Source organism: Myotis daubentonii, chromosome 3 (genome assembly GCF_963259705.1).
Source record: "Myotis daubentonii chromosome 3, mMyoDau2.1, whole genome shotgun sequence".
NCBI lineage: Eukaryota > Metazoa > Chordata > Mammalia > Chiroptera > Vespertilionidae > Myotis > Myotis daubentonii.
Window position 1 is genome coordinate 175,183,713 of NC_081842.1, and position 144,179 is coordinate 175,327,891.

Here is a 144,179-nt window from a genome sequence, read left to right on the forward strand (position 1 = left end):
AAGCGGGACCCCCACCCTGATCTGGGATACCCTTCAGGGCAAACCAGCTGGCCCGCACCTGTGCATCAGGCCTCTATCCTATATAGTAAAAGGGTAATATACAAACTGGCCCTAACAGCAGAAGGACTGGGTATGACTGGTCACTATGACACACACTGACCACCAGGGGGCAGACGCTCAATGCAGGAGCTGCCCTCTGGTGGTCAGGGTGCTCTCACATGGGAGGAGCTCTGCTCAGCCACAAGCCAAGCTGATGGCTGCCAGTACAGTGGTGGTGGTGGGAGCCTCTCCTGCCTCCTCAGCAGCGCTAAGGATGTCTGACTGCAGTTTAGGCCTGCTTCCCGCTGACAAGTGGACATCCCCTGAGGGCTGCTGGGCTGCCAGAGGGATGTCTGATTGCCATCTTAGGCCTAACCCCCCAGGGAGCAGGCCTAAGCCAGCAGGTGGTCATACCCTGAGGGGTCCCAGACTGCAAGAGGGCACAGGCTGGGCTGAGGGACCCTCCCTCCTCACCGAGTGCACAAATTTTTGTGCACCGGGCCTCTAGTTTATATTATAAAAAGCTAACTTTTAAAAATCTAAAGATAATAAAGACATATGGAAAGACCTTGGAAATATCTCTTGGTTAAAAGTCACGTGGGATGAGAGATACCCTCAACTCAGAGCTTCATCACCAGAGTTTGCTGCTTTGGTCAAGTAAGAAACACATTCAAAGCTTTTCCTAAGAACAGCACATTTGATATCGCCAGCAAAAGCCCTGCAAGTAGCAGATGTCTTCACAAACCACTGGCTTTGTGTTGACTTTTTAAGTTTAAGAGAGCAGGTGTGCAATGAGAGAGTAAGAAGTGTGAAAGCCAGGGGAATGTCAAAGGGTGGGTGGGGTGTGGAAGAGGACCTACCGTAAAATAATAGGGGAGCCACTAAAAGGCATGGAGAATATAAGTAATATAGTGGGAGAAGAGGGAATAGTTAAGATAAGTGTATTTAGCCCTTCATTCCCAGAATCCCTGCTTTGGGCAAACAGTATACCATGGGAGTTGAGTCCAGGTTCCAGAACCAGAGGGCCTGGGTTAGATTCTAGTCCTGCCAAACTGTGTGACCTTGGACTAGTTACTAAACCTTCCTAAGCTTCAGTTCACCTGTGCCTTTGCCTCTCATCTGTAAAATAGAGGACATAAAAATTATATCTCCTGGTTTTGTGTGTGTGAAATTGAAGGAGACGATGTAGGTATAGCGCTCAGCACGGCGCCTGGCACACTGTGAACACTCACAAAATATTAACTTTCTAGCATGCTTCAAGAGTGCAGACTCTGGAGTCAAACAGATTAGATTTTAATTTAGGCTATTCTTGTTCAGCCCTCCATTGTCTGTGTGTGAATCTGGACAGATTACTTATAACCTCAGGTTCCCCAAGTGCAAAGTGGGGATAAAACAGAACCCCCTTCATGAGGTTATTTTGAGGTTTAAATGAAATAAAGAGTTTAGCATCATGACTGGCACATAGTAAGTGCTCAATATAAGTTAGTTATTATCCTAGCCTGACAGGATCTAACTCTACTGTTATCATATGAGTCATGCTCTTTGGCAAGAAGCCTTCACTTCAATCAAGTAGATTCTCTCATCTGTGTGTACCATGCTCATTCCTTTGTCATTCCTTTATTTATGCTGTAGCTACCATAGGGAAGTCGGGGGGAGGGGGAGAACAAAGGTTTGAGGTCAAATGGCTTGGGTTTTAAATCTGGCTTTTCCAATCTTCTAATGGTGCACAAGTCACCTCACCTTCCTGAATCTGTTTTCACCTGTAACATGGAGATGATAATCCTCACCTCACTGGCTTGTTGCGACATTAAATGAGATCAGACGTAGTAAGGTACCTAATGTATAACAGATATTCTGTTGAATGAATGTTAGTTTCCAATCCTCTATATTCTCCCCATCAGGCACACTTGCCCTCTCCACACTACCTATTCAGAAATCTTCTATCCTTCAAGACACACCTAAAAACCCCACTTCATTCTGGGAGATATCTCACACTGACCCACCATGATCTCTGCATTTTACACTGTCCTTGTTTCGTTGATTCTGTAAATTAGTCTTGTCTCTCCAACTGGACCAGTTAATCCTAACCTCTCCTGATAATCAGGTACTTCTTCGACTCGTCTCAAAGATATTCCCATTTACGTGAACATTTGCAAATAATTTCAAGATGCTAATACCCCCTGAAACTTCTGAAACTGAGTATGATCTCCCTTAGGGCAAGGAGTGTGTGACATGCTTTGTATCTGCCAGGGTGGAGGAGCCAGACTAGGTGACGGGCTGATCGGAACCTTCTGCCTCAGGAGACAAGTGGTGGCAGCACCTCCACGGGAAAGGGTAGGATGCTGACCAGGACAGAGGGTGAGAAACTCTTCAGCATCAGCTCAGTCTTTAATTTTTCCAAAACAAAGCAGCTTGAAGCTTCATTCTGACTCCTAAGGATGGGACGCAAATATTGGAGCAATAGATAGAAACAGGAACCGGTTATGAAAAGGTTCCATTCCTGCACCATAGATGTGTCCAGACTCAGAAGCCAGAAGCATCCCCCTCTCCTCTTATCTTCAGACCCACATAACATCGTTTCCCTGGGCTTTGCAGCTTCTCATTCCACTCTGGTAGTTTGGATTGACTGTTTGACTTTTAGTTTTTCCCTGATGCCCTTTGGGTTGTGATAAATAGTTCATTTTTGTCTCTGTTCATGCAAAATTCTTTCATTTTGGTTCTCCTAACTGTCATCCCTGATTTCACAAGAGAAGCACCACATATGGGTATAAGCAAAAGAGCTCTGACCTGAATTCTAGCCATGGCTGTGTGACCTTGAGTAAGTCACCTGTCTTTGTGGTCTCAGTTAACTGCTTCAGACAACTTGGTGTTCTCTCCCAGTCCTAACCCTTCATGCTTCTGAGACATTGCAAAGGTTCATGATTGGAAAGAAAGAATTTTCTAAAAGCTTCACTGTCATACACAATAAATATGTAAAGAGTGGCTAGGAGGGATAGGTTTTAATGGTTCAATTACTAGAATAAATGATAGTTGCCCTATTTACCCAAAGTTTTCTACACCATTCTACAAAACATACCTAACACTAGACAGCAATAAATAGAAGCTTTATTTCTATGATGGTTCAAAAACCTTATGGATTTTGTATCCATTATTCAAAGCTAATAAAAGAAAAAGGCAATTTTTCATGCTTCCAGGTTGTGGTGATTTGGAAAAATGGGAGTAGCCGGTCTAACCAAAGTGAAATACATTATCTTTAGATTATCTATTGTGCCTCTTCTTGCAGCACCTGTACAACAAGGCTAATAAAGAAAGTAAATGACATAGTAAAGTCCTTCCTTGCTATGATGAGTGTTCTTTTGGCAGAAAATTATCATCAACACATCTTAGTGTTCTGATATTCTAGGAACAACATCAGCCTACAATTTCAAAAACTAGAAGCATGTGAGTAGCTGGCTTCTAATTTTATTCTGCCTACTCGGACTATGCAAGAGGAAAAACGGTGATAAATAGCCAGAGAGATTTTCTTGACATCATGCTTAACTGAAATTTCAAAATAAATCAGTTGGACTCATTTTTAAAGACCTACAACTAAATTATCATTGGGTCGTTTTGTGCTACTCCCAACTGGGTTTCTGAGAGACTTGGTGGTGAGATACAATGAGATCTGAAAATGGGCCACAGTACGCAAACATTGCAGCTTGGTTTGATTTAGTCTAACTCTTGTGTAATAACTTTCTTTGAAGTGTGGGTTGAGGAGCAGGTTAGAAGCCCGAGGCCACAAGCTCATCTTGTTCTTGTTACAACTCAGATGCCCTGCAGTCCCCGCGCTATAGATCAGAGGCTTGGCACTGGAGTCCCCGCTGACCGAGAGTGGAGCCCTCATTCCCTGCACAGCAGAGCGACTGAGAGACAAACAACATGGTTGTGTTTACTTGGGAAATCCATTCGATAAAAGGACACAGGTGGGTCTTCAAGGAGCCTGTGGGCCAGAGGAAGCCTGCCATTGCTCTCAGGGTAAGGAAAGAGGTTAACAAACCATCCGCCTGGTGAAGAGATAAATAGTTTCCCTGATCAAGCGAGAGGCGGGACCAGTTTTGGATTGCTGGCTGGCAATCATGTCCTTTCCAGCTTTTGGGTTGCTACTTCTCTGCCAGTCCTCTGACCCAAGCAAATCTCAAGGCAAGCCCCCTGTCATCTCTGGTCCGGTTTTCATCGGCAAAATGAGGGCGATTCTGCCCTGTGACAGTCTTGTAGGCTCCATAGGACGAACTTTCTTCCTTCCATTGGTTACAACTTTCCCAGCTGCTTAGAGCTGAATTGGACCAAGGATGATTCTAGTAAATAATAATACCTACGCAGTTCCTTAGAATGTGTAAAGTGAGCCCGGCCGACATGGCTCAGTGGTTGAGCATCGCTATGAACCAGGAGGTCACAGTTAGATTCCAGGTCAGAGTACATGCCCAGGTTGGGGGATGTGTAGGAGGCAGCCAATCAATGATTCTCTCTCATCATTGATGTTTCTATCTCTCCCTCTCCCTTCCTCTCTGAAATCAATAAAAATACATTTTTTAAAAGAATCTGTAAAATGGTTTTCCATTGGATCCTTGAAAAAAAGCCTTTTGAGGAAGGAGAGAATATTATTCTCATTTTATAAAGGAGGGAAGCTATGCTAAGGGAGGTGAAGTCCTAGCTGCCAAGGTGAAAAGGGTTCTGTAGACTGCAGCCAGGTCTGAACAGAAAAGCTTCAAGTGTGAGTTTGTTAGGCTCAATGAAGCAAACACACTCAATACAAGATGTGATGTGTACCGTAGACGGGAGCAGTGAGCATTCTGGAAATCTGCCTCTCAATCCAGGATTATTATAGCCCAGCATAGATTCTGCTTGTGTGAAGAGGCAGTACTCCAAAAAGAGCAGAGGTTGGAACTGATGTTTGCTTCCAGTACAGGCTCCTGGCCTGATGCTAGGGGACAAAGGTTCTCCTACTGTTCTCCAACTCCTCATCCAGTGCTCTGAAAGGAGAGCACAGAGGTGGGATTCCTCTTAGGCAGCTGATAGAAGGGCATCAGTTCAAGCCAGAGACACTTGGTGAAAAGTTGGTGGGAAGTGATGATTTGGGGTGTGACACTCTGGGCACAGAGTACCCAATATATGCCAAGCCCTCAACAAAGCAAAGTCCTCACCACTGAAGTGGATTTCAAGTTGAAGCTGGATAATCTTCTGTCTAGAATTCTACAGAAATGGTTCCCGCATTCAGTAGCAGCTTGAACTAAACCGACCTCTGAGACTCACTCTAGCTCTTAGAGACTGGAATAGAATTCTTTGCCTTGGAAACCAACCATTCCGTTCTGGGCCTGCAGGGTGTAGAGTCCTGCCACGGCTTCTGTTCCCAGAATGCCCCTTCTCAGCAAATAATAAGGCTCCAACTTATTTAGAATCTGAGAGTTGGAAATGTACTTTTATGAAGCAAATAGGGGTCCGTCGTCCTCATGCCCCCAAAATGCAACCCTTCAAATTAGTTTTGCCTAAGTCTTAAGAATGTATCAAAAGCCCTTTCTTCTTCCCCATCTCCAGTAACCATCTTCCTTAGCCATCGTCCTCTTACCCCAAGACTTTTTTCATAACCTCTTAGTGGTCTCCTCACCTCCACTCTTACCTCCTTCAGTGCACCCTCTAGAGAGCAGGCATAGTGTTTAAAGCCATACTTCTCTTTTGAATATCTCCTCACTGACCACATGGGATAGTAACAGTTCTTAACGTTGCATAGAAAGCCTTACAATCTCATGCTCTGGGACTTCCCACACGTCACCACCCCTACACACACACACACACACACACACACACACACACACACACAGTGCTTCAGTAATACCAAACTATTTGTGATTTTCTGCACACATTATGCTGTGACACATCTTTGTGTCTTTCAATGTGCTGTTTCCTCTATCTAAAATGCCTACACCCTCTTCAGCCTCCAACTTACTTACTGGAATAACTCCTCTAATGACAGCATCTCCCAAAGTTAAACATTCCTTCCTATTTGCTACCTCTGTACCTTTGTATATGGTTGTATTACACCATTTACCACACTGCATTGAAAGGCAATTATTTACGTATCTGTTTTCTCCACTGTTCTTGGGCTCCTCAAAGACTGAACCAAATAATATCTATCTACAAACCCCTAGCACTTAGCACAGTGCTTAACACATAGCAGATCTTCATATTTATTAAACTGACCTGAAAAAGGTCTCTTCACAAAGGTATCATTTGCTGTGATGTTAAACTTTGTATTACAATACTCATGAACACCAAGTTCTACAATGGAAAACAAATTTAAACTGTTGAAATTGCCCAATAATTTTAAGTTAAATAAAAAGGACCCAGGGCTAAGAACAAAGAATGGAAGAAGTTGGAAATGTTAACCTATAAATTTCTACCTCCCTTGTTGCTTTTGTCTTGAAAAACTTTATCGGGGAGCTGGTCCCAAAGAACAGCGGATTTCTACTCTCGTCATTCTGAAAGGGAGGGTCTCAGTTCAGAATCTGAACTATTCGTTTCATTCAACAAACGTTTACTGAGGATGTACAAAGCATGGTGCTAAGCACTGTGGTAACCCAAAAGGGATATTTTGAGGCTAAAGTGAAATAATAAAAGAGCTTTACTCTGTAGAGTTACTATTAATATGCATAAGGAGACTCTTTGCTGAGAGCTGTCCTCTACTATGCACAATGACAAGTTTATAATTGGAATGAAATATAGTTTACATTTATTGAGTTCTCATTACATGCCAGGAACTACTCGAAGCACTTCATTCACTCATTCTACAAATATTTATTGAGGTCTAATATGTTACAGGCACTGATGGAGAATGGAAATAGGATGAATTGGATATGAGGGCGTCAGAGAAGATATCAATAGGAAGGTGATGTGTAAGCAAATACCTGAAAGATGCAAGGTAACAAGCTATGAGATTACCTTGTGGAAGGAAGTTCCAGGCAAAGGGCAAAGCAAGTACAGAGACCTAAGGCGGGAGCCTGCCTTGCATGTTTAAGGAACAAGGAGGCCAAGGTGGCTGAGGAAGATTGAGCAATGGGCAGAGGTGGAGGTGATGAGGTCAGCAGGTAACCAGGGACCAGAATATGAAGGGCCTTGTGAGCCATTGTAAAAACTTTGTTTTCTGCCTGAGTAACTGGGAAACCATGTGAGGGTTTTGATGTGATTTTTAAAAGATCACTCTGTTGGCTGTGTTGAGAATAGACAGAAGGAGGGCAAAGACTGGGGGTCTAGAAGCTATTGCAACAATCCCGGTGTGAAATGACAGAGGCTTAGAACAGGATGGTAGCAGTGCAGTGTTGAGGAGAGACATTTTCAAAAAACTGTTTTATGTCATTTTCAAAATCAACTCTACCTTTGAGGGAGCATTACCTAGTTAGTAAACTATAAGGCTTTGGGCAGCTCATTCTAGTTGATAAAAAACTTCTAGGTATCAATCACTTATTTAAACTTCCAAGACCTCACCCAGAAAATTCATTCTTCAGATAATCATGCCCTGGCTTCTGCCCTGTAATTAGATCTAGAGGCCAAACTCAGTTTTGCTCACATGGATTTAAGGTGTATTCATTTTTGGAGATAATGAGACATAATAAACTATTTTTTATATATTTGTGGGTGGTCTCTTTCAACTTTCACTCTACATGTTGGCTCACTAACTTGGTTACAGTGTTTTGACCACTAAGCAATCTTTGTCAAGCGTGGTTACATCTGAGATTATGCAGATCAGTAGTCTGACATCCCCATGCCAAGATATAATTAGAACATATCAGCAGCTCTCTTCGTTCATCTCCCTTTAATCCCCAATTTCCCACAATTCCCACAGTTGAATCAACTATTTATTTTTATTGCAATCAGAGCACCAGACTTCTTCCAACTCATGGGCCACACCACTTGTGGTACTGTTCAATTCTCCCTTCATTCCAGGTCATGTCCAAGGCGCACCCCAATGTTGCCTTCTAGGATAAGTGATGACTAGCAACAGACAGAAATGCGAATTTGGGCAGTAGAGATGCTAGGCAGGCACACAGGAGAAGCAGCTTCAGTGAAAGATCCTTTCAGGATCTGGCTTTCTTACGCTGCCACAGCCAAGTCAGGTTCAGTTGAAGTCATACCCACATTTTCCTCCAGCGCTACATAGCTGGGCCGAGGTGCCATTGTGCCCTTCCAAAAAGTCCTTCCTAGGTGATTCTCCTCCCTGTCTCACCAGGCCACGCATCTGATCATCAGGATTAAAGACAAACACAAACAAATGCTATCAATGCAAAATTATGTATACTCAGTTTTTTCTTTTTTTCTTTTTTAACCATCATGTGTGGGGATAGGAGAAGACAAAAGGCAAAAACATAGTCCTAAGGATGTAGCAACGGCTTAATTTTTCCAGATGGATCCAAGGTTAGTTCTTACAAACTGGAAAGAAAAATGTGCCCAACAAAAGAAGGGTTCTAATCAGAAGACTATGAACATAAGACTAAGTTTCCCCTGACTAGGCTCTTTTTTAGGTTGAAAGGTTTAGAACAGCTTATGGGACATTTCTAAATGATGTCTTCTAAGCATTTTGCCCCCTTTAAAAATCACACATAGCCCTTGGATATATAAGCAAACAGGCTGGGTAGTTTTAAGTCTGTCCTCGGCTGTCAGGAAATGCTGCATTTAGCCACACCCACCCACAAAGGTTGACTTCCCCACAAACCTCCCAGCAGTACGTGGATGAACATGTGGATTTTTTTGGCAGCAGAGAAGCTTACACATAATCCTATTACTATCCTAGGCACCTATTAAATATGACTGAAACAATGCCCATTGGAAGTCTTAAAATCTTAACCACCAGTTTTACTTCTAAAATAAAGTAAACTGCCAAAAGTTCTGATAAAAGTGACAATTTATATTTTTAAGTAGTACAACTGGAATTTTCCTATAGCTTTAGACAAAGGAGTCCTTACTCGGATAAGTAGAAGAGCACCAATAAATTTAAGGTAGCTTATGCAAGTTAGGCACTAATGAATGTCATCTTCTGTTTTGTCATGAAAAAAGATCTTTCTGCTGCTAAAGGAGACTGATTTAGATTATGAATAGCTGTAGTGATTTGCAAAAATGGCTCCAGAGAGATAGAATGAGACTCCATATACTCATGGCACTTGAGGTTTCTGCCCTTTTTGTTGAAAATTAATTTGTCCTGTGGGTTATTGGATTCCAGCTCAGCCAATGTATATTGCTCAGTCATCACAAATTTACTTAAAATTTAGTGTAGCTGAAGTTCATTCAACAAGACAAAAGTCTACAGTTGAAAGCTTCTAAAAATCTTTTTAAAAAACTGGCTAACAGTGTAATTGAAAGTGCTGGCGTCTAAGTAGATTCACATAATGTTTTGCAGGTATCAATATATACTCCATTACCGCGTGAGAAATAGATTTTCCACTTGTTTCCCAAGGAAAAGCAGATCGGGGGGATTCATCATCCTTTGGTAAGAGGACATTTTGGTTGGAGTTTCCATATTCCCAAAACATATATAAAGTCCCACATTCAGGCGAGGTTCTGTAATACAAACCATATATTCCACTCATTCACATATTTTATTCATTACAAAGCGAATCTTTTTAAAAAGCAAATAGAGGATACAAGTCCTAATACTTTCAAATCCCAAACACATTACAGTAGATAGAAATTAAAAGTACACAAATTCCGTCTCCATGTTTCAGCAACTCTTCCCGCAGGCCACTCACTTCCTGCTTGGGAAGCTACAGGAGAGAGGCGGGAGGGAGGGTCACAGTAGAGAAAGTCATACCCCAGACAGAGCATCAGGGTACAAATCATTTGCTTTTGACAAAAGGAACCCTGGTTTAGTGGCCATGCTCCTTTACCCAACAATAATGAGAGAAAAAGAAAAGGGAGTATTCTTCAAAGGGGGCTATTGTGAGGAGATACAAAGGAGACGTTAAAAATAAAAAAGAATGGACAACTAATTGTGAGAGCAGTCTTTAGTTCATCCTTAAAGTGATTTTCCTTAATATAATCTATACTTCTCATTTTAATACATTTAAATATGCATATTGAATGCATTAAACAGATTTGAATATGTGTGTTTGATAGTTTCCCTTTCCTCTGAAAATCTAGATGGATCTGAAAACTTATTTAGTAGTTAAAATCACACCAGAGAACCTCATCTGTGATTAGGGCCGCTGGGATGGCTCCTAATTAAATTGATACACAGGAGGCAACAAACATTATTTATTCATTTCATTTGTAGTTGAAAGATTGCAGGATAAATAAGACCGTTTTCTCCTGCAATGTTATATGACAAAGTAATTAAGAGATAAACCTGAATGGTAAAAACATTCGGATATGTCATCCCATTAAGAAAAGAAAGCAAACACATTTGGGGTGACCTAAACCATTGTTTTGGACTCTTTTGATAGAGGCTTTTGTTTTATTCCTTGCATTTAAGATTACAAAAGATAAAGTTCAGACTGAAGCGATCAGCTCTTTGCTTGAGGTACAATTGCACAAAATGAGATACAGAGTGCTAACCAAATCATGACACAATGGACTGGAAATTTTAGATTAATAAACCGCTTTCAGTGGAGAACTAAATAACTTTTACAGTTTTATCTATGGTTATTTGTTTCTCTGAAGATTTATGGTCCTCGCAACAGATATGCATCTTATCTTTCACTTTCCAGATTAAAGAGAGATGATTTTAAACAGGCTTCTGACTGGCATAATCTGGAATTGCAGATGATCTCAATTTTTTAAAAAATGCTAAAAGTGAACTTGCAAGTCAAATGAAAACGACGTTGCGCATGTCAGGTGCACAGGGGGGAAAATCTGCATGCATCTTCTGTGACCAATACCCATCTCCTGAATCAGCGAGGCGCAATCTATACATGCTTAACCAGGAATTAAAACTCTTCGTGCTGCTGCTGCTTTAATTGATTGATGCTAAAAGTTTAGAAAATAAAACCTAACCAGCTATTACAAAGCGCCTTTAACCAAGCCTTCTCCTTTGAAAGCAGGATCCTCAATTGAAACTGGCAGACCACATTTTTAGGTTTCAAGCAGCTCTGTCATTCTACAAGGAATGTGTCTGCCACTTCACACGATAGCTTGAGCTGAAAGACATGTACTTTGAATCAGAGAATCAATAGAACACTTAATGGACAATTAGGAGAACAGCTGTAGGACTGTCAGAGACCCATCTGTACACAGCTCCAACAGCAAGCCTGGACAGGGCCGGAAAACAAAGTACACCGCTCCAGGGCACTGGCCCCGGTACAAAACCTCCCTTTCATTTCTCATTTAATGTTAATATAGTGTTCTTTTTCATTACAAATTTTAACACGTGTAGAAAATTATGGAAATTGCTGAAGCCATTTGTCAACTTATATCATGTGAATTGATCAATAAATTTCACTACTTTGTTGTTAATGTAGATAAATTTTGGCATTTAATTAAGCTCCAGTGAAAATGTGGCCACTTTTAATTTCAGCAGATGCTGTCGTTTCATTTGTAATACATAACTACGGGGGTAAATACAACCCAATCATGAATTATCACTAAATATTTATAGACAACGCAGCAATTCAGAAAGTACACACAAAAGATTTTTACAATGCAACAATTACTGTGGGCACAGCCTGAAATCGGTGGCATGAACGCTAATAGGAGCTGTGAGCAGAATCTCAATATTGCAGCTCCACCAGAGAATCACACGTGTGCATTCGTCTCTCCTGATCCTGCTCCCATAGATCGCACCTCCAGTCGGCAGAAATAATTTCGCATTCTTTTCACGGAATTGTTCCAAATGTTCACAGATAGCTCCCGAAGTTTGTAGAAGCACATTAGAATTTATCAATTAAAACAATCCATTCCTTTATATTTCTTTTAACTAAAATGATTAGGATACAATAGGGAGGCTTCTTGTAAAGGATAAGAGCAAAATCTAAATTGCATGTATTTTACACACATGACTTGGATTTGGGCTATAAGCTTGGTCAAGAGGACATGGGATGGGAAAGGAGACAGAACACCAGACAATGGAGAAGGCAGAATGAACTTTTTCCGCTTCCGCTATGTGGCCTGAGGGGCCCCGAGATGAAATCCGGCTCCTGACAGCCAGAAGCCCTCTAGCCCTCACCCTCCCCGGCGCAGGCTGACATGATAAACTGCTGTATCTCATTTGAGGAGGAATAGGCTGCCTCTTGGTGATTCCACTGGTACCTTCAGGGAAAAGGGATTCGAAATCACATCGCTGTCTTTACAGTGAAATCCACTCCATAACGCCCATCCCCACCGCGGTGTGGATGCCAGGTCGGAGGGCCCTGCGGCCTGTGTGGCCACTGCATTTTCCGCAGAGGAGCGGGCCTGCGCGCTGTGTGTAGTGCCTTCGTGAGTATTAAACAAATCAAGTTTAGGGAAATCCAAGCTGATCCCTCATTCCCATTTTTACAACGTCTCCATGTCAAATGGGCCATCGCTGCCGAGGCAGTCTGGCGCTTCCTGTTGGTCTGGCAGGAGAGAACGTGGTCAGAGAAGACAGTCCTCCAAATCCAGGCTCTGTTAGGGAAATTAGAATTAAGCAGCCAACGGGAAAATGGATGGGGTCTTCTTGCCGAACCAAATTACACATCTAAATTTCCAGCCAAAATTCTCCCTGGCTCGCCCTCACAGGTTCATATTTCTTTTTATTTCAAAATTTAAATTTCCTGGACTGGAGGCCTTATTTTCATACCCCTAAAAAAAGTAGAAGCTCTAATACAGATAATTAGAAATCTTTTCATAATCTCTGAAATCTAGGATTTCACCAAGTCAACATCTTAGTATTTTCCTGAGTCATGTATGTCTGAATTTCTATGTCTTTGGTGAAAACTGAGGAAAAATATAGGTTATTGTTTGGGCTAAGGAAATACTAGCATTTGTTGAATCTTTGATGTGAACATTAAAGTGGCAAGAAAGTTAAGGGGCAAGATAGAAAGAGAAACAAAAATTGAGATTCTAAAAATTTGAAACTGTAGTGAATTAAAGGTGGCCAAAATCATTTGTTTGTTTTTTTTCCCCATTTCTCCCATCTGTCAGTGGAGTCTACCTATGAATCTCGGCTGGTCTTATGAGTTATTTTGTCCAATAGAATTTAGCGGAAGTGGCTGTGTGAGATCCCAGCCTTCCGAAGGCCTGGAAGCTACTGCTTCGGCGCTCTCCTAGGAGTCAGTTGTCCCACTGTAAAAACAAATTGGGTTAGACCACATAATGATGAGAATTCCCTTGGACAGTGGTCTTGGGAGATAGGAGACCATTTGAATGCTCCAGCCCCAGGCAAACGCCGACTGAGAGTGCTGCAAGAGTGACTGCAGCTTCCCCATGTAGAGCAGAAGAACCTCATAGCTGAGCTCAACCCACTGAACAACCAGAAATAACAAATCCTTATTAGGTTAAGTCATGATGCTTTCAGATAATATGTTACATGGCAATAGATAACAGAAACAGAGATTTTTATCATAAGACTCGCCATTCTTTTTCTTCGCATACCCTACTCTTCTTTTGAAGCTATGCGAACTGGCAATCAAAATTGATTTTCCAATGCCTCTTGCAAAAGCGACCCAATAACAATAAGACAAAAAGCCAAGGTATGAACTGAGCAGGGGGAGGGGGTAGAATTATTTTTAAAAGGGAGCCCAGACTTACCTCTGCAATGAGTCTTCTCTTTTCTTTCTTTAGTTTCACTAATTATCCCAAGTCTACATCAATGTTCAAATTGGGCACCAAAGGAAAGGCATTTTCTATAACAGGAACTCCGTCCCTTTCCAGGATTCTACTCTTAAAAGTCAACTGAATGACCCAATTTACTTAAATCGGAATAGATTTTAAGAGACATCAGTAGATGTTCTGTTATTTACATTAAAGTTGCCAAACATAAATCCTTTAAATTAAATTTTCTCTCAACTAAACAAATAAACTAGATTCTAATCATCGCTCTATCGTGTGTAGCTGTGCAACTTGGGCCAGTAATTTTATCTTTTTGGGTCTCAATTTCCTTATCTGTAAAAAGAAAAAATGGACTATATAATCTTTAAGGTCCCTTAAAACGTTGCCACCCTTCAAAGATATATGTCAATATGTCATTTTTCAAGTGATGCCAGCTCACTCATAATACCTTATTATGATTATATTAGTGTCAACTAAAAAGTCCTTCTCTGTTGCCGAAGGCAGGAATGAATATATCCTTAATCGAATATTCTACCCCTGAATAATTGAGGTGATTGTGTAATTAACTTTCTCTCAGAAAGTACAATCCGAATTTTTGAACTCCATCATTTTGTAAGAACAAAGAAGTATGACAATTTGTCTTTTCCATGCAGGTCTCTAAGTGGCTGCCAATCTTCATAAAGTTCATAAGTAGTTAGTACATATTTAGCTTGTGGGAAAGATCTAAGAGGAACTGAGGGTAACAGCTTCAAAACTCACTGGTTCCTACGTTATTTCGGACATTGTAAATGCTGGCACTAAAAAAGCTGTCCTATTTCAGGGGATCTTCATGAACCGTAGCTACCTTCTGGGTTTAGTAACACACAGGATATTAATGTGTCATATAAGTCTAGTTTAAAAACAAACAACTAAAAATAAAAACTTAGGGCTCTCTAGCTCATTGTATTATTATAGTAAAATGTGATAAAGATTTGGTATGGTAAATATCACAAAGTTCGTTTTCACTTATATCTAGAAAAGGAACACTATGGTTCATTAATTCCACAGACAATTCCAAAATTAAGTGGTTTCAACCATTTATGGAATCAAACAGATCTGTAGAATACCAGCTGGGTAGCCTTGGGCAATCTGATTAATCTCTGAGTCTGAAGTTTCTTCCCTATAAAGCACAGATTTCTGTTTATAGCATTAAAAATGAGATAATGCATATAAAGTGCCTAGAATAATAAGCACTCAGTAAATGGAAGTTACAATTAAATGTGAGCTCCAGGAGAGCAGGGACCTTGCCTGTTCTGTTCACCTTTCTATCTCAAGTGCATAGACAAGCTGTGGAAGGAAAAGATTATTACTCTGGCCAACGGCTCCAACTCTTTTCCATGGCCTTGTTACACTGCTCATCAAGTAGAAATCACTTGGTTTGGGCTTTATGGTCTTTAACCTCCTCTGTTCATCACTAACAAAGAATGAACTCTTTAAAAACCAAAAATGCATAGATCACCACTCCCCAGTCAATGAAGTCATGAGCATGAACAAAAGAAACCACGGCTCACATGGAATAGCAGAATCCCTGACCACAAAATAGGTGCTTTTGGAAGTTGTGCTCACTACCTTTACAAAGGCCATTACTTTGGTGAGCTTCTGTTTTGGTGAACGTTTTCTCACCAAATAAGAGTTTGTACAAACTGGGTTGTGTAGAACCCCTGTGGAGTAGCTGTAATTCAGTCTGGTAGAGGAATGAAACAGAAAGAGGTTCCAGACAATCTGCGCCAGGTCCATCAGTGACCGAATCAAAATTAGAACTTACCTGGCTTTATCTCCCTAACTGTTATTAAATAATTGACCCTCCTAATTTGCTTCCTATATTGAGAATTTGTTTAGTGGAAAGAAGCAAACTCAGAAAACAAGGTATATAATGTGTGTTCTCAATCTTCCTTCGGAGAATTCAGGCTGACTTTGCAACATACCAGAATAAATCTTAAGAAGATCAATGAGCTGCCCAGGGGTCCTGCTGCCTGGATGGAGAATCAATTCTGGTTCACTTTCCTAGGAACACGTTCTTTTACTGTGGCAAACAGTGGTTGAGACTGTTCCATCCCCAAAATTGTACCAAATCTATGCTTCATCAATTTTCTCCCATGAAATGAGTCAGTTCATTGGGTCTCTACATATGGCAAACACAAAACCATACAAAAAGATTACACCAAAACAAAACTACTACAGTCCAAGCTTTCTGCAATTACAGAGAGTTAATATGGTTATTGGTAAAGCTAAAGCCAATGAAGACACAAGTATAAAACTTAAAAGCAGAAAAGAAGGTTAGGGGAATCTGCCTGAGAGAAGGCCAAACCATAAATAAGAAACCTGGTACCCAGTGTTCTAGGTGCCTGATAACTCATGGACGCATGGCAAAAGCACACCGATATACTTCCATTTGTGCCCACTCCCACTCTTGTGAAAAGAAAGATAGCGGGAAATAGAAAGTGGGTGGAGATCTTCATGAGAAGCATTACCACAGATAGAACTTGGGCTAAACCTTGGGCATCTTGTTCTTTGTACCCAGGGTTGGCTATACCAAGTTATATAAAACTTCAGATGAGTGGAAACCTTCTCCTTCAGATCAACTTCAGCTTTGGATGAGATTTTAAGGTTCTAAGATCTAGTCTACTTAAATATAAACAATGATGATAATTTTGGCATTTCTTTTCTTTATGAACCAATATTAAGAAAACATCCTTGTCTATGCTGTGGAAAGCAAGTAGACCACAGTCAAGGTCTATGTGTGTCTTGAGGAGAAGCTGACTTGAATCAGAAATGTGGGTTTGGGTCCATTTCCAATAACTTTAATGGATCACAACGAGCCCAATCCTAGTTCTTCTTGAGAAGTTGATGTGTACATGTGCATAAAATATATATTAGAAGTATATTAACACAATTCTATCTCAACAGATTTAATTCTTAAATGCTACATATACTTGTTTAATCTCCCGTTTTAAAAGTAGAAAAGGTTAGATTATAACATCAGGTTAGCTCTCTTTGAAGCAGGTAATAATTAAGTTGATTCACTGTTGCAATTACTGTCAAATCCCCCTTAATTACCAGAGATTTTATAGCAGCTTCATTATACGTCTGCTGTAATGCATTGTGGCCCTAAGGAGAAGTGTTGCAGGAAATTCTGCATAGCATGGATAATTCTAACCTGCAGTTACAGCTTCCAGCAAAAGCGCCTGCACTAAATTTATCTTTTTTTGACATTTCTCCCTGTTACTCAAGCAGTTAAATGAGGTAACATTACTAAAATACCTACCTACCTTTGAAAGTTAGAATTGATTTCTCCATAGATATTAAAATTAAAAAAATAGATGAAGGGATAAATTAGCCCTCAATAATTCCTGAGGATTAAATTATATTTCATAATTTAGATTATGGCATTCAAATAGATGTGAGTCTAAATCACAAATATATCTCCTATTTCTTCTTCTTGTGGATATTTCATATACGATAAGCAAGACAAAAATTATTACGGAGTCCCTAACAAAAACTCTTGAAGAGGATAGTCAACTGCTTTTTACTTACCAATGATTTTTTCCAACCACTTTCTGAGGAAAGTAATCATTTTAAAAATATCATTTTTAAGTTTCCGTATCACCGCTTGTTTTCACTGAAAAAAATCTTGACAAATCAGAGCCTATAAACTGAGTAAAGTTCAAAACAGATAACCGAATAATGCCTCTCACAGATCCCTTCCTGAGTGAGGAATTTACTCCATAGAATCTACTCGATTCAGAAAGGGCTGCAGTGTCAATGACACTATTGGCAGCTGTGTTAACAGTTAAGGGCCTGGCTTTGTACAGCAATACTGTTATTAAATTTCTCCAGAGCCCATGACTCATTAATCAAATATTCATACATCTCTGTAAATACACACTGAACAGAGAATACCCTCAGAGCTGAGCATCCCAGTACAAGCGCTCTTTCATGTCACACTGACAAAACCCTGAGAACATGCGGTCATGTTTTGCATTTCTAATGCACTATGTACTCTTTAATACTCCATTTCCTAAAAACAGAACACAAATGATCTTACTGATGGCAAGTGTTAGAAGGTTACAATTAAAATTATTCCACTATTGCTTCATACCATCTTTTTTTAAAAATGAGGACAGTGAATCAATTCTTCTGTTCTTTGTTTACCATCAAACAAGTAATTTTTTCCCAGGCGGATGAAGAAACCCAGGGCCATGCTCCTATTAATACAAGAATTTGTATTAGCATGAAAACAACAAATCACTACTTACACGAGGGAGGCCAAATCACTTAACATATTAGCAGACATGAACTTGCTATATTTTGCAAAGTCCTCCGTCTGTTTTACAGCCCTGGGAGTTTCCCCCCTATTGTACAGCAACAAAAGGTCTTTCTCAATTGCGGTCTCTGGAAAATTGGGGTCTGAAGGCCAGGCAAAGAAGAGAAGGTTCCAAATGCCGCCTCGTAAGGCTACTAAGATCAGACTCTTCACCCCAGTGTGGGCAGGATGTACTGTGCAGAGGGAAGAGAGAAAAGGAGCATCTGACATAAACCTCCCATCTATCTGGAACTTTCTGAAACAATGGGAACCTGATTCTCAATGCCAGTGAAATAGAAATAAATCTGTGGCATCTCATCTCTTCTTCAACCTCTCCAGTCTACTAACCAAACTGCCTGTGTCTTTAAGCCTGATTTTCCAAAATTCTGGCCACAGACTCCCCTTCCACAGCTGCCCGCTTTCATCCCCACGCAGCTCAGTCCTCCTGCACTCTAGGTGCTATTTTTGCCAGTGCCTTTAGAGCCTCTAACTCAGGGGTTCTCAACCTGTGGGTCGCGACCCCTTTGACAGTTGAACGACCCTTTCACAGGGGTCGCCTAAGACCATCCTGCATATCAGATATTTACATTACGATTCATAACAGTAGCAACATTACAGTTATGAAGTAGCAACGAAAATAATTTTATGGTTGGGTCACAACATGAGGAACTGTATTTAAAGGGCCAGAAGGTTGAGAACCACTGCTCTAACTCAATATGACGCAGGGAAAACTAGAACAGGCTTTGGAATCAGGAGAGGTTTAGATCCCAGACTAGCAAATTGTCAGCTGTGCTAACTCTGCAAGTGACCTTACCGTATCTGACCCTCAGTTTCTTCACCTGTAAAATGGGAACAATAAAAATAGCTATTTTCCCAAGATTTCTTCGAAGATTAAACTAAATAATATTTAAGTACTTAGTAAGTGCCCAATAAATAGCAGTTGTTGCCATTGGTATCATCATTGCAATCATTAATCCTCTATTTCTTCACACTGACTCAAATTTTTACTTTTCCTGACAATACTAATTCCCTCCTAAATTCAGCCAGCGAAGACGCTCCTTCCATTGAAATCCCTCTGACTCAGAGGGGTAGCTTTGCATGCCCACTTCCACGTGCTGGCTCTATCCTCTTGCACCCTCTCCTGATGCTCATACCATCTACTTCCGACACTCAAAATGCTGCGGCTCCTAATGCCAGCCTCAACTTCCTTCTTGCCTCCATTCTCACAACCTTCTATATCTCCACCTTTCCCACTTTTAGTCCTTTGGTGGCCTGGTAAAGTCTATGGACTGATTCTCAATAAAACATATTTAAATGTAAGTGAAAGGCATATGGTTACAAAGGAAATGTTATTTAAATATTTTTCTATATTTATATGGTAATATATTTGCTTCTTTAAGAGAACATTAATAAGTGCTAGCAGCAAGTTCCACCTATAATTTCAATGCAGTGTAAATATTTTAAGGTAACTGCATTAAGTATGCCATGAAAGTATTTATGATTTTTATTAATGACAAAATCCTAGGTACTGCTGATAGTTCTATACTTTAGTGCCTGTTTTCTTTGTGGAAGGAAATACTATGTTTCAGTTAGCTGTTAGTGAAAATAAAGACATGATTTTTTTTCACATTCAAGTTCATGGACCCTTGAATTCTATTCTATTCATGGGTTCATCAGGTTCATCTCCATTAAATGACCGTTCCTCAGCCCCATTTAATTCACTAAGTTCATCCATAGACCCTATATAATTATATTTAGATAAATCAGACTTTAAGGGTAGGGCTTGAGAAATCATCTTCCAATTTTAAATCTTCATATTTTAAAATGCTAGAACTAAACCCCAGTAATTCGACTTCGATAACCTTTGTTTCTCTCTTCATAGCATCATTCCCCCTGTGTCTCTTGCCCAGGCATCTATCTACCTATATAAGTATAAATTTCAGCCTGACACTCAGGCCCTCAGTAATAAATGACATACGTTTCATCTGTATCACTCATTCTGCCCACATTATTGCAGGATGTTTATCATCATCCCCTTATTAAATGCCAGCAGTGCTCCCCCGTCAGTAAAACAACCAAAACCAGGCACATGCATTTCAAATGCACCCCAACCCCACTTTTATTTGGGGAACATGGACCCTGTCTCTGGATTTTTATGCTGTTTCTTTATGAGCCCAAATACCTAGCTTTTCCCTGCTTATCTATCAACCATCCCAGACTGGGAGGATTCATCTCAGATGCCACCCCCTCCGTGAAGACTACCCTAATCCCTATAGCCAGGTGGGAACTCTTTTTTGAAAGCAAATATAATTTTATTTTGTACAACTTCTATTATGTCTTCTCTTCCCCTCCCATGCATGACAGTTTGCGTATTTTCCCCATCATTAAGTAAATTTCTCTGCTCCTTGAGAGAAGTGTCAGGTTTGTGTATGTATGTGTGTGTGTAAGTGTCAATTTTTATCACAAAACATTTTAAGAGCCTTACAGACATTCAATATTGGAATGGAATTAAGAGATTTCCTTGTTGTTGTTTTCTTTTTTAATTCTTGTTCTCCAAGGCTAGTTAAAAAAAAAATTTAAAAAAGCAAACATTTCCTTAAAGCCTTTTCAAATCTTTAGAGATGAATTAAATTTTGATCACAGTTTTAAAGGCTAAACTTATTGAGGATTCACAATGTGCCCGGCAACTTTCTAAGTGTTTTTGCATATTTTCTCACTAAATCCTCACAATAGCCCAATGTGATGGTTGCAATATCTGTATTTTATAGATGAGGTTAAGTAACTTATTCAAGGCCATGCAGCTAGTAAGTGCTAACGTGGCTATCCGAGCAGAGCCAGCCTCACTCCACAGTTTAGCCAGTTCACGGATGCCATCTCCACTGTGTAACACTGGAGCTTCACAGAGTAACACTGGTTTTTCCCTAAATGTAAGGATTCATTTTTTCCCCCCAAACTGATAGTATTGAGTGACTATGTAAAGTCTTACTTTCGAAACACCTGTTCTAGCTGATGCTATGGTACTAGTATAATGTGATATACTATCTAATTTGGTATGTTCTTATAGATTATGACCATTGCCGTACCACTTATGTTTTGCATGTTGTATTCCTTTGGTGTTTGGGGAAATTTCACACTGTATAAAAATTCAAAAACACTTTATGTTTTAAAAATAAAGACTGGCCCTGAATCAAGACCTGCAATTTGCTTAAGCTGTTGGTTTCCAGCAAGAGCCTAAAGAAATGTCTTTCTATGGTCTGTTGGCCATTTCAGAACTTAGGAGATGGAACTGTCAACTCATTTCAAAGGAATATCAAGATAGATAGATAGCCGAAACCGGTTTGGCTCAGTGGATAGAGCATCGGCTTGCGGACTGAAAGGTCCCAGGTTCGATTCCGGTCAAGGGCATGTACCTGGGTTGCGGGCACATCCCCCAGTGGGAGATGTGCAGGAGGCAGCTGATCGATGTTCCTCTCTCATCGATGTTTCTAACTCTCTATCTCTCTCCCTTCCTCTCTGTGAAAAATCAATAAAATATATTAAAAAATAAAAAAGATAGATAGATAAATAAATAAATAAAATGAAGACAATTTCTGTAGAATTGACAAACTGATCTTAAAATCCATATTAAAATGCAAGGGATTCAGAATTGGCCATAGTTATCTAGAAAAAGAACAAAGTTGGATGACTCACACTTCCCAATTTCAAAATGTACTACAAATCTATAGTAATGAAGATAGTGTGGTACTGGCAAAGGATAGACATATACATGAAATAGAATTGAAAGTCCAGAAAGCCTTACACTATGGTCAATTGATTTTTGATAAGAAGGTCACGACCATTCAATGGGGGAAAATATAGTCTTTTCAACAAATTAGTGCTGGGACAACTAGACTTCCACAAGCAAAAGAAGAAATTTGGATACCTATCTCAGACCATATACAAAAATCAAATCAAAATGAATTTTACTTTTAAGTTTATTTTTAATTTATATTTATTGTTGAAAGTATTACAGATATCTCCCTTGGTTTGTTCTTTTGTATTTTTCCCCCATTGATCCCCTCCACCCCACACTTGTCCCTCCCAGGCTGTCACCAGACTATTGTCTGTGTCCATGGGCTATGCATATATGGTTAATCTCCCTCCATCCACCCCAAATGAATTTTTAAAAACTTATATGTAAGAGCTAAAGCTATAAAACTCTTAGGAGGAAGTATAAGGTATAAATCTTAGAGACTTCAGATAAAGCAATGGCTTCTTAAGTATAACACCAAAAGCATAAGCAAAGAAAAAATAAAAAGTAGACAAATTGGACTTTACCAAAATTAAAACTATTTATGTTTCAAAGGACACCATCAAGAAAGCAAAAAGATAAACCACAGAATGAGAGAAAATGTTTGTAAATCATATAGCTGATAAAAGCCTTGTATCCTGAATATGCAAAAAACTCTTACAACTCACTAATATAAAGACAAATAACCCAATTCAAAATGAGGGAAGAATTTGAATACATATTTCTCCAAAGAAGATATACAAATGGCGAACAAGCACATGAAAAGATGCTCAACATAATTTGTCACTAGGAAAATGCACATAAGGTACCACTTTACAAACACTAGATGGCTGAAATAAAAAAGATAGTAACAAGGGTTGGTGAGAAAGTAGAAAATTGTAATCCTTATAACATTGCTGGTGGATTATAAAATGGTGTAGTCACTATGGAAAAGTCCTCAGCCTGGCTTCCACCCTCTCGCAATCTGGGACTCCTCAGAGGATGTCTGACTGCTGGCTTAGGCCTGGTCCTGCTGCAGGATCCCTGCGGGATAGGGCCTAAACCGGCAGTTGGACATCCCTCTCGTAATCTGGGACTGTTGGCTCCTAACTGCTCGCCTGCTTGCCTGCCTGATCACCCCTAACCACCCACTCCACCTGCCTGCCTGATCGCCCCTAACCACTCACCTGCCAGCCTGATTGCCCCTACTTGCCTGCCTGTCTGATTGCCCCTAACCACTCACCTGCCTGCCTGATTGCCCTTGACTACACGCCTGCCTGCCTGATCACCCCTAACTGCCTCTGCCTGCCTGCCTGATTGCCCTCAACCGCTCGCCTGCCTGCCTGATCACCCCTAACTGCTTGCCTGCTTGCCTGCTTGCCTCTAACCACCTCTGCCTCAGCCCCCCTGCCATGGCTTCATCCGGAAGGACGTCCAGAATGATGTCCAGAAGGTTGTTCGGCTGTCCGGTCTAATTAGCATATTACACTTTTATTATTATAGATAGCCAAAAAGTGGGAACAACCCATATGTCTATCAACTGATAAATAAAGAATATGTGGTATGTCCACCTAATGGAATATTATTCAGTCACCAAAAAGAATAAAATGCTGCTGATACATGCTATAAATTGTGAAAGCATGCTAAGTGAAAAGAATCAGACACAAAAGACCACATTGTGAATCCATTTATGTGAAATACCTGGAATCCATGCAAACAGAAAGTAGGTTAATAGGTACAGGGTATTTTTTTTTTTTAGTAATGAAAATGTTCTGGAATTGGACAGTGGTGATCATTGCATAACTCTGTAAAGATATTACAATTGCCCTAGCCAGTTTTGCTCAGTGGATAGAGCATCGGCCTGTGGTCCAAAGGGTCCCAGGTTCAATTCTGGTCAAGGACATATGCCTGGGTTGCTGGCTCAGTCCAAGGAGCAGGAGGCAACCAATCAATGATTCCCTCTCATCACTGATGTTTCTATCTCTCTCTTCCTTTCCCTTCCTCTCTGAAATAAATAAAAATTTTAAAAAAAAGAAATGTTTAAAAAAAAAGATATTACAATCCACTGAACTGTACACTTTAAAAGGATGAATTACAATTCAATAATGCTATTACTTTAAAAAAAACACACAAGATACCACTTCACACCAAGATGGCTAAAATCAAAGACATTAGACTTTCATATGCAATCTGATTTCCTTAAATCACCTTAAATATTATGAAGTTGGGACTTTTGAACATCAGCTGACAAACATTTTGAGCTCTGAGCCAATGCTGCCTGCCAGCAATATCACAATCTTTGTATAGCAGCTTATATACTATCGGGATTTTACACTTCATTTCCCCCTATTTTGTAAACATGACAGAAAAATGGAAAAATGAAAGTGCTAAAACTCATAAGAAATGTAGGTCTCATAAATTTAATATAATTAATATAAAGATAGAAACAATCATTAGTCTCAAAGAAATGCTCACTGGACTGTAAGTCAATAAGCTCTATAACTACAAAAGAACAAAAATAAAGACACCTATGAAATGCCAGAACTATATCATCCAAGATCACATCAAGCCTATATAATTGAAAAAAATTATAATTAAAAAATATTTTTAGCCCTGGCCGGTGTGGCTCAGTTGGTTGAGCACTGTCCCATGTACTGAGAGGTCACCAGTTTGATTCCAGGTCAGGGCACAAGCTCAGGTTGCAGGTTTGATCCCCAGGAGGGGGCATACAGGAGGCAGCCACTCAATGTTTCTCTTTATTTTTTTTTAATATATTTTATTGATTTTTTTTTTTACAGAGAGGAAGGGAGAGAGAGAGTTAGAAACATCAGTGAGAGAGAAACATCGATCAGCTGCCTCCTGCACACCTCCCACCGGGGATGTGCCAGCAACCAAGGTACATGCCCTTGACGGAAATCAAACCTGGGACCTTCTAGTCGGCAGGCCGATGCTCAGTCCACTGAGCCAAACCGGTTACAGCTCAATGTTTCTCTTTAATTGATGCTTCTCTCTCTCAACCGCTCTCTTCCTCTCTCTCTAAAAATATTTTTAAAAACCATATTTTTAAAAAATAAACAATCACCAAAACTGGTTTGGCTCAGTGGATAGAGCGTCGGCCTGCAGACTGAGGGGTCCCGGGTTCGATTCCGGTCAAGGGCATGTACCTGGGTTGCAGGCACTTCCCCAGTGGGGGATGTGCAGGAGGCAGCTGATCGATGTTTCTCTCTCATCGATGTTTCTAACTCTCTGTCTCTCTCTCTTCCTCTCTGTACAAAATCAATAAAATATATTTTTTAAAAAAATAAACATTCAAGTACCTTTTAAAAAATGGAAGTAAAAAAATTAAAATATTTTTATACTCTCTGGGACACTGAAAAAAGGTATGGTTCAGTTCCTTCACATTCAACTGTTTTAAGTGTTTACAAGAACATATTACATATAAAAATAAGAGTCTGTTTAGGTATAGACACGGGCTGGTAGCCACAGAACTGGACAAGCACAGTAGGTCAGGATTAGGAACCAGTCATAAGACACAGGTAAAACTATTATGTAAATCAGACGCTTAAGATAATATCGATATATAAATCAAAATATGAAAGACTGAATGGTAGCCTTCTCCATCAAAATAAAATAGCTAAATTTAAACAATGAGAATCAAAATTCAACCTATTAAGCATGCTTAGAGTAATGTGAACATGAACAAAAAATAGAAGGGAATATAGACAAGGAAAAATAATATGTCGAGGTAGCAGAAATGTGGGGTGAATTTTTTTCTATACTATCTATTTTAAATATTTTGGAATTAATTTAAATATATATATATATATATATATATATATATATATATATATATATATATAATCTCCATTAAAACCCTCTGATTACTAACTAGAATGCTGACCTTAGACTCTCCTTATTTGTTCCATTATGTGATAATTCAAGTGCCAGGACATATTGTCTCCCTAATCCCATATCCAATTCCCCATCTTAGATTCACTAGCTATAATTTAATATAAGTGAATTGACCAGAACAGTGCTAAGTAAATAACAAGTAGTACGTAAATATTAGTATGTCACACTGTACAACTCCAGGGAGTGACATTCACAGAACATACGCTGAAAATTGTGTTCTCTGGCACTGTGCAACATGGCAGCCCCCTCTCCACTTTCTAGTATTGGTCAGTACTTACTTTCCTCCAAAACCTACATCAAATTTTGTATTATCCCAGCTCGCAGCCTTTTTAATTCATATATTTTTATCTGTGTTAGTTTACTAGGGTGTATTTGCCCAGATATACTCAAAACTTGTCAATAATTCTCTCATCCTTTTGTTAGCAGATTCATATTGAATTTCTAACTTGCCTTTGCTTACCCTTTCTGCTTATAAAGTAACTCATGAATTCCTAATTCTTACTAATTTATATATCTTAGTATAAAATATAAATATAACATGTATATTTATAATTATTAATTTAATTTTCAATAATTTAAATGAAAAATAATTATTTGCAGAATTTTTTTTAATGAATCATCTTAGATGACATCTGGTATCTGTATCGTATCGTTGACCTAAAATAGGACAAGACTGAGTTTCTTCATTGCTGGAGGAACTGGTTAGAAGATAGCACAGTAATTTTCTACCTAATCACAAACATATACTATCTACTTTTAACATATTTTTCTTATTGTGAGAGAATAAGTGAAATTTTATAACTGTAGTTGTGAATGTCTTGGGCCATTGCTTACCACCAACTGTCAAAGAGGATTGTGAAAAAGAAAGGAAAATGCTAATTCAAAAATGTGTCTGCAATACTAACTCTAAATATAATATTTTTCAAAGTTTATAGGCAAGAAGAAAGTCTTTATATAGCCATGAAAAACACACAAAAATGCTTAAGGTTTCTAAATTAATTTAAGATTCAAACGATAAAATAATATAAAGTTTATATATTAGAATCAATAAGATATTTCCAATTTTCCTGGTCTGATGTTTCACATTTTCAATTCATCTCTAGTTTGGTCTTAAAGCCCAATTGAGTAGAGTACTATTGAATTGTGGTTGATTGACAATACTGAGGCTATAATAAATATTACATGATAAATATTCTCCTAAAATTTTTTAAAGGACACTTGCTCTTCTTTTTATAGAAAATAATAATCCCTTATCCTTTCTAAGAAACTGCCTCTATCAATATATTCTGGATGTCTTGCTTCTATTTTACTATTATTTTAAATTCTCAGTTTCCTCTTTATGTCTGTTTCAATAGAAATTCATATTATTTAATATTTTTAAATGTTTTTTTCACTATTTGTTCTTTCTCTTGTTCCTTCCTGTTTTTTTTTAAAATCCTTCATAATGTTTTCCTGGTTGTATAGTTAAAAAGACTTAGATACATAATGTAAGCTACAAAGGTGATCTCTGGTAAACCATGAAGATGAAACTTATTCTAGGAGCAAAGTAGTTAGCAGATAAAAGGAAAAAACCTAGATTAGTATGGTTTGACCAGAAATACAGTGCTTTCTGACATCGAAAAATAGAAAGTAAATACAGATCTCTAAAAAAGCAGAGATTTCTGACCTAAAATTGGATAGATTAAAGTCATTTTTGTTCCTTTAGTTCTAAAAACAAGAAAGAATTAACATTTATACTTTTAGATATGTTTGCCCTTGGACAATGTTAAATCCTAAAGGTTAACAGAACACAAAAGTGACCTAAAATTTTAATCTGCTAAAGTTATATTCTCACTAATACAGATTTAATTTGGATAGTTTAATGTAAAAAAAGAAAAAGAAAAAGAAAAAAATCGATACTTCAGGGAAATTCTTTTGGACATACTCATACTATAAAGGATCTTTTCATGCACTCATTTGGCAAATGGTAAGTCTCAGGATTGCCTGCTGGTGGTTAATACATTGACAAAAGGGGATTCAAAGTGTCAAGTCTTAGGAAGAAGAGAGAAAAGAAACCTTCACCATCTAAAGTCACATCAAGAATTTTAAAAATTCATTTCTGAAATGTTAATGGCAAAGTCTAGTATTTTAATATTGATGTCCAAAAGGAGGATCCGCCTATCCTGTCTAACAGAACAGCCATCTTTGAAGCTTGTCCTTTTTCACTTTCCTTCATTCCGGCTGGATGAAATCCTTAAACTTTACTGCCTGAGTTTACTGACTGTCAGAATTTGAAATGAAATCTGTGTTCACAACAAAGTCTGAAACCAGAATACACAGAACCTCTATTCTAATAATAATGATGTAATTTTGTTGCTGCCTTTCCAAAAAAAGATGATCACAACTTTTTGTCTGGTCCTTAGCTGAAGCTGAATTAACAGGCAAGAGAAATCCATCAGCTTATCTCTCAACTTTCACGAATGTATGCATTCATTCATTCATACATACATATTATTAAATGATTTAAAGAATAACTTCTAATTCTAAACACTTATTCTCAGTCGTGGGGATGACTGTAGGGTAGGATTTATTTGTTTTGTCTAGACAATATTCTGAGTATTTTCAATATAATTCAATGGAAAGAAAGTTTCTGCCTCTTCTCACCTCCACTCTCTGTCCAGGTGTAATTTTATCTCATTCCAATATCCTTCTTAAAAATGATCCCCAAATATGCTGAGGACAGAATCCTATCTAATAAAGAGAGAATATGCTAATTGACACTCATGCCATTGCAAAGATGGCAGCACCCACAGTCAATAAGGAGAGAATATGCTAATTGACTGTCCCACCCTCAAAGATGGCAGCACCCACAGCCAATAAGGAGCGAATATGCTAATTGACTGGCACGCCCTCAAAGATGGCAGCGCCCACAGCCACAAGATGGCGGCACCCAGTCCCCTCAGCCCCCAGCCGCCCAGGGCCGGCATGAGGTGCAGGCAAGCCTCAGATGGTGGCTGCCCAGCTGCCCAGGGCTGCCCGAGGCTCAGGTAACCAGGGCTGGCTGAGGCTTGCGCTGCCAGCAGTGGCAGCAGCAGAGGTGTGATGGGGTGTCACCTTCCTCTGATTGCTGGGTCGCCTCCTGCCCGAGGGCTCCCGAACTGTGAGAGGGGGCAGGCCGGGCTGATGGACTCCCCCTCCAGTGCATGAATTTTCATGCACCGGATCTCTAGTGTTATATAATTCACAGCTTTTACAGAGTTCTTGTAAGAGAACACTTACAATTAGCTCTGATTCACTGGAAGGTATGGGTGCTCTTATTCGATGTGCTTGTAGACTCCTGTGAATTCTGCAGGCATGTAGGAACAACAAATTGCAATAATTTAGATGGGAGGACTGCAGCGTATAAAATCAGGCATACAACTGGCTTCTTGTTCCTGTGCTGCTTTGACCTTCTAGGAAAATTAGTACTGGACTTCATGTGTCCAAATCTTATCTAGGGAAAAGAAAAATTTTAGATTTTAAGCTATTTATTTCAATTCAAAAAACTATCCTCACCGGGAAATGCCAAACCTGATTTCTCTCATCAGGCATACGAAAGCCATCTGCCCACCCTCTGTTTCCATTTTGCATGCAACTCCAAACCTAACAAATAGGCTTTCTGATGGGAGAAATCAATGACTTTGAATGATGCACAATTTCCACAGATAAGTCACCTTTCCACAATGAAATATGGAAGCTCCATAAAATAAGTTAATATTTTGCTTTCTGAGCAACAATATTATTTGCCTTATTGTGAAGAGAATTCATTAGTAGAGACAATGATTTTTCAAATAAAAGGATTAAAAGAATCCCATTAAAACCAAAACAAAGGCATTTTATGTTATCACATCTTTATTAAAGTAGTTATTTATAATCCTGGCTCAATAATAACTCTTGTACTTTTATATCACAAATTGGCCTTTAAATAACACATAACACACTTAAGGCAGATTAAACTTCTAGATGGCCTCAGCTTCTAAACACCACTACACTGATTTATACAAATAACAAAAATCACATAGAGGAGCATCTGTTGATATCTTTCTTGGTACTTATCTTTAGATTTCAAAGCTACACAGTAAATAGAGTTCCCCATAAAATTTAATTTTTGAGGTAAGAAACAAATACTATTTCTGTCTTAAAATTGCCTTTATCTGATCTGACTAGGTGCCATTATTGTGAGTAACATAACCTTTAAGTTTGTGGGAAAAACCAATACTTTATATTACTCCTCAAAGAAAGCTCAACAGCAAGAAAAACGAGAAGCCATTATAAAATCATATTGCTAAATATTACCTAAACTCACAATTCTGCTTATATAATTGTATGCATATAATAACAGCTAACAATTGCTATTTCATGTAGCAATATACATCCAATATGGTTGCATTAATATCAGGAGATGCATTCTCTTGTTCTTCTGGTCATTAGTATGAACTGAAGCTTTTGAAACTATTTGGAATCCCAATGTGGGGGCCTATATCACAAAACCTTCAGGAAACTGGTGGCCTCAGGTGGAAGAATTCAAAAATTGGAAGGCTTGGAAGTTAAGGTGGCATAATTAGAAGGTCTCCGCATAATAGTGATGCAACCAGAGTCACTTGTTATTTATTAGAAACCAAGGCTCATAAATCATTTCTCTCTCAAAAAAATATCTTTAAAACTTGTATATTTCCAACTGTTCTTTTTTGAAAGAACATATAAAATTAAGATATTTGTGAAAATAAACCAGTTTCTTGTATACTTGTTTCTCTTCATTTTCCCCCTTCAAAGAGTTCTTCTTATCTTTTAAAGCAAGACAAACTCTTCTGTGCTAAATCTTTTTAATCTTTTATTTTCATCCTCTGAGAAAATGTCTTCCTTATTGGTTGTAGGAGATGTAAAATCATAGTCTCTGGAATGACCATTTACAAAAGTAAATAAGGGATATTTCTCTTTAGAAGAAATTTTCAGCATCTGTAACAGAAAGTACAGAAGAATTATTTATCCAACAGTAGTGCACAGTAGCACCCCATGACAAAATCTGATGTTTTAGCCCCAAATCTCTCATTAGCTTTTCTCATTTATATTTATTCAGTGCCAATGCTTTAATGTTCTGGCTAAAAGACAACTTTATATTGTTTAATTATAGCTAAATAACTGCTTCTCCATTGGGATTCGCCTTCAAAAATGAAGTACCATCTCCCTACCCCCACCAAAGTAAGTCTTCTGGTCACATTAGTTGGAAGGCTCACTCTAAAGGGTTAATATTTATCTCCTTTTAGTAGCAGTAGACAATGACACACAATGGATTCATGGACTATAGTCAATATTGTGAAAGATTGCTTGATACCAGAAAAAGAAGCATTAACCTAAGTCAGAAGGTTCATTCTAATCTCAGTTCTACAACTTACCTTGATGTGATTTCAACAAATCACTCTACCTGAGTATCATCTATAAAACAGGTATCCAAGCTCCTTATCTCAGAACATTGTTAAGATGACCAAAATTAAAAATAAAAAACTTATTTTAAAAAATTAAGTTTGGTCCTTCTAAAGACCACTATATTTAAAAAAATATTTCTGCAAAAATCTAGTCAACATAAAAAATAGTAATCTTCTACATAGTGGTAATCCACACTTTACATTTTACCTTCTAGAGTTACACTAGATAATTCTGAAGTGAAAAAAGCAGTAACTGGACAATGGCAACTCTATCCATTTGGTATTCGTTGACAAGCCAGCAACACATTCTAAACTATTTTAAATCTTTCTGTTAAACAAGTTCTATTAAAAAAATATAAACAATTTTCATTTAAAGAATAAATTTAGAAGTTTGAATGATGTTTTAATAAAAACCAATTTTTCTATAGGTAACCTGGAACTATAAGGAAGATTTTAAAAAGTTTATGTGAGTCACAGAGAATGCTGGAAATAATACCAAGAGTACTTATACAGGGTGGTGCAAAAGTAGGCTTATAGTTGCTCATATGGAAAATAATACAATAATTAGTAAATAATAATACAAGAGTAAACTCTGTTTTGTGTACTCACAACTGTAAGCCTGCTTTTGCCCCACCTTGTACATCATTTATCATGATCAATTTAACATAATTTGTTCTTAAAGGATAATTTCTGGGATAAAAACCAAATTCTATCACATGCCAATATTAAATCAAAGGTTAGTCAAATTCTTATATGTTACATTTATAGATTCTCTTGAAACATGGCTAAAATAAATATGTAACCCTGGCATACAGAACAACATTCAATTAAAACTATTTCAATGAGAGAGTTAATATGAAATACATTTTAATAACATAGCCAAAGATACAGGAAACAGCTTTATTATCTAAAAGGCAAATCATAGATTTCTTTTCAGAAGGTCAAATATTTTATCACATTTTCCCTATGTACTAACTTGACAGGTTTCAGAATTACAGAGGAGAAAGCTAAAGGACAGAAGTTAAGCAATTTCTTCCATCATAATGCCAGTAGTTGTAAGAACAGAAATAGACCAGGAGATGACCACTTGTCCCCAGGCTGAAACCTTTCCACTAGTCTCTGCCAGCACACATGTAAAACTATACCCAAGACAGAGCAGTCTATACCTATGTGGTCTGTATTCACCACAGTGGAGCTACACTTAATGTAGGGTTTAATTCTAAAGTCAGCCCATAATATGAAAATCAAATAGTCAAAATCAATACAGTCAAAATTAGCTTCCATACACCTTCAAATTGTGTAAAAAGGTTGTTATGCATAATTTTGTATATAGAGCTCTGTTCAGGACCGTGTATAAATGAATAGTACAGCATATAGAAATGTACAGTATATAATAAAGAGTACACGGAAAAATAACGTTTTATTACGAGTTTGTGTAGTTGAGTTGAAGTTAAATGTGTACGTGATGTTAACTCCACACTATCTCCTTACTATTCAATCTTAAATCGCTCGAACCCAACTTTTAACCCTCACTGTTCTGAAAATTCTCTTCTAGTTCTCAAATAAAAAGGCCTTTTATTAGTTACTATTCTCTTGATATTTCTATAGCAATCAACACTTCTGAGCATTTCTTTCTTAAAATACTTCCCTTGATTTCTGTAATATTTTGCTTTCCTGTTTCTCCTATTTCCTGGACTATTTCTTCTTTATCTCCTTCACTGACTTCACTTCCTGCATGTAAATATTAATCAATTATTGATCCTTTATCTTCTCTATATATTCTATCTTCTCTCTTAAAAATATTATCGCCAAAACCGGTTTGGCTCGGTGGATAGAGCGTCGGCCTGCGGACTGAAGGGTCCCGGGTTCGGTTCCGGTCAAGGGCATGTACCTGGGTTGCGGGCACATCCCCAGTAGGAGATGTGCTAGAGGCAGCTGATTGATGTTTCTCTCTCATCGATGTTTCTAACTCTCTATCTCTCTCCCTTCCTCTCTGTAAAAAAATCAATAAAATATATTTTAAAAAATATATATATTATCTACTGAGAAACCAAGATGGCGGCATAGGTTAACGCCGGAGTTTGCTGCCTCGAACAACCACTTCAAAAATACAACTAAAAGATGGAACAGGACATCACCAGAACCACAGGAAGGCTGGCTGAGTGGAAGTTCTACAACTAGGAGGAAAGAGAATAGCATACCGAGACTCAAAGGAGGCGCAGTGCTGAAGTCAAATACTAAAGTGCGGAGTGCATGCGGAGCAGGCTGGCGGCTGAGGGTGAGGTTGTCTGTTTCAATCGGGAGGGAGTCTCAGACTCTGAGCTCCAGATCCGGGCGAGTCTCTAGGGACCCAGACTCAAACAGGAGAAGCGGGACTGTCTGGCTTCGGTCGGAACTCGAAGGCAGCTTTCTCTCCGAGGTTTGCAGCGGTTGCTGGGACTCTGAGAGGCAGAGCCCCTGGAGACGGGACTGAGAGCAGCCATAACTGCTCGCTCCGCCCACCCTGTTGATCCCCTGGGACACGCCCCGCCCAAGCCCTGCACAGAGCCATTTGCCAGATAGCCTCAGGCAAAGGCTAGATTAGCACCTCCCTGAGGACAGAAGTTCTCTCACTGCAGACACAGCTGATTCTCACAGCCACTTGGCCTGGAGCTCAAATCCCCCCTAGTATTACCTACAACAATCAAGGCTTAACTACAACAAGACTGCGCACAAAGACCACTAGGGGGTGCACCAAGAAAACATAAAAAATGGGGAGACAAAGAAACAGGACGCAAATGTCAGAAATGGAAGATATAGATCTCAAAACCACACTTTTAAGGTCTTTCAATAATTTTCTAAAAACTGCCAATAAATGTAGTGAGATCCTCAAGAAATCTAATGAGACCCTCGATGTTGTGATAAAGAACCAACTAGAAATTAAGCATACACTGACTGAAATAAAGAATGTTATACAGACTCCCCCAACAGCAGACCAGAGGAGCGCAAGAATCAAGTCAAAGATTTGAAATGCGAAGAAGCAAAAACATCCAACCGGAAAAGCAAAATGAAAAAAGAATCCAAAAATACGAAGATAGTGTAAGGAGCCTCTGGGACAGCTTCAAGCGTACCAACATCAGAATTATAGGGGTGCCAGAAGAAGAGAGAGACCAAGATATTGAAAATCTATTTGAAGAAATAATGACAGAAAACTTCCCCTACCTGGTGAAAGAAATAGACTTACAAGTCCAGGAAGCGCAGAGAACCCCAAACAAAAGGAATCCAAAGAGGACCACACCAAGACACATCATAATTAAAATGCCAAGAGCAAAAGATAAAGAGAGAATCTTAAAAGCAGCAAGAGAAAGAAACTCAGTTACCTACAAGGGAATACCCATACGACTGTCAGCTGATTTCTCAACAGAAACTTTGCAGGCCAGAAGGGAGTGGCAAGAAATATTCAAAGTGATGAATACCAAGAACCTACAACCAAGATTACTTTATCCAGAAAAGCTATCATTCAGAATTGAAGGTCAGATAAAGAGCTTCACAGATAAGGAAAAGCTAAAGGAGTTCATCACCACCAAACCAGGATTATATGAAATGCTGAAAGGTATCCTTTAAGAAGAGAAAGAAGAAGAGAAAGGTAAAGATACAATTATGAACAACAAATATGCATCTATCAACAAGTGAATCTAAGAATCAAGTGAATAAATAATCTGATGAACAGAATGAACTGGTGATTATAATAGAATCAAGGACATAGAAAGGGAATGGACTGACTATTCTTGGGGGGGAAAGGGGTGTGGGAGATGCGGGAAGAGACTGGACAAAAATCGTGCATCTATGGATGAGGACAGTGGGTGGGGAGTGAGGGCAGAGGTGGGGCGGGAACGGGGAGGAGGGGAGTTATGGGGGGGAAAAAGGGAACAAATGTAATAATCTGAACAATAAAGATTTAATTTAAAAAAAATATTATCTACTAAGTTTCAACCACTTCACTATTAGCCTTTATTATCATCCATGTTTTACAGATAAGGGAACTAAAATATTGAGGGGTTAAGTGACTTGTTATGTTCACACAGTTAGTAAATGACAGAGCCAGAATTTAAGGTTAAGTGGTCTGGTTCTATTATAACCACTGTGTGGACGAAAATGGGTCACATGCTAACCTGACTAGATCATGGAAGGCCTGCATGGCAGCCTTGCAACCACAAAGGATGGGCTGAAATTAAAACTTTTTTAACTACAGGCAGCTTATGGTGGGTAGTCATGTCCTATCCTAGGCCGGTATCTTCCCTGACAAAGGTCAATCTTTACCTTAACTGAGCCTGTCTATTGTGTTTTTGAAACTACGATAATATATATTTGGAATATCAAAGTAATTTTCCTTTCTCCAATTCCTCAAATCCCTTGAACATTAAACATCTACCATAAACATCCCATAACATTCTACCCTAATGATTCTGCTCAAGATGCTTCTGTCCTCTAGCCATCTCCAATACATTTTTCTGATAAAGAAACTATCAGTCCTTAGGTTCAGCCCAAGTCCTGTAAGTATCTCGATCCACAGTGAATACTCCTTTCTGCAAGCCTCACAGAGCTGACTAGTATCAGGTAAGGATTACGAACATGGACCATGAGTCTTGGACAGTCTCAGTAGAACCCTAGCTGATACTTATGAGTTGTGTCATCTTGGACAAGTTACTTAACCAAACTGTCTCATTTTTCTTATTGTAAAATGTCAGTATTATAACATCTATTTCACAGTGTTGTTGTGAGGATTAAATCAGTAATATTTGTAAAATAATTAGAAGATTTGCTTGGCATCCTACGTGTTGGCTATTATCACTGGCATTGTTATCATATTAGTCTTCTGGCATTAAGTATACTCTTATTCAGTCATTTTATTATCCATTTCATGTCTTCCCAACTAAATTGGAAGTGCCTGAAGATTTTAAAAGAAATCAGAGTTCCTATCATTAAATCCCAAAGGTAAAAAAAGATCCTTATAAAAAAATATATCTCCCAGATTTCACCTAGAAAATACAGATTAGAAGGAGGGGAGACATAATCATGAACATAATAAACGTAAAACACTAAAGTGTTTTGAAAAATACATTTTAGCAAAATAGTCATGGGTATGGGAAATTGTGCACCATTGGAGAAAATGGGACTGTTTGCCCTAGAAGAGGAAGCAAACTTATTCTTTTACTCAGTGAGACAAAGGGGTAAACGCTATGTGCAGACTGATTCCAGCTGAATGTGGGGAAGCTTCTTTAATGATAAGGTTCTGTCCAAAATGGAAAAGATTCCCAAGGAAAATAATTGGTTCACCGTTACCTGAAATAAAGATTAGAGAGCCAACTGTCTAGACCATGGATTGATGTATAAATGGGAGACGGTACAGAATAGTGCTTATAAGCACTTGTTCTCAAGTTGAATGTCTGAGGTATGAATCTCAGCACGACCATTTATTAGTTGTGACCTTTCTGAAAGTTACTGAACCTTTGTAAGTGTAAGATTACTCATCTGTAAAATGGAGATACCTACTTACCTCAGAAGGTTTGTGTAGATTAAATGAGAAAATGTATATATTGTGCTTAGTTAGCACAGTTGGTAACATATGGCAAGGATTCAACAAATGTTAGCTTTGGATTGAAGAATTCCAGATTGGGTGTCTGGAATTCAAAGGCTGTATTATAAATTTTGTTTTGTAGTTAGAGAACAACTGGCCATGGGCAAATATTTTTTTCTTGTGTTGATATTCATTCTATAATCAAGTGATTAGTTTCCTGATACTCACATTTTCATTTGAGGTTTTCTGGCCTTAAATAGCAGCATTACTAGGTAGTAAGTTTATCACAGGAGTGTTTTATTTGATAACAACCATTAGGCTGGGAACAAGTAAGAAGGTAAAGAAGAAAAGGAAGTGTGAGATAAGACAAAAACTATCAACATCAGGCCCCTTACATTCAGCAGAGCAGAGAAGATACAATCTAAGTTCAGGGGCTGGGAGAGGTATGTGTTGGAAGAATATCTATGAAAGGTGAGCAAGTTCACCTTGCAGAACTTGGAGAGGAATAATATATAAAGGCACAAAAACAGGGTGAGACACAAAACTGACAGGGAAAGTGATTGAAAGCCTGCATATAGACTCGATTCCCAGGTCCTTTCTTGTAACAACTATCCCTCTTTAGCCCCCCACCAGCCACCCCACACATAGGAAAATAAAGATTTATTCTTTGGAAAAAACAAATAAAGCCATAAACTCTAGTACACCAGGCACAGTGATGACTACAGAAGCTGAGGAATTTAGTGACAGTCTAAAATACTGAACTGTAGGGCCTTGGCATCCTTCACTTCCTGCTCCTGGAGCACTGTAGGCAACATATATTCTACAGGCAGATGGCAGAACTCTTCTCTGAAAAAAAATAAAACGACTCTAGAGAAAAGATAACCACTTACCAACATATGGGGGAAGGGAGTCACCCAATAAAAAGGCAGGTTTATCACCCAATTACCCTAGGATGAAGGTCACCAGCGAAAAAGCCATGCTCAAACACACAGAACCTCCACTCAGCTTTTTAGTCCCTTACTCAAATATAAACAGACATTGAAGATCACCAGTCATTTGGGGGAAAGCAGCCAGTGGAAAGCTGGAAGATTAAAGCAAAAAACAAAAAATAAAACAAAACAAAGAGTTTGTAATAAATCATACACAGCAAAAGAAAGACAAGAAAACTTCAAAATTACCCTAATTAATTTCCTTGAGGAGAAAAGAAAACTACATTCATATAACGAAAAAAAAGAGAGAGAATGTTATGAAGAAGGAATAATAGAAAAATAAAATAACTCCTAGAAACTTAAATATCATAATTGAAATTTAAGAACAATAGAGGACTTAGAAAATAAAGTAGAGGAAATATCCCAGTATAAAAATGATAAAGACATGGAAAATAGAAGGAAAAGGAAAATTAGAGGAACAATTCAAAAGGTCCAACAATTGTATAATAAGAGTTCCAGAAAGAAAGAATGAAGAAAACAAAAGAGAGGAAATAATGTGGGTTTGTGTTATTGTTGTTTTTTCTCAAAAAAATTTCCCAGGATGGAAGGAAACAGGGCAATTGATGAAAAAGAATGTAAACCAAGACACATAATGAAGTGTCAAAAACTAGCTACAAGTAACAATAGCTAATACTTTATATCATACCTACTATAAATTATTTGCCTAGTGAATTGTTTAATCATTCACCTTGGTGAACTGTTTAATCTTCATAATGATGCTACAGAGAGAGGTAGCCATTATTATTTTCATTTCATGAGAAAACTAATGCTCAGAGAAGTTAAGCAATGTGGCTAAGGGTACACAGCAATGGAGTGGTAGTGCTGGGAATCAAACACAGTAACTTTTAGAGAGAGAAAAAGTTTACTTTAGAGGAAAAGAATTCAGAATGATATCAAACTTCTCAACAGCAACACTGGATGTTAGTGGGGAGTAGAGCAATGTCTCCAAAGTTCATGGATGGGAATTATTTTTAGTCTAGAATTCTCTACCAAATCAAATTATCAATAAATTTATAGATAGAATAAAGATAGTCAGACATGCAAGAATTCAAAACTTTACTGTCTAGGCACCCTTCATTTGGGAAGGTACTAGAATCTATGCCTCAGCAAAACAAGAAAATAAACTAAAGAGAGATTTAGAAGACAGGGGATCCAAGTCAGCAAAGTAGCATTAAGAAGTTCCAAATGAACAACTCTACATCAGGTCTAGAGAGCAGTTAAGGCTAGAGGGGACAGAAAACAGAGAGGAAATCTCCAGAAAAGAAGGGGAAAAAATAGACTTTCTTACATTTGTATTTATGAAAAATTTGCTGCTAGATATTTAACAGATATGAGTCAACATTCATAAAATTTTTCAATAGGTTACAAAGCAAACTAAGGAAATGAAAAGTGGGGATAGTATTAACTCCAAGAAAATGAAGGCACGAGAAAAAAAGAACTGTAATCATTGCACATCATGTGATTAGCAAACAATATTATGGAAGCATAAAAATGTGAACACTGAATAGTGATTTAACCAAAATCTGTGGAAGGTATACAGCTGAGAGAAAGAGAAATGGGTTAAGGGATATGAGAATAGCTAAATCCTCAAGTACTATTAACAAGAAACTAATAGGTAATGTCTAAAATGGATTAACAAAAAAAATGGCAGAATAAACACATTACTTAGGAATGTAGAGGTGAAAACCTCTTAAATAAACAAATAGCTAGAAGAGTTAAAAAAAGACTACCTCTGAGGAGGTACTCTGTGGAGTGAGGACTAAGATAGCAAGGGACTCCTATTTTTCAGCATAAGCTGCTTATTATAATTTCACTTTTTAAAAAATACAAGCATTTATTATATTTATAAAGATAATTTTTTTGTCCCAAACAGATATTGAGTTATGTATAAAGTAAATGCACTATTATAAAGTCCTGGCAATTTAAGGAAATTACAATAACAGAAATAGATGAAAATATACTAGATCTGCTATAATTCAATCACTGAACTCCATGGTAATTTATAAATAAGACAAATTTATAACAAAGTCTCTTTAATCCACTCCATCATTCAACAAGTATTTATTGAACTCCTACAATGTGACAGGCAGCTCTAATCACTGGAGACACAATAATAAACAAAACCAACAAGTATCCCTGCCCTTGTCAAGATTACATTTCAGTGGAGTAGACAGGTGATAAGTTAAATAAGCATAATGTGTTTATATATGATATAGCAGAATATATATGTGTGTGTGCATGCATGCACTTAAATAAACACCCTAAAGAGAAAAATAAAACGGAGGGGAGGGGGTAATAACAAGTGCAATAAGGGTGGAGGGGAAGGCCTAAGAAAGTGACACTTGAGTAAAGACCTGAAAGAAGAAAAGGAGAGAGAATCAGGGGAATAATTGCAGGAAGAGACTGCAGGTCCAGGAAACAAACAAAATCCTTGAAACAGAAGGCAACCAGGGTTTTCCAGAAGGAAATTATGTGATTGGTCTTGAGTAAGCTAGGGAAAGAGTGCTAAGGGGTGAGGTCAGAGAGGTCATGGGGCTGAGTGGGTGATTCCATTTAGATAAGAACTTGGGGTCATTTTAAGTATTCTTATATACATTACTAGAGGCCCAGTGCACGAAAATTTGTGTACTCGGGGTAGGGGGGGTCCTCTCACAGTCTGGGAGCACTCAGGCAATGTCTGACTGACAGCTTAAGGAAATGAAAAGTGGAGATAGTATTAACCTAAGGCGTCAGTAGGACATCCTTCGCGCTGCCTTGGAGGCGGGAGAGGCTCAATCCCACCACCGCTGCTGCGCTTGCCAGCCGTGAGCCCTTCTCAGGGCTTCTGCTGAGCGGTGTTCCCCCTGTGGGAGCGCACTGATCACCAGGGGGCAGCTCCTTCATTGAGGATCTGCCCCCCTGGTGGTCAGTGCGCATCATAGCAACCAGTCATTCTGCCATTCAGTCGATTTGCGTATTAGCCTTTTATTACATAGGATTTGTCATTAGAAAATAAAATCAGCTGAATAACCAACAATGAAAGAAAGTTTAAGTTAAAAGTAGTATACCCTAGTATTATAGAATGTACTACTCACTATTCAGCAGGTTAAATGAATAAGCTAGACCAACATGTATAGAAATAGATAACCTCTAGGTCACTATTACATGAAAACACTAGTTGCAATAAGGTATATACATTTTTATATAAATACTAGAGGCCCGGTGCACAAAATTCATGTACCCAGGGGATCACTCAGCCTGGCCTGCTCCCTCTCCCAGTCTGGGAGCCGTCGAGGGATGTCTGACTGATGGCTTAGGCCATTCCCCACAGGGAGCAGGCCTAAGCCGGCAGGCAGACATCTTTAGCACTGCCATGGAGGTAGGAGAGGCCCCCGCCACTGCTGCTGCACTCGCCAGCCATGAGCCTGGCTTCTGGCTGAGCGGCGCTCCCCCTGTGGGAGTGCACTGACTACCAGGGGGCAGCTCCTACGTTGAGCGTCTGCCCTCTGGTAGTCAGTGCATGTCATAGCAACCAGCCATTCCGCCATTCGGTCAATTTACATATTAGCCTTTTATTATATTGGATATCATTAATGAAAAGTTTCATAATATCTCAAATAAGTTATGCTGTTTATGGTTATATAAGGTACAAGTATGTAAAATTTAGGATAGCTGTTACTACTGTGAAGAAAGGCCATGAATAAGATTGGGGATGGGTAACACATTCCAAATTATACATGTAAATTTTTTTTTTAAGCTCAGTGGTAGCACATGGGTATTGTTATGTTATTCTCTGTATCTCTGTATGCTTGAAATTAATAAAATCAACATATCTGCCAAGTACAGACTTGGACATTTGTATACCTTTATTTTTGTTGTGCATCCCATCTCTATTATCATTAAGATTTCTCTTTCCATCATTTCAAACTTAAATAGCCTTCTAAAATCAATAATAAATAGGAAATCACATTTTGATATTCTGATTATATTTTTCTAATATGAATATAAATAAATACATAAGTATTAAAATATTTATCCTAGTATTAAAATATTTGTTCCAGTGCCACCTAAAATAATCGAGTATCACACTTGGGGTTGCACTGTCTTACACCAGTGGCCCTTGGATTTGATGTGCAAGATTATGTGGAAGACTCGTTAGAAATGGAGAAATCTCCCAGGCCACACCCATATAGATTCAGGCAGCCAGAAGACAGTCCTGCCCTATAGGTATCCTTGGCACCTACCAATTAGACTATTTGCCATTCCCGTGACAAGCTCTACAATTTCCTTTTCCAATACCTTTCCTCTTGTTATTTCCTCTGCTTGAAACAAATAGCCCTAAAGAAAAATAGGAACACTTTGTACATTTGGAACACTTTAGTTAGGATTATATTAGGTACACTAGATACGTTAAGAGTGGAGTTTCTGTGTCTAACAGTATACATATTTTTAGGTTTGCTAGAATTGTCAAATGTTCTCCTAAGTGATCATACCGATTAGTCTGTGGGAATTTCCAATGTTTCACATCCTTATCAACCCTACTTTCTCCCTAAACCAACAGAAATTAAGCCTAAACTTTCAGGTTCCAAATTAAATAATCACCATCACAATAAAGAACTTTGAGTTGAATGAGACATCCCTCTCAATTCAACACCCTTTCTTCCCTATCCATTTATTTCTATTTCTGTATGGACGCTTACAATATTCAATGTAACATATGTCTATTCCCGCTCCTGAACTATAAATGCTACTTTAGGACAGAAGCCTTATACCTGTTCAAAAGCAGGAATTATGTCGTGGTCATTTTACGCTTTCAATGTAATAGTTACTCAGACACTTGCTGAACTGAACTCTCTAAACATAGAATTAATTTAATAATTTCTATAACCTTTTTTAAATCATGTAGTTAAAGCCTTAGAATCTTCATTTATATAGCACTACAAATTCAACATTATAGTTTAGACTCAAAATACATCCTATCTAGAAAAAATAATTTTAAGTTGTTTTTATTTTTAAAGAGAAAAAAAATAGCATTTTTACTAAAAATGCCAAAATCAATTTTTAGGAAGAAAAGGAAAACTACTTAACTTATAACCTTCCAATCAAAAGTAAATAATCAAATTATTAATTGACAAAGTGAGTTTTTGATACTGCTACAAAAAGCTATTAACTTAAGAATAATACTATTATTAAAGCAAAGTTAAATGACTAGCAAAATTCTCAGTACTTCTGAATATTTCAATGTTTTTTCTTTGCCTCAACATTGTACATTACTCTGATGCATTAAGAGAAATGATTTCTAAGTATTTTTCCAATGTAAAAATCCTAATAACTATCAGTATAAAACCACAAAATCATCTATTTTTAATGAGAAAATATCAACATGAAACCCATTTGTGAATCTTATTTTTCAACTTAGTAATAATAATTTGGTTTGCTTTATTATTCTAAACTGACTTGTTTTAACCTGGGTAGAAAAAAAATTAAGAGAAATGGAACTTTTTAATGGATTATGTTCATTAGTACCAATCTGTATTATAATATCATCTGAATTTGTATATTTAAGCACATATACAATACTGCATAAATATAGAAAATTGTCAAACTAAAATACACAAATAGTACAAATTTCAAGTAATAAAAGAGGGGAAAATGTAGAATACATATTTTGTTAAGTTCACTTGGCCTTCCAGGTTGACAACGGAGAGTAAAAAGGCAACAACTATGAGAAATGAAGAATAAGAAGAGGTTCTCACATATCTCATTTTCTCTCCTCATTCATTTTTCTGTCATGGTTTTGTTAGATTTCCTCTTTTACATGGCAGGTCAAGTAAAGTAAACCTAACTTATATGAAACCTTTTATTTAATGTTTTCAGGATATTTTTACAGGATAAAAATAAAATTTCAACCCACTATGTCTATTTTCCTAAAAAAATTAACTGTAAGTCAAGCAGTAATAAGGTATTACTTTATCTGAGCTCAAGTTAAGAATTCCCAAAAGTGATTCTAGTATTACTTACCCATAAACTGATAAGCTATAGCTATTGATAGTAATAAATGGTTATGCTTATTTCCCCAATAAGTAAGCTTTTTTATTTCCCCAAGTACTAAATATAGACAATCCATGAGGCTCTATTAATGTTAGCAGTACTGTACTCAAGAACCAGAAAAATGCAGAAGCTTACAGGTAATGAGAAGGAGTTAAATAAACCTATTGCAAAGATCCTATAAGTCGAATAGATCAGATTAGACAAGCTTATTGGAAGGTAACAACACAGCTCATTTGATAAAGCAGTTCGTAGAAATCCAAAAATACCATTTCTCATTTTAAAAAAACCAAAGAAGCACTTGGACTAACAAGAAATAATGCACAATTTGGCTTGATCAAATACTTCATTAATTTTTTTCTACCCCCTAAGGTATTGCCCTTTTAAAATCCTCTTCAAATAAAATATAACCTAATTGCTTGCATAGATAACCTAATCCATTTGCAAAGGGATTTTTACTTCAACAGTGCCACCTAGTGGAGCAATCAATACTTTCTACTGTTGGTTTCACCAGTATCAAAGGCTAGGAATCCCCAAAGTTTTATTTTCTAGTTCAATATTCCTAATAACATTAACATTTAAGAGGGAATTTTACAAAAGTGTCATAATTTACAGAGTTTTGTCTTTTCACAGACTATCTCAAATAAAAATTAGGTCATTTACAAAAGCTATTATAATATTTTAAATAAAAATACCTTAGTGATTTCTTCAGAAGCTCGTTTGAAGTCCTGAACGTTTCGACAGTAGAATCCTATTGTACAGCTAGGATCCATCTTTCGAAATGACATCTTTTTGGGAGAAGGGCAGTGGAATGTCTGTAATTTTAAAAATTCTTTAGGATTAATTTACTTTTATTTGATGGACTTCGTACATACAAGAATATTACTAATTTAAAATTTGCTATCTGGCTTTCCTCAAAACTTAAATATGCTTCTCAAATGGTGTTTTAGTCTATCCAACTCAAAGAGTCCTTCCTACTCTCCAAAGCTGTAAAATATGAGCCAACACTGTGTATATTCAATTCACCAAATCTCCACCTTATGTGGCATCAGTGCCATTCTGCAAAAGACAGAAAGTGTGTCAAAGTGGCATGCATTTCTAACAATTGTGAAAGGGAAGAAAAATGTGCCACTGAAAATGATAGAAGCTAATACAAGGTTTAGAATCAAGTTGGCCATTTCTATTGAAGTGCAACTAAACCTGTTTTGTTAGAGTTTTCTAATGTTTATAAACCTTTGAATAAGGATATCAAGACTTTTTCAACAAATACATAGACTCGTGAATGTTCCACAGTGGTGGGCACGCAATGCAATATACACATGATGTATCCTAGAATTGTACATCTGAAACCTATATGATCTTATTAAGCAATGTCACGCCAATAAATTTAATTTTTAAAAATGTTCCACGGTGATATGAAAAGAGGTCAACTTAAGAGTTTTAGCAATTGACACAATTAGTACATAATTGTACATTCTTCCAACCAATTCTTCTACTTGACTTAAGTTCTTGTTTAGGCCCATAAAAGGCACAGGTGAAAACTGTTCTATTATGGCCCTTGCCTCCTTCTTACCAGTCCTCCTGTCCCTTTAATTCACTTTTCTGAGTGGTCACTGCGCCACAGATGTCAGTGGGCTGGGGAGGCTGCTCTAGCCTCTCTACCCTCGCTAATGGGATGGGCTTTCAGTGGAGAATACAAAAGTAGGAAAGGGATAGAATATAAAGCTAATCATTCTAATCTTTTTCTTCACCACATTCTGGTACTTGGTTTAAAAAAAATTTTTTTTAACTGCTTAAATGCTCTTGTTCTTAAAAATCACTGATGCCACCAACTCCTTTTAGTTGTTGTATATATTTAAAAAGATGTTTCTGAACAAAAGGAAGGCCACAAAAATATATATTCATAGTTATTTGTATGTGCATAAATAAATTGTATAAGACATATAAAAATTACCATGCTAAAGTGAGAGGAAGAAAACTGGGCAGATGGGACACAGGGGTGGAAATTCTTTGTTGTATATTTCATATTTTTTATTTAAAGGATAAGCTCAATTAAGAAACAATCTATGCTGAATCTGAACTCATAATATTAAAATTTCCCTACATTTAATGCCTAAAACTAAGGGATTTGTCCTTAAAACCGTTTCCCAAAATGTGGGGAAATACAGGCTTTCATATTTGCTATGTTCCCGGTAAATCCATCAAAATCCCCTTATTCTTTCCCCCTTCATTTGCATCTACTCAAGCTGCTTTTTTCCCTTATGAATAGTTCAATCATATATAAGATTCAAATACAACATCGTGGCAGTAAATACAGACCAAACTATGCCTTTTACCCAATGCTTATCTAACACTTAACTTATATAATGAGAGCCAATCTAGCTAAACTGGAACCCCCAAGGTACTAGTCAACACAAGTATTGTCTTAGTTGGACTTCTTCTAACATTGTTTCATGTGTTTTATTTATAAGGAGACATTAAAAACAGATCTAGAAAGGCACTGAAGAGCTAAGTAAAAGCTTGTTAGTTAACAATATACAGGATTATATTGATATATAAGGCACATTCTAGGTCATATTTACAAAAAGTTACTCTACATACAAGGTATCTAAAAATAATCATTTGCCCAGCTCCTGTCAAATGCAATAATAATCAAGGTTTGTTTGTTTGTTTATTGCTACTTGGGAATAAAGAAGAAAGACCAAAGTTTGTCCAAAGCTCAAAAAAAATATTTTTTAACTCATATACAATAGCATCCTACATTATATTAATGCTTTGATTAAAGTTTTTGTTGTTTGTTTTTTGTTTTTGTTAATCCTCACCCGAGGATATTTTTCCATTGATTTTTCAGGGAGAGTGGAAGAGAGAAGGAAAGAGATAGAAACATCGATATGAGAGAAATACATAGATTGGTTGCCTCCTGTACCAGCCCTGACCAGGGCCTGGGCTGGGGAGGAGCCTGCAACCAAGGTACGTGCCTTTGACCAGAATGGAACCCAAGACCCTGTCTGCAGGCCAACACTCTATCCATTAAGCCAAACTGGCTAGGGCAATTAAAGTTTTTATGTAAGAATCAATAAGATTAAACCAGAATAGACTTAGTGCTATTTCACAATATTGTTTCAATCATCATAGATAATAACACTAAACTGTTATTCATGGCTGTTTTGACATCTGTCAAAAACTAATTATCCACAAAACACTGATATAAATCTCTGATCACTGAAACTGCTATAGGGTGTTACTATATGAGTACAAGGACTCATATTACAGTGAGGCATTTTACATCACTTAAATGTAATATTACGTTCTTTTGCTCACCCAAGAAGATTCTGAAGTCAAATCACTATTAATTTATAATTCAGAATCATTTCTGTTTATTGCAGAACAAGTTAGATTTTAAAATATCTTCCCAAGTCGTATTGCAAGGCTATGTTTATTTTATGATAATTCTTTGAACTATGCACTTATTCTTTTTTTAATTTTTAAAATTCTGACTATTGGTAAGAGTAGCACACACATTTCAGGGAGTGTTCACCTGATACAATTCTGTGACAATGAAAAATGATTCTGAAAAAACTGGCCAGGGTGAGTCAATTCTCGTTTATTTAATTTTTTTAATATATTTTATTGATTTTTTACGGAGAGGAAGGGAGAGGGATAGAGAGTTAGGAACATCGATGAGAGAGAAACATCGATCAGCTGCCTCTTGTACACCCCCTACTGGGGATGTGCCCACAACAAGGTACATGCCCTTGCCTGGAATCGAACCTGGGATCCTTCAGTCCGCAGGCCGACGCTCTATCCACTGAGCCAAACCGGTTAGGGCTATTTAATTTTTTTAAAACAATATTTATTCATTGCTTCAACAAATAGTTATTAGGCATCTACTAAATGCCAGGCTGTTCTAGGCTTATTATTTGGAATAGTGGATTCTATTACCTAAACATACATACAATAATGAAACAAATGCTTTTATGTATAACTATGCTATTTTGGTGATGTATATGAAGCTTCCTTAGTTAACTAGAGAATACACTTACTAAAAAGCACCTCCTACCAGTTGCAGTTCACATGTGTAATTCATAAAGAGTACATGAGTGATTAATTCACTCATCCACCTATCTAATGATATCACATCATTCTAATAGCCTTAATGCCAGTATTCTCTGAACTTACTAGGATAGATTAAACTAGTCACCATTGTATGAACCTAAAACCTGAAACTTGAAATTGAGGGCCCAGGAATTAAAACAGACTAACATTTGTACTAATATGGTTTTTCTTACCTTATTAATAAAATATTAAGAGAATAAAATATTCTCTTAATAATTGAATAAGAGTTTGGTATTTATAAGAGTTAGAACTGGTCATTCCAAAAGTATAACATGAAGCTATAGTCTCTGGTTTAGGAAATCTTAACTTATTAAACACACACACACACACACACACACACACACACACACACACACACACACTCATCCCAACAGTTGAATCTCTTCCCTGAACTAACCATTGACCATGGGAATCCACAATTAAGCATCCCCTCAGTGTCACAAGACCACAATGCAGCAGAAAGAATTACAACGTGCTTCACATAGCACAATTCTCTAGTGCCTCCCCCAGTATCAATTCGTCCACGAGGAATATTAAGGTTTACATACAAGATACTATGAAGGAAGAAAGCAGAAAGCAAACCTGGCTTCAAGAGGCTTGGCCTCAAGAGGCTTGTACTTCAGTTGAGGTAACAGTTTACAAAGGGTGCTAGAATGTTTTATAATGTGTCTTTTTGATCACTGAAAGTTAAAGGTCTTGCAGTTTTAATCTTGCAGTTGATCGGTTTTCTTAATCTCCTTAAATATCTTTAGGTATTACCATTAGCTAGCAAGCTATTACTGAAACGAAGTACTAAACCACATTTGTCACTTGTGGAGGCTTGGAATTAGTGATCCATGCCACTCAAATGATTAAAATTATTTTAAAAGTCTGTACAAGCATCAACTGGGGGAAAAAATATATCCAAAACAATGTATAATTACATGTCTCACTTATGCACTCTCAGATTTTCTGAATTCAAGTGCTGGATCACAAAATGACTGACATAAAGAGAAAAAAGTTGTTGCAAAATCAAACCTAAAACAAAAATTAGAAGCCCAACTAAGCTCTTGAAAACTAGAGGCTAAGATTTAATTATTAGACTTCAGCAAAATAATTTATCAGGTAGTCTCCTTAAGTCACCTTGTCATTCTCACCCTACTCCACCATCTTCTTTTCCTTTCCCCCCCTTTTTTTTCTTTCTTTGTTTTAAACATGCCTAACATTTTTATGCTTCAGTACTGTTCTGCTGTATATTTACAGTCACTTGGAGGCTTGCTCAATTATTTTGGCAGGGCTAGGGTGTCTAACAAGTTAGAGACAAAGATAAATGGAAACAAAGGTATACCATAAATTAAAATTCAGTAAGAAATTATTTAACCTTTGACTATGGTGTGGGTTATGGTTTTATAAGTCAGTAAAATATGTATTATTAAGCTGTAATTGTAATACCAAAAAAGCTTAGCGGCCTAGTACATCTCTAAATAATTAGAGTTTGCTTCATATAGTAAGAAAACAACTCTTAATCCATAGTACCTCAAGAGGGAAATCCTTTATGCTGACATCTACAAAAGACTGGCAGTAATGAGGATCCATGTAAATCAAACTGTCATCTACAAGGACAAAACAGAAGACAAGTAATTCAAAAAACACCTTATTATTACACTGCTTACAATCCAATTTCTATGTAGAATAGCTGAAAAAAACCTGGGAGTAACAGCGTGCCAGACTGATATTCATTGACTGAAACATAGGTTTGCACAGGACAGATTAACTTTTGCATAATCAAATATGCTTGTATAAGCAGAATTTTTATAAAGTGATGAGATTGTCATTTAATTTTTGGTGATAAAATTACTTTCACAAACACACAATTATATTCTACAGTTTGCACATGAAAAATGTATCGCACTACTTTATCCTGACAGGAAGAACATATTGCTTGTCATTTTATCATCAACTAGCACCACTAACCCTGGTAAAAAGTAAATATGTAAATAGCAACTGCCAGAATGTGAAAGCAATGTCTTCTGAAGTTTAGTGAAACCAATAAATTATGCCTTGTTTATGCAGTAACAGAAATTAAACATACATTTTGCAGAATCCAATTATGTTGTGGACCAAATGACAAATGAGTGGCTATGGTAGGACTGATGAATTTATAAGGTACTCATTTTGCTCTGTTAATCATCTTGCTTCCAGAGGATCTGATATTAACTTACTGACTTTCAAAAGAAAACAATGAAGAAATATACTTTACTAAATCACCAACCTTGAAATCCAGCAAAGTAATATGACTGTTTTGGTTTGCCACCAATAATTCCCACACAATATTCAAGACTTAAAATACCCTGCAAAAAGAAATTAATTCAGATTTAGAGTCAAGAAACAAATGGTAATTATCCAAAACAACTAAATTTATATTACCAATATTAGGGTTCCCAAATTTTTCACCACCAGTTTTATTTTTATTACATTTGTCCTCATGTTCTGAAATCATTCTGTCTAAAAAACTATCTTCCCTTTCCTTTAAATCACTCAACATTAACGTGACTAAATCAAGTATTCTGACCAGCGTGTCACTCAACAACATTAAACAACTACTGTGTGCCCAATACAGGGACAGACAACAGTACCATGTACAGACAATAACATTGCCTGCCAAAGCCAGAACACCGGGTCTTTCTGTTGCTGGTGCAGCCTTATTGCAATCAATGTATTTTCATCGGACTTTTGGAAAGGCTAGAAATTTTTCTTAGATATTGTTGCTGTTTTCATTGAACCCTGAATCCCAAACTAAAACCCATTTTCTAATCAATGGCATTTACTTGACAGATATTTTTATACTACTTCATCTGGAATAAACATAATGACTAATGGAAATGTTTTAATCTAAGGAAAATAGTAATTACTGTTTTATTTAAAGCTAAATTGTTTTACTAATTATAAAATAACAGAGGTACCTGAATAAATAATTTAATATGCCCCTCAGCATCTATTCTGAGAACTCTATTTAAGCTGGGCCAAATAACTCTATACCTTTAAAAATAAAATAAAAGTCCTGTGGGGTCAGTTAAGAATATGTCCAGTGGGATCAATAATGTCTTGTCAATAGTTCCTGCATTAATTTTAGCATATATGTCACAAAATACTAATATGTTATTTTCAAAAAAGAAAAACAACCCCAAAGTATTAAACAATAGTTAAACTTTCCTTCTCATAAATGAGAAGATGTTTTGAAATCTAGAAGATATAAAAATAAAGAATATATAAACAAACGCTTTTTTCCCTTTAACAAGTAATCAAACCATAGCATTTTTAAAGCTTAATTATTTTCTTAAAAATATATGATCATTGTAATAAAAACGCACAGTAAAAATTTCCCAAAATCCCACCACTTAAAGCTCATCATAATTAACATTTGGGGGGACATCTTCTTGACATCTATTTATATGATGTAGATTTACAAATAAAATTTTTATATGTGGCTCTTTTTTCCTCCCTGGCTGCTTGAAGACCAACCTTCATCATGAATGACACAGTAACCATCCGGACCAGGAAGTTCATGACCAACAGACTACTTCAGCGGAAGCAAATGGTCATTGATGTCCTTCACCCTGGGAAGGCAACAGTACCCAAGACAGAAATCCGGGAAAAACTAGCCAAAATGTATAAGACCACACCGGATGTCATCTTTGTGTTTGGATTCAGAACCCACTTTGGTGGTGGCAAGACCACTGGCTTTGGCATGATTTATGATTCCTTGGATTACGCAAAGAAAAATGAACCCAAACACAGACTTGCAAGACATGGCCTATATGAGAAGAAGAAGACCTCAAAAAAACAGAGAAAGGAACGCAAGAACAGAATGAAGAAAGTCAGGGGGACTGCAAAGGCCAACGTTGGTGCTGGCAAAAAGTGAGCTGGAGATTGAACTACAGAAGGAGTAAAGATTCTTCGGTGACTTTATCTGTGATGGTTGTGCAGATTTTTCATGAGAGGATTAATAAACTATAAACTTAAAAAAAAAAAAATTTTTATATGTGGCATCATACAATGTATACTATTGTAACTTTTATCTCTCATTATGTCATAAACATTATTTCCTATCAATAAATATAGACCTATATTATTTTTAATGACTACAAAATATTCTATTTTATGAAGGTAACAAAATGTGCTTTAAAACCCCCATTATAAATATTTAAATTGTTTTCAGGTTCTCACTGTTAAAATAACCCTATCAGTCTTGTGAAAATATAGAGGTTTTTTGGGAAAGGAAAACTGTAACTAAAAAATTTAAATAAAATGGAGAAGGCATATTGGGTTAAAATGTTAGAGCTAACTATAAAATAAGTTAGGATGAAATTATACACACACACACAAAAAAAAACAACACTTGACAATAATAGTTATTTATCATTAATGAGTCTACTGCTTTCCCCTAAATAAAAATCCTAACACAATTAGATAGTGTCTTTAACTTGAGATCACCTGATCAGCTGAAACACAATGCTATGACATCGGGACCCACGAGGGAGTGGAAGTTCTAAATCCCTCACAGCTGAGAAAAAGAAAGAAAAAATATATATAACAAGACTCATTACCAATTCTTCTCAGAAGAAGAATGAGTCCAAGTAATGGAAGACAGACTTCGGTTCCTGACATCTATATTCCCTTTACAACATACTGGAGCAGATTTAGCCATTAACACTTAGAAGCAGATCAAGGAGCTCGAATGCCATTACATATAAGGGGCTGTATTTCTGGAAACTTGAACCACTTTTCAGTTCCTAAAAAAACTTCTTCATAGTTATCTGTGAATTTATTGAGCTGTATCCCTGGAGCAATAAATAAGACTGAAGTAATCAGTCAAAAAGGAAAGTCCTAATTTTTCTCGCTAAATAAAGAGAACATATTGGATTTTCCTCATTCCTGGTCCCTTAGAAAATATGTATGAATGAATGAATGAATGAATGAATGAATAATACATACATACAGATGATAGGTCGGTAGATGGACGGATAGATAGATAGATAGATAGATAGATAGATAGATAGATAGATAGATAGATAGATAGATAGATAGATAGACAGATGATAGAAAGAGATAGATGATAGATAGATAGATAGATAGATAGATAGATAGATAGATAGATAGATAGATAGATAGATAAACAGGCAGACAGACTTCCTGTGGTAAGAGCTGATAAAGCACCACACCACGTTTCTTTCTCCTCACAGAACGGTAAAGGAGATGGTACCATCTCTGAAATACTGTGGAATTACTGATTAAAACATTTGAAAAACACAACTGAATGGTGAATTTTAAGGGGTATACTATGCAATAGTTTGGCAGGAAAAAATATAACTGCTGATGAAGAAGGAAGAAGAAGCAGAGGGGGAGGGAAGGGAAGGTGAAAGATGAGTACAGGTGGAGGTGGAGGTGGAGGAAGAGGAGAAGAAAGGAGAAGAAGAAGAGGAAGATCATTTTTCTTTTAGGGCTATTAGATACTTTTTTCCACTTGTAAGTGAATGCCTCTTTATATGCTTTCATTTTGGCTTTTGACCCAAACACCCCCTCTAACCAAGCATAACACCTAGCATATGATCTACTACACTCAGCCACTTCAGCTCTTTTTATCTGATAATTGAAAAATTAAAATGTGCCAATAGTCACTGCTCTCTCATTTCAGTGAACTATAGTATAAATTAATTTAGTAAAAGCTCAAAAAAAGCCAAAACCGGTTTGGCTCAGTGGATGGAGCGTCGGCCTGCGGACTGGGGGGTCCTGGGTTCGATTCCGGTCAAGGGCATGTGCCTGGGTTGCATGCACATCCCCAGTGGGGGATGTGCAGGAGGCGGCTGGTCGATGTTTCTCTCTCATCGATGTTTCTGACTCTCTATCTCTCTCCCTTCCTCTCTGTAGAAAAATCAAAAAATATATTTAAAAAAAAAAAAAAAGCTCAAAAACATGTTACATTTTTAAAAGTCCATGTTTTAAGGAAAAAATATGAAAACCAACTAAAAGTTCTAGTCTCTCTTACCAATTTGCTATCTGAACTTGACCATAGCACTTAACTTCTGTCTTTTCTGTCCTATAAAGACAATCCAGTTCCTGACTGTGAGGGCAAAATGAGATTAACATGTATTGAAAATGTTATACAAATATGAGAGTTAACAAATATTTGCTGAACAACTCCTATATGCCAAACAGGGTTCATTTCACCACAATTCAGGCTCCAGTGAATCACTCAGGAGCATTTGGCAGTCCGCCATCTGAGAGATACTCTCAATACCTCTAAGTAGCAAAGCCCTCGGCCAAATATAACATGCCTCGAAGCCATCTGCAGCCCATTCCACCAGCAACGGGGTTGTGGCTAAAGGAGTCAGTTCCAAGATTGGTTGTTTCTAATCTTTTCATGGCAGTGGGAAAAGGAGAGGGAATCCAGTTCAGATTTTGTTAGAACCTAATGAGACATGACAAGATGCCCCAAGTCTCAAAATCGTCAATGGACTCTCTAGATAAAATGGTTTATAACTTCGCATTCTACCAATAACTCCACTAAAGAACCCATGAGTTAGAAATCAAAACCCCAATTCTGTCTAAAGAATTAATATGTTATTAATATATGATATTATTGGTGTTATTAGTAACAAGTGTACCTACAAAATTTTAGTAACTGTTAGGAAAAGCCAATATGCCAGCTAGAAGACTTCCATATACCACATACAGAAAAGAATTGCTCTAGGTTTTTAGAATCAGTACAATTTAACCTGAAGATACATTTTCCACTATATATATAGAGACCACAATATGGGATTAAAGCTTCATGTGGGGGAAAAATTGTTATGAATCATAAAACACAAATCTAGACTTTATTTCAAGATCACTATATCTCATAACACTTCATTCAAAAAGGAATTTGATCTCTGCCCTTGAAAAAATGAGAAATTTTATTAAAACTATGCAAATAATATAAATATTATAATATTAACCAGAAACTAAGTATTTCAAAAGTTAAAGTTCTATGACAACTGAATATCTTGGTGCCCAAAACAAGATAACATAATTAGGTTCTTCAGGAAAAAAGAATGATGAAATAGAACAGATTTTTAACTGGTTAATATGAAGAAAACAAAGTTGGAACCTCTCCACAGTCTATCTTCATCATTTCTGTCTATATAAGTAATCATCCTAACTTCTTATTGACCTCATGGTGACACAGGAAACAAATTAATAGATAATGCAGCCATAATAGAAAAGTCAGTCTGTTTCAATAATTATTTGACAAAATTTAATGTGGGTTTTGTGAATAAATAAAGGTACTTACTTTTAAAAATCATAAATAACGATAATGGGAAATGTGGATATATTACAGACTAGAGGCCTGATGCACGAATTCGTGCACCAGTGGAGTCCATCGGCCTGGCCTGCGAGATCAGGCCGAAACCAGTTCTCCTGCACCCCCCCGAGGGGTCCCAGATTGTGAGAGGGCACAGGCCAGGCCGAGGGACCCCACCAGTGCACGATCAGGGCCGGGGAGATATGCGGGAGATAGGCCAGCCAGGGAGAGACCAAGGAGGACTCCAGGGCATGTCCAGCCTGTCTTGCTCAGTCCCGATTGGCTGGACCCCAGCAGCAAGCTAACCTACCAGTCAGAGTGTCTGCCCCTTGGTGGTCAGTGCATGTTATAGCAAGCGGTTGAGCGGCCTTAGCATATCATTAGCATATTACACTTTGATTGGTTCAATGGCTGACCAGTTGACCAGATACTTAGCATATTAGGCTTTTATTATATAGGATTATGATTTTTGCTGCATCTGTGTCTCCTTGATTAGCTACATAGATTAAAAGGCTTTTCATCTTGTCATAGAACACTGCCCTCTTCAAATCACATCTGACCTTTAATGAAATTTAAAATCTCTGTCAGCCCTGGCCAGTGTGGCTCAGTTGGTTGGGAATCATCCATGCACCAAAACACCAAAAGGTTGCCGATTCAATGCCCAATCAGGGCACATGCCGGGTTGCAGGCTTAATCCCTAGTAGGGTGCATGCAGGAGGCAGACTATTTATGTTTTGCTCTCATATCAATGTTTCTCTCTCTCCTCCTCCCGTCCTCTCTCTTTAAAACTCAATTTTTAAATATTTTTTTATATCTCTAATGTCAAACTTTATGATCTACAACTATAAAATCATCACTACTCATTAAATAGAAAATATTGCAAACCTTCTGTATTTTTCATATGAGCTATCATTGCCTTAAAAAAATAAACAGCTCTCATCTCCTACCTTTATAAACTCTAAGTAGTCGGTGTTGGTTCTTTCTCCACCAAGTCTAACAGGAACTAGAATAATAACAGCTTTGTCATCTGTATTCCCAGAGGCTATGGAAGCACACTGTTTATCAATTACATCTGAACTGTAAACTGAAAAAAAACACAATGAAATGTGTTAAATACTTTCAGAAACATTTTTACCCTAATTTCCCCACATTGGCCAGTCACCTGATCTCTGACATCACTATCAAAGTCTCAGTGAGTTAAAAATACCTACCTCATTTATACATTCAACAGATACTTATTGAGTAGCTACTGCATGGCACTGGGTCTTCAAGGGCAAGCAAAACGGAGAAAAATCCCACTAAAAGAGCATACACTCTATACATGGAAATGGGCAATAAATAAATAAAATAGATGTCAGATGGTGCATCAAAGAAAAACAAAGGGAGAAAGATGGACAGGATATGCTGGGGGCAGGGTCAATTTAAAATCAGATGGTGGGCAAGGTCTTGTGAGGAAACTAATATTTAAGTTAAGACTTAAAGTAAGAAACCAAGTAATGCAGATACCTGGGAGAAGAGCATTCCAGGCAGAAAGATCACCAAGTGCAAATGCCTTAGGGCAGAAGCACAGCTAGCATTTCCAGGAATAAGAGGCCGGTGTCTCTGAAGGGAAGTGAGCAAGGGGTACAGGAGCAGAAATGAGGTAAGGAGATAAAGTTACCGACTAGGAGAGAGTGAAGACAGCTTGTATGCACTCTTAAAAGGCCACTGCAGAGACTTCAGTTTTTAATTGAAGTGAGATGAGAAGCCATTGGGAAGGTTTTTTAGGAAAGGAATGTCCTGCTCTGACTTACACTTCACCAGGCTGGTTCACGTGTTAAAGGCAGACTATAGGGGCAATGGCTGAAGCCCAGAGAACAGCTAGACAGCCCCTGCAGTAATTCAGCAAGAGAGGATGATAGCTTGAACAAAGGCTGTAATTATGAAGACTGGGAATGGTCACAGCATGGTCATGTGGAAGCAGTGAAAAGTAATCAATTTGAAGATAAATAATTCTCTAATACATTAAATGTAAAGTGTGAGAGATGAAAAAGGAATCATGGGTGATTTGAAGGGTTTGGGTATAAGCAAGGGGGGGGGCAAATATAAAAGGGAGGATTGGGAACTCAGTTTTTAGACACGCTAAGTTTGAGATGCCTATTAAACATGCAAGCAGAGAGGAAGGCAAGTCATGGACACAAAAGCCTGGATTTGGGGAGAGGCCCAGGGTAGACCTATAAATTCGGGTACTGACAGCAGACAGATGGCACTGTAAAGCCAAATCCATGTACACAGAAAAAGACATGGAGTCTAAAGGCTGAGCACAGCACACCAACAATTTTAGAGATCGGGGAGATAAGGAAAAACCAGCAAAGGAGACTGAGGAGTTGGATGGACAAGGAGATAGATGGAACCTGAAAATTATATTCTGGAAACTAAGCAAACAAAATGTTACAAAGAAAAGGAGAAAGTGGTCGGCTGTGTCAGCTGCTACTGACAGACTGTGTGATGTGAGGACTGAGAAGGGACCACTGGATTCAGCAAGATTAAATTATTGATAAGGGTAGTTTTCGTGGAATGATGGGTGGGAGAGCCTAAGTGGAATAATTCAAGAGAATATGAGAGAATTCGGTAGAAGCAAATACAGACCAAACTTTATTTTGTTTTGTTCAACATAAAATAGTTTTATTCAAAAGTTACTTTCCACCCACACTCCCTGTCAGTTTAACCAAACTCTTCTGCTCTTCCAGTGAACTGCTTAACAAATTCTGTCCCTTGTGCCCTAGTTCTTCCTTTTAAATTCCAAATTTAGACTATGAGCTATTGGATTCTTTGTACACAAGCTTCCCCATTTCCACCAGTCAGTCTAAATCAGCAATTATCAACCTTTTCGTCTTATGGTACATATAAACTAATTACTCACATTCTGTGGCACACCAAAAATATATACTTTTTTGGCCAATCTGACAAAAAAAAACAGGTATAATTTTGAATTATTTATAGTGGACAGCTATTATTATGTTGGCTGTTGTTATTTTTTATTTAACAATCTAAGGGAAAAGAAGTCAGTGACCCCAACTAAATAGTCAGGTATTGCATGTTTTAAAAATTCTCGCCCTAGCTGGTTTGGCTCAGTGGATAGAGCGTTGGACTGTGGCCTGGAAGGTCCCAGGTTCGATTCTGGTCGAGGGCACATGCTCGGGTTGCGGGCTCAATCCCCAATAGGGGGCGTGCAGGAGGCAGTCGATCAATGATACTCTCCCATCATTGACGTTTCTATCTCTCCCTCTCCCTTTCTCTCTGAAATCAATAAAAATGTATTTTAAAAAATAATAAAATAAAATAAAAATTCTTGCAGCATACTGGTTGAAAGTCGCTGGTCAAAACCAAAAATGCCACAACAGTTTTTTCCATTTGTCTCAATTCTAACATCTCACTTTCTTCAAACAACTCAGTAGTGGCTTCTGACTATAGACCCTTAAATTCTCTCACTTTTCTAAGGCAGTGTACACATGACCATCCCTACCTTTTACTTCTCTGAACTAATACACAGGCCAATCGAATGAAGTTTCCCTTCGGAAAGTTCTACTTCCTCCAGAAGCAAATATTGCCAAAATAAGACCAAGTAATAATATTTCCACTGTCATGTAAAACAATTCCTCCCTAATCAAATGCCTCTTACCCTTCATCTTCATTGGACACACATTAATTGAGGGCCACCGATTTACCGAGGTGTTCAATGCTAGAGGGGTATAATAGCAAATAAGACCCTGATTTCAGAGTGTCTGGTTCAATCGTTCTGGTGTTTCTCCACCACTTCTAACATATGTAAGGACTATGAAATAGTCTAATTACATAACAAGCTCACTCCAGCAGATTCCCAACCAAATGATTCAGATGCCTATCCCCTACACCTGCTACCTTAACAATCATTGATCTACAGGGAGAAACAGGTCATCGTAAGGTGATATTACAAGTGATTTCAAGTGCAACATTTAATAGAGATATTTCCAAAATGTTACAGAGCACAGAAAAACAAACTAACTCTGCCTGATGGAGGTAGGAAAGGCTTTACCAATGACGTAAACTTTGAGAATGTTCTTAAAGAATGAGTTAAAAGTAAACAAGAGGCCTTTTAATAATAAGGGACATTCTAAGAATCTAAGCAGAGGCAATATGTGCAAAGGCATGAGAAAACATAATAATAGTATGTGCAAGGAATGGCCTGAAGGTTGACAGAACTTGGGTGTATCAAAATGGAAGACAGTGTTGGGAGGTAAGGCTGGAAATGCAGGTCAGAACAAATTATAAAGGACATCGTGTGCTTCAGATGCTAAAATAACGAGGCCAGAGTAAATGGACAGTCACAGGTTTTTACATTAAGGGACATGATCAGTTTCTGTTGATCAGATAGATCAAAAAGAGGAGAGACACAAGGAAATCAAGTTAAAGTCCATGTTACAGGTAAGGGTCTGATCTAAATCAATGAGAGTAGAGAAGAGAGATTTCAGAAAGAAATATTTTAAGTGCAATTGGTAAGCTTTGGTTGAGGAGAGTCAAGAATAAGTAAGTGTATGCATATGGGCATGATACTATTAGAGAAGAAAAATAGGAAGAAAGGAGTGGGGTAGAGGAAGTGATTAGTTTAATCTTAAACATGCTGGAGTTGAAGTGTTTGAAAACATCTAGGTAGAGATATTTGAAGGGCAGAAGAAAATATAAGTTACCTCATATTGGCACAAGCAACATTGAAAATGTAGTTTCAAAAGTCCAGATTATAAAGGACATTGTACTATAGTGTACAGTGCAGAGTCTTAACTACTCAAAGCCATGGAAAGAGATGCAATTACAAAGGAAGAGAATTCCGAATAAGAAGAGGATGCAAGGAATGGAAAACGGAACCTTTTAAAATACTAATGATGGCAGAGGGGGGAAAATTATTGATAAAATCTGGCTTCACCTAATTCCTAACCCTATAATTTATCAAAATACACTACACTGATATAAACTCTTCCTTTAGGATTCTGAAACATCAGTGTTAAAGATTTTTAAAACTACTTGAAATTAAACAAACCACTTATACTGATATAATAAGGAACTTTGTGTTGTTTAATTAACAATATGTAACATTTAAAGACGAAGGCTGTTTGTTAGCAATAAAAGCACAAAAGGAAAATTCATAAATGTATTTAATAGTTAATTGTTTAAGTACATCCTTTGGCTAATTAGCACTCTTAAAACAACAAATTTTATTTGCAAGTCTTCCTAGCTAAAAAAAATATATATATATATAGTACCTGTAAAAATCATACTCATCTGAAAATTTACAACTTTCATTTTCATATGGCTATCAGCTTTCTTTAAGAAAAGACACAATTAACCTTAACAAAAAAAACAAAGTGCATGTGTACTTAGTTACCATTCTTTCCACATTATAAACACTACTTAGTTATCAGGGTAACCTCTACAAAATAAAGCATTTTGCAAATACCTTTATATTAAATATGACTAAAGTACATTTAACTTTCCCCAAACATTAACATATTTTATCCTGATAATGGCATTTCTGTAAAAAATAAATTTAACAGTATGTGATGGCTTATTTAAAGGCACTTTTATTTTATCAGCAAATTAAAGTCTCTATTTTACTCCCAACAGAGTTTGACATTATTATAGATATTGGTGCCCTGGCTGGTGTGGCTGAGTTGGTTGGAGCATCATCCCCAACACCGAAAGGTGGCAGGTCCAATTCCCAATCAGGGCACATGCCCAGGTTTCAGGTTCAATCCTGGTCAAAGCACATTCAGTAGGCAGCCAGTCAATGTTTCTCTCTCTCATTGATGTTTCTCTCTCTCTCCTTTCCTCTAAAATCAATAATAAATACATACATACATACATACATAAATATTGGTCACTAAACAGAAGAACCAAACAATAAAACAGGGCAAAATTCTGGACAATAGCTGCAACATTAGATGATGTACTGAAGCACTATTACAAAACAAATTCAAAGAATTTTACCTCCTGGAAACATATCCATTGATGAGAAGGTACTTGGCACATACTCAGCCCAAGTATATAGCTTTGTTAAATTTTCTCATCTAGCTTTTTCTAAAGTAGTCATTTTAAATATTGGAATTTTTTTTTTACATTTTTTAAAAATATATTTTATTAATTTTTTACAGAGAGGAAGGGAGAGAGATAGAGAGCTAGAAACATCGATCAGCTGCCTCCTGCACACCCCCTACTGGGGATGTGCACGCAACCAAGGTACATGCCCTTGACTGGAATCGAACCTGGGACCTTTCAGTCGGCAGGCCGACGCTCTATCCACTGAGCCAAACCGGTTACGGCTGGAATTTTCTTTAATAGCTTATTTTAGTATAGCAACTAAGAATTCATAGTATATTAAGAAATACTTGGGGGAGAAACTAAGATGGCGGCATAGATAAACACTGGGAAATTGCTGCCTCACAACAATTGAAAATTACATCAAAAACACAAAACGGACATCATCCAGAACTTCAGGAAGGCTGGCTGAGTGTAAATTCTACAACTAGAAGGAAAGAAAAGCACACTGAGAGCCAGAGGAGCTGCGGAGGTGGAGTGCAGAGATACGGGGGCCCGCGTGCGTGGAAAGGGTCTGGCACCTGAGGACGCGGCTGTCTTTTTGAATCCCGAGGGAGACACAAGCTCCCGACGGCTCTGAAATCCAGTTCCGGGAAGTCTCTGGGGACCCAGAACTCATACGGGGAGAAACTGGTCTGTCTGGCAGCAGGCGATCTTGAGGGCGGCTTTCCCTCAGAGGTGCTTGCAGCCATTGCCGGGACACTGGGACTCACGACTCCTTAGGGCGAGGCTGAGGCTCCGCCATAGCTGCTTGCTCCGCCCTTTGATTCCTTGAGACCCCGCCCCGCCCAGGCTTCGGCAGAGGCTTTTGCATATGAATGCCCCGGCCATTTGCAACCTGTAATTACCTAACCCCAGCCAGGCCAGATAGACCCAGAGCTTCCAAGAGAAGGCCCAAGGCCCCACAGCGGCTTGCATTGCTACACAGCTGAGCAGCATCAGGGCACTTCCAAATTCCAAAAAAAGGAAGGGGAATCTGCAGTTCTCTTCGTAGTTCCTGCTGTGTAACCTCAGGCAGAGGCTAAATTAGCACCTCCTTAGATCCAAGAGCCACTGTACCCAGTGGTCAGAGGGGGACCATCCAGATCACAACTCCTCAGATCCATAAGGGACACACTCAGGGGGCAGACTCAGTGAGCACCAAAGCCCCACTGAAGCAAGTCTTGCCCCAGAAGGGTGTCTCCAGCACAGAAGTTCTCCCACTGCAGACACAGCTGATTCTCACTGCCAATTGGCCTGGAGGTCAATTCCTCCCAGTGATCCTACAACAACCAAGGCATAGCTACAACAAGACTGTGCACAAAGCCCACAAGGGGGTGCACCAAGAGTGCCCACCTCAGGTAACTGGGGAGGCTGAGCCACTGGGCCCTACAGGACACCTAGCACACAAAGCCACTCTATCAACACAGGGAAGCAGCCAAAATGGGGAGACAAAGAAACAGGTCACAAATGGCAGAAACGGAGGAAAGCAAACGACTGGATATAGAGTTCAAGGCCACGTTTATAAGGTTTTTCAAGAATTTTATGGAAACCATCGATAAATTTAATGAGTCCCTCAATAAGTATAGTGAGACCATGGAGTACATGAAAAAGGACCAACTAGAAATTAAGCATACACTGACTGAAATAAAGAATAATTTACAGAGATCCAACAGGAGACAAGAGGATCCCAAGAATCAAGTCAAAGATTTGAAATACAAAGAAACAAAAAATACCCAACCGAAAAAGAAAAAAGAAAAGAGATTCCAAAAATATGAAGATAGTGTAAGGAGCCTCTGGGACAACTTCAAGCGTACCAACATCAGAATTATAGGGGTACCAGAAGAAGAGAGAGGGCAAGATATTGAAAACCTATTTGAAGAAATAATGACAGAAAAACTTCAATAGACTTACAAGTCCAGGAAGCGCAGAGAACCCCAAACAAAAGGAATCCAAAGAGGACCACACCAAGACACATCATAATTAAAATGCCAAGAGCAAAAGACAAAGAGAGAATCTTAAAAGCAGCAAGAGAAAGACAGTCAATTACCTACAAGGGAGTACCCATACGACTGTCAGCTGATTTCTCAACAGAAACCATGCAGGCCAGAAGAGAGTGGCAAGAAATATTCAAAGTGATGAATAGCAAGAACCTGCAACCAAGATTACTTTATCCAGCAAAGCTATCATTCAGAATAGAAGGTCAGATAAAGAGCTTCACGGATAAGAAAAAGCTAAAGGAGTTCATCACCACCAAACCAGCATTATATGAAATGCTGAAAGGTATTCTTTAAGAAGAGGAAGAAGAAAAAGGAACTCTTACCATTTGCCACAGCATGGATGGAACTGGAGAGCGGATAAATACCACATGATCTCACTCATTTGTGGAATATAATGAACAACATAAACTGATGAACAAGGACTGATCCAGAGACGGAGAGGCATTGATTGGACTGTCGGGCCTTGGAGGGAAGGTAGGGGAGGGTGGGGGTAAGGGGGAAAGATCAACCAAAGGGCTTATATGCAAGCATGAGCGGGGGGGGGGGGGGGGGTGTAGAGGGTAACGTGGGGACAAGGACACATATATAATAAAAAATATATTAATAAAAAAAAGAAATACTTGGATGAGGACACATTTGTAATACCTTAACTAATAATTAAAAAAAAAAAAGAAAGAAAGAAATATTTAATAAGTGCCTACTATGTGTAGGGGGTTATATAGGAACACAAATGTGTAAGACATGGTCCCTACCTTCATAATCATTAGAATATAATTGGGATAACTTAAACTCATATGAAAAAAGTCTGACCAATTGAACAGATGAAAATTAAAATTATTTATATTCCTTACCTGTACAATCTTGCGCAACATAAATAGTTATTCCTCGTAAATCAGGGTGTCTTGCTTCTTCAACTGCTTTTCTAAGAAATAACAAGTACATCCTTTAAATCTTAACTGCTCTTTTCAGTTGGTAAGTAAAGAGTTAATTTAAGAGGAAAGAAATCCATCATTTCCATGACATTCTCATTTAACTTGTAATGTCTGCTTTCAAAACTACCATCTGAGTGGTATCAAAAATCAGGTCAATTTTTTCAAAGTTGATTATTACACTAAATTACTCAAAGAACATTAAACACTTGCTAACCAATGGTATTACAATATGCTTCAAGGTTTGCTTCATATTAACTGACTTGCAGTGAATTTCTATTTGCCCACTGGTACACTTATGAAAGTCTTTTTCTTTTCTTTAAACAATAACATGGCTTTTTTTCCTTCATTCAAAAACCTGTATGGCATGAACAAATGAATTTCCTAATTTCAAACCTTAGAATTCTATAGGCCTAACTGCAAATTGAAAAATATTTCTAAGTGAGTATAATGTTCTCAAAGGTGTACAATATAGCCCTGGTTGTTGTGGCTCAGTTAGCTGAGTGTCATCCCATGCGCCAAAAGATCATCAGTTCGTTTCTGGGTCAGGACACATGCCTGGGTTACAGGCTCAGCTCAATCCCCAGTAGGGGGCGTGAAGCAAGAGGCAGTGGATCCCATGTTTCTCTTTCCCTATACCTTCATCTCTAAAATTAATAAAAGCATTGTTTTTAAAAGTGTATGATAGTTTTTAAAAATCACAATATCTTGCCCTAGCTGGTTTGGCTCAGTGGATAGAGCGTCAGCCTGTGGACTGAAGGGCCCCAGGTTCAATTCTGGTCAGGGGCACATGCCCAGGTTGCGTGCTAGATCCCCAGTGGAGGGTGTGCAGGAGGCAGCCGATCAATGACTCTCTCTCATCATTGATGTTTCTAGCTCTCCCTCTCCATTCCTTTCTGAAATCAATAAAAATATATTTTTTAAAAAATCAGAATATCTTGCCCTGACCGGTTTGGTTCAGTGGATAGAGCATTAGCCTGCAGGCTCAAGGGTCCCAGGTTCGAGTCTGGTCAAGGGCATATACCTTGGCTGCAGGCACATCTCCGGGGGGGGGGCGGGGGGGTTGTGCAGGAGGCAGCTGATCGATGTTTCTCTCTCATCGATGTTTCTAACTCTCTAGCCCTCTCTCTTCCTCTCTGTAAAAAATCAATAAAATATATTTTTTTAAAAAATAACAATACCTTGTAAAAGGAATTACACAAGTTGTAGAAATATAAATATTTTTACTTAACTATATCTTTATAATCTTTAACTTAACATGCATGTTAACTTATTATACATGTTTGTTTATTAGTACAGAAGGATCAATAACTATGGGCCATAAGCCAAGTATGACCTATAGTCTGGGGATTTTTTTGGTAAGAATGGTTTTTACTGTGTAAAGGCTTGTTTTTAAAAAGAAAGAAAGAAATAAAAAAATAGAAAAGAAATAGAGACCTTATAAGGCCGGCAAAGACTAAAATATTTACTATCAGGCCTTTTACAAAAAAGTTTTCTGCACCTTAAAGAGTAGAAGCTAAGCGTTTATGCTTATGCTTTTATAAATGTCATACCAAGCTGAACTTGATATTATTAACAATCCATTTAATAACATTATGCAAATACTTTTTCAATTGTAAGAATCTGACCTATAAAATATAATAGCAATTTAATATAGTATGCAAAAAAATTGGTAATAATTTCAAATTTATAGATGACTCTAAATGGAATAAATTTACTACAACATACTATACTTGGATGACATATTAATAATTCCATTTATAGTAATAATAATGGGACATATAACAAATAAGACTACTTTTTAAAAACTTAAGTAGTATCCAAATAAATGGCACATAAAAAGATGAGGTTGCCCTAACCGGTTTAGCTCAGTGGATGGAGCGTCGGCCTGAAGACTGAAAGGTCCCAGGTTTGATTCCGGCTAAGGGCATGTACCTTGGTTGCGGGCACATCCCCAGTAGGGGGTGTGCAGGAGGCAGCTGATCAATGTTTCTCTCTCATCGATGTTTCCAACTCTCTATCCCTCTCCCTTCCTCTCTGTGAAAAATCAATAAAATATGTTTAAAAAAAAAAGATGAGGTATAGAGAAATTTGACCTTAGACTTTTTTTTATATATTTTTATTGATTTCAGAGAGGAAGGAAGAGGGAGAGAGAGAAACATCAATGATGAGAGAGAATCATTGATCGGCTGCCTCCTGTATGCCCCCTACTGGGGATCAGGCCCGCAACCTGGGCATGTGCCCTTGACCAGAATTGAACCTGGGACCCTTCAATCCACAGGCAGACACTCTATCCACTGAGCCAAACCGGCTAGGGCGACTTTCGATTTTTTTCTAACTATTCTGTCACAAACTATTTTACTATGATATAATTATAATACTAATAGTCCCATACATACAAGAATTTGATGTGTGCAAAGAAATGCTGAAAACATCCATTTTAGTTCTTGACATTTCATTACACTATCAGTACATTACAGCCCCTAACTTACACTAATTAAAAAAAAAAAAAACCTGTAATGTTATGCATGTTACAAAGTTGAAAGAGTTGTTAGTATTTAGAATAATTCAATAAGGTAGTTTAATGAAAACCTGGTTAGAAAGACTTAGACATCTATACCTGTGAGCAAATGAAGAAAACTGTCAGTAAATGAAATGTAACTAGAGTTGCAAAACGGTGCAAATAAAAGCTCCTTTATGAATATTCTCACATAGTTAAACTTTGAAAGTTCCAATGACGTATATACACTGCAAAAATCAGTATCGCTGAGCCTGAGAACCTCTGCCACGAGATGAAAGACTGTAAGACATTTTACCTTAAAATGTGAGCCACCACAGCTGGTCCATACCAATCTCCAGCTTTTTTCCCAGACTTCTTTCCATATTCTATCAGTTGATGTAAGCCAAAGAGAGCCAAGGGGGAGTCACCAAACCAAGAGACGATTTTCCTGTGATAAATTTCATTTCGCATTTCATGATCATCAGAGTACCTCCCAATTGTGTCCTTCAGAGAAATTGTTGGGGTTTTGAGTTCTCTTTCCCCTGACAGCGATGCTTCAAATGATGCAGTAAATTTTTTTACAGTGTGGGAAGTCCATGATTCAGAGTCTGAATTTTCAATGTTCAAAGCATCAGGCCAGGTCCAAGCTATAGTAGTTCCAAAGCAAGGTGTTCAGATCTTTTAAATGGTTCGACTTTAACAATTCTACTAAAATAAGTATGCAGCATTTAAACTTAGATGGGTTACTAAACTAAAATAGCAAGCTCAGAAAGAGGTAAATTTATAGAGACCAAAAGTAGATTAATAATTGCATATGGAACAGGAGTGTACTGGGAGTAAATACTAATAGATATGAGGTTTCTTTGGGGGATGATGAAATTGTCCTAAAATTAGGTTATGGTGATGGCTGCAGAACTCTGTAAATCTACTAAAAATCATTGAATTGTTCACTTTAAATGAGTGAGTTTATGATATGTACATTATATCTCAATAAAGTTGATTTAAAAAAGAGAGAGCAATGGAGGAAAAAAAGGGACATATGTAATACTTTCAACAATAAAGATTTTAAAAAAACAAAAACAAAGCAAATAAAATCCAGCCAGTTTGGCTCAATGCTTGAGTGTTAACTTATGAACCAGAAGGTCATGGTTTGATTCCCAGTCAGGGCACATGATCAGGGCACATGCCCCAGGATGCGGGCTTGATCGATCCCCAGTAGGGGGTGTGCAGGAGGCATCCGATCAATGATTCTCTCATCATTAATGTTTCTATCTCTCTCCCTTTCCCTTCCTCTCTGAAATCAATTAAAATATATTATAAATAAATACACTTTTTTTAAAAAAGCAAATAAAGCTATGAGTGGAGAAATAGGTCAATATATTGATAATGCTTACTTTTGAGTAGCAATATTATTCTCTGGACTCTTCTATAGTTTCTCTAATTTCTAAAATTGAACTGTATTACATAAAAACGGGGGGGGGGGGTATCACTAAAATGAAAGACCCCCTTCAAAAAAAGAAAGTGAGAGAGAGAGAGAAACAGCAAACTCAGACACACATAGACAATTCTGAATATGCTTTTTTTTCTTTTCTTTGACAGCACTGAGATGGGATAAAGACTTTTGTATTCCATTACCTGTACTGCTTATCAGATATCCAGTCTTGACCACCCAAAGGCACAGTGAACATATTCACTAACATTCAGAGAATTTATGAAAGAATAACTTCAGAAAACGAGTTTGTTTTGGTTATGTGTTAAAATAGAAGTCTGCCTATGGCAATTTTAAATATTTCTTAAATTTTTTTTCTCATACAATCCTTTCAGAATAACGTAATCATTGTTTAAGGAGTAATATGAATTTGCTAGTAAATGAAAAGGTATAATAAATAAAGTCATTAAAGATCAGCATTCTTAAAAAAAAGTCAACTTTCCCACAATGTCACTGTTTTTAATAACAAGACAGTCCCCAAACATAGATATAATTTCAAGTTAACAAAATGAGTCCTAGATTCAGAGATCTAGTCAAGACTATGAAAAATATTCCAATTCTTGCCCTAACTGGTTTGGCTCAGTGGCTAGAGCGTCGGCCTGCGGACTGAAGGGTCCTAGGTTCAATTCTGGTCAAGGGCATGTACCTTGGTTGCGGACACATCCCCAGTGGGGGGTGTGCAGGAGGTAGCTGATTGAAGTTTCTCTCTCATCCATGTTTCTAACTCTCTATCCCTTTCCCTACTCTCTGTAAAAAATCAATAAAATATTTTTTTAAATATTCCAATTCTTGCCCCTGATTTCACAATAAATCCATCCGAGTTTAAAAATTCTTCTTCCTTGCATTATTCACACCACTTTTGAATAAACATTCTCCACATGACCTCATCAATCATCCCTATAGAAAGGTTACTAAATATTTGCCATGCATTCAGAAAAACTAACAAAAAATGACAGCACTTGGTAACCATATAGGGTAGCCTAAAATGATAAACTAAAATCCTCCCACAAATGTACACATTATAAAAAAAATGTACTAATAGGAAGGGTAAGGAAGGTAGCACACTAGAAAAAAAAGATACATGTAAGTTAGGTATCAATGATATTTTTGAGAGTCTAAAAGACTAAAAATGGTGACCTTATTAAGAAATGCCTAATCAGTTTAACTGATTACTGTCATATCTATAAAGATAAAAATAATTTTAAAGCATTATTGATATATAGAGAGAAAATAAAGAAGTGTAAAATTTGTTACAATAATGAAATTTAAGTAATATAAAAATATTAACTATCTGCTCAAAGTCACTGCTATTGACCTGCCCAGGATTTACTGAACTGGAGATAATCCAGAAAGTTCGATCAAAAATCTATATATGTAAAAGCCTAAGCGACCGGCTGACCAGCCAACCAGCCAGTAGCTATAACATGCACTGACCACCAGGGGGCAGACACTCAATGCAGGAGCAGAAATCACAGGCATGGAAACATGGAACAGACTGATGAATCTCAGAGGGAAGGGGGAGAAGGGGAGGGCAGGAAGAGATTAACCAAAGGTCTTATATGCTAACTAGAGGCCCACTGCATGAATTCGTGCACCGGTAGGGTCCCTCGACCTGGCCTGCGGGGATCAGGCTGAAACCAGCTCTCCGACATCCCCCAAGGGGTCCTGAATTGCAAGAGAGTGCAGGCCAGGCCAAGGGACCCCACTGGTGAACGAATCTGTGCACCAGGCCTCTAGTCTATATTAATAATAGAGGAGTATGCAAATTGTTCTGGACACCATCACGTAACGACCAATCAGGACAGGGGCGGGGCCGCAGCAGAGAGCTCTCAGCACGCCTGCGCCGGGGGTCCGAAGGGCACGGAGAGGAAAGGAGAGCAGATAGGCAGTTAAGGGATCAGGCCAGGAGGGGAGAGCAGATAAGCAGTTAGAGGGACCAGGCAAGGAGGGGAGAGCAGATAGGCAGTTGGGGCAATCAGACCAGGAGGGGAGCATAGATAGGCAGTTATGGCGATCAGGCCGGGGAAGGTGGGGAGCAGATAGGCAGTTAGGGGAATCAGGCCAGGAAGGGAGAGCAGTTAGGCAGTTAGGGGAATCAGGCCAGGAAGGGAGAGCAGTTAGGCAGTTAGGGGGATCAGGCCAGGAGGGGAGAGCAGTTGGGGGCATCAGGCAGGCAGATGAGCGGTTAGGAGCCAGTGGTTCCAGATTGCGAGAGGGATCCCAGATTGGAGAGGGTGCAGGCCGGGCTGAGGGACACTGCCCCCCCGGCACGAAATTCATGCACTGGGCCTCTAGTAAATAAATAATAACCACACCAAAACAAAAGCTACTAAAAATTGAACTTATTTAAATCATGGTAGTAACCAAGAATAATAGGTATGTTCCACACGTGTTTTTGAAAGGGGAATCATGAAAGTTTATGTATAAGTCATACCTCACCCAATTCAATAAGGATGCAATATGTTAGATTAGTTTCAACTTTAGAAGACATTAGGGAGTTAAGAAATTAACCTCAGGGAATTTTATGCAGTTTAAAAGTTGGCGTTCAAATTAAAATAAAACAAAACAATAAAAACAGATATTTGATTTACCTCTACCAAGAAAGTGCAGTATGAGTCCTTGAGCCAATAGCATCTGGCCAGTTCGTAATGTACAGCCCCAACCACAGTCTGTTGTCAAAGATGAGCCTTCTATTTGAGGAAATTCTTCCCTATAGGTCAGCCATATTCTTGAAATAAAATCTTTACGAAATTCTTCTACATTTCCCGAAATCACATGATCTTCTATTGTACATCCTGATCTTGCAGGTAACAGTTTATTTTCATCTACAAAATAAAAATATAAATTATAGTCTAAATATATGCTGAGATGTCAATAATGGTATTATATGCCATTATTATCCATATGATAGAGTATGTCACAATTTTCTAATCTTTTTTTCTATTTAAATGAAGATAAATCTTATTCATTCTAATCAGACTATTCTGAAAATCAAATGAGAATGAACTTTGAATGTTTTGTATACTCTAGCACTAATATATTATCAGTAATATTGTTAATAATAATATCCTATAGTCCAAACATAATCGGCTCTTTTATGAGGGGATAATATAAATATATCTTTTCTTTTTGCCTCATTTGGCTCAGGATATAGATATTAGTGCTCTCTAAAATGAGATCTGCAATAAAAATATCATGATTGTCAATGCATAAAAAATGTGTTTGAACTTAAAATCAAATAAAATATGCACACTGTATTCATTGTCATGAATATTTAACTCAAATTATAAAATCAAAACCAAGATAAAGAGTAAAAATATAAAATTCTTATAGTTATCCTTTTATGTGGAAATATAATTTTTTAAAAAATTGTTGCAACCCATATATATCATTTTTAAAGGCTTTTTTAAATTGATTACCTCTAATATAATTTCTATGTGAAAACTATAATCACTGTTTTCCCAATATTTTATAAAACACTAGTGCTAAAAATGAACTAACATTCCTTGATTACTCCGAAAGTCTTAATAATCTTTACAACCTCAAAATGCAGCACAATGCCTAACACAAGTAGATCCTAATAAATGTTGGTTGGTTTGGTGGGTGGATGGTGGGTAGGTAAATCTTCCTATGACTCTCAATTCCAAGGAGTTCAATTTCTAGTACCCTTCGAGAGGATGCTCAAGCAGTTTTATCATGCTTTTATTCCTCATCCTTCCTGCACCTACTCTTCTTCAAGGCCATTTTGAAAAAAATAAATCACCCAATAATAAAAACCCAGCAACCAAACAGTGGAACGACCAGAACGACAGGTTGACCAGTCACTATGATGTGCACTGACCACCAAGGGGCAGAAGCTCAACACAGGAGCTGCCCCCTGGTGGTCAGTGTGCTCCCAGAGCGGAAACGTCGCTTGGCTGATGGGGATAAGCAGCGCTCCCACAGCAGACAGATCCCCACAGGCCACACCCCCCACCAGTGCACAAATCCCATGCACTGAGCCTCCAATACATCCTATATAATAAAGAACTAATATGCTAATTAGACTGAACAGCAGAACAAGTGTCTGGACAACCTTCTGGACAACCTTCCAGACGAAGCTGGAGCTGCAGGGCTGGCCGAGGCAGTCAGGGCTGTGAGGGCCGAGCTCCTTACAAAAATTTTGTGCATCAGGCCTCCAGTATATATATATCAGGGGTCCTCAAACTACGGCCCGTGGGCCACATGCAAATATAAATATTGTATTTGTTTCCATTTTGGTTTTTTACTTCAAAGTAAGATATGTGCAGTGTGCATAGGAATTTGTTCATAGTTTTTTTTTTTTAAACTATAGTCCGGCCCTCCAACGGTCTGAGGGACAGTGAACTGGCCCCCTGTTTAAAAAGTTTGAGGACCCCTGATATATATATTCAGCTTAATGGAGCTAAGTTGCAGCATATAGTTTCAACAATAATAAAAAGAATAAAAGCCAAGCCCCATTATCAATGAATATCTCTCAATGTTAGAGGTTAAAGTTAATTAAACATCAAATGCCTGAAAATTGAACATGGCACTAAAAATATGTCCAAAATGTCCACTTTAGAGACATTTAACTTTAAAACTTGATACAATAGTTTCTAGTAACTCTCACACCTCATCTTGTGGCTTGCCACACATATAGTTCCTAACCCCCTACTTAGAAGTAGTTACTTCCTTATCCTCTTAAGATCTAGACTCCTCTTAATATTTACTCTAAAGATTATTGGAAAACTGCTAGTACTAAATGAACTTTGTTGTCCTGTTAACTTTCCACTATCTGACTGATTTTCCTTTGTCACAACTTTAATTAATTATATCTGCAGCCATGCATGGACCACATTCTTCGAAGTGTGTTGTTAGGTGATTTTGTAGTTGTGCAAACATCAGAGTGCACTTACACAAACCTAGATGATATAGGTATACTACTACATACCTATGCTAAATGGTACAGCCTATTGCTCGTTGGCTACAAACCTGTACAGCACGTCACCCTGCAAAACTACACACGAGGTCAAACCAAGCATGAGAAAAAAATGCAATCAAGAGATGTAGTAAACACAAGATGTATGAGGCTTCTGGTAGCCTAACATGGCATCGTTTTACAGCAAAAAAAAAAAAAATTGATAAGTAGAAAGAGTATTCTCTAAAATAACAATTAAAAGTATAATACAGGAAATACAGAAACCAGTAACATCGTCATTTATTATCATTATCAAGTATTCTGTACTGTACACAATAATATGTTATACTTTAATACAAATTAAGATAGGGATTTTTCAGCTCCATTATAATCTTATGGGACCACCATGCACTAGGTATATAAGGTCCATCACTGACTAGAACATCATTATGTGGGGGATAACTATATACTGTTTTTTAAATCTACATCTGCATCCCTCCAGATTTCAAGTACCCTAGAATAGAAGGAATATATTTTTTAAAAAATTTTATGTATTGATTTGAGAAATAAATTTGTTGTTCCACTTATTTAGGCATTCACTAGTTGTTTTCTATATGTGCCCTGACTGGATTTCAAACCCACAACCGTGGCTTATCAGGACAATGCTCTAACCAACTGAGCTACCTGGCCAGGGCCAAAGAGAAGGAATCGGTTTATCTTGTGCTCCCCTGAATCTTCAGCACCTGCCACAAAAGTTCAGTCCATAGTAGATGTGCAATAAACATTTGTCAGATGAATGTAAAATAAATGGAACCAAAGGAAAAACCCATTTTTTGTTGTTGTTGTTTGCTTTGCTTTTGTCTTTTTGTTGTTGTTTTTTATGACAGAAAAGACTGGAGAACTTTATGAAGGATAGGAATGTCTGACAAAAATCCATTACAAAAAAAAAGGAAAGTTGATAAAGCAAATAGAAGAGAATTTCTGGTAATATTGAAGGCTTAGTCAAGGCTGACTATCACAATCATAAATCACAATTAGACAAGCAATATGAGAAATAGTCAGAATTTAAGCAAATTACAAAATAAAACCTTAGGAGTACAGCTATTTAGCAGATGTGGGGTAAATTAGATATGCATATGTTTTAAAAATGGGAATGTATTGAAAGTTGGACAAATAACAGAAAAGAGACTATTAAAACTAACCAGGCACATAGGAAAGAAAACCCAATGGAACTATTAGAAATGAAAAATATAATAACTAAAAACAGGAGCTTAGTGTAGGATTAATTACACACAGCTCAGGAGATAATTAAAGAACCAGAAGTAAGAACTAAAGAAATTATTCAGGACATAGCACCGAGAGACAAAGTAAGAGTAAATATGACCAAAGAATTTCAGAGACATGGAGAAAAATCTAACAGAGCGATTTATCAGAGATACAAAAAGAGAGAATAGGAAGAATGGGGAACAGCTGTAATTAAAAGTGGCTGAAAATTTTTCAGATTTTAAGAAAAATATGTCAAAGCAATCACTTCTATACCCATGGCTTCAATAACTTTTTATATACTCTAATAATGATACAATTTTAAGTGTTTTTATTTAACAGTTTTATTTTACATAGAATGCCTCATTTACTAAAACCAGATTCCAAATTGCTCTGTGAAAACAATCACAAAAAATGTGATATTAGCATGTTAACTTTAAGAAATTTCCCTAATTGTTTGTTTGATTTAATGTGTGCTATTTTTTAAAATACAAGTTGGGGTGTCACATAACAAACTTAGCCAAAATAAATTTATAACAAACTTTCAACCAGAGAGCTCCACTTCTATGTTCCACATAACAGAGCCAAAAGTCATCTTCCTCCACAAACCTGCTCCTCCTCCTGCACTCCCTATCCAGGAGAAAGTCAGTCTGTCTAACCACTCGGGCTCCTTCTTGCCTGGAGCTGGCTTTCCCAGGGCAGGACACCAGGGACCAACACTGGCTATGCCTGGCACCCCCACCCCTGATTCCTTCCCCATCGTGTCTAGCCAGTTTCTCTCTCAACTACCTGAAAGCCCAGTTCTTTTCCCTATTTTCATTTTCCAAACCTGCCTGATACCCTCCAGTCCTCAGTCTTTCCTATGTATCACTCTATTTAAGGTCTTGTGGGACTATATGAAGACTTTGGGGTATATTTTTTTCTTTTCTCAATAACAATTTTAATATCCCAACATTGGAGTATTTGTCTATTGTTCCCTATCCAGATGGTACCTAAGTGAAGGAATCAAGTTCAGGGCTTGGTGGTACCCTTGCTCCAACCTGTTAAGCGAGTTGATACTCAGGACAATTCACATGAAAACAATTTAGGGTTTGTAATTTAAGTTCAAAATAGAGACTGACATGGGAGAGGCTGTATGGTGTTAAGTGAGCTGCTTTCAGCATCTCAGACAGAGCTGCCTTATTCGTTCCAACTATAATTTTAACACAGAAGGAAAGAAAACTGTGGGGGGAAAAACATAAAGTAACTGAATGATGTGAGATGTGACTGCCAGTGCTGCAGAAGATAGATTTTTGTTTGCTTGCTTGTTTTTTACCCAAAGGAGAACCCACAGAGTTCTGATTACTTTAAAATTTCCACTTTTACACAAATATGTTTTAGTCTTACTTCAGTGATTAACAGACTTCTCCTTTACACTGACTGTTTTAAAAGAGAGGTGGTGTGTTCTTGAGACTGTTGGTAAAAAAAAAAAAAAAAAAAAAAAAAAAGGAAAACAAATTTAGACTTTAATTTCTAACACAAGGTTTTGGGCATTAAGATGCCAGATCCTCCACAACAATGCTTGTCTCCATGGCTCCCTCTCCGCTCCCCTCCTTTGGATAGAATCCTGTTCAACTTTCAGAGTGCTGAGGGTAGCCCAGCCAGCATGGCTCAATGGCTGAGCATCAACCTGTGAACCAGGAGGTCACAGTTCGATTCCCAGTCAGGGCACATGCCTGGGTTGCGGGCTCGATCCCCAGTAGGGGGTTTGCAAGAGGCAGCCAGTCAGTGATTCTCTCTCATCATTGATGTTTCTATCTCTCCTTCAGCTATCCTCTCTCTCTCAAATAAATAAAAATATATATTTTTTTAAAAAAGAGTGTTGAGGTAAACGTTCTAAAGTAAAAATGGCTGGGGTGTTGGGGGGAGAAGAGGGAAGCGAGAGGGAGGAGAGAGGAAAAAGAGAGGAAATGTTTGATTAAAATAATTATGGGTAACAACGTGGCTAGTGAAGACTGCATTGTTCTAAGTAAAAAACATTGTCATAAAGATGTTAAAGCCCCATTTGTCTCACTTAAATGCCAGAGATTATTTTGTTTCATAGACGAAATGTATTATAGCTCCTATTCTATTTAAATTTTAGTTAAGCTCTTAATTTCATTAAAAGTGAGATTAAGCCTGTGAGTTCACCCAGATGGGATGTGGCTTTGTAAATGGGAAGTACTCTTTTTTCAGAATTACTAAGACAGGCTTGTGAAAAAATGAACAAATTATGTTAATTAATTGTGCCTTTAAACAAAAAGCAGATAATTATTTGTAAAAACTTCTGCTCTGCTTGGTTCTGTACGGTAAGCCTCTGAGTGATTTTACAAACCAGTTAGTAGATGGGTAGTGGTAGTGATAGAAACCAAAATAGGGCCTTTATATAATTCTTTTTTTAAGATTTACAACTCACTTTCATGTATATCTCATTTGGCCCTTCTAACTACAAATAAGGCCCATGTATAGTCTCTCTCTATTGCTAATGAAGAAGTCGAGATTTAGAGATAGGTCTCAAATGACTGTGTAACACAGCTACTGAACAGAAGCTGATGTGGAGGTGATAGATAGGCCAAATTCAGTTCTTGTGGTGCTTGAAAAGCTCTTTAGAATGCAGCTCATGTTTTACAATTCCTCCACAAAGTGGGTCTATCTTAACTTACCCCAGTTTTGAACATTTCCATTCAAAATTATTGTATACAACTCAGAGGCAACACCTACCTCTCAATTCTATGTTCATGAATTCATTATAATGAGTAAGAATAAAAGGAGACGTCACAAAATAGCATGAATTTACCAGGCAAACAAGCTGATATATGTTAAAGAGTTTGTCCCGATGACTTTGAATTGCCCTGGACAGAACTTTAGGAGAAGCTGGTAAGAAAGCAGGTAAGGATTAAGCATTCTGATAGAAAGTGTTAAATCAGAATAGTTAACAGAGTTTGTGAGTACAGAATTTACCTTTTCATGTTCAACATGATAGTAAAACTTTCATTTCAATTTGTTTTTAATTTGGGGGAGACATTCAATAAAGAGATATAAGAAACCTCAATTTCAGCATTTGCCTATTATCAAGTTTCCATAGAAACAAGGTCATAACACTAAAATATAAAGTACAAGCACAATGAAAGTTTGCTTTTAATGTCTTTATTTCAGACAATTTTCTATCAGTTACCCTGGAAACTAAGAAATACCTACTTATGTGTAAAACATTTTGGCTTTTCTACAATGGAGAACTGAATTATTCGGTTACACAAAATTATATATGAATGATGCACTGCCTTGTTCTTCTGAGACTGCAACATGATTTCTTCTAAGTCATTTTAAAGAGCTGTTCCTAAGAACCTAGTATAGATTTCAGTTAAACTTAAAAGAAGTGTTCTACTACCTTGCCTTTACCTGTCAATATATCTAACTGATGGTAGTATCAGTAACACAATAAAGTCCTGTGATACAACTTTATGATTACTCATCAACTTTATACAACCTTTTATGTTATGACCTTATGAGCTTTACTAATCTTCTGGCTAAAGATTCTCAAGTTACCCCTTCCTCCCCCTGAGGAGTGAGTAGGGAAGGAATTGGCAATATTATGTGGAAAAATCTCTGAGCAACATCTTTCCTCTGCTTTTTCTGGTGAGAATGTTAATAATCATTTGATGGAAAAGATTTAAAAAATATAGAAAAGTTATAAAGAGAAGTAATGACATAAAACTTCTGAAACTGTGCTTGACATCTAGAGAGCGCTCCAGGATGTACTTCCATGCACTGCATGGAGCTCTACTGCATGACTCTGGTAGCTGTTCAGTGGATCATCAAATGGTTGGAGCATCATCCATTTACCCACCCTTTATGGTTGGACCTCTTCTAAAGTGAAACTGTACACAATCCTATATAAAAAAAGGGTAATATGCTAAGTGACCTGTTGTCAGGTCATCTGTTCCACCAATCAAAGCGTAATATGCTAATGATATGCTAAGGCCGCTCAACCACTAGCTATGACATGCACTGATCACCAAGGGGCAGACAGCCGACCAGTCGACCAATCACTATGACATGCACTGACCACCAGGGGGGAGACACTCCGACCAGTAGGTTAGCTTGCTGCTGGGGTCCGGCCGATCCGATCGGGACTGAGCAAGATGGGCTGGACACGCCCTGGAGCCCTCCCGCAGTCCTTCCCTGGCTGGCCAACCTCCCCGGCTCCAATCGTGTACCGGTGGGGTCCCTCAGCCTGGCCTGTGCCCTCTCGCAATCCAGGACTCCTCAGGGGATGTTGGAGAGCCAGTTTCAGCCTGATGGCAGAACGACCGGTCGCTATGATGCGCACTGACCACAAGGGGGCAGACGCTCAATGAAGGAGCTGCCCCTGGTGATCAGTGCACTCCCACAGGGGGTGCACCGCTTAGCCAGAAGCCAGGCTCATGGCTTATGAACACAGCAGCAGTGGCGGGAGCCTCTGTGCAGTGCTAAGGATGTCTGACGGCCTGCCTAAGCCGTCAGTCAGACATCCCCTGAAGGCTCCCAGACTGCGAGAGGGCACAGGCTGGGCTGAGGGACCACCCTGAGTGATGGAATTTAGTGCACCGGGCCTCTGGTCCCATTATAATGTGTTATTCTAAGGACACACATAAAAACGGATGCATTGTACCTCCCTATGGAATTCAGGATGTCATTTCATAGTTAAAGTATTTTAACATTAAATGTTCTTATCCCAAATTAAAGTTGCTATGGTTTCTCACTGGACATTATAACTCATCTTTTAAATTATTTTTGTTTGTTTGTTTTTGTTTAAAGTATTATATATGTCTCCTTTTTCCCCCATCGACCCCTCCCCAGCCACTCCCACCCCCCAGGACAAGCCCCCACTGCCCCAGTGTCCATTTCCATGGGTTATGCTAATATGCATGCATACAAGTCCTTTGGTTGATCTCTTACACCCCCCACCCCCACACTACCCTGCCTTCCCTCTGAGGTTTGACAGTCTGTTCGATGTTTCTCTGTCTCTGGATCTATTTTTGTTCATCAGTTTATGTTGTTCATTATATTCCACATCCTCTTTTAAATTTTTGAGGTTCTGGTGTCTTAAATTTGAAAGTACTACTCTAAGATCTGAAAGTAATGCTGATCTTAGATGACAATTCAGAAGATATCATTAGAGATGAAGGAATTAGTGAAAGAACATATATGCATAGCCCCAGGACACAGACAATAGTGTGGTGAGGGCCAGGGAGGGGTGATGGAGGTTGGCTGGAGGTGGGCAAAGGGGGAGAAATGGAGGATTCCTGCAATAGTATCAACAATAAATTACCATCAAGGTGTAGCAAGCATGACTGCAGTGCTCACTGAGAAAGAAAAGAATAAAACAATATGCATCTTAAATGCCACCTAAGTAATTAAAGGTTAAGTATGGATCCATTTTCTCCCTCTATCCAAACTGCAGAGCAGACAGAGGAAGAAGCCAGTCCTGCTGCTACTCTGACCCAGGGGCTTGAGGAGCTTCGCAGCGCCTGGGCAAGAAGCTCAGCCTTGGAGCCCAGCTTGTCCTTGGAGATAGGATCACAGGGTCACAGGGACTGTGCGTTCCGCTTTCCTCTTCTAAAGAGGTCGGTTTTAAAATGAGATAACTTTTTCATAAAACGTGTTACATCTTTTAAAAGCAAAATCACTGCACTTTGCATTAGAGACTTCTCAGAAATACCCATTTTGCATCAGATGTGACTTTGTGGTTTGCCACGTAAGTATTGGCCAAGTGATCTCTTAACTGCATCAGAATCTTCGGATGCGTATGAACTGGGTTATTCTGGAACTACTTGGTGTTCTGGTTGTCCCTGGCTCTTATTCCACACCCTTGCTAATCAATGCCTGTACCTGCCGTCTCCCACTGAAGGGTGGTCACTTGAGCCAGCCCCTTCCTGGCTGCAAGCTCAGTAGGTGTGTCTGGGGCCTAAAGTTGAGCTGCCCACACTTGACCTTTCACGTAGAATTGCAACTGCCTGTAATTAGCATTTGTTCATTAGTGCTAGGACTAGAAGACTCTTTTTCTTTTCAGGCCATATTTTCACAGTAGTATTTTTTTGATGATGCATCAGACACTGCAGTAAAAAACAAATCAGAGTTGACTGAAGTTTTACTAAAGTTTGCTCTCTTAAGCATATTTTAACTCAGGAACAACACTCATCACCTGATCTCTCCACCACTGTGTTGTCAACATCCCAAGATGGTCTCTTAGGAAACCTGCCTTGAATGTTAACTGAAGCAGCAAGTGGTAGTACGTGTGTTTTTACTGTCCCTTCCCCTGATGGGATGATGATTGAGATGCTTGTGTGATGCGTTACTTTTTCTTCCCATGGATCCAACATTTTACTAAGCTTTTTAGGGAGCAGAGAAAATGCATCTGAGAGCAATTCTTTCTACAAACCTGCCCTAATCTATAAACAGACTGCCTACATTTTTCCATGTGACCTTCTGAGGGATTGGGAGTTGATGGGAATGGTAGAAAGGGGCACTGTTTACCCTAAGAGTTACTTCTCTGCTCTCATCTTTCATGGATGGGGCGAAAAAGCCATTCCTGTCCTGATAAGTAAAGCACTTTTAGTTCCACATGATACTGAGATGTGGCATTGGAAGCTCTGTCCATTGTGCTTTGCCGTGTGTCTCAGTCCATGTGCACCAGAGTGTCTGGGATGCTGAAAATCTCCTGCTTTTTGTGAACTTCCTGAAGTCTCTCACTTCATTTCTCCAGGACACACAGAGTCCCTTTTACTGCCGTGGGGACACCATGTACATACCACAGACTGTCCTGGTGTTGACTACTCATGCTACATTGTTGTAGTTATTAAACAGATTATTATTCTTGTGTTATAAATAAATAAAAAATAACGTTCCATTTGGAATAAAAGTATTTGAGTGAATTTGCATCTTTATGCTGTATTTGTTTTTTGAGATCAAAAAGTTAAATTGCATGTTTACCCCACAGCTTAAGAAACATTTCAGAGTTTTAGCTATAGTTAAAATATTTCTAGCTTGGAAAATTTAGTCCTCTAAATAATTACGCATTTCAAAAATATACCATCTTGATCTTGAACTTTTTAATAAAGAATAAGTGCCTTTGCAGTAAAACACCTGAAAAATGCAAAATGGCGTTTTATACAGGGGGTGGGCAAAAGTAGGTTTACAGTTGTACATATGGAAAAATATGTAATACAAGAATAAATATCAAAATAAACTGTGTTTCATATATTCACAACTGTAACCTACTTTTGCCCACCCCCTGTATAATATACAGATACTTACAATTATTGGCTACTGGAAATTTGTAAGTGTTATGTATTTTCAAAGGCATCAAGTAGATTTTCTCCCTCTCCATCTTTTGTGTATTAGTGAGGGATCCTGATGGGAAAGTGTGACAGATAGCATGATGAAAACTATTTTATATTAGTATGAGGAAGGAAGGCTGATCTGAATTAGTTTTAAAAATACAACAAAACGTAGCATATTAAAATTGTTGAACCCTGGCTGTGTGTGTCCCATGCATCAAAAGGTTGCTGGTTCAATTCCCGATCAGGGCACATGCCTGGATTATGGGCTTGATCCCTAGTAGAAGGCATGTTTGCTCTCACATCAGTGTTTCTCTCTCCCTTTACCCTCCTTTCTCTCTAAAAAACCTATTAAAAATCTTTGTTTTAATAGTTAGTATACTGTGATATTCAAAAATGCTACTATTTCTTTCAACTACTTATAGTGACTGGGATTAGTAATTGGCCTTATTTAAGGAAGAGAATTGTCCTAACATAGTTTAGGCTATTTCAGTATTTGATTACTGCTATATTGTTAGGCTCTTTACAAATCAATTAATACTTCAAAAATAAAAGACTACTTCTAAAGTGTGTTACTTTATTCTCTAGAACAATGATTTCCAACGACTTTCATCTCATGGCACACAAAAACAAATTACTAAAATTCTGTACTACACCAAAAAGAATTAACCAATCAAAAGCAACATTACTATACAACATGACCAATAAGATGTAACTCTATTATATGACCTACAACTAGACTCTAGTGACTAGAGGCTGGGTGCACGAAATTCATGCAAGGGGACGGGGGTCCCTCAGCCCAGCCTGCACCCTCTCACAATCCGGGATCGTCCAACTGCCCGGTTTTCGGGCCTAAACTGGCAGTCGGACATCCCTCTTGCAATCCAGGACCCTGCACCAGTGACCATATTTTTCATACAGGTGAAAGGCATCTTGCCGTTGTATGGGCAGCTACATTTTTTTGCCCTGATTATAAAAAGTGGTACATAACATGATCCTTCTGAGGCAGTAGTACCATTTTCCCCATCTTATGGGTGGAAAAACTGAAGCAGAGAGAAGTTAAGTAATTGGCTTTGTCACACAGTTATAAGTGTCAGAATCAGGGCTGACCACAAAATGTGCAAGCCAGAGTCCATGCATGTCATCACTGCATCATCCTGTTTATTCAGTGTTAGAGTAGCCTTGCCAGGTTTTAATTTTTAAATCTAAGAGACTGATCCCAATATATAGGGTAGGGTCCGTAGGCCTGGCCAGTGATCTGTGGAGCAACTGGCAGGGCAATCAGGGGGGGCCCCCACTGGCACCCACCTTGGCTGACGGCCTGGTACCACCCACTTGCCAGACTTGGCCCCCATCATCCCACTGCCGCCGCCAGCCCCGCCCCCCACCACTGCCGCCAGTCACCTCCCTCTGCCCACTGGCACCCTCCTTGGCTGGCTTGGCACCACCTGCTCGCCAGCCCCGCCCCCCACCAACCAATCATTCCACAGGTCGTTCTGCCATTTGGTAGAGTTGATTATTAGGGTTTTATATAGATAGATATATTTTTGTTTTAAGACAAGGTATTCACACCAGAAGGGTATTGTTGTGTTGGCTATGGTCATTTTTTTAATTTGACCATCTAAGGGAAAAGAAGTCAGTGCCCCTGACTAGTCAGGTATTTTTTAAAAATTCCTACAGCACACCGGTTGAAAAGCACTGCTCTCAAAAAGGATCTCAAAAAGTTCACTGCCACCACTCCAATACCACTACAGATAAATTTGAATTTGTTTCTGTAGTAAAATTTACCTTCCAGCTGTAACTGATTTTAAATCATTTGTTACTGACAGCTGTGAGTGCTCAGCAGCTGGGGGTAGGAGAGAAGTGAGAGACCTCCCTTCCCTGGAGAAGCTTACTTTTTTGTGAGGGGGACACCCTGTAAGCAGCTGGTACCTTGTAACAAGTGGAGCTATGTGACTGTACAGAAAGGGAGAAGTTTTATAGTGTGGCTACTGGCAAAGATATCCTGGAGGTAAATTGGGAGGGATTTGGGGGGAGGAGCAGCATGAGTGAGACAGGGTGATGATGAGTATTAAATAACTTAGAGAATAAAATTAATAACACTTAAAAATGAATAAAAAGTATTCTCTGAGGTTCTCCCTTGAGTAATGTAATGATAATCTTATTTAAACATGAAGTGAGAGTTAACATGTTAAAGTTGTTTTATCTGTTTCTTTGGATCTGAATCTTATAAAACTCTTTTATTCTCCAGATGAGTAAACTGGGGCCCAGAGAGACCTTTGGCCCCTCCAGCTTGTTAGTGAATGGGCAGCCCAGCACTCACACACCTCTGCCTCGAACACATTTGTTTTGTCACACTGTCTCCAGAACAAATATTCATTATTGGCTTTCATTTACTGCTATAAAATGCTCTTCCTTCAATATTATATAAAGCATTACATTTTATTGTAGTAAGTGAATAGTAGAAATAGAAAATTGCAGCTGTTTTTTATTGCTTAAGAAAATAAAATACTAAAATCTTATTCTAAACTTTTCACATTATTATATAGGATATTTATAATAGGTGTCTGCCAGGTTTGATTATAGGTGCTATATCAAGGGCAGCATTTTATAACCCATTCCTCAAATCTCATCTGTGGAAGTTAGAGTATCTAATGGGTTTACTACAGAGCTGCACATGATATCACACTCAAGCAGTTCATGGAGCATAAGAAAAATTACAATGCTTAATCGATTGACATTTTAACTAAGGAAAAACCACACTTTTATAGGTTTAACTTACTGTGACATTTTCTTCTATTTCCCTTCCCCTTCATGTATCTCCTGGGAGTCTTACTAAAAAGTATAGCTCATGCTCAACAATATTTCTAGATGACAGCACAGTCAGCCAGCCTAAACTTAGAACCACAGTCCAATGGTGAATAATATGACTAGGTTGACAAGGGATGAGTAACAGACCCCCTTATGCTAAAGGCATTCTAGCCATACCTAATTTCAGTCAATTAATTGTCTTCTTCGGTGATCAGGTTAAGAAACTGGTGTCCATTATATATTAATTTCAAGGACCTAAATATAAATTTGTAATTTCCATTTTAATCTCAGAAGGAGTATATGAAGGGAAAGCCAGTAAGCAAATAAGAAATCCCAGGAAAAAGCATTTGTCTTTATTTGCTGGATTTCTGTTGTTAGACATTGTTGAATATAATGAAAAGGAGAGGTGCTCTTTACTGGGTGTTTCTAAAAAACAAAAAGTATGTTTCTATGAGATATATTCCTAAAATGATGCATACTACTTTGGAACTTACCAATGGAAGAAGTAACAGCTTGTCCCCTACTTGCATTGGAGTGTATCTGCATTTAAATTTAATTGATTTTTGTCCTATTTTCCCCATCATACATTTTTTTCCTGCATTATTTTTGTATAGTAATTCATTCTCCTTCCTATCCCCAAAAGAGGGGGAAAATGCATCACACCAGTCTTAAGGAACAAGTTTTTAAGCTAATTTCTTCGTGGATAAAATTTCTTTCAACTCAGGTTTTAGTTTCATAGATATATTTAATTTAATTATACACACACACACACACACACACACACGGGGGAGGGGAGGTCAAAGTAAATTTACAATTGTGGGTACATGAAACAGTTTATTCTTGTTATTATGTACTCATTATTGTATTACTAGAGGCCTGGTGCACAAATTCATGCACAGGTGGGGTCTGGTTGGCCCAGCCCGATCAAGGCCAATCAGGCCAGGCTGGCTGGGGGGAGGGGCCACAGGCAGTTGGCCAGCCGGCCCTGCCCCTGACCAGGGTGGGGGGGCCAATCAGGGGCAGGGCTGTCCAGGGGGAAGAACCACGGGCAGTTGGGCGGTTGGCTCCACCCCCTGGTCGAACTCCCAGTTGAACTCTCGGTAGAACTCCCAGTCAAGGAGACAATTTGCATATTAGCCGTTTATTATATAGGATATTTCATATGAACAACTATATACCTACTTTTGCCCCACCCTGTAGGTATATTTGGAGATCCAGAAGGAGAAAGAAGAGAGGGGAAAACAGACAAAGTATTTTAAGACAACATGGCTAAATTTGATGAAAACTATAAACCAACAAGCCCAAGAAGTTCAACAAAACCCAAGCACAAGAAACATGAATAAAACTACACCAATGCACATCATAATCACATTGTTCCAAACTAGTGATTAAAAAAAAAACTTCAAAGCAGTTAAGAAAAAAAAGGACATTATGTACAAAGAAAGATAAGGATGACATCAGATTTCTCATTGGAAACAAAACAAACAAGTAGATAGTGAGGCAACATCTTCAAAGCTACTGCAAGAAAAAAAAAGCATCAACCCAGAATTCTATACCCAGCAAAAATATCTTTCAAAAATGAAATATACTTTCTCAGAGACATAAAAGCTGGAAAAATACATCACCAGCACACCTATACTATACAAAACATGATGGTTGTTAGGGATTGAGGGCAAGGAGGAATGAATTATTGTTTAATGGATATGGAGTTTCATATTTTACAAATGGAGAGTTCTGGAGATGAATGGTGGTAATGGTACCACAACCTTAAGAAAGTATTAATACCATTGAACTTAAAAATGATTAAGAGGTAAATTTTATGTGATATTTTACCACAAATTTTAAAATAGAAGTAAAAAACAACAGAAATGTGCCAAAAGTAGATTAATCTAGAAATAAAATAGTGAAAACAGTTACACAATGAATTTCTACATATTTTTAAATGGGTTACAAATCTAGCACTTACCTTCACATTTAAAATGATAACATTTTCCAAGCAATAATACAGGAGAATTTCTACTAAAATACGTCTTTGTTTTCAACACCCAACCTAAATGAGAAAAAATTGGTTTGCAATTAAAGGGTTACGCACTAAAATTCTAGCAACATTTTCTTTTATTTAATTTCAAATCATCAATTATCAACTATGGATGTGCATTTTTTGCAAAAGTAGCAAATATTTGGACAATGAACTGAAAATATGTATTTTAACTACATTCACTCCACTTAAAAACATGAGAGAGAAAAAATAATTTTAATTTACTTTCAAACAGGTAACAATGTTCTTATGGTATAAAAGAATTTTTAATCCTTATGCAAGGATATATTTTTATTGATTTTAGAGAGGGAGGAAGGAAGAGAGAAGAAAATATTTACAAATCATATATTTGCTAAAGGATTCTTTTTTATCTAGAGTATATAAAGAACTCTTATAATTCAATAACAAAAGGACAACCCAATTAAAATGCACAAAGAATTTGAATGTATACTCCAAAGAATATATACATGTAAGGCCAATAAGTACATGAAAAGATGCTTAACATCATTGTTCATCAAAGAAATGCAAACCAAACTCACAGTAAAATACTTCACAACCACTAGGATGGCTCTAATAAAAGAATAGACAAGGTATTGGTGAGGATGTGGAGTAATTCAAACCCTCATACATTAAGGGTGGGAATGTAAAATGGTGCAGCCACTTTGGAAAAGTTTGGCAGTTCCTCAAAAAAATTAAACTTAGAGTTAACATATGATCCAGAAATTCTACTCCGAGACAACAGAAAACATGTTCAGCCCTGGCTGGTTTGGCTCAGTGGATAGAGCGTCAGCCTGTGGACTGAAGGGTCCCAGGTTCGACTCCAGCCAAGGGCACATGCCTGGGTTGTGGGCTTTATCCCCAGTGGGGGATGTGTAGGAGGCAGCCAATCAATGATTCTCTCTCATCATTAATGTTTCTATCTCTCTTTCCCTCTCCCTTCCTCTCTGAAATCAATAAAGATATTTAAAAAAAAACAAATATGTTCACACAAAACCTTGTACACAATGTTCAGAGCAACACTATTCATATTCCAAAAAGTAGAAATAACCTAAATATCCATCAACTGATGAATGGGTAAAGAAATGTGGTATAGTCATACAATGAAATATTATTCAGCCATATAAAGGAATAAAGTACTGATATATACATGATACAACATGGGTGAACTTTGAAAACATTAAGTGAAAAGGGCCAGACACAAAAGGCCACAGGTTGTATGATTTAATTTACATGAAATGTCCAGAATAGGGAAATCCATAGATATAGAAAACAGACTGGTGGTTGCCAGGGGCTGGAGGGAGGTGGAGAGGAATAGGGAGGGAGTAGCTACTAATGGGCATGGGACTGCTTTTTGGGCTAAAAATATATTCTGGAATTAGATAGTGATAATGGTTGCACAGCCTTGTGAATATCCTAAAAACCACTGACTCATACACTTTAAAGGGTGCATTTTATAGTATATAAATTATAATAGAGGCCCGGTGCACGGATACTAAAGGTCTCTTGGCCTGGCCTGCACCCTCTCGCAATCCAGGACCCCTCAGGGGATGTCAGAGGGCTGGTTTCAGCCCAATCTCCACAGGCCAGGCCAAGGGACCCCACCAGTGCACGAATTCGTGCACCGGGCCTCTAGTATGCATATAAGATCTTTGGCTAATCTCTTCCCGCCCTCCCACCTCCCCACTTCCCTCTGAGATTCATCAGTCTGTTCCATGTTTCCATGCCTGTTCATTTAGAGTCTGCCCCTTGGTGGTCAGTGCGTGACATAGCTACAGGTAGAACGGTCACTTAGGCTTTTGTATCTATTGATCTCAACTTTAAAAATTAATGTTCATAATTTTCAGAATGCCATGTCATGTTATTATCAAGTTATAACTGTCTAAATAGCTAGTTGGCCATGACTTCCAGTGAGCCAGAAGTCAACTGCCAACAGGTTTTACCTGAATTTGCAGTGTCAAGGAATTTCACTAAATTTTATCATTTTTATTTTATGGCTATGAACTTCTTCCTGTTGAAACTGGTTCTGCTGAGTATTTCTCCATTTCTGAAGGCTTCTTTACCTCCTATTTGTTTTTAATCTGAAGTGAGCTTCAAAAGTACCATAAGATCGGTTGCCAGATGGGAGAGGGTTAGGGGATTGGGTGAAAAAGGTAAAGGGAGTAAGAAGTACAAATTGGCAGTTACAAAATAGTCATGGGGATGTAAAGAACAGCATAGGGAATATAGTCAATAATATTGTAAACTATGTATGGTACTATACTTACTGGGGGGATTGCTTTATAAGTTATACAAACATCTAGCCACTATGCTGTACACCTGAAACTAATATAATACTGAAAGTCAACTGTAACTGAAAAAATTAAAAACAAACAAATAAAAAAGAATAAACTGTAAAACAAAACAAATTAAAGAAAACGCCATATGACCCTTATTGGATTTATTTGCAAACCAAGAGTTACTAGGTTAAAAATAAGGGTCTCAGGGTACTTCCAGGAGAAATTCATAGGTATCAGTGCATGAACTTTATACCGTCTTTTTTGTGTGTTCAGAGGTCTATTTTGCTTACTTCCTGGTTCATACATGAGGTTGCCTGAAATTAAATCTAAAAACGGAGGTATTACCATCACCTGAATAAATTCTGTTTGGAATTTTAAAAAAGAAAAAAGAGGGCACATAAGTATGCTTTAGTTTCTAAGCATTGTTTATGTTGATATTTGGTTCTTTCTTCAGGAGACATTCTTATCTACATTCCTTACAGAAATATGTCATTCAATGAGAACCTTAAGCAATGTCAGTGATTTAATAAGGAAGATGATACACATCTTCAAATATACCTTTGGATTTATACAATTTTTAAATCAAAATACTTACTATATTTCATATTGTTCCAAGCAGATATAAATTTAGTTTTTAGCTTGTCAACTTCTTCTGTTCCTGTGGCCTCCATATTCAAATTCTAAAGAAACAGCCATCACTTGATTTCATTCTTCTACAGAGTTTAATCTTTTGTACTGACTAAAAGAAAAAAGTTAAAGGAAAATAAGTAATAAGTTCATGTTATATGGTACAATACCTGCTAACGTTACTTTAGTGATTAAGTAAAATTTGAATTTGAAATGAGCAAACCAATTTCTCATATTATAGAACAGACTATAATATAGTCAATAAATATTTTAAATTTAAAAAACACTTAATACCAAATATACAACAATATAAATTATCACACAAAGCTAGACAATAATCTCTCCCAGGTACTCACAATTAAAAACAATAAGTTAACTTAGTAACACAGCTCAGCATTGGTGCTTGTACAACTGTTCAAGATTTGTTTTATTTGTAATTAAAGAAGGTGATTTGAAATCTTATGAAAAATGATGACTATCTTCAGAATGGAGGCTTCCACTCATATCAAGTCACTATTTTCATATAATGCCTAAATTTTTGTTTTATTTTAAATTAAGGCATTTCCTACAATTACTGCCTATCTTAATACTGCAGCATTTAAAAAAAAAATAGAATGGCTTAAATTTACAACAGGAAATGTTTTCTTACTTTAAAATAAGAATAAATGTAGCTCATAAGTGTTTGTTTTTTAACTAATTTGAGGTGAAAATAGAAATGTGTGATATAATCTGAAAGAGGAACAAATTATAATTCAAAGTACTTGAGCTTATCTGCAATAATTCACAGACAGTTTACTTTTCAAAAAAATGCTGCACAGAACATTACATTTTAGGGTTATAAATATCTGATACATTCATTTCTCTAACAATACACATTCCATTTTATAAAATGTATTAAAAGCTACTAATTATACATCATAGTTGAGGCAAGAGAAAACATAGTCCATTGGAAGAATTTAAAAAGCCAAGATGAAGAGAAAGTCCAAAAAAGTAACACAAGATGTGGCTCTAGGGCAGGGGTGGGCAAACTTTTTGACTGGAGGGCCACAATGGGTTCTTAAACTGGACCAGAGGGCCGGAACAAAAGCATGGATGGAGTGTTTGTGTGAACTAATATAAATTCAAAGTAAACATCATTACATAAAAGGGTACGGTCTTTTTTTTTTTTTTTTTTTTTTTTTAGTTTTATTCATTTCAAACGGGCCGGATCCAGCCCGCGGGCCGTAGTTTGCCCACAGCTGCTCTAGGGCTAGACAGGGGCCAGAGCACAGGGCCTTGTAGACTATGTTAAGAATTGTGTTCTTTATCCTAGCACCTAGTTTCAAACAGAAATATCAGAATCAGATTCTGTGGGTTTATTTGACTTCAATAGCAGCAAAGAGAATAGACTGAAAAGGGACAAGAGTAGATGGTGAGAGTATACTACTATTGTTCAAGACTATAAGTGAAATAATAATAGTAGGTTGGACTGGAGCTGTGGAGACGGAGAGCTATAGATACCAGTATATGAGAAAGGGTGTCAAAAATTCACTAAGTCTTGGTGATAAAATGGATGTGGAAGGTGAGAAACAGGGATATATCAAGGATAAACTGAGCCAGGTTCCAGGCTTATAAAACTAAATAGATGCTGCCAATCACTGATATAGGGAATATTAGGAGAGGGGCAGGTTAGAGGGAGATCATGAATTTGATTTATGTGGAATGTGAGATGCCTCTGAGAGAAACAGTAGAGAATCATTACTTATTTAATCATCTGATAAATTATTGTCAGGCACTATTCTAGGCAATGCAGATAAAGCTTAGAACAAAGGCAGTGAAATATAACAGGTCCTTGAATAAAGTCATTTCGTTCAACATCATTTAGTTATATAATGTTGATGAAATGTCATAGGAACTTAATTCTTGTTTGTATCAATTAACCTATGGGGAAATTGCTTTAATTATCTATCATTTCACTTAAAGTTGCAGAACCTGTCGACAACATGAAGTGCAGACTACTATACTTCTGCCACGAGCTTACATTCTAGATATATTCTAGAGAGGACAACAAGGCAGGTGGATTATATAGATCTGGAGCTCAAGCGTGAGGTCTAGGCCTGAGCTACTAATTTGAGGACTGCTGATACACAAGTGAGAATTACAGCTGCAAACATGTTCCCCCAGGCCTTTGCCTTGCTCATGTTTGCACCCCCAGCCCTGAGGATGACAGTCAAGGCCCTTCATGAAATGACACCTGTCCCCTTACTCAGCTTTGTCTTTTGCCACTCCCCCACATGCACCATATACTGAAGGCATTTTTAATTCTATTATTAGAGCTTCCTAAACTTGACATGATGTCTGATACCTCCATGCCTTTGCATGTGTTGATCCCTCTACCTAGAATGCCTTCCTGCTCACCCTCATTATTTTTTCTTTAAAAAAAAAAAAGATTTTTAAAAATCCATTTTTAGAGATGGAGGGAGGAGGGAGGGGGGGCAGGAGGGAGAGAGAGAGTGAAACATCGATGTGAAAGCAAAACATCAGTAGGCTGCTTCCTGTACGCCCCTACAGGGAACCGAGCCTGGAACCCGGGCATGTGCCATGACTGGGAATTGAACAGGCAACCTTTCAGTGAATGGGATGACACACTACCAACTGAGCCACACCAGCCAGGACTCACTTTCATTTTTTGACTACCTTATTATCATGACTCCCTAAGACCCAGCTTAAGTTTCACCTCCTCTGGTAAGTTTGGTAAGATTTCCACCCTCTTCCAAACCTCAAACTAAGACAGATGCCCCTCCTTTTTCCTCATAGAATACTTCCTCTATCACAGCACTCATCACACTGTATTGTAATTATTTGTTTCTTACCTGTCTCTTACACTAGACCAGCAATTTTCAACCTTTTTTATCTCATGGCAAAAATAAACTAATTACTAAAAGTCTGTGGCACACCAAAAAATATGTTTGTCAATCTGACAAAAAAAAGGCCCTAGCTGGGGAAAAAAAAAAAAAGAAAAAGAAAAGAAAAGAAAGAAAGAAGAAAGGAAAGAAAGAAAGAGGCCCTAGCTGGTTTGGCTCAGTTGATAGAGCATCAGCCTGCGGACTGAAGGGTCCCAGGTTTGATTCCGGGCAAGGGCACATGCCTAGGTTGCGGGCTCAATCCCCAGTGGGGGACATGCAGGAGGCAGCCTATCAATGATTCTTTCTCATCATTGATGTTTCTATCTCTTTCCCTCTCCCTTTCTCTCTGAAATAAAAATATATTTTTTTTAAAAATCTGATAAAAAAGGTATAATTTTATTGATTTAAAATAATAATAGTAGTAATTACCTGCCCTTTTTGCTTCAAAGTGACTTTTTTAAAAATATGTTTTTATTGATTTCAGAGAGGGATGGAGTCAGCAACCCAGGCATGTGCCCTGACCAGGAACTGAACCAGCGACCTCCTGGTGCATGGGATGACGCTCAACCAACTAAGCCACACTCGCTGGGCTCCAAAGTGACTTCTTAAAAAAATAAGGTGCCGCCGAAACCGGTTTGGCTCAGTGGATAGAGCGTCGGCCTGCGGACTGGAGGGTCCCAGGTTCGATTCCGGTCAAGGGCATGTACCTGGGTTGCGGGCACATCCCCATTGGGGGATGTGCAGGAGGCAGCTGATCGATGTTTCTCTCTCATCGATGTTTCTGACTATCTCTCTCCCTTCCTCTCTGTAAAAAATCAATAAAATATATTTAAAAAAATAATAATAAAAAAATAAGGTGCCTATACTTGTATATAAGGATTTCTGGAACCGAGAATTAACCAATCAGATGCGACCTTATTATGCAACATGACCAATAAGATGCAACTCTATTGTATGACCTATATTTATGGCTCAAGACAGGACATTCACACCCAATGACTACTGTTGTGTTGGCTGTTGTCATTTTTTAATTTGACAATCTAAGGGAAAAGAGGTTAGTGTCCCTGAATAAATAGTCAGGTATTGCATGTTTTAAAAAGTATTGCAGCATGAGGGACTGAGGGGGAAAAAAGAAAGAGAGAGACAGAACTCATAGACATGGGCAACAGTGTGGTGATTGTGGGGTCGGAGTGATGGAGGAGGTGGAAGACCGCATTGGGGGGGGGGGGGGATGAATGATGATGGAAAAAATTAAATTAAAAAAATTACTATGGCACACTGATTGCAAATTGCTGCATTAGACAGTAAACTTTTTGAAGATCCTTAATGTTTGCCTGGCATGTGATTGGTCCCCAAAATATGTTTATTAAATGAATCAGTGAACCGAGAAATTAATGAACTGTAGGTATATCACTAATAACACTTTTACCAGCTGTAATTAGAATTTTTAAACTAACAACTAGAATAAAGAAAAGGAAAAAATTGTTTCCTCGAGAAAACTGCATAATTTAACAAAATTTGGAAAATAAGGAAAAAGTTTATAAAATGTGTGAATTATATATATAGTGCATCCACATTATGGGCTATATAGCCATTTAAAATGTCTCCAAAGAGTTTGTAAAAATGGAGAACACTCAGCAATGTCTAAAACTTTATGTATCACATGATATTGGCACAGGAAGGGGGGGGGGGTAGAAAGAAATATTGACAATAGTTTCCCTAAATGTAAAATCATGTGGTTATTTTTATATCACTATTATCAACCTTTTCCAAATCTTACAGAAGGAATATATGTAATTTATATAATTTCAAAAGTTTATTTTTTAAAAGGCACCATGAATCTTCTAAGTCTAAAATGTTTAAAATAAGAGACTATACATGTATGTATTTTCTTCCTAAGTTAAAACAAAAGTGGGCCACAGGGAAGACTTTGGTTCAGTTCCCAACACCAGCTACCAGAAACCTCTGGACAGTGCTTATCAAGAGTATGAAAGTCAGGATGCCATAAAGTGTGTGTGTGGGGGCGGGGGGGGGGGGGGAGGACACGACAAAGTGAGGCATTTTGTATGGGGAAAGTCTGTTATCTTAGATATGACTCCTAAGTAAATAAATAACCAAGGTAAGATGCTGTGAAAGAAACAGAAATTAATGAGACAAATATTCTTGACTATTCTATAAGGATACTTTTATTGTCATTGTTATAGAGAGTAAATGAGAATAAAATTATCATAAGGTAAAACTAGTTAAGCTGTTGCTAATTTAATAATTCAGTTTTGTTTTACTTTTCATATAATTGAATTTCAATCTTAAATAAAAACAGAAACCTACTTTATTTCTACAACAAAAATTTAAATGACTATTTCCAAAAATCCTAACTTTAAAGCAGGGTCAAATTTGAAAAGTTATCCCACCATCTTGGAAAGTTTTATAAATCAAAACACTTTAAAAAGGAATAACCAAACATTCCAAATGAGAGGATTTGTCTTACTGCATGTTAAAACATATTATAAAACTACAGTAATTAAAGTTTAGTAATACTTAAATTTATTATATTTACTAGCAAAGGATGACACTGAATAAAACATGATAGGGAGTAGGGAAATAAATCCAAGCACATTTGAGAATTTAGTACCTGCTGTGAGACATATTTCATATCAGTGAGAAAAGATGGCTAATTTAATAAATAATACTAGAATAATAAGCTAGCCAGTTTAAAAAATAAAGCTACTTCACATTATAAATTCTAGATAAGTCAAACACGTGACACGTATGCATCTACTACAAAGAAGTATTTATTAAAATTGCTTTAGCCCTAACTGGTTTGGCTTAGTGGATAGAGCGTCAGCCTGCAGACTCAGGGGTCCGAGGTTCAATTCCGGTCAAGGGCATGTATCTTGGTTGCGGGCACATCCCCAGTAGGAGGTGTGCAAGAGGCAGCTGATCGATGTTTCTAACTTTCTATCCCTCTCCCTTCCTCTCTGTAAAAAATCAATAAGATATATTTTTAAAAAATAAAATTGCTTTAACAATCTTGTAGAAAAGGCCTTTCTTAGCATGGTATGCAAAACTAGAAATCCAAAAGGAAAATGTAATTACATAAAATGAAAATTTCTATACAGGAAGAAGAAAAAGAATGTTAACAAGGGTGAGTTACAATTCAACAGTCAGGAAAAATTCAATACCTATTATATATAGACAAAGTATTAATGTCCCTAATATACAAAGAGCTCTTCTATATCAATAACAAAAAGAAAAACCCAAATGGAACACAAGACAGGCATTGTAAAACAAGGCCAAAAAAACATGAACATATTTTGACCCTTACTAGTACTGGATCAAAGTAATTCACATTAAAATAATTTCATATTATCATCACAAGAGATGAAATTGGTGAGCCTGAGGAAGCAAACATTTTACATACTTACTCAAATAATAAACTCCTTCAGGGCAGAGAATGTGTCTTGTTCAGTACTATATCCTCACATCTAGCACATCAGTATGCTAATAGACACAATTACGTGCTGATGAATAGATTATGACACATACATATTATAATGATATAAATTTATATTTATACTATAAAAATCTATCCAGGGAACATATGTGAGGCAAAACTGATAAAAATGAAGACACACATGTATCCACTATGATAGTTGGAGACTTTAACAACCCTCTATCAGAAATGGTAGATGCAGCAGGCAGAAAATCAGTGAAGACATAGTTGAACTCAACAGCACAATCAATCAAACGGATGTAATTGGCATCTACAGGCTACTTCACCCAAAAACACCAGATTAATTCTCCTTAATTTCACATAGAATATTCACCAAGACAGACCATATTTTAAGCAATAAAACAACCCTTAACAAATTTAAAAGAGTAGAAATCATACAACGTCTGCTCTTACCATAATGGAATTAAACTAAAAATCAGTGAAAAGATAGATGGAAATTCCCAAAATACTTGAAGATTAAATATTATGAACAACTCTATGCTCAAAAATTTGATTACCTAGATTAAATGAACCAATTCCTTAAAAGACATGGTCCGCCAAAACTCACACAAGAACAAATAGACAATCTGTATAGGACTGTATCTATTAAAGATATTGAAGAAATAATTAATGACCTTCCAAAACAGAAAGCATCAGGCCCAGATAGCTTCAGTAGTGAATTCTACCAAACATTTAAGGAAGAAATTATTACCAATTCTCTATAATCTCTTCCAGAAGATAGAAGCAGAGGAAATACTTCCTAACTCCAACACCAAAGGCACAACCTCTGAAAGAAATAACTGACAAGCTGGACTTCATTAAAATGAAAAACTTCTGCTCTGAGAAAGGCAATGTCCAGAAAATGAAAAGACAAGCTACAGACTGGGAGAAAATCTCTGCAAAAGACACAATTGATAAATGACTACTATCCAAAATATACAAAAAACTTTTAAAACTCAAAAATAAGAACATGAACTACAACCAATTTAAATATGAACCAAAGATCTCACCGAAAAAGATATTCAGAAGGCAAGTAGGCATACGAATATATGCTCCACATCAAATGTTATCAAGAAAATCAAATTAAACAATAATGAACTACCACTCAAACTATTCGAATGGCCAAAGTCCAAAACACTGATAACACCAAATGCTGACAAGCTTGTGGAGCAATATGATACTCTCATTGCTTGTAGAAATTATTTTGAATTTGAGGTACAGATACTTTGGAAGACAGTTTGGCAGTTTCTTACAAAACTGAACACACTCTTACAATATGATCTAGCAATTGCATTCTTGGTATTTACCCAAATGAAATAAAACCTTGTATTAAACCAAAACCTGCATACAGATGTTTATAGCAGTTTTATTCATAAACTGACAAACCTGGTAACAACCATATGTCCTTCAGTAATGGATAAAAACTGTGGTATATCCAGACAATGGAATATTATTCAGCACTAAAAAGAAATGAGTTATCAAGTCATGAAAATATATCAAGAAAAACCAAATGCATTATTTCTAAGTGAAAGAAGCCAATTTTTAAAAGCTACATACTGTATGATTCCAACTGTATGACATTAAGGAAAAGGCAAAATTATGAAAACAGTGAAATGATCAGTGGTTGGCAGAGTTTGGGGGCATGTGGGAAGAGGATGAGTAGGCAGAACACAGGATTTTGAGAATAGTGAAACTGTGTATGATACTGTAACTGTGGATACATGTCATTATACATTTATCCAAACTCTTAAAATGTACAGCAGCAAATGTGAATCTTACTGTAAACTATGGACTTAGGATGATAATGATGTGTCAGTGTAATAAATGAAACATTTATTGACAGTGATGTAGATAGTAGAGGAAGTTGTGTGTGTTGGAAAGGAACTCTGATACTTTCAATTTTGCTGTGAACCTAAAATTGCTCTAAAAATAAAGTTTATTAATTATTTTTAAAAAGAGGTATCCAGAGCATAGAGTGAGAAGAAAGAACATCATTAATATGATTTATGCATCTATCTGCATATATATTTTGCATCACACACATATACATGCATAAAACAATGTCTAGAAGTCCATAATGTTCAAAGTGGAATCTCTAAGAGATGAAATATCATTTCTACTTTCTTTTTTATACTTTACTATCTAAATTGTTTACATTGAGCCTCTTTTAAAATAAATTATTCAAAATAAATTACTCAAATGAAAAATTTAATATACAAGATTACAAATGTGTCCAGGTTATATTAAATTCTAGCAAAACGACTAAAACTGCTTGACTAAGAAACCTACTGAGAAGACATTCTGTTACGAAATTCCTAAACAGTCTATAAGAAAGATAAAAATGCTGACACAAAGTGATTTTTCTTTTTAAGATAAACAACTTCATTCTTGTGGTTCTTAAAGACGTCAGATTCAGCTATTTAGCCATGTAGAAAACTTTAACTTCCTCAATATAACTCCTCAGGGCAACTTTAGCTAAATAAAATGACTTGACGGATAGTCCTTAATTCATTACTTTTGTTTCTCCTAAACATAAGTGTGGTGAGCTTGGAAAGAGGAAAAAGAATAAATTAATACTTGAGTCCATTCAGTCCATTAAAATGTTCTCTTTATATTTGTATGAAATTAACCAAAGAAAAGCAAGATAAACAGTACTTTTAGTTTAACTACAAATGAGCAAAAACACAAACAAAGAAACCACAATGAACTTTAAGAGTAGTAGTCTCCTGCAAAATTCTAAATTACTTTCACCCACAATTTCCCTTTCCAAAAGTTTTCTTAATTAAAAAAAATTAAAATTCATTGCCTATCAAGTGTAACGTGCAGTGACAATTTACTCATGATCCAGCATACGTAAATCTGCTATGGAACCTAAAACAGCTGGCTTGACTGTCCCAGTGATCAAACTCAGACGTCAAAATTCCTGTTTATTTTATGTAGTGTTGGCAGAGCCTCAGTCTGGAAAATCACCAAAATAACATTCTTCACAATTTCCAAACACTTTTTAAATAGGTTTATAGCTTATTTCTAAAACTTTGGGAAATTAATAACTTTTTTCAAGTAAACTTTCTTCACTAATGCATATTACAACAAATCTTTCCATCACCATTTCCATATTTCTGTTCCCTGATTACATTGTGACAAATCCATTTTTAATTAAAAGATAATAGCATTAAAAAGGAGAAAGCTTTTACTAGTATCTCAGTAAACATAAAGCTACCAGATGAGGTTATTACTAAACTTTATTGTTAATGATGTGAAAAGCAGAGTGAAGACCAAGCAGAGTCCTTTTGGAAGGCAGAGCTAGAACACAATAATATGAAAATCATCAATTGAGACCCAGATGTCATTTTTAGAGTCACTTTTCTAACAGTAACCATGCATTAAGAGTCGATAAATTATAAACTGATAAATGTAAAATGGTACTCAAACCAATGTCCTTGAAGGGCAGGTGAAGGTAATCAGCCTCTCCCATATGGCAATAGATAGAATATTTTACCCACTGAGGATTTAAAGCCAAGTAAAAGCTCCTGGCAGACAGAACTTCAGGGAATGATTGATTCTACAGAATATATCTTAGCCACATAGTATGACCAATAAAAACACTGCAGACTTCCAGTACTTGTGTGTGCTTGAGCATCTTACCCAAATAATATTCTGCAACAAGATAAAATATAGATATTGATTTAGAATTTTTGATGTGCTTTTAGCTATACAATCAAATAAAATGAAGTGTGAGGTCCGCTCTAAGTTGTTCATCTACTACAACCTTTTCTACCTGCTTTCATTTTTAGTAACAAATAGCAATCCCTTGTCTGACCTTAAATGTCTTTCAATATGTTGATCTGTCATCTCTGCTCTCTTATTTCTTATCCCCATCTCAGTTCTTTGTTTATAGAAACATCAATTATTGTATCCATTTCTACTTCCTCTCTTTACCTATACTTGCCAATCCTCTAGTCTATCCTCATGCATTGAACTTTGTGTTCAGATTATAAACTTAGCATGCTTATTGTTTTTAAGTGGCAAATACGAAGAAACTAGGAGAACAATGTAATATTTATTTGGACTGTCCCCTTTCAGAGCTAAGGACTAGGTAAAGTAGATGACAGTGAGATAAAGACAAAAGACTGAGAAAAGGAAAGGCAACATGGTAAGGGCAGGATACACATATTCAGAAACTTGATTTTAAAATAAGAATAAAGATCGTATAGCAAAAAGACAAATAAGGTTGTTTTGTCTCAAGGATATATCTTATAAACATTGTTAGGACCCCGCAGGATCACATCCTCCAGTTAAAAACACTCAATGCACAGCAAATTTATAAAGATGACATCAATAAAATGTACTATTTATGTGTTCTTCTCTTTAAAAGGGTAAAAACATCTAAGGAAGAAACTAAGTACTGAGCAGACATTCATTAACCCTCACACATGACTTGGGTCAAGTTCCAACTGGCAAAGTTCTGCACTTGGGCAGCACTGAGCATTATATGTTCACAGACTGTAAAGTCGTCATCATAACCAACCTAAATGGGATATAAACAGTTGAAATTACTTCAACCACTTGCTCAAAGACTACAGTAATAGTGTTTAATTATATCTGAGCTATTGTGAGCATTTCTTATCTTAAGCATTACATCTAAGAACAACATTGTTTACTACAGTTTGATAAACAAAATTTAATTATGTCAGGACCTTAGTAACCTCTGATGAGTCCCAGGTAACTATGAATGTTTGCAGCCTCCATATTTTAAAATGCAACTTTGAAAACTATTAAATATGCAGTCTACATATAAGAAGTAACATACTGAGTCAAATCAATTAAACAACAAAATAATTAATTACTTTTGGTGAGGAAAAGGTACATCCATATTATTGAGACCAGTAATTAATTACAAGTCATCCTATATAATAAAAGCCTAATATGCCAAGGGTCCGGCTGTCCGGTATCTGTTCAACCAATCAAAGTGTAATGTGCTAATGATATGCTAAGGCCGCTCAGGTGCTCGCTATGATGTGCACTGACCACCAGGGGGCAGACAGTTGACTGGTTGACCAGTCGCTATGATGTGCACTGACCACCAGGGGGCAGACTCTCCGACCGGTAGGTTAGCTTGCTGCTGGGGTCAGGCTGATAGGGACTGAGCAACATGGACCAGACACACCCTGGAGCCCTTCCGCGGTCCCTCCCCAACTGGCCAATCTCCCACATCTCTCCCCAGCCTCAATCGTGCACCAGTGGAGTCCCTCAACCTGGCCTGCGCCCTCTCACAATCCAGGACCCCTCAGGGGATGTCGGAGAGCCAGTTTCAGCCCAATCCTGCAGGCCAGGCTGAAGGACCCCACTGGTGCAAGTATTCGTGCACCAGGCCACTAGTTTAAATATAAAACATCAAATTCACTTATTCATCAAGTATTTAGTGGTTACTTCTGTAAGGTACGAGAGATACAATGAACAATGAAACTCAATTTCTGTCCTCATTAACCTTACATACTAATAAGCAAGATGTTTATAATTAATCAAAATTCAAAACTGTTTATGGTTATGTCTCACAGTGGAAATAATAAGTGTTATAATTTGTAAGAGAAATAGTTTCCCTTTTCCAATGAAAATATTTACACATGAAAAATGTGTGAATATGTTACAGGGTAACACACAGTCACAACTGGCATTCTTCAAATACAAAGAACTTACAAATAACATAAATATTTTTATTCTGGGTGTGAATACAGAAAAACACTAGCCATATTTCTTAGGAATGAGTTAAAGTAACCCAAACAATTATGTCTATTGTTCAAGATTAATGCTTGAATTGTATCATCAGTTAAAAGAAGAGCATTGTTTAAAATGTCCCCAATCACAGTTGTTTTGGCTTTCAAATGGCATTGTTTGATGTAATTTTTCTAATTTCTAATTTTAAGTAAAATTCTATTAATTTGAAAATAGAGCTGCAAGTTTAAAGCCTTACAAAGATAAAAACTGCATATGCTCTATTTGATATAACTGTTCTGGAGTTCCCCATAACTATATACTATAATGAAGTTTTAAAATATGTTTACTTTAGTTTTACAGATAACTGATTTTATAAAAAGAGTCTATTAAAAAGTTTCATAGGAGGAGAAACTAAGATGGCGGCATAGGTAAATACCAGGAAATTGCTGCCTCCCACAACAACTTCAAAAATACAACGAAAAGACAAAAGACACATCATCCAGAACTACAGGAAGGCTGTCTGAGTGGAAATTCTAGAACTAGAAGGAAAGAAAAGCACACTGAGAGCCAGAGGAGGTGCGGAAGTAAAGTGCAGAGGTACGGAGGCTCGGAGGCTCGCGGGCGCAGAAAGGGGCTGGCACCTGAGGACGCGGCTGTCTTTTGGAATCGGGAGGGAGGCACAAGCTCCCGACTGCTCTGAACTCTGGTTCAGGAAGTCTCTGGGGACCCAGGACTCATGCGGGGAGAAACTGGACTGTCTGGCAGCAGGCAGAACTCGGAGCTTGAGAGCGGCTTTCCCTCAGAGGTGCTTGCAGCAATTACCGGGACACTGAGACGCGCGGCCCCTTAGGGCAGGGCTGAGGATCCGCTATAGCTGCTTGCTCCGCCCTTTGATTCCCTGAGACACCGCCCCAACCAGGCTGCAGCAGAGGCTTTTGCATATAAATGCCCTGGCCCTTTGCAACCTAAAAATTACCTTAAAAATTGCAGCTGTGCCAGACAGACCCAGAACTTCCAAGAGAAGGTCCAAGGCCCCCACAGCAGCTTGCATTGCTTCACAGCTGGGCCTCATCAGGGCACCTCCAAACTCCAAAAAAGGAAGAGGAATCTGCAGTTCTCTTCGTAGCTCCTGCCAGGTAACTTCAGGCCAAGGCTAAATTAGCACCTCCTTAGATCCAAGAGCCAGTGTACCCAGTTGTCAGAGGGGGACCACCCGGATTACAACTCCTCAGATCCATAAGGGACACACTCAAGGGGCAGACTCAGTGAGCACCAAAGCCCCACTGAAGCAAGTCTTGCCCCAGAAGGGTGTCTTCAGCACAGAAGTTCTCCCACTGCAGACACAGCTGATTCTCACAGCCAGTTGGCCTGGAGGTCAATTCCTCCCAGTGCTCCTACAACAATCAAGGCATAACTACAACAAGACTGTGCACAAATTCCACAAGGGGGTGCACCAAGAGTGTCCACCTCAGGTAACTGGGGAGGCTGAGCCACTGGGCCCTATAGGACACCTAGCACACAAAACCACTCTACCAACACAGGGAAGCATAAAAAATGCAGAGACAAAGAAACAAGTCACAAATGACAGAAATGGAGGAAAGCAAACGACTGGATATAGAGTTCAAAACCACATTTATAAGGTTTTTCAAGAATTTTATGGAAACTGCCGATAAATTTAGTGAGACCCTGGAGGATATGAAAAAAGACCAACTAGAAATTAAGCATACACTGACTGAAATAAAGAATAATTTACAGAGATCCAACAGCAGACAAGAGGATCCCAAGAATCAGGGTCAAAGATTTGAAATACAAAGAAACAAAAAATACCCAACCGAAAAAGAAAAAAGATTCCAAAAATATGAAGATAGTGTGAGGAGCCTCTGGGACAACTTCAAGCGTACCAACATCAGAATTATAGGGGTACCAGAAGGAGAGAGAGGGCAGGATATTGAAAACCTTTTTGAAGAAATAATGACAGAAAACTTCCCCTACCTGGTGAAAGAAATAGACTTACAAGTCCAGGAAGCACAGAGAACCCCAAACAAAAGGAACCCAAAGAGGACCACACCAAGACACATCATAATTAAAATGCCAAGAGCAAAAGATAAGGAGAGAATCTTAAAAGCAGCAAGAGAAAGACAGTCAGTTACCTACAAGGGAGTACCCATACGACTGTCAGCTGATTTCTCAACAGAAACCATGCAGGCCAGAAGAGAGTGGCAAGAAATATTCAAAGTGATGAATAGCAAGAACCTGCAACCAAGATTACTTTATCCAGCAAAGCTATCATTCAGAATAGAAGGTCAGATAAAGAGCTTCACGGATAAGAAAAAGCTAAAGGAGTTCATCACCACCAAACCAGCATTATATGAAATGCTGAAAGGGATTCTTTAAGAAGAGGAAGAAGAAAAAGGAACTCTTACCATTTGCCACAGCATGGATGGAGCTGGAGAGCGGATAAATACCACAGGATCTCACTCATTTGTGGAATATAATGAACAACATAAACTGATGAACAAGGACTGATCCAGAGACGGAGAGGCATTGATTGGACTGTCGGGCCTTGGAGGGAAGGTAGGGGAGGGGAGGGGTAAGGGGGAAAGATCAACCAAAGGACTTATATGCAAGCATATAGGCCTAACCAATGGACATGGACAACGGGGGGGTGAGGGCATGAGCGGGGGGGTGGGGGGGGTAGAGGGTAACGTGGGGACAAGGACACATATGTAATATCTTAATCAATAAAAATATATTTAAAATATATATATATATATATTTTAAAAAAAGAAAGAAAATAACAATAAATAGAATAATACTCTTAAAAAAAAGTTTCATAGGAACTTAACTACATTTTATTTTTTTATTATTAAATGTATTGGGATAACACTGGCCAATAAGATCATATAGGTTTCAAGAGCACATTTCTATGATACATGATCTGTATATTGTATTGTGTGCCTACCACCCACAGTCAAATATCTTCCATAACCATGTATTTGACCACCTTTATCCTATACCCCTGGTCGGCAAACTGCGGCTCGCGAGCCACATGCAGCTCTTTGGCCCCTTCAGTGTGGCTCTTCCTAAGCCTTAGGAGTACCCTAATTAAGTTAATAACAATGTACCTACTTATATAGTTTAAGTTTAAAAAATTTGGCTCTCAAAAGAAATTTCAATTGTTGTACTGTTGATATTTGGCTCTGTTGACTAATGAGTATGCCAACCACTATCCTATACTATCCCTTACCCCCTTCCCTCTGGTAACCACCATACTGTTGTCGGTCTATGAGTTTCAATTTTATATCCCACATATAAGTGAAATCATATGTTTCTTAGCTTTTTCTGACTTATTTCGCTTGGCATAATATTCTCAAAGACTGTTTCAAATTGATAACATAATCACATAGAAAAAAATAATACAAATAACTTTAAACACCTACTTTTACTATACATGTGTAGTGGGATATAAGGAGATAAAATGGCAAAGCAATCTTCATTTGGTCAATCTATTATTGGAGGGTGTATCCGTATAGTAATTCCAAAACTAACTTATGTGTGTTGTTGTAGGACAGATTCGATGAGTAAATATAATGATGTGGTTGGGAATCAGAATTCGCCCTGTATCAAAAGGGGGACACCACATGAACTAAGACAAGGTGAAAATGAACTCGATGGTTTTGAATTTGAATTGAAGGTATCCTATAAACTCATTTCTTCAAAAAACAGTGTGCGTGTGTGCATGCGTGCATGTGTGTGTGTGTGTGTGTGTGTGTCCATTGACAGGGCCTAGAAATAGTGATATTCCAGTAGCCATGAGAACAGTTGGCCCTTGAACAACACGGGTTTGAACTGTGTCAATCTACTTGTACATGAAGGTTTTTCAATAAATATTTGTAAATGTACTTTCTCTTCATTATGGTTTTCTTAATAACATTTTTTCTTTAGCTTACTTTATTGTAAGAATAAAGTGTGTGTGTATATATATATACACACACACTTTATTCTTACAAATATATATATTCTTACAAATATATATATTCTTACAAATATATATATTCTTACAAATATATATATTCTTACAAATATATATATTCTTACAAATATATATATTCTTACAAATATATATTTGATTGACTGTGTTTTCGGTATGGTTTCCAGTCAAAAGTAAGCTATTAAGTGGTTAAGTTTTGGGGGTGTCAAAAACTATATGCGCATTTTCAACTGCACAGGGGTCAGCACCCCTAACTACTGCATTGTTCAAGGGTTAACTGTACAGTCAATGCCCAAACCTTGGTTTCTAAGTACCATTTCCCACTAAAATAAACCAGGACCCCATGGTAAAATGGCTGATTCCCGGTCTCAAGCAGGGAATATATAAGGTGAGCCAGGAATATCTTACTGTACAAAAGGTAAGAATTCACCCAAACACCAATGTGGACATAAACAAAGGTCATAGAAACCAGCTTGAAGAGACTAAACGACTTTGAGATAATTTAATCATCAATAAGAATAACAGGTTATAACACACTGGATAAATTTTTTTTTAAAAATCCTTAGCTATCTAATGATACAAAAATAAAAGGAGAGAGGAGAAACAGCTGTTCTTTAGAGAAGACAGCCAGCAAACATAGGAGGACTGAGAGAAGAAAATCACTATTTGGCCGTAACCGGTTTGGCTCAGTGGATAGAGCGTCGGCCTGCGGACTGAAAGGTCCCAGGTTCGATTCCGGTCAAGGGCATGTACCTTGGTTGCGGGCACATCCCCAGTAGGAGGTGTGCAAGAGGCAGCTGATCGATGTTTCTCTCTCATCGATGTTTCTAACTCTCTGTCTCTCTCCCTTCCTCTCTGTCAAAAATCAATAAAATATATTTAAAAAAAAAAAAAAAAAGAAAATCACTATTTGGAAACTGCCAATGCAATGTTTGATTCAGGCAAGGATCATCAACAGCTACTAAAAACCACTAACTAGTAAAACAATTGTTGGAAAACAAAATATCCAATGATCTCAAAGCATTACCCCTGCAGATTAATTATTAAGTATAAAAGGGAAAAGATATTGTTTGAACATACAAATCTGGCTAGCTCAAGTGGTTAAATTTAACATCACAATAACGGGACAAATTATCATTATATTACTCCTGATGTGATGCTATGGAAAGTTTACAACATCTTCTATGTAATTAACAGTCTTGAAAAAAGCTACTTAACCTAAACTGAGAGGAAACAATTAGACAAATTCATTTTGTGAAGCATTCTACAAAACAACTGGCCTGGACTCTAAAAATGTCAATGTCTTGCCCTGGCCAGCGTGGCTCAGTTGGTTGAGCATCATCCTGTGCACCAAAAGATCACTGGTTTGATTCTCAGTTAGGGCACATGCCTGAGTTACAGGCTCAATCCCCAGTAGGGGGCAGCTGATCGATAATTCTCACCATTGATGTTTCTATCTCCTCCTTTCCTCTCTGAAATCAATGTTTAAAAATATTTTAAAAATAAAAATGAATAAATAAAGTAATAATAGGTAATTACAAACTAATCTAACATTAATTTCCTATTATAGCTATAGGCTAAACATAACCTCTGATAAGAATCTGTGAAAGATGACATGTGATGACTCATCTAGTACAACTGTGAAGAAGCAAAGCATCTTATATAACACTTTCTCCAGACCCAATTTTTTTCAGTTAAAATCTATTAGCTATAAGGAACTCTAAAATTAAAATGTTGTCACAGAAGTCCAGATAATCTGAGACCCCATATCACTATAAAAATAGTAATATTAAACACAAACTCTGTACCAGAAGTTTTGTTAACTTATGCATATATATATCTCATCCCATTTAATCCTCACAACAACTCCATAAGGCAAGTATTATTATTATCTTCATTTTGTACATAAAAAAAAAAATGGACTTAAAACAACAAAATAACTTCTGCAAGGTCATACTGCTAGTAAATAGCAAAACACACCTTTGATCCAGGCAGTCTGACTCCAGAGCCAAACTCTATATGCTCTACCATGAAATGTAAAATTTAAATAAACTGGTTGTATTGATTCAATATCTGTCAAAAATTACACAAATGGGATATTTCAAAGGAAATTCAAGACATGTCTTTTTTCCTTAGTACACATTTACATATATACCAACTGAATAACGTTAAAGTTTAACCAGGTGCCCAATTTAATGCCAAATCTTAAGTGAAAATACATTTGATGTATAACTGCATTACTCAGTTACCTATTCATATATATGGCTGAATATGTTACATATAAATTCAAAAAAAAATACCAACATATTTCCAAATGCTTTCACCCAGAACTTTATCCGTGCTCACTCAAGGAAAAAAAACAAACAAACTTATTTCAGTTACACTATTCCTTAAACATACTTAAATAAAACAATGACATAAGAGGGGGGATAAGAAATTAACCTTGAACACTGATGCCACATTAAAAAATTAACAAACAAAGCATGACCTGCCAAACCTGGTCATCTTACAATGTTCTCTATCTCAGTGAACTGATTAAACTACAATCCATCCAGTTACATAAGCCAAAAAGCTAGTGGTGGGCGATGGCACCTTCCTCTCCCTCATTCCTCATATCCAATCCATCACCCAGTCTACCTCCTAAATAGCTCTAAAATCCATCCACTTCTATCTATCTGCATCACCACTTTGTCCAAGATATTATCACCATCTGTCATCTGGCCTCTCCCATCTCCACTCTTACCTCCTCCGTAATCAGTTTTTCTTCTGTATTACATCAAGTGCTTTTTCATAGCACTTACGATAGCTGCAACTTTAAATTTCTTTGATGGAATCTTTGATTTATGTCTGCCTCCCCCTGCTACACAAAAAGTTCTATGAGGGTAGAGACTGTAGTTACTGACCACTATATCACTGTGGCCTAGAAGAGTGCCTAGTTAATAAGTAAATGCTAAATGATTGAATGCATGTGAAAGATTACAAATTAATTTATAAATAGTCCTCGAAAAATAAAAATAAAATGGTTATAAGGCTCACTAACCATCATAAGGAGTACCCTATTTCATCATTTCTAGATCACACATTTTTACATTTTAACTCTGAAACTGACTACATTTTAGAGTTGGCAATCTTTGTTTAATTGGCAATATTTTTTTCATAGTGGCTCATAAAATAATGATGCATCTTGGAATTTTTTTTAAATCTCATGACTTGAGCCTGGCCAGTGTGACTGTCTGTGGTTGAGCGTTGACCCATGCACCAAGAGGTCGCCAGTTCCATTCCCTGTCAGGGCACATGCTCTCATGGATGTTTCTAACTCTCCCTTCCTCTCTCTCTAAAAATCAATAAAAACATATTTTTTAAAAAATATTATGGCCCTGGCCAGTGTGGCTCAGTGGATAGAGTGTCAGCCCTTGGCACCGAAGGGTCGCAGGTACGACTCCCAGTCAAGGGCAGATGACTGGGTTACAGGTTCTATCCACGGCCCTGATCGGGGTGCATGTACAAGGCAACCAATCGATGTGTCTCTCTCACATCCGTGTTTCTCTCTCTCTCTCTCTCTCTCTCTCTCTCTCTCTCTCTCTCTCTCTCTCTCTCTTCCCCTCCTTGCCTCCCTTCCACTCTCTCTAAAAATCAATGGAAAAAGAAAAAAAAATCTCATAATTTGATGAAATAGGGAAATCAGTTCAAGCCTAATAATCTAGTTTCCTTTCTCCTTTGGCCACCACACTACTCCAAACATTCAATAATTAAGAGAGCCTACTGGTTCTTTCACCAATAGCTGTTAAATCCATTCCTTTCTTCCATTCCCACTACAATAACACTAGATCTAATTCCTCATTGCCTCATAGCTGCACTCTTGTTCTGACTTCATTCATTTAAACATTGTTTCAAATTCAACCAACACTGTGCACCTACATACAAGAAACTGAAGATACAAAGCAATCCAGTTATCTGTCCCTTCTTCTAATCTCTCTCCTACAATTCAGAATTTTGTTCATTTTATGCCTCAAGCTAGAATTACTTTCCTCCCAATTTCTATCTACTAAATCCCTACTTGCTGTTTAAGTTATAAATCAAATCTCATACATTTCATGAAATTTCCCCTAGTTAATCTCTTTTCAACTTTAACATTCTAAAACACATACAATCTAATGTGTATTGGCTATATTCTCTGCTTCTTGAAGGCAAGGTTTACATTTCATACATTCTGAGTGTAAGCTCCCTACGAGCAGGGCTTTCATCTGTTTTGCTTACTGTTATTTCCAGAACCTGGGAGAGTATCTGGCTGAAACCATTTCTGATTAATTAGAAATAATTCCAATTTGATAGGGTACAAGTATTAACATTTATATCTTATTGACACATAAAGATTACATTTGACTGCTTAAAGAAAAATGATAACTTTATTATAATTTCTATAGTGCAATAACCTATATATATAAAAAGCCAAAGACCGGAACGACCAGTTGCTATGACGCCCTCTGCAGCCAGCGAACAGGGCCAAGGGGGGGTGGGATCAGGCGGCCAACTGCCTGCGGCCCCTCCCCCCGCCAACCCTGCCCCTGATGGGCCCCCACCACCCTGATCGGCCTGCCAGCCCCTCCCCCCAGGCAGCTCAGTCCTCGATCAGCCCCCCACACAAATATCAATCAGGGGTGGGGCCCACCAGCCAATCACCCACGCCCCCCCCCCACCGGCCCAGGGGTGGGCAGGCTGGCCAACCTCCCACTGTCTCCTCCTCACAACAGGCACAGCAACAATCCGATCCGATTGGGGCCAGGCCAGCCGGACCCCACCAGTGCACGAATTCATGCACTGGGCCTCTAGTTAGAATAGAAAAGCTGCAAACTCATTTGGGTTACATGGTCCCCAAAAAGTCAGATCGACAATAATTTCTGTCTACATCAGCGAATAGTATACAGTGCTGTTTTACCAGATCTGTAAAAATATAAAGAACTACCTCATAAACAATTACAACAAATAAATGTTTCAATGTATTTGCATTCATTTTACAGGAAAAGAACATCAATTTTTTTTTTTTTTTTACTTTTTACTAAATCATATAATTTCATATACTGGCTACTTTTTAACTTTAAACTGTTCTCAAAAACTTTACAGTGAATGAACTGATAATTAATTCAACACAGCATCATATTATTGAATTATAAACTCTTCCTTATTCAGGGAAGGAAGCTTTATTAATGTGTAAATTGGACCATACACAGTCTTTGCCTTTCAAAGCTTTTCCAATCCCTCCGGGTACTTTCAATGATTCATAATCTAATTACAAAATCACTAGCAACCAAGGAGGAAAGAGTATTCCCTTGAGTCTATCGTCTATTAATTGACATAAAATCATTGCAAAAATTCCACAAGGGGCATACGTTCCAGGTAGGCAAAAAAAATAAAAAATAAAAATAAATCCCATCTAAATACCGAATTCAGATATAAAGAGATGTACGGTCACGTATTCTCCTCTAACTTACAGGGTAGCAATGGACTCCCTGTGGGAAAATAATCAATACAAAACAAAAATGTAAGCAATAGAAACTCAGTAAGCAGAAGACATGCTGAGTGACCACTGGCATCTTTCTCATTCATTGGTCATCATAAGTATCTATTCTCCAACCTAAAAGCCCTCACATGTGGATGGAGGTAGAAGAGCGGAGGGTGAAGCGAGAACCCAATCAAGCCATTGAAAGTTTGTCTGGATGCAAAAGCATTAAGATATTCAGAGGAGTATGTTCAGGTCTGAAGCAGTAACAAAGGCCAAATCTGGGGGAAAGATTTAGGAATGAGAAGATTGCGGTCTCGGGAATCCGATTTGGGGGTGGGTTTTTTGTTGTTGTTGCTGCTGATTTTTTCCCCTTTCTTTTACCTTCTTCCACGGGGAGAAACGGGGGAGGAATTAAATGGATGCGATAGCGCGGGGGACCAGAGGTCGTGCCTGGAACAGCTCAGGAAAGCCACAAGGAGAGGGCACGGGAAGGCTTACTAAGGTTTGCTAGCTCCGAGTCCCAGCAAGGGCAACAAGTCAGAAGACAAATGACACTAGAAAGGAGACATAAGGGCGGAGCCAAAACCCTCAGAGCCCCAACTGCTGGGCACAGGGTCTCCACTGCGGGCAGGGCCCCCCGTCCGTCGGGGACCCGGACAGTAACTCCCAACCTGTTCCGGACTCCCTTCGCCTCAGGTCGAATCCCTCTCCGAATCAGAACGGGAGAAGTGTACAAAATGTGCAGGAGCCACCGACCCGGGAAACGTTCCAGCTCTAGCGTAAGCCGCCACAGAAACAGCCCGCACAGCAGCCGCTCCGACCTCAGCACCGCGCACAGGCACCTCCAGTTCCTCGGCCACCGTAGTAAGAGGAACGGCCTCCCTTTCAAACCCAATAGATCAGCCACTTCCGGGGTACCGACTTCCTTCAATTGGCGGCAGCGGTAACAGCCGCCTACGAACTCCTGCTCCGCTGACTTCATCCATCCCTTTGTCCGCCTCCCCAGCCCCTGAAGTCACCACACGGCAAGCGCAGACCCAAGGGAAAGTATCCATCTGTAAGCAGTGTCTCTAACAGACAAACCACATTCTGCCTGCCGTGAGTTCCGGTTGAACGATTGGACTTCAACTCCCAGCATGCCATGCAGCACTACGCCCTGTCTGGTCGCAGGAACTACAAGATCCAGTATGCACTGTGCCCCTCATTCTTCACTCAGTCCTCGACACCCCCCAGATCCCAAATGCGATTTCAGAGTACTGGTTAAATCCCGAAGACTAATGTAGACCTTCCTGCCAAGCCCCGCTTTGGTAAAAATAGCTGTATTCCCTCCTTCACCTGTTTTGAAGGCACTCTAAACGAAGCTATAGTTGAGACTACAATGTTAAGAAATGTATGCACTCGTTTTCCACATTCAGATTATTTCCAAGGATTGAAACATGATAATCTGCAACGGCTTTTTATGAAATGAAAATTTTTATCTTCACTCATAAGGGGTGTTGCGAGAAATCCTAAATTACTGCAAAGTGTAATCCTATGTCATGTTGCAGTACTGCAAGATTGTGTTGGAACAAGGACTACCAGAGATGCTCCTGAGTTGCATGGAAAGTTGTAGTAACGGTTAGAAGTAGAAAAAAGTAACAGGCTGTATTACATGACTATGAAACCACATGGGAAAGAAAACCTTTCAGAATGCAGAGTTTAAAAGTTCAAAATTAAATTTGAAATGTTTTTCCATTTTTAATGTGTTAAATGATATGAACTATCTTTTTTATTATTATTCTCACTAAAACAGGTAACTAGAATATTTATTTTCTGTTATGTAGTAGGGAAGCCAAGTAATTAATCACTCAAAGGATGGAGCAAAATCACAAATGGAACATTTATTAGAGTGAGCAAACAAGATTCCTGTTTTCTTGCCTGATTAGATAGCCTATGGTTCTGAGGCAGGATAGTAAGAAGCTATGGAAATTCCTTGACAAGTAGGATAAGAGAAAGTGAGACAAAATAATTAGACAATGCCAAATGATTTGAGCAATTTACAGCTAGCTAATAAATCACAAGGTTTATCTTCCCTAGCCAAAGACACTTAGACACAAATGGTTTACACATTATATACTGTCCCAGGGCAGACCAGCCTTAGTCCCAATCCCCCTTCGATCACGTTCTTTAAAAATAAAACTAACCAGAAAATAACCCTGGCCCCTTTACACACCCATTTTGATGAATTAACATATTGAAGTAGACACCTGAAAAGCGAATGAGTATTCTGTTAAGACCCTCCCCTGTGACCTCCCCTAAGATCCCAGCCAGCCAAAGAAAGATAAAGAAAGCTCCAAGAAGCTGGCGCCACAGCGAGCTCTCCCAAGAGCATGCCCACGCCTTGTATCTTTGCTGTTTTACTCCTCAACTCTAAGGGGCCTTACAAGACTTGCAACTAGGGAGCAGTGGGCAATGGCAGGTCAGCCTAGGCTAACCCCCGAGCCTGTCTCCAAGGCCTCCTTTCTCCGACTTCTTCTCTTCCTCTCCCGTTGCTTCTCCTACCGTAAGACTTCCCTTGTTTCACTGTCCTCAGCTTTAATAAACATACTCTCAAAAGCCATGTGGGCTCGTTTTGTGAAGTCTTTTCTACACAAAGTCAGGAACACTACCAGCGGGCCCCAGGCAGACCAGCCCCAGGCCCAGACCCCATCCAGTCACAGTTCCATATCTTAAAACACAGAACTCTGTTTTGATTTCTTAGAACAGATAACACACATTAACAAGCTGTGTGGATACCTTTCTGTTACTTTCATTAAGACTAGGATTACAGGCATGAATTTATTTTATTGTTGATAGTGTGCATTAACAGACCATGAGAAACAATGCTTGAATTCTCGAAATAAACTACATGGTAATTATACAAAATAAACGTGGGTGTATACAACAAACATTGGTTTTCTATGGATTTATAGCAAAACAAATTTTAATTGGTTAAAACAGACTAAGATAGTTTCCATTTTTACAACTTCATGGAGAAGTCACGGAGGGAAATTATATTCTCTAACACTGACATGGCATCAGCTACCATACAAACTGCCTTCCAACGCCAGTGTGCTAAATTATGCAGCACTAGCAAGTAAATATTTAAAATCTATGATCATGGAAAACAATCTGCTGCTTTCCATACTCATGCACCAAAACAATAACACACAGAGAGAAAACATTTCCTTTGGAATGATACAGAAGTAATGATCAGCTATAATTAGGTTCTCCACTATTCATAGGTGTTCATAGTAAATAAATACATAATTGCATCCACTTATTAGGGGTGTTATTAAGGAAGCTTTAAAAATATGCTAAATATTTGATACACATATTTCTAAAGCAGTTTCCGTGATCAATTGGGTAAATGAATGTGGAAGAGAGTTTAAAGAATACATAATTTATGTAACAGAATTTAGGTTTTTAAAAGAGATTTTTGCAGCTGCAGTGCTTAGCAATATTCTCTCCTCTAAATGTATCTTTGAATTTCCAAGTCAGCCAATTCCCAACCATACAAGAGTTAAAATTGGACAAGATACTCATTTCAGTTCGACAAATATACCTGCTAGGGGCAAAGCACTCTGCCTAGGCACTGCCATCTGTTTCTGAAGCACAGGTAGTTTTGATAATTAGGAAAGACTTAAAGGGAGATGAAAAGAATATAAGGGCTTTATCAGAATGGTAAATAGAAAGTAACATGTGTAATATCACCTTTTAATAATCACAGCTGCATTTGGTTAATTGGAACTCTATAATAGCCCATCTACCTTCCAAAAGACAGGAGCCACATCTTAAACATCTGTGTCTCTCTCAGCTCTAAGCACAGTTCTTTGTACAGAGTGAATGGCACTCCCTAAGTATTTGTGGGAGTTCACAGTGATGTCTGAGGCCCTGAAACTCCCTTCTCATCCATGCTATGTAGTTTTAAATATAAGCAATTATTTTTAAATTAATAATTCAATAATTTGAATTAATAATTCTATATTTTAAAATAGGCTAAATAGCTATTAAAACCAGAATATTTGATTAATCAGACATTCAAAAATAATGAAAGACAGCAATTTACTGCTATATATATAGATAGAGATAGAGATAGATATGAGGCAGGACAATAAGAAGCTAGAAAAATTCCTTGGCAGGTGAAATGGGGAAACTGAGACAAATATCTGAACAAACTGGCCGAGCAATTTAAAGCCAGATACAGAAGGTCATGAGGCTAGAAAACCCCTGATGCTTAGCCACAGGCAAAACTGGTGCGGGGCTTAGCCCTCAGGGTGGCCTTTCCTCCGCTGGCACATCACTGGTCGTGAGGTTTAGGCCCCTGACCTTACCTCCCTAGAGATAATATCTAGGCCTCAATTATATTTCAGCTCCAGACCCAGAAAAGCAGCAAAACCTGGTAGGCCACGCCAGGACCAGCCACAATGACTAATGAGCCTTCCCCTAGCACTCTGAAAGGGCACACATTGAAGCTGATGACTATTCCACTGAGATATCTCCTCAGACCTCTTCTAAACTCCTAGCCTCTAAAAACCCTCAAAATAAAGGACCCAGCACACTCTCCCTCCATTCCTTCCCCCGACCTTTCTTCCCCCACAGGCATTCATCACCTAGACTTGAAAGCAGGGGAGCAATAGGCAGCAGCAGCCTGTCCCGGGTTAATCCCCTGCACCCCCTTTTCTCTGACTTCTCAGTAACCAAAGCAACCCCTCCTAGGGTCTCTCCTGTTGCTTCTGGACCTAGACCCTTCCTTGTTTCATTGTCCCCAGCTTCAATAAACATACTCTCTAAGTCACCTGGACTTGGTGTTGTGGAATCTTTCCTGCACAAAGGCAAGAACCCACAAATCCTTCCTGCAAGAAGTCAAGAACCCACACACTATGGGCCAGTCCGAGGCAGACCTGCTAAGGGCCAGGTCCCCTTTCTGGTAACACATATGTATATTAAATACATTTATCTTAAGTGTCAAGCCCTTTCTAAAATGTCATCATATCCCATGCCTGTACTGTGAGACCATACTAGCCACTCTAGTAGCATATTGTGATAGAGCTCCACATTTTTGTTAGTAAATTCTCATCTTTAGCTTCTACCTAGTATACTCCTTTTTTTACATTTTTTATTTATTGATTTGAGAGAGAGAGAGAGAGAGAGAGAGAGAGAGAGAAATGTCAATTTGTTGTTTCACTTATTTATACATTCATTGGTTGATTATTGTATGTGCCCTGACCAGAGACTGAACCTGCAACCTTGGCCTATGGGATGCTGCTCTAACCAACTGAGCTACCTGGCCAGGGCCCTACCTGGTATACTTCTTATCCACCTTCCTCCGGGACCTAGGGAAAGATGAAGGTTCTGTTTAATAAGTAAATGTGTGCAATGAATGCCTGATTAAGGATATTATTTTGAGATAAATTGAACTCAACCTTGATGAGGTGAATACCTTGTAGACTTTAAAGGACTATAAAATTATTTTAGGCAAAATTTGGTGAAACCTTTTCTCCTTTCCAAGTGACCTTATTTCTATCACCTCTCCTATATATTCAATCTCTCTCTCTCTCTCCACTGCCCCCTTTACCTCAGCCTACAAACTTTCACAGGATTCCCATAATTTTGAAAGCATCTTCAGTGAACTCAGCTTCCCTCCTAAATGCAATATTATTCTATCCTCCTATTCCTTTCAGTCACACTTCACAAGTGCTACAAAATAAGTCTTAGCCTTGAAATGTAGTACAGTATCTATTCACAGCTGGTATTATTAAACACTGTGCTAAAACCTGGAAATCTGAAAAGAAATTAGATAATATATGTATGGTCCCCCAATATAGTGTTATGATAGAGGTATGGACCGGTAATACGAAAAAAGGGAGTGTCAGTTTCCCTCAAATTGAGGGATCTTAGAGGAGGAAATCCTGCGATCACTAAAATGACAAAAATAATTATTAACTAGCTTCAGAAGAAGGAAGTTCAACCAGTTTAGGATAACCCACAAATTCATTATAACTGGAGCATGAGAATGGGGGAGTGGTATAATATAAGGCTGGAAAGACAGACTAAAGCTATTTCATAAAGGGGCCTTGTATACTATGATAAAAATCATGGACTTTAACCTGATTATAAAGGGAACCATTTAGGGAATGGGAATGATATAATTAGGTTGCATTTTTGGTTGCTGGTTGCAATATTATGGAGAATGGTGTGGACTGCAAAGACCAGTTGGAAGATTATTTTTATATTTCAGGTTGTGGTGTGTTTTTTTAAGGAATATCTGAATAGTGATAAGGAAAAAGCAAAAAAAAAAAATGGTTAGAGATATTAGGATTATAGAATCAAAAACAGATATGAGGGAGAGAAGGAATCAAGGGAGACTCCCAGGTTTCTGTTTTTCAACTTTCCACGTGTTAAGTTAGGAGAGCTTTGGAGATGACAGATAGCTATGCCCAGGAGGCAATTGGGTTTGGAGTTTAAAAGGAAGATTTGAGCTGAGCATTTAGCGTGGAGAGTCATCAGTTTTAGATGACAGTTGAAACAATGGGCAAGGGTAAGATTGTGAACCAGGTGGGTGGGAATCTGGGCTAGTAACCATCCAGCCAAAATGTGACAGAGATGAGGTGGGGTGGAGAATGATATATGCAAATGTCATGAAATCATTTAAGGAACAGATTTTTACATTAAAGCAAAGCACTACTGAATTATATAGCACTAAATAATGAGGAGAGAGCTGAACTCATCTGTGGACTGTGGATGTGGTGTTCATGAATAAATGAAACCAAAAAGACAAAAAAGCATAAATTCAAGAAAGTTGCAGGGGGACGGAATCTTCAGAGAAGAGTCAGTATTCCTTAAGACCAGGAAGTGGAGCAAGAATTCTGTGAGAAGAATCAGGATGGAGCGAATAAGAGCGTCAGAGAAGGAACTGAAATATTTGAAGGGAGATTGGGTCATGGGAAAGGACGCACAGGGGAGAACACAAAGAGAAAGATGGTGATGAAGGAAGACAGGAATGTGAGATAGTATCACTGGCCTCAAGGTTTCAAAAAAGAAATCCTATGTAAATCCGTGGTTTACCCTAACCTGTGTGTGTAGTTTTCACTCGTCTTGACAGCTGAGAGTGTAACTGACTTGCTTACAACACTCACATACTTCCCTTAAAATGGAAGGCACCTTCCTCCTCAAAGCCAAGAGCTTCAGGGGAGGAACACTTTCCCAAGCCCCACATGGCATAAATGATCATTTGCCTAAAGTTTAAACTCTAAATCAAACATTGTGGCCCACTTTCTTTCTTTTTTAAAAAATAATTTTTAGAGGAAGTCCTTCGGGACTTGCCGCCTGGTCCCCCAATATTGCAAAATTAAAAATAATAATAATAATTTTTAAAATTTTATTGATTTGAGAGAGCAAGAGAGAGAGAAAAACAACTATTTATTGTTCCACCCGTTCATGCATTCATTGATTGATTCTTGTATGTGCCCTAACTAGGAATCAAACCCACAACCTTGGCATATGGCAACAATGCTCTAACTAACTGAGCTACCCAGCCAGGGCTGTGGCCCGCTTTCTTGGTTTAGGCATGAACATGTGACATAATTCCAGGCAATAAGATGTAATGGGAAATCTACTGGGGAGCTTCTGGGAAAACTTTTTCTCCCGAAAACAAACAAACAAACAAACAAAAAACAGTGCATGCTGTACACGCATGTCATAGTAGCATTACTCACAATAGCTAAAAGGTGGAAGCAGCCAAAGTGTCATCACCGGATGAAAGGATATGCAAAATATGGCATATAGATACAATAGAATATTATTCAGCCTTTAAAAAATAAAAAATTTTGACACATGCTACAACAGGGGTGAATCTTCAGGACATTATCCTCGGTGAAATTAGTGAGTCACAAAAAGACAAATACTATCTGATTCCACTTACATGAAGTACCTAGAATAGTCACATGCACAGAGTCAGACAGTAGAATGGTGGTTGCCAGCAGCTGGGGGCTGAGGGGAATGGGGAATGATTATTTAATGGGTATGGAGTTTAGTGTTGTTAGATGAAGTAAGTTCTGGAGATGGATGGTGGTAATTGTTGCACAACAATATGAATGTACTTAATGCTACTAAACTGTACACTTACAATGGTTATAATAGTAAATTTTATGTTATATGTATTTTACCACAATAAAAAAAAATGGAGAAAAAAGCAGTGCATGGCAACCAAGACCATTCAATAGTAAAAGAATAGCCTCTTCAACATGTAAAAGAATAAAGTTGGATTCCTACCTCATACCATATTCAAAAATTTACTAAAAATGGGTCAAAGATTTAAATATAAAAGTTAAAATGATAAACTCTTAGAAGAAACCATACAAGTAAATCTCCATAACCTGGACTTGGCCATGGCTTCTCAGATATGACACCAAGAACACCAGCAGAAATAAAAACATAGATAAATTGGACTTCATCAAAATTAAAAACTTTTCATGCATCAAAGGACACTGTGGAGAAAGTGAAAAGACAATCCACAGAATGGGAAAACATATTTTTAAATATATATCTGAAAAGAGTCTAGTATTCAGAATATATAAAGAGCTTACAGATCAATAACGAAAAGATAGCAACCCAGTTAAAAGATGGGTAATGGACTTGAATAGACATTTCTCCAAAGAATATATACAGCTGGCCAATAAGTACATGAACAGATGCTCAACATCACTAATCACATTTTTATGATAAATAAAATATATTTTTATATTTAGGCCTATATTTTATACATTTAAGAGTAATATATACATTTAAAATTGCAAAATGTTTCTCAGCCACTGGATTAGTGATGTATTTTGTATAACAAACTACCCATCTCTTAGTGGTTTTAAAAAACAACAATTATTATCTTACAATTTTTAGGAATCTGGGCATGAGATGGTTGGGCCCTCTGCCTCCCGGCCTCTGACAAGGCTGCAAGCAAGGTGTGGGCCATGCCAGCTGCGGCATGACCGGGGAAGAATGTGCTTTCAAGTTCACTCCGTGGTTGGCAGGATTCCGTTCTTTGCAGTTGTTGGACTGAGGGCCTCAGTTCCTTGCTGGCTGTCGGCCCGTAGCCACCCTCCGTGCTTTGCCACATGGGCCTCTTCAACAATAGCAGCTTGTTTCATCAGAGCATGTGAACCAAGAACGCAATAGAGAAAGTCTGCTAGCAAGAAGGAAGTCATGGTCTTAAAATCCCATCATGAAATTAACAGCCCATTACTTTTGCTGTATTCCACGCACTAGAAACAACTCGCCAAATCTAGCTCACACTCAAGGGGAGATGATGACACAAGGGCACACATACAAGGAGGTGGGGATCCTTGGAGGCCGTGTTAGAAATACCTATCTCAGTCACCACATACAATGGCTGCACATACCATGCTGATTCCTAAATACCCTGGAACCACAAATTGGAAGAGGAACAAAAGCAAGAGAGTGAATGCCTAGCTGTATTGCAAAACGATTCTTTGCTATGCAAGAATCTGTTGCATTCATAATGTCTATGAGAAAAGATTTGATGAAAAGTCTTTTTTCCTATCTGAACACTTTGCCACTCGGAATCCTCTCCGTACCCTGAAGCAGTGTTTATCTTTGATGTTGCCACCAGCATTACAGCATTCCAACACAGTGGCCTTTGTGGGGCAAGAGATGTGGAAAAGCATTTCCCTGGGGCCTGACAGTGTTAGTCATGAGAACGGAAGTTTAGGGAGAGGAGTTGCACTGGGTTAGTGCTGAGAGCCAGGAAAAGAAAATGAGAAAGAGACTCTTGTGTTTTTAGTATGATTTTTGTGGGTGTATTATGTGCGTGACCTCTAAGGCATGGGGAGATAAAACAGTGGTTCCTCTTACTTTGTGCTGGTGGCAGAACTAATGTTTTGTTGTGTTTTTTTTATAATTCTTTATTGTTGAAAGTATTATATTTGTCCCCTTAATGTATTTAAGGGAGAAAAGCAGTAATAAAAAAAGGAATCGTTCAAAATGTCACCATCTAAAGGCAACCATTGTTCACATTTCAATCTGTATTTTTTTATACCTTTTCTAAGTATAGTTTTTATACATTTGTTTGACAGAGTTGTGATTATTTTACCAGCGTAATTTTTTATCCAGCTGTTTTCACTTGTCATTAAAACATAAAGCACATTCCCATGTTATTATGAACTATTCATAAACACTATTTTTTAAATGCTCTTTTTTTCTAGCTTACACTCTTTCCAGGGAAAGACAGAAAGTTAAACACTGCTCATAAACATTACATCTATTAGTTTAACTTTCAACCTGGCCCAATTTCAGATTCTTCTGAATCTAAAAATAGTCTCTCTCTCTCTCTCTCGCTCTCTCTCTTGCTCTCTATCTCTCTCTTGCACAATAAAAAATTAACTATTTTGGGTATTTAGAGACTCAAGAATTCAGTGATCTTAGAGAAAGAGGAAAGAGTCTAATAGTGGCAGTTTGTCACTTGATCTAAAAGCAAGATCTCAAACTTTCAATTAAGTTGATATTAATATTAAATCTTGATATCACAAAACTTTAAATGAAAGTATAAAAACATTACATGTATATATTTTGAAATAAAACGGCATCTCCAGAAGAGAACTCTTCTTGATATTTATTCTTTTTTATTTTTCTATAGAAACACAAAAACTAGGAAGATCACAGTGCTTCAGTGCAAATGTCAACATAGTAAAAAAGACAGATAGTGTCTTAGAATTATTATAAAAACAGTTTTGACTGCAAACTTCTTGAAAGGGTCTTGGAAATCCCCAAAGTTTGCAGACCACACTTTGAGAGCTAGTGCTTTAAACTCTTAGTCATTTGCATCTTAGCAAATACCTAATATATTCCAGTCTCTGCTCTACATGTTGTCTTTACTGTAGAGCTGAGGAAAATGAAGCTGAGAGGAGTTCACTGATTTGCTCAGGATCACATAGGTATAAGGGAGAGAAGTAGAATTTGCATCAGGAATTGTCTAAATCCAAATCCCAGGCTCTCCCTCTATTTTATATTCCTAGGATAACAATGCTTATTTTCTGTTTTGCAAAATATAGTGCTTAAAGTATTTGTTGCACATTTCTCAAATGGGTGGTCAAGTGTACATATGGACTCTTGATGACCTGTTTTTCTAGTCATAAAAGTAATACAGGTGTGCAGCCAAACTAATATAAAATAATATTGAATGTCAATTGTAATTGAAAAAAAGGAACAGAGGTAATATGTTGAACAAAAAAATCTCCACATTCTCTTACTACAAAATATATAGAAAAGCTTAATGAAAGGTAGACAAGAAAGAAAGGGAGGGAGGGAGGGAGGGAGGGAAGAAGGGAAGGAGGAAGGGAGGGAGAGAGGGAGGAAAAGAAAGAAAGAAAGATAGAAGAAAGGAAGAAAGAAAGAAAGAAAGAAAGAAAGAAAGAAAGAAAGAAAGAAAGGAAGGAAGGAAGGAAGGAAGGAAGGAAGGAAGGAAGGAAGGAAGGAAGGAAGGAAGAAAGAAAGAAAGAAAGAAAGGAAGGAAGGAAGGAAGGAAGGAAGGAAGGAAGGAAGGAAGGAAGGAAGAAAGAGTTATCCTAGAATTGGGTAGGAAAAAAAGAAGGGGTGGGGAATTTTACAATTTCCATATTTTGCAATTTGAGTGTGCCCTCACTCAGGTCTGGAGTTATACTCCATGCATAGCAGAGAATCCTCAAATTGAGAAATTGATATAAAATGAATGGAAGAACCAAATCGTCTCCCTACCGCACACACACAACTTGAACAGTAACACTAAAACAACCTACCCCCCTCACTCTGCACACAACACTTACTCTGCATTAACATGACTTTACTATTTCATTGTCTGTATAACCTTGTTTTATGGGTATTTCTGTTTAAAGACACCTTATGTAATAGATATTTTAGATTTATTATTATTTTACTCCTCACCTGAGTATATTTCTCCATTGATTTTTAGAGAGATTGGAAGACAGAGAGAAAGACAGAGAGAAATATCAATGTGAGAGAAACACATTGACTGGTTGCCTCACTGAGGTACGTGCCCCAGACCAGAATTGAACCTGGGACCTTTGGTCCGCAGGCCGATGCTCTATCTACTGAGCCAAACTGGCTAGGGCTAAATATTATAGATTTATTAACATTGAACCCATGGTCAACATACTATAACTCGTGCCTTGAATGAAGCTTTTCTAACACAGGTATTTTCTCTGTAAGGCACATCACAGCCTCTTGCACTGAGGAACACTAGACATAGCTCTTCAACACTAGCTTGGGGGCCTTTTCAACAAAAATCCCAAGAATGTGTAAAACAAAAAAACATAGCAATAAATATACCTCGAAAGGGACACTTGTTTACATCTGAGAGCTGAAATAGAAAGGCAGAGTGTTGCCTTGTTTGACCTCTGCTGGGATCATGAGCGGGAAACTCATATTTGTCACAGCTCCGTGCATGAGCATGTCCACCAATGACAGAGAACAAGCCATGACTATGGATTTGCAGGTCATGAACAAATTATAGCAACTAGGTGAATTTGCAAACATGGAATCCACAAATAATAAGAATCGACTGCAATGATAAAACTTTCCTGAAAGAACACACCCTAAAGTCAGGCCATCACCAAATTCCTATTCTGTGTAAGATGTGGTCACAATCCAATTTAAAAAACACAGGAGCAAACAATTTACCGTGAGTGAGATAGCAAACATAAGTACTTAGCAACCCAGAAATATCTGGAAATATAATTATTCAATAGGACCTATGAGATATGAATCTTTAAAGTGATTTTAAAAATAATAGAAAGGAGACAAATCATATTGTTTTAAAAAAACCAGATAGTTTTGAAGAAGACCAGACAGAATTTCTAGAAATAGAAAAAGTAGTCAATTAAATTAAAAACTCAATGAGAAGGTTAAAAACAGTGGACTAGACAGTTGAAAAAATAATTTATTGAACTTTGAAAATAGATCAGAAAAATTACCATTCTAATCAATGCAAAAATCAAAACCAGAAAATAATATGAAGTAAAAATCAAAATCTGGTTACCAAGTGGTAACCTTTTTTTTTTTTTTTTTTACTTTTTTTGTTGTTGACATTATTATAGACCAAGTGGTAACCTTTTGTTAATATTTTTTGTGTATATATTTCCTTATATACATTCATACATATATTGAGCATATATGTATGTATGTAATGTAGGTTATAGCAGACATAATAAAATATTATAGCTTAATTTTTTTGATTTGGTAATTTGCTTTGGACATTTTCCAGTTAATAACTCTGCCTCTTTAATTGCTTGCATTGCATTTCATTGACATGTTATAATTTACTTAGTTATTCCTCTGTATAAACTATTTAAGGTGTTTCTAAATTTCTTATTTTAAAACTATTACTGTACTGCATATTTGTACATATCCTATATAATAAAAGAGAAACATGCAAATTAACCTTCAGCCATGCCCACCAGCCAATCAGGAGCAAGTATGCAAATTAACCCAACTAAGATGGCAGTGGCATGGAGCTGGAGTGAGCAGGAGCCTTGGGCTGCCCCCAGCGATGGAGGAAGCCAAGCTTCCCACCTGCCCTAGCTGGCCCTCGGCTCCACTCAAGGCTAGAAAGTTTCAATTATAGAAGATAAATAAATCCCAGAAAAAAAAAAAGAGAGGCTTGGAGTTTGGGTCGCCAGGGGGCATGGCCAGCCTGAAAACAGCCATCAGCCCCTCACCCAGGCTGGCCAGGCACCACAGTAGGGACCCTGCACCCTGAAGGGGGTGTGGCCAGCCTGAAAACAGCCCTCAGCCCCTCACTCAGGCTGGCCAGGCACCCCAGCGGGACCCCCACCCTGATTCGGGACACCTTTCAGGGCAAACCAGCCGGCCCCCACCTGTGCACCAGGCCTCCATCCTATATAATAAAAAGGTAATATGCAAATTGACCCTAACAGCAAAACGACTGGGAATGACTGGTCACTATGACACACACTGACCACAGGGAGAGCTCTGCTCAGCCACAAGCCAGGCTGATGGCTGCCAGTACAGTGGTGGTGATGGGAGCCTCTCCCGCTTCTTCAGCAGCGCTGAGGATGTCCGACTGCAGCTTAGGCCTGCTCCCCGCTAGCAAGTGGACATCCCCCGAGGGCTCCCAGGCTGCCAGAGGGATGTCTGACTACCAGCTTAGGCCCAATCCCCCAGGGAGCAGGCCTAAGCCAGCAGGTGGACATCCCCTGAGGGGTCACAGACTGCGAGAGGGCACAGGCCGGACTGAGGGACACCCCTGAGTGCACAAATTTTTGTGCACTGGGCCTCTAGTATTGTATATATGTAGTGAATATACTAAAACACTGAATTGTACACTTCAAAAGAATGACTTTGATAATATGTAAATTATATCTAAATTTAAAAAAAAATACAGGTAAAGGAGCAGATTTGGTGGTGGAGGAGAAAATGTGTTCCCTTTGAATATGTTAATACCTTAACTCTTAGATACCTCTAGTATTTCCCAGTTAGATACTCCAAGCAGGCATTCGGAATTACTTCACTACAGTTCTGGAGACAGACCAAAAGTCATGTGAGTTCTGAAACTATGAAAAACTGTGAGATCATGTGGGGATCGTGGCATGGTTCAAAAGAACAGATCCTTATAGAGCATATCAAGTCCTCTGGGTATGGCCTTTGCACACTCCTCCAGGCTGATCTCTCATCACTCTGTGTCTCAGATTTTTTTCTCAATACTGGGTCACATTTATTCATTAAACAAATATTTAGTAAGTGTCCAATATAAGATGGGGGTAGGGGTGGGGGAGTGAGCAAGAGGACATAGCCCCTGACTTCAGGGAATTTGCAGTCTAGAAAAGCAAACAAGCAATTATATTTTAGCATAGTTGGTGCTGTGACTGGGAGAACAAGCTAAGATACAATCCCTTTCTTTCTTAATCAGGCTAAGCTAAGTGCCTCTCTATTGTGGTCTCAGAGCACCCTTTGCATATGTTAGTTAACTTATCACATTATTTATACTAAAATGTATCTATGTTTGCATTTTCGTTCTAACTATATATAACTTTTTCAAATTTGCCCTAGTACCTTTATAAGCCATAACAATAATGATTACATAATAGGAATTCAATTAATTTTTTAAAAATCTGGTTACGGTTAAGAGTATAGACACTGTGGTCCAATTACTTGAGTCTGAATCCAAGCTCTGACACTTATTAGCTGCTTGACTTTGGGGCAAAATATCTAATGGACCAGATCTGGACATACATTGTCTGCCCTTATTATGTTTACTTTGCTAAACATCATATAACCTGTCATCATCATTCCTAGTGTATTAGCCAAGTTGGCCAAATTTCAAAGAACAACTCCTAAACATGGTTATCTGGGTTTCAAGATATCTTCTTTCATACAAAGGATAGCATGAGGGTTGGTCATATTAAATTTATCCCGAAAGTTGATCATAGTACTACTTATGGAAGTCTATTTGGCACAGAAACCAAATGAATAAAACAGATTTCAATGAACTGCCAGTAGATGGCTCTCTTAATTTGTTATTTTCTTTTCAGTTCAGATTTGTGCTTCTAAGCGTCAGGTTACACCATCAGAAAACTTCAGTATGATGGTAAAAATGATTCTCCAAGATTTATCTAATTCATTCGTCTATCTTCCGGCTGGATTTACAATCAACAATTGTAAATTCATTTGCAGAGGTACCTCTTCAGTGGATAGTTAAGGCGGGGAAGGTGTTGTGATTTTTTGTTTATTTGTTTGGTTTTTAATGAATAAAGTATAAAGGAACACTTTTGGAAATGTTTTTATTGGAGCCTAAAATTTTGATGATTTTTATCTGTTATGATAGATGGAGGAATATAATTAATTTTTAAAATTTTTCTTAAAATGAACTTCCAATTTTTCTTGCTGTCTCATTTCTTTATTATAACTTTAAACCTGTCTGATTCTTCCCTCATGTTTTCTCTGCATTACAAAGCTAAGTAATAACTTAAAAAAGTCTATCTTTTCTTTAATATAGCAATTAGTTGTTCTGGATCTTTGTATCCCCACACTTACTTTATTTTATTATATTATGATTGGGGGGGGCATTTATTAGTTTTACTCTTATTTCCTCAAATGGAACTAAAAAGTTATTCTCTGCTTAAGATACATCCATATATTCACTGGTTAAACCATTTAACCTGTAGAGTTTATAGTCCTATCACTGTTTCTGCAAAGTTCTAGAACTTCTTTCCTCAGATTATGTCTCTAAACTCCTAAATACACTACAGTTCCATTCCATCCTAGGCCAGCCCAGGAGGGGAAGGAAGCCCGGTGTCTTCATTCCTTCACAAAAGACCCACTTGTACTCAAGCACTTGATAAAAATCTGTAGAGTCCTAGAGAGGGGTCACAGTGCCAGGTGGTTGTTCTTCCTTAATTGAAAGTCTTATGATTTCACTGCATATTTATCCCTTTCCATTTCTTCCAGAATAAAAATAATAAACTCAACCATTTTCTTTAGATGTTCCAAGAGTCAGACCTCGAGTTCCCCAGACTCAGCTGATCCCATGGGTAGTTCTAAAGCTGGGATGGCCCTTCAGATATGTCTTGAATCAAGGCAAAAGGTGAGGCCCCAGTAACGCTCACTGATCAGTCTCTGGATGCAAGCTGCTCCCGAGGAGGAGGCATTACCTTGAGGGAGGCACCCCCCTTTGTTTAAGGGCAATTCCCAGAGAGAAAGAGATATCTTGAAATCTGGTAGCATTTATATTCTCAGATCCTGCTGTCCCTGAAACAAGCTCAACTTCTAAGATTTCTGTAGTTTGGCTGAGTGATCTACAAAAGCAGGAGTCCCCGTTGCCTGGTTCATGATAGACACCCCAAACATAACTGTTGAGATATAGACTTAAGTTTGGGCCCAAATGGAGTGACAGGGGCCACATGTACCTTCCCTTCTAAAACATTTTAAAAAGCAGATAAATTATATGGGGAAAAAATGGTTTTTAGACAGTAGACATCAGACAGAAGAGAACAGAGTGATTCCTGAGAGAGAGAAAATAAACTAAGTCCTATTATTACTCCATTTTACTGTCTGGAGAGAGTTTCCATACTCAATTGCAAAGGGGAATCCAGGAGGAGCCTCGTAAACTCTCTGAGTTGAGAAGATGGGGTCATGGGAGGACAAGGCAGCTGGAGTTCTCAGGGCAGCACACCAGAGAGGAGGTTATTGCACATAGAGCGTTCTCTGGAGATCACAGAGTGTTCCCCTTTATTATTTAGCTGAGTATTGATCAGAGTATGTAAAAGAGGAACTATCAGAGGTGGGAACTGTAAAAAAACAAGCATATCTTTGAGCATATCTGTGCTCCAACCTGGAAAATAAACCCATCTTTATAGTTTCCAATGAACAAAAGCTCTAATCATTTTTTTTTAAATTCTTGAATAAATGTGAGTCAATAAATTCTCCCTTTTTCCTTAAGCTAGTTCTAGTTGGGTTTCTGTTGCTTGCAACAAAGGAATCTTAACCAATACACCTTAAAATCCCACTTCCCAGAGTTTCTCTTCAGGGATAGACAAAGAATTCCAAAGATTTTGATTATAAGAATGCCTATCATTTTAATGTTTATAAATGTCAAAATTCATAAATAAACCAAATAAAGATTTTATGCAAATTTCAAAAAATTAATCTAATAAAATACTATGTAGTAACTAACATATTTTATTTTCTCATTTGACATAGAAATATGTTTATGATATATATATATATAATTGATTTCAGAGAGGAAGGAAGAGGGAGCGAGAGAGAGATAGAAACATCCATGATGAGAGAGAATCATGGATCGACTGCCTCCTGCATGCCCCATACTGGGGATCGAGCCCACTACCTGGGCACGTGCCCTTGACCAGAATCAAACCCGGGACCCTTCAGTCCGCAGGCCGATGCTCTATCTGCTGAGCCAAACCAGCTAGGGCTGTTTATGATATATTGATGAATTTTAAAAAGCAGGTTATAAAACAGAATGTATAGCTTTTTATTATTCATATGTATATATGCATATAAGGTATAAAAAGATATATCTTAAATTTTTAATAATTCTTATCTCTGGTTAGTAGAATTTCATATATATATATTTTAATATATTTTATTGATTTTTTTACAGAGAGGAAGGGAGAAAGATAGAGAGTTAGAAACATCGATGAGAGAGAAACATCGATCAGCTGCCTCCTGCACACCCCCTACTGGGGATGTGCCTGCAACCAAGGTACATGCCCTTGACCAGAATCAAACCTGGGACCTTTCAGTCCATAGGCTGGCGCTCTATCCACTGAGCCAAACCGGTTAGGGCAAGTTTCATATAGTTTTTATTCTCTCTCTCTTTTTTTTAAGTATCTGTATTTTCTGATTAGTCCACAGCAAATTTATTTCAACTCTATTTTTTCAATTCCTGTCTCCTTAGTTGACCGCTGAGTTTCTGTTTTTTATCTAAAGTTTACCCTGATTTTCAGTTTATTTGAGAATCAGAGATTGACACACTTCTAATCAGTTGAATAATTAAGTAATGTCCTATTCAGATTACAAATTTCTCCTATTTCCCCAAATCCTCTTCCAGAGCTCTAATCATTGCAGTTTTACAACATAACAATTGTGCTCACTGTACACGTACTACAGGCACAATTAGAAATTGTTAAGTAGATGGTTATTCTCTCAGTAATATTCTAAGGAAGATATATTATATAATCAAAGGTATGTGTTGATAAAATGGTGCCAGAGAAGTTTTAAACTTTTACCAAAACACATTGAAGCAACTCAGTTATTAAAGCTTAGAAATGTTTGCCAGTGTCTGGATGATCTAATGCTTTGGCAAATATTGAAAGTGACCTATGTCCCCAGGGGGAAGCACATTACACCTCATGATTCGATGTCCTAGATTTTCCAGAAAAGACCTGATTTCTTTCTTTTTTCTGGTTTTGTTTTTTTGTTTTGTTTTGTTTTTTTCATAACAAAGGTCATTCCTTTATTAGATTTTAACTTTTATGTCTCTGGCAGATTTTCCCTGTAAATTAATTCATGCATGTCAATAAAATATCTTTTGTTAGATTAAAAATCCCAATTTTTAAAGTAGAAAGATGATCACCACGGCATCAGGGTTGGAACAATTAATCCTCAGGTAGGGCAGTGTGGTGCTGGTGACTCCAGCAGGCTCAGGGAGAGATGTGAATGTGGTGAATGAATATGAAAAATCTAATTTGGAGCTTACACTTTGGTAACCACAAGAAACTACCACTTGAATTTCCAGACAATTTGCACCATAATTACTTTTGACCTTGAATTCTAGTCCCAGATATAAAGCCAACCAGCTGTATAAAGGAGGCTCAATCAGTCAATATTTTGTTGCTTTCCATACCCTAATAGCTCAAGTAGAATTTTAAAAAATGATTGAGCAGCCTTGCTGGGTTGTTTTGAGAATTAAATGAAATACAGAGTGTGCACGTGATTTTAAAAGCCCTGTTTGTTTTTGCCAACGAGTCCTTTGTTAACATCTTACTATGAAAGTTAGAAAAATAAAACAGGAAAGTTGAACAGCTCTTGTTGAAGATGATATAAAGGGCAGAAGCCTACAGATTTGTTATGTTACCCTTGCTTCTTCCCATGTTTATTAGAGAAAAAAATTAAATAATTAAAAAAAAAGAATAAAAGTCACTAATAATCCCACCACATAGAGAACTGTTCATGGACTGTATTTTCCCAGACCCTAAAGAATATCTTCAAACTTGACTGAGCAGAATAAAATCTCTTCTCCACTGCCCAGGGGGCTTAATTATTCAACTGGCTAGAAGTGTGTTTGAGATTTCAACCTCAAATCCGGGAAGCAATGGAACACATGGCCAGGAAGAGGAGGCAAAGGCCAGAACTGCTGTCTAATGAGTCTGATGGAGAAGCCAGGCTGAAAGACCTAGAGCGCTCTGGCCAACAGCTAGACATAGGACTAGAGTTAGCCTAGCTTGTTTTTGTAGTCCAGTGTCTGGAAATTGTTGGTTCAATCAGACTAGTATAAAGATTCAAGGGTATCAACATAATTAAACAAAATGTGGCCTTTTTGTTAGGCTTAAAAAACTGCATTCTGAATATTTAATTAAAGGCTTCTCTACTATACAAACATTATTTTGAATATACTTTGAATTATAAGGACAAAAGAAAGATAATTTTTGTCTTCTTTTCATTTAATGGAATGATTTTCAAGTTTTTAAAAATATAGTAATTATAAATTAAAGTACTAAGCATTTATTGGTAAATAACATATGTTTCATTTCAATTAATGTAATAAGTGAATGAAGGTGGAGTAAGTGCTCTAAAATTATAAAAATGACTAAGAATTAGAGTGACTATTTCCCGATACCCCTTGCCTTCTCCTACTTTCTTATATCTCCAGCGTAAGACAAGAATATAACTTGAGCCGAAACCAGTTTGGCTCAGTGGATAGAGCGTCAGCCTGCGGACTGAAAGGTCCCAGGTTCGAGTCCGGTCAAGGGCATGTACCTGGGTTGCGGGCACATCCCTAGTAGGAGATGTGCAGGAGGCAGCTGATCGATGTTTCTCTCTCATCGATGTTTCTAACTCTCTATCTCTCTCCCTTCCTCTCTGTCAAAAATCAACAAAATATATATTTAAAAAAAAAAAAACTATAACCTGAAAGAAATATACTAAGGCTCAAATATTGGTAAATAAAGGTTTTTCTATAACAGTTGTTTAAAAATATTACTACTATTTAGTCTGTAAAGAGATATTAAAAATATTAAAACCAGATATGATTCAGATTGTTGGGTCAAAACATGCATCTAGAAACTTCCAACTCATGCATGCAAAGGTGCAAAACCTTTCTGAAACATTTGATGATTATTCTGCATCTTTCATTATTCTCTTGCATATCTTTAGCCATTCTTTACTCTAGGAGGTCCTTCCCCTCCCATCCAGACTGGACTAAATGCCCTTCTATGTGCTCTAAGCCCTTCTATGTATACTTCTATCATTTCTACTTATCTCCTTGTGTTGAAATTATCTGCTTATAATTTTTCTGTTTGGCTGATCCAAAAGCTTCTGTATAGAAACCCTCCACAAACCCTAGATGAGATTGAGTTCCCTATCTTAAGCGTCCATGATTCCTTACAGTTTTCTTTTAAAACACTGATGGGTGTGATTATTTTTACAACAAGGATAGTAATTACCGCTCTTTGGTACTGCATAAATAATCATTAGGGCTGAAGCTTTCGCTTACACACCACTATCACTTTCCTTTATGCGTCCCTTTATTTTCAAAAGAATATTTGAGGCGGGGGGCTGGGGGGCGATATTGGCTGTTTCTTGCTCCTTTATTAAAACAACTACAGGCCTGGTGCACGAAATTTGTGCATGGGGGAGGGGGTCCCCTCAGCCCAGCCTGCACCCTCTCCAATCAGGGACCCATTGGGGGATGTCTGACTGCCGGTTTAGGCCCTATCCTGGGGACTGGGCCTAAACCAGCAGTTGGACATCCCTCTCACAATTCAGGACCACTGGCTCCTAACTGCTCACATGCCTGCCTGCCCAATCGCCCCTAACTGCCCCCCCTGCCAGCCTGGTCACCCCCAACTGCCCCCCTGCCAACCTGGTCGCCCCCCACTGCCCCCTCTGCTGGTCTGGTCACCCCTCACTGCCCCCACCCCACCAGCCTGGTTGCCTCAACTGCACCCCCTGCCAATCTGATCACCCCTCACTGCCCCCCCTGCTGGCCTGGTCACCCCACACAGCCTGCTGTTTGGTTGTTTGGTCGCCCCTCACTGCCCCTCCTGCCAGCCTGGTCACCCCATGCAACCTGGTGTTCAGTCGTTTGGTTGTCCCTCACTAACCCCCCTGCCAGCCTTGTCTCCCCACTCAGCCTGTTCTGTCATCCATTTATTGCAGTTTTTATCTTTAGATACAATCAGTAGGGTGAGTAATCTTGGGAGGACAGATGCTTACATTGTCCTCTAGGCAAGGGCATCCAGGGATTAAACGTAAGGATTCCAGTAAACAACCGGGGGTCTGCATATGCACAGGCTTGTTTGGAAAGGTCAAGAAATAATTAGGGCACCACCTTGGACACTCTCCTAAGTCTCCACTAAGTTGGAATTCCAATAAACAGGGGAGGCGGCCTTCCACACACTTTTCTCAGAATGTCCTCCTTACAAACTTTCTAACCAAGTCTCTTGTGCTCCCCAACACTCTATAATGGTCATACTTCTTCTGAAGGCAACATGGATACCTCTGAGTTACAGGAAAAAGATTAAGTACAAGAGAACAGAGAAAAGAAAAAGTGCAAATATTAATATTTCAAGATATTATAACACTTCCAATGGGGCTGAAGCCAGCTCATACTAGTTCACAAAAATAGTTTTATTTTCAGGAATTTTGTGAGCAATTGCTAAACAGCCATTACTAAAAATTAAATTAATTAAACTTACAAATCTATATAATAAAAGCACTGTATGCAAATTGCCCCCTCAAATGGGAGTTCATCCAGGAATTCAACCAGGGGGCGGGGCCAGCCAGGGGATGGGAGGGAGTACCCAACCTGCAGCCAGCAGCTGCTAGGGACCCTACCAGTGTACAAATTCTGTGCACTGGACCTCTAGTGTTTAATATAGCTTACAACTTACAATGAAATAAAAGGTTAAATACAAAGATAATAAATACTCAAAACTCATAACTTCTTCATTATTTTAGTGAAATGTCCTATCTAATAAAAGACAAAAGGGTAAATGACCGTACCTTAGCTACACTTCCCATTGGCTAATCAGGGTGATATGCAAATTAACTGCCAACCAAGATGGCGGCCAACAGCCACACAGCTGAAGTGAGCAGGAGGCTTGCTTCCTCCAGTGATGGAGGAAGCCAAGGCTCCCCGCCTGCTGCAGCCCAGCTCTAAGCTCCAAAAGCAACAAAGTTTCAATTATAGAAGCTAAACAAACCTCAGATACCTGCTTTCAGCAGGCCATGGCCTCAGAGCTGGTGCCGGCTCTCAGCTCGAGTGACAGCAACTAAGTTTCAATTATAGAAGGTAAATAAATCCCAGAATTAAAAAAAAGAAAAAAAGGAGAGGCTGGGAGCTTCAGTCACCCGCCAGCCTGAAAATGGCCTTCAGCCCCTCACCCAGGCTGGCCAGGCACCCCAGTGGGGACCCCCACCCTGAAGGGGGTGTGACTAGCTGCAAATAGCCATCAGCCCCTCACCCAGGCTGGCCAGGCACCCAGCGGGACCACCACCCTGATCTGGGACACCCTTCAGGGCAAACCAGCCAGCCCCCACCTGTGCACCAGGCCTCTATCCTATATAGTAAAAGGTTAATATGCAAACTGACCCTAACAGCAGAAAGACTGGGAATGACTGGTCACTATGACACACACTGACCACCAGGGGGCAAATGCTCAATTCAGGGGCTGCCCTCTGGTGGTCAGTGCACTCCCACATGGGGGAGCTCTGCTCAGCCACAAGCCAGGCTGATGGCTGCCAGTACAGCAGTGGTGTGGGAGCCTCTCCTGCCTCCTCAGCAGCGCTAAGGATGTCTGACTGCAGCATAGGTCTGCTTCCCACTGGCAAGTGGACATCCCCCGAGGGCTGCTTGGCTGCCAGAGGGATGTCTGACTGTCATCTAGGCCCAACCCCCCGGGGATCAGGCCTAGGCCAGCAGGTGGTCATCCCCCAAGGGGTCCCAGACTGCGAGAGGGCACAGTCCGGGCTGAGGCGCCCCCCCGCCCCCCCCCCCCGTGCACAAATGTTTGTGCACTGGGCCTCTAGTTATATAATAATGTGCTATATATCACTTTCAACTCCATGTTTAGTGAAATCATATTCATAGCTTAAAAGTGGCCATAGTGGGAGTATTTGTATCAGAAATTTTAAAAGCGACAAATAACAGATCAATACTGTTTTTCCTTTTATTGTCTAGACTTAAGAAAGCCATGGAGAAAACTATTAATAATGCCAATTGACTTAAAAATATGTTGTGTCTGTAGCATTTTAAGTGTGAATAGTACAAAAAATTGAGAATCCCTTCTTCCAGTATTCGAAAACTATTGCCTCAGTCACCCAATAAATCACTCAATCACTGACAAAAAAGTGAAGTTCTGACATTCTTCTCTTTTTTTTTCACTTTTCTCTTACTCTTTAACTTAAATGAAAATATCAACCGATGTTCAGGTCAAAAACACATTCCTTTTGTCAATTGGAACCATACGTTGGCCATGGATGCAAGAATTCTGCAAATATCAGTGACATAGTGACATCTTTCTTTGAGAATCAATAGGCTATAATGATTTTACAATGAAGTATATATTATCATTTATAAATTTGTGCTACACATCCTTTCTATTAGTAAAATTAATACACACGTACCTTGTTTGATTTATTTTTGGAGAGCTAGTTCCTTTTTTAAAATATTTTTTAATTGATTTCAGAGAGGAAGGGAGAGGGAGAGAAAGAGAAACATCAATGATGAGAGAGAATCATTGATCGGCTGCCTCCTGCATGCCCCCTGCTGGGGATCGAGCCGCAACCCAGGCATATGCTCTTGACCAGAATCAAACCCAGGATCCTTCAGTCTGCAGGCCGATGCTCTATCCACTAAGCCAAACCAGTTAGGGCTGGAGAGCTAGTTCTTAAACTTTTATCACTGTCCATAACTGTTCTTATACTGTAAGTTCTATGAGGGCAGTAACTGTTTTTGTTTGATTCCTCTCACCATTTCAATACCTACTAGGTACTCCATAAACATTTATTGAGTGAGCTCATGAAAGCACAGGGACCTTGCCTTTTTCATTTTTCTATCCAATATCTAGCGCAGTGCCTGACACAAATTAAGTTCTGTAAAATAATGTTTGATGACCTGAATTGAACTTGAGTCATATTCTCCTAATTCTGAAAACAATCCCCTGATAATCAAACACATCAAGACAAAGAGTGAGATGGATTATTTTTTCAGGCACAAGACTTGTTTTCACGGTTGCTTTGTAAGTTAAGTCCCTTGCCGCAGGAAGTCCAGGGTGGAAGCCAGATCTCCTGATTCGAAAAAACAGTGCCCTATTCATTAGATTCCCTATTTCTCAAGGGCACCGGTATTTTTTAAACACTAATTTTGGACAGCAGAGCTAGTTTCTTGTTTTGTGGCTACAAGATTTTACTTAAGATACTAGTAAATGACAATAAACAGTCAGAAGGAATCAAATTACGATGTCTATCATTTAATGAGCCCATACTATGCTCCTTATAAAACCGTGCTTTTAATCCTGTAGCTTGGTTTCTTTCAACAAGGCTATAAGGTAGGAATTACCTGTACATTACAAATGAAGACACTAAGATTTAGAGAGGTTTATGAACTTGCCTAAAGCTCACAGATGATAGGTAGCAATACTGGGATTGCAAGCAGTTCTGACTTAAGACAAATGCCTAGGTATTTTGTGTGTGTGTGTGTGTGTGTGTGTGTGTGTGTGTGTGTGTGTGTGTGTGTGTGTTTTAATCCTCAGCCAAGGATATGCTTGGGTTTGTTTTGTTTTTTAATTTATTTTAGAGAGAGAGAAAGAGAGAGAGAGAGAGAGAGAGAGAGAGAGAGAGAGAGAGAGATTGGTTGCCTGCTTTACACACCTTGACCAGGGATTGAACCTGCAACCTTTTGGTGTAAGGGACGACCCTCCAACCATCTGACCCACCCAGCCAGGGCTATTTTAATTGGACAATGTTTCTTTGTGTTTTTAAAAATATCTTTATCCTTGAAAATATTACATATGTCCCCTTTTCTTAAACATCAGCTGTTCATACACCATTGTTCACGTACTACTTTCAGGATTTGATCATATTTGCATGCCAATTATATTATCATTTACTTCATATTTATCATGGACTTCTTCATTATTATTCAGCCTAATCTGAAACAATAATATCCATAAAATAATGGTTTTATATGTTATCTTCTTTTCATATGTATTAAAATGAACACATAATTCTTAAAATAAAATTTGCCTACTCACCAGCTAAAGTGACCTTAGATGCTATCAGAGCTACATACACATTCCTGAGGCAAGCACTGCTTCTTGCAACGCTGCAGATTTAACTCGTACTGGGGCGGGGCAAGAGTGAGGTCATATTTTTTGGTTTATCTTCCATTTCCATTCTGAAATAAAAGAAAACAAGTCAATCTATTTTACTTAGAGGAGCCTGACTAATACTTCCTGAGCAAATTCCTGTTGCACAAAACAAGGAGATTTACAAAACTTTCTTCCAGGATCACTGAAGCCTTCCAAGCAAATGACTCGGCATTAAAGTTGGCAAAGATTATTAAATGCCGCCAGAATTAGACAATTGAAGGTTTCTGCGGCAAGAACACAATTCAAGAACAATAAAACCAATTTGTTGGAAAGCACCTACAGTGAGAGTCACGCAGGATTCCAAATGTAAGAAAAGCTTCCTGGCATTTATGCTGCCCAGCTGGAGTTGATAAAATTGTTTCTATTCTTTCCTGTAAGTATGTCGGAGGAGGAAGTAGTTGGATTGTCTTTCTCAGCTTTTGAGTGGGAGGTATAATACAGCATTGTCAGAGATGATTGCAAAAGAAAAAGAGAGAGAAAACAACTTTTTATGAGCTGCTGAAAAACTGGATTCATATCTCTGTGGCAGAGCCCAGATTTGGTTAAGTAGATAATTTGGAATCCTGTCCAATGCATCTCAAAGGGAAAAAATTAAAAGAGCGCCGAAACCGGTTTGGCTCAGTGGATAGAGCGTCGGCCTGCGGACTGAAAGGTCCCAGGTTCGATTCCGGTCAAGGGCATGTACCTGGGTTGCGGGCATATCCCCAGTAGGAGATGTGCAGGAGGCAGCTGATCAATGTTTCTCTCTCATCGATGTTTCTAACTCTCTATCTCTCTCCCTTCCTCTCTGTAAAAAATCAATAAAATATATTAAAAAAAAATTAAAAGAGCATCAGAAATCATAGCAGCCAAGACCATAGTGGTAAATAGTATCATTTTTTTAGGGCTTGTGAAATATAAATGTTTGCATTTGGTTCCGTTTTAATATATCTTCTTTATGGTTCCTACAAGTCCCCCCACAATGTGACTTCTACCACGTAATCAGCCCTCTCCTTACCTCAAGCATATTTGGGGCCTGTGCCCAGGATCACTGGCATCAGGGTTTCACTTACATCTGGACTTTAGGTAAACCAGAACTTAACAAATCTTAGCCCTGCTGACCTTTCTATCTTAAACAGAAAAAATCCCCTGTAGAACTTAGAGCTAGGACGAACACTGTTTTTCAAAGGAAACAGAATCTTTCACAATAATGAGAACTTCGTGATAGAATGTGTGTTTTCATCTTGCCCTCACTGACTGTGTGGCTAGCAACCTGAATGACAAATCAAATGAATTCCAGTTGCTGTAGAATCATAACAAATGAATGAGCTATCGTTTTTCCTCCCTTCCTGGGGGCAGGGGGGGGGCCCTGGGGGTAGAACAGGGGAGGGTAGCCAGGGCTACCTGTGTTCTGTGTGGTACAGTCTAGGCTTCCTACACCTAGTTAAGAAAATGTTGTTTTTGAAATCTAGGTTCTCAGAGGCTTGTGGGATTGGTGGAAAGGGGAAGAGCTTCCAGTTTTAAGAGAAAGGGGACTGGAGTAGAGATGGTTTACCCAGAGTAGCAGATGGAATGCTAAGTCCTCTAGCTGTGGGGCTCTGCACTCTGCTTCCTCACAGTGGCCTAGAAGTCAGAAATTTTGATGGGCAGTGGCTTCATGTGTATCTAGGGACTGAGCACTAAGCTGTAACTCTCTCCAGTGAAGGTCACACTTGTCCAACTTGGAAGAGAGGGAGTCAATGCTAACTTTGGCAGAAGCAGCCACCTTTTTAAAAAATATATTTTTATTGATTTCAGAGAGGAAGGGAGAGGGAGAGAGAGATAGAAACAACAATGATGAGAGAGAATCATTGATCGGCTGCCTCCTGCACACCCCCCTACTTCGGAATGAACCAGCAACCCAGGCATGTGCCCTTGGCTGAATCGAACCTGGGGCCCTTCAGTCCACAGGCCAATGCTCTATCCACTGAGCCAAACCAGCTATGGTGAAGCAGCCACCTTTGAGCAGACTATATAGATGGTGACAATATGGGTTTCAGCAACAAATCAATGGATTGAGTATGCTCTACACACCTATTTCCCACATCAGTTTTCCTTATTTATGTAAACCTTAGGCTTTTTATGAAGAATGAGGTAAGGCCTTATAAAAATAACCATGACTGAATTACCAACCCTAATAGGTGAGAGCCCAAAAGATTTCTTTTAATCAAGAAAAATGTTGAAATGTGATGTTCCCTACACTTCAGTTTTATTACTTATTTGTTATTGTATATAATAAAAGACTAATATGCAAATCTACCAAACGGCAAAACGACCAGTTGCTATGATGCGCACTGACCACCAGGAGTCAGACTCTCAACACAGAAGCTGCCCTCTGATGGTCAGTGCACTCCCACAGGGGGGAGCATTGCTCAGCCAGAGGCCAGGCTCATGGCTGGCAAGCGCTGCGGTGGTGGTGGGAGCCTCTCCCACCTCTGTGGCAGTGCTAAGGATATCCGACTGATGGCTCAGGCCTGTTCCCTGCCAAGGAGAGGGCGCAGGCTGGGCTCAGGAACTCCCACCCCTGAGTGCACGAATTTCATGCACCATGCCTTTAGTTGTGTAATAATATTACCACAAATTGAGTAACTTAAAACATTATTAATTAATTAATTAATTATTGTTTCTTTTAATCCTCCCCCAAGGACGTTTTTTCCCACTGATTTTTAGAGAGTGGAAGGGAGGGAGGGAGAGAGAGAGAGAGGAAGAGAAAGAGAGAAAGAGAAGGAGAAAAAAAAATCCACGAGAGAGAGACACATTGACTGGTTACAACCCAGGTAGATGCACTTGACTGGGAATTGAACCTGAGACCCTTCGGTGTACAGGCCAATGCTCTAACCACTAAAAAAATACTGTCCAGGGCTATTTATCTCTATATATAAAAGGTTAAGCGACCATCCCACCGTCTGACTGGTAGCTATGATGCGCACTGACCACCAGGGGGCAGACGATCAACACAAGAACTGCCTAGCTGTGGTGACTTGGCAGTGGCAGTTCTCAGGTGACGCACCCTAGAACCAGAGAGGAGGGAGCCCGATTTCAGGGTGCATCACCCAAGAATCGCCCTCTTGCAATCTGGGACCCTTCAGGGGATGTCAGAGAGCTGGTTTTGGCCCGATCCCCACAGGCCAGGCCAAGGGACCCCACCTGCCAGAGGGACCCCCGCTCACTCTGCAGACGCCCTTTGAGCCACAGTGCCACCCCAGGTGTGGCCAGCCGGAAAAGGACCATGGGAGGTTGGCTCCAGAGTGTGTTTGGCCTGTCTTGCGCAGTTCCACTCCGCCGGCCACCTTCTAATTAATTTCCTTTCAATGTGCATGAATCTGTGCACTGGGGCACTAGTTTATTAAATCATAGTTTCTCTGGGTCTTAGCTTGGCTCAGTTTTCTGCTTCAGGAATTTTCACAAGGCTGTGATCAGGAGTCAGCCAAGACTGGGCTCTCATCTGAGGTCTGACTAGAGAAGGATCTTCTTCCAAGTTCACATCACGGTTGGCAGCATCCAGTTCCTTGCAGGTTGTTGGACTGAAGGCCTCAGAGCCTCCCCTGCTGTCCTGAGTTCCTTGCCACATGGACCTTTCCAAATGGTGACTTACTTCATCAAAGCCATTAAGTAAGAGACTCAATAGGGAAAGTCTAGCAAGATCAAAGTTACAATTCTATGTAATGCATAGGAAGCTGATACAAGGAAAGCCCTCTGCCCTCCACCTACTTGCCTAAAGGCTAGTTGTAAATTTGTAAAAGTATTTCCCCTCCCTCTCTACCAAGAAGGACAACAGCTAATTGCCAGAGACAACTCTCCGACCCTTATGAGCCCAGATGCACCAGAAGAATCTACATAACACATTTTACTAACTAGCCCTTATCTTCCATTAGTTCCCCCATATAGTGGCCTACTCACAATTTGCCACCCTGGGAATTCAAGGCCCTTTCCCTCTCTAAAAATGTATTGTTCTTTTGTTAAAATGCTATCTATAATAATAAAAGTGTAATATGCTAACTGGACTGGACAGCAGAAGAACCTTCTGGACGTCCTTCCGGATGACCTTCCAGGTGAAGCCACAGCTGTGAGGACTGAGGCAAGCCACCGCAGCTGCGAGGGCCAAGACTCTTGCATGAATTTCATGCATTGGGCCTCTAGTATAATTATATAAGCCCAAGTTCTAACTACCCCTTTGAGTTACTCATCTCTGAGTGCTCCCATGTATAAGTATGATGCACATGTTATAAACTTTGGCTTGGACTTTTTTCTTGTTAATCTGTCTTTTGTCAGTCTATTTTATAGAGCTTCAGCCAACTAACCAAAGATGGGTAATGGGAAAACAATAATTGTTTTCCTTCCCTACATTGCTCAGCAAATACATTCCTCCCGTTCAGATGAGGAAAGTGGTACAGGAGAAGTTAAGTAACTTATCGAAAGTGACACTGTTCATTTGTCTAATCTTTTTTTTTAAAATTGATTTCAGAGAGGGAGGGAGAGGGAGAGAGAGATAGAAACATCAATGATGAGAGAGAATCATTTATTGGCTGCCTCCTGCAAGCTCCCCACTGGGCAGTTTGTCTAATCTTAAGCCTGTGCCCTTAGCTCCCATTGCCTTCTTCATTTAAAAAATAATAATAGTCCGGCCAGCATGGTTCAGTGGTTGAGCCTGACCTGTGAGCCAGGAGGTCATGGTTCGATTCCTGGTCAGGGCACATACCTGGGTTGCAGGCTTGATCCCCAGTGTGGGGCATGCAGGGGGCAACCGATCAATGGTTCTCTCTCATCATTGATGTTTCTATATCTCTCTCCCTCTCCCTTCCTCTCTGAAATCAATAAAAATATACTTTAAAAAATAAATAAATAAATAATAATAATAATAATCTGTTGCTACCTTCTTAATAATAGATAATATTTTCCTGGAATATGAATATTGATTTCCTCAGCTAGCAAAATAGTCCATTCAAAATGATTTCTTGGAAAATATTTTGACATTATGGATGCTCATCCTTGCTGTTATCCCACTTGATTTTGTGCTTCTGTTTTTCCTTTGGCATGTCTCTCTGAGGCATATTCTGGGTCCGGAAAGTCTTTCCAGTGCCCCTCAACTGCCTTCGCCTACCCATAGGCTGGCCTTGTGTCCGACACACATCGACTTCTCTGCCTCCGAGGGTGTAGCCTTATCCTGGCCACAAAATGTAATTACTATTTTCCTTTCCCTTTCTTCCCACACTAGTTTCTTTCTGGTCTGCATAAGTGGCCCTTCCCACCCCTGAATATCCAAATTACAATGTATTTTAGAAAAAACTCTCTGCTCCTCTGAAAACTTCCCTTCCCCAGGGCAGGCCTCTGACTGCTATATTCACATTTTACTATAGATAGTTATCACTGTTGGAGGTCTCACAGCTGACTCCATTGACTCAAAACAACACATCAAAGCCAATATTCTGGCCTACAAAATGTTTCCTCAATAGCCTGATATGAAGCAAAGACAATCACACTGAGGCCTTTAACCCAGGTTGCACAAGCTCAGGGAAGTTAATTGTTTGGTGCTTTCCTGTACTTGAGGAATAAATGCTTCCTTTTCCAACAACACTCACTAAAGCCTCAGTCAATGCAATGAAATTAGGGACTTGAAGAGCGTCCTGTGGTCAGAAAACCCGGAGTGGTAATTTAGACTATGATGTACGCAGGATCACAAAGGGCCCTCCCAGTGTGAGAATTCTTAATAATAGTTCTGAACATTTCTGGAGGGGCTGTGGCCCTTCTATCAATGACTCCTTGATTTTTTTGCACCCTATGGAGTTCAGAGCCTCTTTCTTACAAAAGAGGAAAAGGCGGGTGTGGATAGTATGCAAGCATAAGCTACCAAAGAGACCAAACTCCTAAGCACAAAATAGAAGAGCCTTCATGAAATGAATTTTGACTAACCAGACAGTTTTTCCTTTTGTTTTATCCTGAAAAAGATGCTTTCCTTGACCAAAATTTAGTCAGGCTCCTCTAAGCCCTCTTCTCAACTAGGCCTTGACCTTGGGTGTCAGTGTCTGTCTTTGTTGGCCTGTATTGCTTAGTTTTAGCAAGAATCCTGCTAAGTCAGTTTAGAGAGAATTCCCCCACCCTTGATATCGGGCCAAATTCTCCATCTGCCACCATCTCTTGGGTGATACACCTGATTACCCTGGCCTACAATCAGCAAGAATCCTAGTAGGTCAGTTTAGCAAGAATTATCCTACCCCCTTAGTAATTTTCCATTCACTAACAAACAACACCAACTCCCACAGCCCCCACCCCATCCCTTCCTTGCCTATAAATCCCTACTTTCCCTTATAGTCCTGATAAAGACTAATTGGAACTTGAAGCAAATAGAATCAGTAAAGGGGTCTATGGGAGGAGTTAGGGCTATGGAAGTGCTCACATTCTAGATAACTGTGGAAACCCTACATGTGAGAGTACCCTACAGGAAGAATTTTATATCTACACCAATAAAAGAGAAAAATGGTAATTGGCGTACGACGATACCCTTTTCATTGGCTAATCAGGGCTATATGCAAATTAACTGCCAACTAAGATTGGCAGTTAACTGCCAACAAGATGGCGGTTAATTTGCATATGTAGGCACAATGCAGGGAGGCGAAAGGGAAAGCAGGAAGAAGCCCCCTGCCACTGACAGTGATTGGAAACCCAGGGGGGAGCTAAGAGCTGGGGGGCAGGGCAAAGGCGGCCCTGGGGCCGCCTTTGCCCTGCCCCCCAGCCATGATCAGAGAATCAGGTGCCTTTTCCGCCCTGGCCAGTGATAGCAGGAAGTAGGGGTGGAGCCAGCGATGGGAGCTGGGCACGGTCAAAGCTGGCAGTCCCAGGAGCTAGGGGCCGCTTGCCTGGGCCTAAAGCGAAGCCCACGATCG

The 144,179-nt window shown here is 38.4% G+C and overlaps 2 protein-coding genes and 1 non-coding gene across 5 annotated transcripts; 2 read left to right on the top strand and 1 right to left on the bottom strand.

Moving 5' to 3' along the window:
* The first annotated feature begins 21,303 nt into the window (after positions 1 to 21,303).
* On the top strand, positions 21,304 to 21,440 carry LOC132232187 (small nucleolar RNA SNORA2/SNORA34 family). Its single transcript, XR_009452327.1, has one exon. It is a non-coding gene; the product is annotated as a small nucleolar RNA SNORA2/SNORA34 family (small nucleolar RNA).
* Positions 21,441 to 29,660: 8,220 nt separating this feature from the next.
* ATG4C (autophagy related 4C cysteine peptidase) lies at positions 29,661 to 112,176 on the bottom strand. Of its 3 annotated transcripts, none has more exons than XM_059689312.1 (11): positions 111,878 to 112,176; positions 89,506 to 89,649; positions 86,563 to 86,646; positions 70,859 to 71,092; positions 67,095 to 67,425; positions 64,201 to 64,271; positions 56,210 to 56,346; positions 50,190 to 50,268; positions 49,454 to 49,530; positions 44,518 to 44,637; positions 29,661 to 30,782 (listed from the first exon to the last, which is right to left on the bottom strand). In XM_059689312.1, the coding sequence occupies exons 2-11, from the start codon at positions 89,579 to 89,581 to the stop codon at positions 30,615 to 30,617; spliced, it is 1,377 nt and encodes a 458-aa protein (XP_059545295.1). In that variant the 5' UTR covers positions 89,582 to 89,649; positions 111,878 to 112,176; the 3' UTR covers positions 29,661 to 30,614. The 3 variants fall into 3 exon arrangements, with proteins under 3 accessions (XP_059545295.1, XP_059545294.1, XP_059545296.1); XM_059689311.1 differs by having other exon boundaries at positions 111,793 to 112,175; XM_059689313.1 differs by lacking the exon at positions 111,878 to 112,176 and adding an exon at positions 111,503 to 111,708.
* On the top strand, positions 51,399 to 51,951 carry LOC132230994 (small ribosomal subunit protein eS24-like). The gene has a single exon (XM_059689314.1). The coding sequence runs from the start codon at positions 51,447 to 51,449 to the stop codon at positions 51,837 to 51,839; it is 393 nt and encodes a 130-aa protein (XP_059545297.1). The 5' UTR covers positions 51,399 to 51,446; the 3' UTR covers positions 51,840 to 51,951.
* Positions 112,177 to 144,179: the final 32,003 nt, after the last annotated feature.

Bases quoted from the DNA above. Each gene is read 5' to 3' on its own strand.
- LOC132230994 (XM_059689314.1), top strand. From the start codon at position 51,447: ATGAATGACACAGTAACCATCCGGACCAGGAAGTTCATGACCAACAGA.
- ATG4C (XM_059689312.1), bottom strand. From the start codon at position 89,581: ATGGAGGCCACAGGAACAGAAGAAGTTGACAAGCTAAAAACTAAATTT. The intron at 86,647-89,505 runs GTAAGTATTTTG...TTTCTCATTTAG, and splicing joins TTGGAACAATATGAAATATA to GTTGGGTGTTGAAAACAAAG. The intron at 56,347-64,200 runs GTAAGGAATATA...GTTTTTTTTCAG, and splicing joins TGTTGCGCAAGATTGTACAG to TTTACAGTTCAGATGTAATT.